We start from the raw sequence: 144,179 nt of genomic DNA, 5'->3' as shown, positions 1-144,179 counted from the left end.
CGGCTCACCGCAACCTCCATCCCCCAGGGTTCAAGCAATTCTCCTGCCTCAGCCTCCAGAGTAGCTGGGATTACAGGTGCCTGCCACCGCACCCGGCTAATTTTTGTATTTTTAGTAGAGACGGGGTTTCACCATCTTGGTCAGGCTGGTCTTGAACTCTTGACCTCGTGATCCACCCACTTTGGCCTCCCAAAGTTCTGGGATTACAAGCTGAACCACCGCGGCCGTCTGGCAAAGGTGTTTTATCTGTGAGTGGCTCTATGAGAAAAGCCTTCTTGCCATGAGGTAAACCATGTCTACTACGCACACACACACACACAGACACACACACACACACACCCCCACACCCCCACCCCTAAAATTTTCTGGCTTAATCTGTCCACCTTGAGTTTGGCCAGGTCTTGGGAAGAGTGAGGACTAATCAGCCACAAACACCATCATTTCAGACCATGAGAGGACTTTTCACTTTACACCCATCTGTCTCTAATAATACAGCTCAAGTTTGTGAGTAGACTATTTGATGTATGAAATTTCACTTCCACACGCTTAGAGATGGCTTCTGTTTCAATAATCGAGGGATACCTGCATGGTATTGCCCAGCCCATTATGAAATAATAGGGTTTTCTAATGATCAGTGTGGAATTTAATAATTGAATGTTTCCTAAGACACAATTACCAGATGAAAGTCTTTTAACTTTATCAGTAATACTAATAACAAGTTTAAAGGTTATTATAATAAAGATTATAGTGAAATTAAACTGCCATTTAGGAGGCAGGTAAGTTGAGATTGAATTTCAGATGGTTGTCACTCACAATATGTTTGCTAAAACAAACCTTAATATCTTAATTAAAGTAAGTGTATACTGAGCTGTTCTAGTTTCAAGGACATCTTTTTCATGTATTTTTTTTTTAAGAGATTGATGAAGCATGGACAAAGTGCCACACACTGTGCTAAGTGATGGAATAAGGACACAGTTCCCTGGTCTTGAGGAGGACACAGGCAGGCTGCCTGTGGAAAAAGGCTAACAGAGATATTTGCCGTGTGGACCCAGGAAAAGAAAGAATTCTTTCTTTGTGATTGGGGGAAACTGAGAGCAGATTCTTGAAAAGCACAGTTTTAAGCTAAAATATGAGGTGGGAAGTTAGACTTAAATAGGCAGGAAATGGGGACAAAGACACTGCAAGTAGAGAGACAAAGTTGAGGCCTGGGTGAAAAGTGGTCCGGGGTGGCCAGCGTACGAGGGGGATCCCACAACGTGGGACAGAGAGTGGAGAGGCTAGAACAACAGCCTGAGAATCTGCACTTGATCCTAGGAGCCCCTGGGGACTGAGTGGCCTTAACCAGAGCCCCGAATAAGGAGCCTGATGATAGGTTAAGGTCCTTAGCAACAGTGAATGGAGAAAGAAGAGGAGGCAGCAGTGAAAATGGTAAGCCCCACAAGGCTAATTCTATCCAGGGCTCTTCTCTACCCACTGAGAGGTATCCAAGGGCATGTGAAACATTCTCTCTAAATCCCTCAACAACTTCCCCTTACAACCTGACTCCCTTGTCTCTTCAAAGGATCCTTTCTGCTTCTGGACTTTTGCTGACAAACCTACCTCTACCATCTCAGCTACCAAAAATTATTTCTTCCAATGCTAGTGATGTGCCTTGGAGACAGCGTGATACTTCGGGCTCAAACTTCTGTCCTCTGAATATGTCTATAAAATTGACAGTCTGAGCCACTTACTCCTCTGACATATCACGTGTGACAGCTGTTTCTAAGGAGTGGCATGCAGGACTTTTCACATGCACAAGCTTCTCAAGGACAGGGACTTTTTTTTTTCCCTGAGACACAGATGAAACCATAGATTTGAAGTCAAAGCCAAACAGAAATCCTAATTCTGCCACTCACTGGATACTTTATCATTTGGTGTTTTTGTTTCCTCTTCCATAAAATTGGAGTAATAAAATCTACCTGAGAAGGGTGATGTGAAGGCTATTATAAACTGCTTTGTAGCTGTGAAAGAAAAAATATGTAAAGTGCTGTGTGTGTGTGTGTGTGTGTGTGGCCTCGTGGTGCCTTGAATTGGACTGAGCATGTAGGAAGTGCTCATTACAAACTGTGTTAAAGTGCTTATTAACCCACTGGCTAGTGGGTTAATTCATAGATAAGGACATGGCAGGGAGACGGAGGGATCCTGTGTCATGAGGCCCTGTAGTGCTCTCTGCTTACTGCTCTGCAAGGAATGAATCTTTATTTTTGCCCTCCAAGCCCACTAATCTCCAGCAGAAATTATATAATGTTTTCCCCCTGGCATTACTATAATGTCTTACAAAGGTGGTGGGTTTTCTTGCCAATTGCTGGCCGGGGTCCCTTTATGTAACTAGGGGTTTCTACGGAAACATGGACCAGGCTTCAGAGGGAGCATAATAGATTTGATTATGAACGTTGAGCCAATTTTCACAGCTGACATGAAGCACACTTCCTTGTTGCAAAAATCACAGCCCAAACTGTGTAGAGAAACTTTGTAATGGCTGGAAACCCTTGCCTGTGGCTGAGCTGGAGCACACGACTTAAGCACTCTGACTTTATTTGCTTTTTAATCACTGAGCATGTCAGGCTCTTTCAGACCTTCCTTCCTTTGCACATGATTCGCCACTGTCTTGAATGACCTTTCCACCTGGTCCATTCTTTGAGTTTCTACTCATTATTTTGAAACCCGATTCAAAAGCAACACCTCTATAATGACTCCTTCAATTCTCCAAGACCAAGTCAATTGTTCTTTCCTGTGCGCTTCCAAAGAATAGCACTCACACGTCTACAGGAGCACTCACCAAGCTGTGATGATTGGATAAGTTTCTAAACAGTTGATTCTTTTTATATGCAGTAGCTATATTCTATAAAGTCATCTTAAACACTGAATAAATGCTGAGTGATAGCTTCTAGGGGAAATGTAGGGTTAAGTTCCTGCAAGCCTTTGGTCACATATTTGTCAACTAATCAACACATAACCTTGCTTTATGTGTGTTTCTGTTTAAAGATACTTTATTTAATGTACAATATTGACTCATCAATACTGAACTCATGGTCAACAGCCCTATAACTCATGCCTGAACGAAGTTTATTTAACACATGTATTTTCTCTGTAAGGAACTTCACAGCCTTCTTGTGCTTAGAAACACTAGATGACACTTCAGCACTGTGCTCAGAGGTCTTTTTTTTGAGACGGAGTTTCACTCTGTTGCCAGGCTGGAGTGCAGTGGTGTGATCTCGGCTCACTGCAACCTCTGCCTCCCAGGTTCAAGCGATTCTACTACCTCAGGCTCCGGAGAAGCTGGGACTACAGGCGCACACCACCATGCCCAGCTAACTTTTTTCTATTTCTAGTAGAGACGCGGTTTCACCATGTTGGCCAGGATGGTCTCGATCTCTTGACCTTGTGATCTGCCCACCTCAGCCTCCCAAAGTGCTGGGATTACAGGCATGAACCACCATGCCTTGCCCCCAGAGTTCATTTTAAACAGTGAAATCACTGTCAACAAGTACAAAAATGTGAAAGAAGTGTAGCACTAAATAGATCACAAAAAGGACACTGTATGAAAGCTGAAACAAGAAGGCAGAATACAGTCTTGTTGCACCTCAGCTTGGAACATGCATGTCTGGGTGCCTCAAGTGTTTCATGCTTGGCACATGTCTATATATCACAAAATCAATGAGAGTATAGATTTTGGGGTTATGAATAAATTTTAACGAGCAGGCAATATCACAAATATAGAATCTTCTAAGAGTGAACAGCAACTCTATGTACCTCCCGAATAGACTATGAGCTCTTTGAGGCCAGGATTTATGCTTTATTATTGGTCTTTGTATCTCCTCAACACCTGGAAGAGCACCTGATACATTAAAAAATTAATATTTAACAAATGCCAATTGACTGAGTGAATCATTTAATCTGGCCTTGCATTTCTTTAGGTTTCTACCAACAATTCATAAACTTACATTAATAAAGCAGAAAGAATGTTGCGGGTTCTTCTCCCATATGAATGTCAAAGACCTGACTTGGTTCCTGCCAGTTGTTTGACAAGAGCCCCCAATTCTGGATGTAAAGAGCATTCTATTTAGAGTAGATTTCTGATATGTATCAAATCTGGATAATACATATGTTGACTTCCAAGGTGGGGAAGAGTATAAACAGCACTACCCACCTTTCTCCCCCTAAAAGAGAAGTAGGGGATGAATTCTCAGGATCTGGAAAAATAGAGTCAAATGACAGCCAACAATGAAGAAAAATTACATAGCCCAGGAACTGTAAGGGTCGCTGGTGACACAGTGATAATAGGGAAGGAAAGTGGAGGCAGGGAAGTTAGAGGAACCAGGTAGGAACTTTGCATTGTGTTCCAGATGTAAATCTGGGCCCCTCCTCACACCTAACAGCAGTTTGACTTTGAGCAGCTTATTTAATTGCCCTCAGTCTTGTTTCTCACATTCATAAATAAAATGATTGTAACAGGACTTGCCGCAAGGAGTTGTTTATGCAACTAATGTTTATTGAGGGCCTACTGTGTGCTAGACAGAAATATTAATAAGATCATGAATGTGCAGACAATTAATGAGTAGCTAGCCCAGTGCCTGATGTAACCCAGCATATTAGTTTGTTTTCACATTGCTACAAAGAAATACCTGAGACTAGGTAATTTATAAAGAAAAGAGGTTTAACTGGCTCACAGTTCTGCAGGCTGTACAGGAAGCATGATGTTGGCCATCCGCCCAGCTTCTGGGGAGGCCGCAGCAAACTTACAACCATGGCTGAAGGTGAAGGAGTGGCAGGCATGTCTTACATGGCCAGAGAAAAAGTAAGAGAGAAAGTGAAGGAGGTGTTACCCATTTTTAAAACATCCAGATCTCCTGAGAAGTTACTCACTCACTATCATGGGAGCAGCACAGAGGGGATGGGGCTAAACCATTCATGAGAGCCCTGTCTCCATGATCTAATCACCTCTCACCAGTCCCCACCTCCAACACTGGAGATTACAATTAGACATGAGATTTGGTGGGGACACAGATTCAAATCATATTACCCAGCTACCAAGTTTAAAAAGTGATTATAGTTATTTTCACCCACAAAATTTTTTTTCTTTTCTTTCTGTCTCTTTTTTCTTTCTCTCTGATTTGCAAACTCTCAGTATGTTTCTTCTATTTCTTCTAAGTCCAAATCTTCTGATACTTTTTTATAGGTCAGTTGATCTCATTCTTTGGCTGGCTAGGTAAACCCAAGAAATTGCTGATTGCATCTATTGTTGGCACCTTTGACAAAATGAGTCTGCCCCTTTAGGGGACTCAAACTCACCACCTTCAAAGCTCACAGTCTCCAAAATCACCGCCAACGAAGTAATGACACCTATATGGGAGCCTTTGAGAAGAGGCTTAGAGCATTTAACAGGCATATCCTAGTCATCTATTCAGCTACACAAACAGGTAAGTAGGGGTCGCTTATGACTATACCCATTTATAGCCTGGAAATTAAGGCTTGATGTAACTTGTTCAAGTCATCAACTGAGTTACAGCCACAGCCAATAAATTAAAACACAGGTGCCATGACTCATAGTTTAGGACCAATTCTCGAATTATTTGGACAATCAATCTTCTTCTTTTTCTTTGCAAATACTTTCTTTGCTTTTCAGAAAATATATTAGTGAGCAAGTAGGCAGGTTTGATTCAGACATAGGCCAGGATTCTCTCTTACTATCCACTCTGTCTCTATCTCTCTTTCTTTCTCTCTTATTTGAAAAGTTTCAACAAATGACTTCGTTTCAAGTCCAGATCCACTGATACTTTTTCATAGGTCAGTTGATCCTAATCTTTGGCAGCTGAAAAATACAATTTCAGTAATAACACAGTGTTAAAATTATCATCAAACAGAATGGTTGACTCTGTAGAGTTTCTTCGTAAGCTATGCTAATATTATATTAATATTTAAATGCTCATTACTACATGCGACGGCTACATAAATGGCTATATTCATGGTTTGCAGCCTATTGTGTTTGCCTTTTAACCCTGTAACTACTTGAGAAATGCCTTAGAATAGTGATACTTGGAGGAAACTTGCTATCTTTAGAATTCATATTTATTATATCTTCTTTATTATCCCCCCTTCAGCCACTGCACAGATCAACCCCTTATCAATTTTCACCACAGTTATTTCAACAGGTTTCTGGTTGGTCTCCCTGCCTTCATATCTAGCCTATCTAATTTGCTGTCCATCCTGCAGCCCAAGTGACCTTTCCAAAAGACAACTATGATCACGGAATCCCCTTATTGAAACTCTTCAGTGGCTCCCCCTTACACTAGACCAGAGTCTTACATTCTCTGCAGAACTCATATGGCCAAATTATAATCTGCTTTTACTTGTTCTTTCTGCTGCATTTCTCTCTAATCTTTAACTTGAAATACTATATCACTTCTATCTGCTTTTATACCTGCTATTTCCTCTTCCTAGAATGTATCTCAAAGTGTTTTAATTCTGCCCATTACTTCCTGGGCTCCTGAAAATTATAAATTATACATACACACAAAAACACACAATGTCTGTGTTCTCAATGTTTGACATCTAAATAGCTAATATAAACTTAATTTAAACTTAATATTGACATCTAATCCAAACTTAATTCATATCCACTGAGTTGATCTGAATTACACCGAATCGTGAATCTTCAAGATCCAGAGATTAGAAAAACTGCCCTTTCAAATTATTTCTGGAAAAGTACAATCAAGCCCAGAAGGGCAATGTAATAACTTTTTCATAAATAGAGCTGTTTGGCTGCTTTTGTGTGTGTATGAATAAAGCAAAACTCCACACTGTTGTGTGATCTTAAAATAAAATCCACATTAGTGATTATTAATCAAATCCAACAAATAGTTCTTGGCTTCTGATGTTGAAACACTTCCTTTTCTCACATGCCAACACCTCTACGTTTTCTTTGTTTTAATTATACTAAGCGTCCTTTTGTTCTTCCTGGGACATTTGCCTGGAGGCTGGGGCAAGCTCTAAATAATAGTCATCATCATTATAAAAAATAGTATTTACACAGTCTATTTTTAGAGCAGAAGACAAACCTCCAGGCAAGCCCAATATGACCCTGCCAGAGCTGCAGTAGTTTCTTGAAGACAGTCTTGGGCTCTTGAATATTTCACCTGTCTCATTAGTGTCACTCACGTAGGATGGCAGCTGCTTCCTCTGATAAACTCCATCAAACTGCTTCCCATCTGTTAGTGGGAGAGAAAATGGAAAATTTTAGAAAATCTGGTGTTTTTTATGTTTATATATATAAATGCTGTTAATTTTCTGATTTCTATGTTTCATCTATACAGTGAATCCACTTAATGTGGGTTTTTTTCTAGAAAGAAAAAGGAACATTAACTTTTATTATACACAGTTAATCATTTCCAGCTCTTAGAATCTCAGAGCAGAAGGGGCTTTAGACATAATCTAAACCTATTTATTCATTTGACAGACAGAGAAACTGAGGCCCAGAGAGGGAAGATGATTTCCCAAAGTCATAAGGCAAGTAAGTGGCAGAGCTGGGATTCAAAACCACAGCAATCATGTGCTGCATCCAGGCTGGTGTTTTTGGGTCTCCCTGATACTGAACATTCACCCCACCTTCTGATATGAGCACTAAAGTTTGCAGCGTGTTGCATATATAGAATGCTCGTCTTCTGTTTGTAAATTATCAAGTTCCTCCACAATTTCTCATGGATTCCATTGGCTTCCATTAAGTCTTGTCTCCAAGAAGGATCAGTGTATACGGTGTAAGGCCGTGGCCAAATATGTGGACAAGAATCAGAAACTGCCCTTCTAAGCAGGCAGAGTGATCTAGTGGGAAGAGCTCGCAGTCTTCAGCCCTGAGTGGTGGGTACAGCTCTACTTTGAATTCCTTGTATGATTTTGGGTGGGTCAGCAAACTTCTCTTGTCTCAATATCTTTATTTGTTCACTCTGGATAATAAATGCCTGCCCTGTCAACCTCATAAGAATGTTGAAAGAATCATATAAAGTGACAGAAGTGAAAGGACTGAGAAAAGCAAAACGAAAAATCATCACTTCACCTAGCAGAAGAAACACAGCAGAATATGTTGGTTTTGTTTATTGCCAAAGTGGCATGCATACTAATTTGATGCTCATTTCCTGCAGGTGGTCAAGGGTTTTTTTTTTTTGTTTTTTTTTTTTTGCTTTTATTTTTTTCCAACCAAGTGTCACTGATGTTTGGAATACATTTTATGTTTTTACATATTTAGGCTGAGTAGAATTGACCCAGAGGGAAAAGGGGAGAAAGTTAGAAATAACAACAAATGCACCCAGATGTGAATTTATGCAGGACATGATGAATACTTCAGTCTGACTGAAGTGATGGGAGATTTAGAGTGGCCATTATAGATAAATTTTCTAACTTTCTAAGGAGATTCTACTAGTTGTTGAAAGTGATGGGGGAATGTGTCAGTAACTAAAGTGTGATTTCAGCATGCATCTATTTCTTTTTTATTTTTTGTCTTGATCCAAGCACTGATAATCTAATTCACACTAAGGAGTAATGACTGAGAGGTGCTTACCTCATTCTAAGGGATACATTGACAAACATTAATGTAACAAACATCTATGTTCTTGTCACCCAGAATATTAACATTTTGTTATTTGTGCTTCAATGTTTCCTCTTAGGTAATAAGATTAATGTTCAACTGAAAATTGAAAATCAGTGCCAAGTCACTTCGGGTTCTTCTCTTTTTAGGGGCATCGAGAGGACTACATTTCCCTGCCGCCTTTGCAGCATCATGTGATCAGTTCTGACCATTGGTTTGTGGGCAGTCATAAGTCACTGCTGGGTTGGAAGCCTTAATTGGCAATGTGGGCAATGTGAGCAATGTGAGATGCTTCAACAACTTGTACCCCTCCTGTAGCATGTTGGAGTTGTTATAACCATACTTAACCCAACTGACACATCTTCCAGCCCCATTGCCATTCTTCTCCTTCCAGAGACAACAACTGTCATGAATTTGTTGGGAATCTTTCCATTCACACTATCTGCACATTCCTTAAACAGCTATATACACTCAATATATTGCATGGTTTTAAAGTTGATGTAAATGCTATCATATAATATTATGGTTCTTTTGTTTCTTCACTCAATAGTTTGGGTTTTTAGAATGCTCCTTCATGATAACTACATGATTCTGTAGACTATGTACATATTCAGTTTTACCAGATATTGACAAATTCCTCTTTAAAATGGTTCTACCATTTTATTGCTCACAGTAACAATGCATCAGCTTATTGATGTCTCCACATATTTTCCAATATTTCTGTTGTCAAATTTTCTGGTATTTTTTATTTGTGAGATGTAATTTTATTGTTTTCATTGACATTTTCTTAATTAGTAATGAAAGACTGAAAACTGAGCATCTTTTCATGTTTACTGATTTTTCAGGTTTTCTTTTCTGAAAAATATCTAAATCTATCCTTTGTAATTATAGCTATTTTATCTTTTATAATTTATAATTTTATAGTTTATTATTGTTTATGAAAGTCAGATATTATTTTCTGAATATTAATTAATCACTTAGTATATGTGTTGCTAATTTATCTAATCTGTGGCTTTCTTTTTCACTTTGTGGCATCTTTTATCATATAGTAGGGCTTAATTTTGTTGAAGCCAATTTACATCATTTTATAATTTCGGGTTTTTTTGTTTGTTTCTTCTTTAAGGAAGCTTTTTCTCACCAAAAGTCAAAAACATATTTTTTCAATGTTTACATCTAAAGTTACAGTTTGTTTTTCACTTTGGTACGTATAAAATATATTTGGGAAAATAGTATAAGAAAGGGATCTAATTATTTTCTTTTAGAAAAAGCCATCTGTGCCAACACCATCTTTTCCATTTTGTTTTCTAATACCTCTTCTAAGGTAGACCAAGTTCACGTCTATCCCTGTTCACATACTACATTGTTCTGATTAATCTATTTTTACAATACATCTTCATCTCTGATATTTAATGTGTCCACTTCTTTTTTCCTGATTTTTTTACTTGATCTTAGCCAAAAGGCTGAGAAGCTATTTTGTCCTGATTTTTAGACAAATTTATTGGCTTTCTTTGGAATTTTCTCTTTGATATGGACTTAGATATATATGTATATTCTAAAGTCTGAATATATAATATATATATATTCACACACAGTCATACATATATATTAATGTGTGTGTATATATAGACACTTCACATGAATACATACTGGCTTTTTGATGAGAATGTTTTGGTATTTTTTCAATTAACATAGGGTGAACCAACCTAGTTGTGATATCTTATAGTTCCTTCTATGAACATAGTATTAATATATATTCTCATTTATTGTTTTTCTTTTAAATAATAATTTTTAGTAATTTTTTTTTGTAACAGTATTGCTTATAATCTTTAGATTTATTTTAGGTACTCTATAATTTTTATTGCTATTGTGAATGGATCATTTTGACATTGTGAATAAGGGAGTTTTAATTAGTTATTGCCAACATGTAAGAAGTTACTGATTTATATATTGTGATTTTATTTGCAGCAATCCTGATGAAATATTTTATTGATTTTCAATATTTGTCTTTTTATTCTGTATAAATCAGAAGCTTGCAAATTATGACATTTGGATCAAATGTAGCCCACAACCTGTTTTTATAAATAAAGTTATATTGCAGCATAACTAAATTAATTCACTTGTGTATGATCTATGGCTGTTTTTATGCTTCAGTGGCAGAGCTGAGTAGTTGTGATAGAGAATGTATGTCCTAAAAAGTCGAACATATTTACTTCTGGTTTTTCACAGATACAGTTTTTCAACCCTTGATGTAGACAGTCACATTAATTACAGTTAAGTGTAGCTGTTACTTTGTCTTTCAAATTCTTATTCCTCTTAATTTATTTTTCTTATCTTATTACACAGGCTAAGATCTTCAGTACAGTGTTGAACAATGGTGCATATATCAATCACCCTTGTCTCATTTCTGAGTTCACTCAGAATATCTTTAGAATTTTACCTTTAGTTGTGGTAGTTCAATAAGTTTTTGGTAGCCACTCTTTATAAAATTAAGAACATCTTCTTTTATTTTGAGTTTTCTAAGGGTCCTTATCACAGATGATGGCAAATTTTATCTAACATTTTCTCTGTATTTCCTATGGCTTTTCTTCTCTAATTTGTTTAATGTGATAAAATATACTGGTAGCATTTCTGTTGCTGAATTATTCTTGAAATCCTAAGAGAAACCATAATTGAGGCTACTGATTTGAATTACTTTTACTTTTATTTAAGTTTTTGCAAGTATCTCCAGGATTATTTACTGTTTCTCTTAGTTGTTATTTTGTGTCATTCATTTTCTTATATGGTTTATAATTTTGGCTATGAGGATATTTTCTATTAGAAACCCATGTGATTTGCTTTGGGTGACAGATTCTCATTTGCATCACTGATGCTTTATGAGTTTAAGTGTACTGGACTAATCTTTAGGTTAATTTATTTCTTTGGTGTCCTGGATAACTCAAGTAGCTTAGATTTGGAACCCTTCCTGTGTTTTGATTTTTTGCAGGTGTGTTTATTTTTATTCACTGACCTAGGTGGATAAGAAGCTTCATTACAGCTTTCTTGGGTTAGATGGACAGTGATTTTCTACTTCTTTTCATTTTTTTTTTCTTTTTGAGACAGAGTCTCACTCTGTCACCCAGGCTGGAGTACAGTGGCACAATCTTGATTCACTGCAACCTCTGTCTCCTTGGTTCAGGTAATTCTCCTGCCTCAGCCTTCTGAGTAGCTGTGATTACAGGCGCATGCCACCATACTCAGCTATTTTTTTTTTTTTTTATTAGAGACGAGGTTTCACCGTGTTGGAAGTCTTGTCTCTAACTCCTGGCCTTGAGTGATCCACTCACCTTAGCCTCCCAAAGTGCTGGGATTACAGGTGTGAGTCACTGCACCCAGCTGGTGGGCAGTGATTTTCTTACAAACAACAATACCAGTGGCTGCAGAATCAATTCAGACCACTCAGTTTCAGCTGCACACACACATGGGGTTCCTGGCTGAATTCCCCTCTCTGGGTGGCATTAATCCTTAGTGCCAGCTGTTAAGGCCTATACCAGGTTCCAATTTCCCTATAACACTTTTCAGTTTTAAATCTCACTTACCATTTTGAGATCCCCTCTTATTTTTTTCTCAATGTGGAATTTTCCTTTCTTGGTCTCAAATTAGGCTATGAATTTACAATCCCTAGCTGATTAGTTTTTCCATTTTTAAGATGGCATGTCTACAGTGTTTTGAGTAAGGGGAGTGTCTTCCACATCAGCTCAGTTTGCATTACTTTTCAGAGGACATAAGGACGTATATATTCTGAAAGGAACACACAAAACCTTAGTAGAAAGGAAGATTCTTCTGCAGGCAGGCCAGACACTCTGTAGGTAAGTGCACAGGAAACACGGGGGTGAAGCTGGCTTATTTTTGACTCTCAAATAATTCCACATATTTAGCAAAGTGCCAACCCTTCCTGGTTACACAACTAACCCTTCCACTGCATCTTCTCTCCTTTCACTTCTGAAGTCACTAAAGGCTGTGACAAACTCTCCAGGATCAGCCCAGCTAATGCCTGCTTTGAGTGGTGACCAGTTTGATTCCTAGGTACTGCCTCAGCCTGTAGTGTGTGCTTTGTGAAGTTCTCTGTCCATCCCTATAGGAAAACAGGATGCCTCCTCTTTGAGCTGTGGCTACAATTATTGTCCCAAATGTTCATGTCTTTAGAATTGATGGCCTCTTTTTCTCAATCTAGGTCAGTGCTTGGGCTTAATGACTTTAGCTAGAATATGTGATTGAAGTTAAAGACAGCTAAAGCTGTAAAAGACTGTTTTTCTGTCTCGAAATTTATAAACTTGAAAAAAGTTATCACTCTACTTTGACAACTTCAGGCTTTTAAGGATATGGATTCCTTAGTCCACATTTAAAAAATTCATTTAAGAAAATTATTCATATCCTGAGGTTACTAAGTGATGAAAATAACACTATATGAGTTCATTAGTCTCTAATATGATTTTTCCTCTCATTTTATTACCCAATAAAGGAAGCTTTTTCAAATGATGTATTTGGGAGGCAGAAGAGAAGGAGTTATGATTGGTTTCTTCATGGCTATTATCAACCATAAGAGAAAAATTCAGCTAGTTTGCAATTTTCAAAGAAGTAGAGAGATTACTTTGTTAATGTCTATTCAGTTCATTTTCTATTTGAGGAATTGAAAATTTGAGTGTGGTTGCAGAGAAATGACTGAAGAAAGCTTAAATTGCAATATAGTGGCATTGCTTCATCTGCAGAGTTTCTTTGAAGTTGCTTGTAGTGAACGTGGGAATGTGAGTAGGAACAGTAGCCTTGCTTCCTGCAGTTGCACACTTATCCTAAATGAAGGCTTTTGGTAAAAATCACTATTATCATCAAAAAAGCATTTATGATCTGTACATAGTTCTTTACAAAGGCTTAAAAAAGGCTCAATTAGAGATTATGCATGAATTTGTTGATGTTATTTAAGATAGACAAGAGTGATCATGTTAATCAGAAGACATACAGACACATGAACAGGCAAGTAATTCACGAAAGACTTTTTGTATTAAAATTCTATAGGCCAATGGGGACATATTGGAGGAAAAAATCACCACTGGAATGGTAGTCAGGAGACCTGGGTTTCAGTCCTGCTTTGATAGCACTCAGCTGAAGGAACTTGGGACTCAGCAACCTCCGTGGGCTTCACTTTCCTCATATGACGTTAGACACAATTAGGAAGTTAGAAGGCAGTCGCTGAAGAAAAATTCCAGTGTTTACATATGGGCAATAGAACAAACATGAGTCCCTGCCTTCCAGAAGCTCTATTTGAGAAAAACAAGCCCATGGAAATGGTAGAAAGACTTCTGGTCAACTTTGCTAAACTGCTGCAGAATTAAGCAGAAGTTGAAGACAGGTTATCAGATATGGCTTCCAGAGGGAGGTACAGAAAAATGTATCTAGAAAGAAAGGCTGAATATGAACTGAAAAAGTAATCCAGGTTGGATGGTGGCATGTATAAAAGCCTGGGAGGCACTGACCCTGAGGAAGAGAAGGTTCCAGAAACCCGTAAGAGTAGTTGTGCAAAGTCCCCTGTGGCCCCAGAGGACAGCAATAAGACTAGAGGTGGACACTACGGGGGGTCAGAGCCCAGCTAGACCCAAGGGAGACTGCACATGGTGTGCTCTTTGACTGGAAGGCAGTGTAGCTTTTTAAACCCTGAACTTGCCCTGACTTGTCTTTGTAGTTTTCTGGCCCTGTTTCATTCTTTTTTTTTTTTTTTTTAATTATTATTATACTTCAAGTTTTAGGGTACATGTGCACCACGTGCAGGTTTGTTACATATGTATACATGTGCCATGTTGGTGTGCTGCACCCATTAACTTGTCATTTAGCATTAAGTATATCTCCTAATGCAATCCCTCCCCCCTCCCCCCACCCCACAACAGCCCCCAGTGTGTTATGTTCCCCTTCCTGTGTCCATGTGTTCTCATTGTTCAATTCCCACCTATGAGTGAGAATATGCGGTGTTTGGTTTTTTGTCCTTGCGATAGTTTGCTGAGAATGATGGTTTCCAGCTTCATCCATGTCCCTACAAAGGACATGAACTCATCATTTTTTTATGGCTGCATAGTATTCCATGGAGTATATGTGCCACATTTTCTTAATCCAGTCTATCATTGTTGGACATTTGGGTTGGTTCCAAGTCTTTGCTATTGTGAGTAGTGCCGCAATAAACATACGTGTGCATGTGTCTTTATAGCAGCATGATTTATATCCTTTGGGTATATACCCAGTAATGGGATGGCTGGGTCAAATGGTATTTCTAGTTCTAGATCCCTGAGGAATCACCACACTGACTTCCACAATGGTTGAACTAGTTTACAGTCCCACCAACAGTGTAAAAGTGTTCCTACTTCTCCACATCCTCTCCAGCACCTGTTGTTTCCTGACTTTTTAATGATTGCCATTCTAACTGGTGTGAGATGGTATCTCATTGTGGTTTTGATTTGCATTTCTCTGATGGACTGGCCCTGTTTCATTCTTGCACCATGATAGATTTGTATTCCGAGAACTTTACAAGGCCCTTTTTGGTTTTCTCTGATTTTGAGGAAAACTTTCTGTTAGAGCTACACAAATTGCTACACAATAGAGCTACAAAATAGAGCTACACAAATTTTGTTAGTGCTACACACTAACTACACAAATAGTGTGGCAGGGTGTCTGCTGTCACTGGACACACTCAAGCAGGGTTGCTTGGCAGCCTTGCAATGCTGTAGAAGGAGATAATTTCTACGCTGGGTCAGCTCCTTTCATGTCAAGGTTCTGTGGTTTTTTAGTAAGCAGCAGAAAGAGTGGGCAGGTTGCGGAGGGCTGGCACAGAAAGGATCATCTTGAATGCAGGTCTGGAAATACACTGTTGGCAGCAGCACAAGGATCCAAGAAGTCAAAGGTATGGGGGAGAAAACTGCAGCTGCCTCAGCTAGTAAGGATGAGGGAAGGCGGATCCTGGTGAGTCTAGGGTGGAAGAGCAGAGCCAACTGGCTGAGAACTCACTTATACAGGGAAAAGGAGAGGATGACGGGGCCATTCTGGGAATGGGAGGAGAGATTCATGTGGGCGAACACAACACAGGGAAGACGAACACTTCTGTCTTTGCCAAGTTCACTGGGCGGCGGGATGGAACTTCTGGTTTATGATTCAATTTCACACGTCTTTGCAGAAGCTGTAAAAGCTGTTCAGGGCATCACTGTGAGAGCAAAGACAAAACCTACCCAGTCCTGACACACAGTGCTCAGTCTTAGAAGGGGAGATGGCCCATATACTCCGAGCCAGAACACAAGGCAGTCGGGGACCAGGCCCCAAGATCCCAAAGTAGTCACCCAGTCCAAGCCCATACAGAAGGGAAAAGCAGGATATTTTGATGCGGCCAACTTGGTACAGTCCTTAGACCTGGAAGCCCCAAATTCAGCACCTTGATTCTGACACCAACCCTCAAAGTTTCCCTACAGGCTCAGTTTGTTCTGTCACTACTTGGTAAGGAAAACAACTTAAATTTTAATGGTTTTCAAAATAGCTGTTAAAGCAACTGCATTAATATTCTCCAAAATCTCAAGAATTGCCTTGTAATCCTCATGACAAAATACTACAGACCCAGTAAAGAAATGAACATGGTTCCATGGGGGCACAGAAGAGAGACAGAATTGGGAGTGGAAGGGTTTAAGCAGAGTGAGCATGCACAGTATTAGCTCATGTAGACTTGTTTTGATAATAATTCAGAAGAAGTGTCATGGAAACAGAGCACTGAGCTAGGAGTCTGCAGTACCACCAGCAGCATCCGTGCTATTGCTGGTTGATCCTGATATGTGAATATAAATGCATCCCACTCTACTGTGCACACTCATTGGCACAGGGGACTTCTGAAGAAACCTCCTTCTCCCTGACTCTCCTAGCACAGGGCCAGGCACTCAGCAGACAACAACCAATGGGGGTTTCTTGAGTCATTTTAATAATGAAACTGGCTTTATTACGAGATTTCTTCTCCCCTTCACAGGCACCTGTTGCTGAGATCCCAGCCCATGCCAGCCGGAAGCTTGATACCTGGAAAGAGAGAAAGCTGAGAAGCAAACAAGACCAGAGGCCACTGCTAGGATTCCCAAAAAAGGCCCAGCCAGGCTGCTTCCTCAACTCCCAGCAGTGCCTCTTCCACACAAAGGCCATTTTTGTGTCACTTGTAGAGAGCCCCTTCTCTTTGTGTCTGCTCCCTAGTTCTTATCTGATCCCATGCCTTTGGCAGACTGGTGCTCCAGTTTCTCTTCATCTCCACTTTCAGCTCTTATTCTTTGTGTCCACTGAGGCTCAGCCCTGGATACCCAGAGTCCATGAACTTAGAACAAAGAGAGGAAGAAAACGAGCTTCAGAGAAGCATTGAGACAGGTGGGAGCAGGAGGCCCCTGCCACAAGCATGAGAACAATTTTCTAATTAGGAAGCTGTAGCTCATTTTCAGAGAGACTCTGAATTTGGAAGAAATGATCCTTGGAAAGGGATTGGGTAGATTAAAGGAATAAATGAAAAATAATATTTGAAGGTAGGTCAGGATAGATCATAGAGTCATTTAGATATTAGGTTAAATCATTTCTTGGGATTGTATTCCAGTTTTCATCTCTTCCTATTCACCTTTCTCCTCACTACAATGGCTTGGAAGGCTACGCAGAGGAAGGCACAAAGCCAACTCTCACAACAACTTGGATTTGCAGAGAAAATGGTAGTTGTTTTCAAAAATTTGTCTATAATCAAATGGCCTTCTCAAAAATCTCTCTATGCTGGTTAGCCAGAATTCAATAAAACATTCACTCACACACCAAACACACACACACACACACACGCACACACACATACATCAAATAAAACAAAAACTACTAAAATCTCAATTATTTCAGTCTGGTATAGAGTTTAGTCTCATATTAAAACTGAAGACCTCTCTCAAGACATTATTCAGTCTCAGAATTGATAAAAAGTGTTTCATTGGCTGCACATGGTGGCGCATGCCTGTAGCCCCAGCTACTCGGGATGCTGGGGTGGGAGGATTGCTTGAGTCCAGGAAGCTGAGCCTGCAGTGAGTCGTGTTCGTGCCACTGCACTCCCACCTGGGCAACAGAGCGAAATGCTGTCTCAAAACAAATTGTTTCATTATTTGGGGGGCCCCTTCCCACACAACCCCAATCCTTTGCCTAAGATAGAGTCTGAGTATATGGGAAGGGAAGTTAAAATGGCCTCCTGGCCTTGGAAAGGCAGAGGACCCTGTGATTCTTTGGATCCTCAGAATTGCACCAGGTTGCATATTTTGTTGTTTACATGGCTACCTGGCTGCAGGGAACTCTGGTGATCATCATGTTGCAGCTATTACTGATGGACTGTCCATACCTTTGGCTTCAGCAATTCTCCCTAGGGGGAAATGGTCACTCAACTCTGCAGATTTAGCCTCCCTCAGCTCTCACAGGTAGCAGACCCATGCATCTCCGCCTTCCTCCGTCAAGGCCCCATCCCGTTGCCCCTCTCACCAAGTTCTTTCTGAGATTTATTTTTTTCTATAATAAGTGCTGGAATCTGAAGCCATTTCCCCAGAATGGAGAACAGCCTGGAAAAGTTACATTGGGTTGAACATTTCTTCTCCCTGTATGTCAGAGGCTCCTTATTTCTGACTGCAGTAAATCTTAGGGGTAGAGAAGAATGTTTTCCTCTGCACTTTGGGAAAGATCTAAGAATATAGCTATCCAAATTTGCTTCTAAATATGCCAGTGGAAAAAAAAGTGCACTCAGTAAATTTCTCTGAAAACAATAGTCTGGCTTGGGGATTATTGTCTTGCTTCATAATTCCCTTCCTTCCTTCCTTCCTTTCTTCCTTCCTTCCATCTTTCTTTTCTTTCTTTCTTTCTTTCTTTCTTTCTTTCTTTCTTTCTTTCTTTCTTTCTTTCTTTCTTTCTTTCTTTCTTCCTTTCTTTCTTTCTTCCTTTCTTTCTTTCTTCCTTTCTTTCTTTCTTTCCTTCTTTCTTTCTGTATGTCAAAACCCTGTTCTTCAACCTGGCCACACAAACACACACACCACACAAATCTCTGGAGCATATTAAAGATCTAGTGCTTGGAAAGGCCAAAGTAAAAGCACATTAGTAACGTCCAAAATCTCACTTTTTCCAATTCCTTGTGCCCGGCACCATATTAAACTGGTCTCAAGTCTCATCGCATCCCTGTAATATGCAAGAAAGATGTTATGTCCATCTTGCTGGGCTGAAAGGTCTAGGGTAACACCAGAAGCACAGAGACAGTGGAGTTCAGTCATTCAGCCCATGTGCACAGACAGTCAGAGGACAAGCCTGGGGGCCAAGAGGCCAGGGTGGAGCCTGCGGCAATAACTGAGGCCCCTCAGACCCCTCAGAGAGGTTCAGGCAGTCCTACGGCTGGGAGAGGAGATGTTGCTGGGGTTGGGGGTGGGAAGGAAACTTAACCGAGGCGCAAATACTGAGCCTTCACGATTGGTGTCTTTAAGAGGACAGGGAGAAAAGAACGGAAGTAGGAGAGGGAAAGGAGGTGCTAAAGATGAACCCAGAGCCTTGAGTCTGTGTGACTGAGGGATTGTAGAAGGGATGGTTGAAGAGGGAGCAGGTTGGGGAAGCGGATGAGTTTTGTTTCTGCATGAGTTCTGTTTAGGATACACGGAAAAAACGTCATAGATCTTTGAGGAGACAACGTATAAACAAGTGAGACTTTAACAACAATGCAACAAAGAGGTAGCATTCATTGATGGTACAATAGGACACAAAGCAGTGTATCATTAATAATTAGGCAAGTGTTATTCACAAATGGGCAGAACGGTAATAGGAACAATACTCATAGCAGCTTTTGGCATTTCTGCAGCAGAAGCTGGTTTCTCTTTCTGGAATTCTTCCTCTCTTGGTCTTTACTACTTTATTAAAATTCGGATTTGGAACTCATCTGTCCTTGGAATCTCTCCTATCTCCTCCTCCGATTCCCCTGGGCTATGTGAAGGATGTCTACCCTGTGAAGTCAGCCCCCTGCTTGCCTCAACCTCTCTCATCATAAATTCCATGGGTTGGTCTCCAGTGTTAGACCACGAACTCTGAGAATAACAGTGCTGGCCTTCCTCAGACTCCTAGTTCCTGGGATATCATGGATGTACAGTAAATGATGCATCTGAAGCACATGAATAAATGAGTACAGTGTATAGGAGTTTCCACATCTCTAGCACAAAATTCCTTATGTGCACTTCTCACTTTTGAGAAGTGGGCTTTTAGCATTTCCATTTAACCAATGCGGGGAACTGGAGAGGCCTCAGTCAATGCACACGGCCTCCAGAGGCTTCATATGTAATGATATGCTTATTTTGAAAAGATGATACATTTTTGATGCAAAGTTACAATACTTTTAAAATAACTCTTCTGTTATTTAAAATGGGATGTTTCCACTTTTAATAATATTCTAGGTGAAGGAATCCAGATCAAGAGAACAGCAAAAGGACAGCTGAGCTTGCCCCCCTTACTCAGGAAGGCACCCAGACACAGCCAGTAGCCACTCACTGCCCCTGGCAGTCCAGACATCACACTCATTAAGAGAGCTTCATGGTCCAGACCAGCCACCAGCCTGCCAAGGAGGGGCAAAGTACCATGTGCACAGTGCACAGCCGATAACAAGCAAAGTACTTATGAACATAAGAGGAGGAGACTGTTTAAGGCACCTTGAAATGCATTGAGAGCACTGCTTTAGCTTGAGTTCGGTATCACATAAGACAATGGATGGTATTTGATGCTTGCAGGCTATTTAGGAGGTGAAATGTATCACAGAGCAATATGTAATGCATATTTTCTTCCCATTCAATTGCTCATTTACTCAATAATCCATCATTGGTTACAGAATTAATTTATTTATTCACTTATTTATTTATTTAATAATATTCGTTAAACAACTACTTTATTTGTCGGACTATTTATTAATACTAAATTCTGGAGATACAGAGTAGACCTCCATCCTCACTGAGTCCCTGACTCAGGGACTTAGGAAGAACCTCCTAAAAGTAGAACTTAAGCTACTTTGGGGATGAATGATTGCCTGTCACCAGGCAAATAGACAAGTAGAAAAAAGATATTAGAGGAAAAGGGTGTAGGAATCCTGAGGCAGAAAGGAATGGCAGTGTATAAGGTGTCCCAGAATATTCATAGAAGGAAATAGTTCTGGAAAGGTGGGTAGAGGCAAGATCGCAGCAGGCATTGTATGGCAGATACAACTAGTTTGGATAAAATTGGGTGATGTGCTGCCTCAAGTCACAGGGAAGTGAAACAGACCACAGTCAAGTGTTTCTTAACTGGGGTGCTATTGGCATTTAGGGCAAGACAGTTTTTCATTGTGTGAACTGACCCATGAATTGTAGGAACAGTACACTTCAATGGTTGAGGCACCCCTCAGTTACTGTGACAACTAAAAAAGGACATGCATATATTTTCAAATGTCTTCTCCACCTACTTCAGAAGGGAATGGAGTATGGTCTTAGAAAAAGAGGCAAATGTCTAGATGGAGGAGCTGGCTCCTTGAGGAGAAAGTAAAGGAAATGGATGGATGTAATATTTAGCTTTAGGGCCACTGGTGGGCCTGCGGGCGATTCCCGTAGGCTTCCATACTGGTGTTTAAGAGGCAGTGGGAGTCAGCTGTGAAGTCCAATCTAAGCAGGACTAGATGGAGATCTTAAGTGAAGGAGCTGGTAGGATCCAGGCAGGGTCAGGTCCCCGTCCAGGAGTCTAGGGCTCAGAAAAGAGCTGTTCCAGCCTTTGAACTGGAGTGTTAGGCATGAATGAACTAATGCTCAGAGTTTGGGAAAAGAGACAAGTTTTGTTTTAAACCCCAGCCCTACTGTGACTATGTAGCTCAGAGCAAGTCACTTCATCTTATGAGCCATGATTTCCTAATTTTAAACAAAAGAAGTAATATCCACCTAAGAAGGATATGTCTTTGACCTACTTTGAATCAGTATATGGAAAGTGATAGCTTTCTCCAATTTAAAAGGGCCTGGCCAGGCGCAGTGGCTCATGCCTGTAATCCCAGCACTTTGGAAGGCCGAGGCGGGCAGAGCACGAGGTCAGGAGACTGAGACCATCCTGGCTAACACGGTGAAACCCCATCTCTACTAAAAATACAAAAAAATTAGCCGGGCACGGTGGCAGGCGCCTGTAGTCCCAGCTACTCGGGAGGCTGAGGCAGGAGAATGGCATGAACCCTAGAGGCAAAGCTTGCAGTGAGCCGAGATTGCGCCACTGCACCCCAGCCTGGGTGACAGAGCGAGACTCTGTCTCAAAAAAAAAAAAAAAAAAAAAAAAGGTTTGCAAGGGCCTTGACTGTATGACATTAGTTACAAAATGTTCAACTTTCTCTTCTGAGATCTTCCATTTATTATACTGTCACCATTTACTTAGCTTTCCTACCCAAATATTTCCCACCCTCAAAGCCCAAGAGTAAGAAGCAGGGATTTATTTCCCACTTGAAAAAGGCTTGCTGTCTGTAGCTTTCCACTGCTGCACAACAATTACCACAAGCTTAACAGCTTACAACAGCACCTATTTATTATCTCACAGTTCTATGGATTAGAAGTCTGGGTAGGCATGACTGGGTTCTCTTCTTAGGGCCTTATAGTAGAGTCAAAATTAAAGTGTTGACTGGTTGGTTTCTTATCAGCAGGCTCTGGGAAAAATCCACTTCCAATGATTTTCAGGTTTTTGACAAAATCCAGTTTCTTGGGGTTATAGGTCTAAGGTAGCAATTTTTTCCCTCACTGTTGGCCTGGATTGCCTTCAGCTCCTCTAGGCTCTCATATCCCTTATTCCATATTCTCTGAATATGGCCTCCTCCATTTCAAAGCAGTAGTGATATATTGAGCCTTCTATGCTTCCAGTGTTTCTAAGTTCCCCTTCTGCTTGAGAGAAAGCATACTGCTGTCAAGAACTCATGAGATTGGGCCAGACCCAGCTAGATAATTTCCACATCTTAAGGTCAACTGTATCATATAATGTAACAAAATCGTGGCAGGAATTCCTCAACATACTCACAGGTTCTGGGAATTAGTATGGGATATCTTTGAAGGGCCATTCTGCCTACCACACCTTCTAAGTCTCAACTTCCTACCCAGCAACCTGCCCTCTCTGTAGGTAACTAACAGCAGGAATATCTATTTTTTGAGGACAGATTACAGCTTACTCTTCAGAAGAAAGTAAGTGGTTTGAGACAGAGTTCTCAAACCTAAAGACCCGAAAAGTGCTACTTGGGATTAATTTAAATAGATAGATAGATAAATAAACCAATGTTTACATCTAGATATGTGCTAATAAAAGCACGGAATAAAATAAAAGAGAGAAATTCTTCTAAGTTTGCAGAAAAAGAAAAGAAGAAATCAGTAAAGATTAGATTATCACCCAACTTCTTTTTGGCAATGTTGGATGCTAAGAATAATGGAGGAAGTTTTTTCAGAGGTATGAGATAAACTTATTTTGAAAGAAGAGTTCTAGAATTGACACACAAACTACCACTCAGATGAGAGGAAAATATAAAGATGTTCTTGGTAATGCAAGGGCTCTTAAACTCACAACTCAGAGAATCTTCCAAAAGACTTGTTTGAGCATAGATTGTATCAAAATAAATAATAAATTCAAGAAAGGGAAGATATATGCTTTGTTTTTTTAAATAGCATTGCAAAAAACTCAAAACAAAACCATAACAAAGAAAGCCACATCACCAAACCCCAGCAACCGATAGACCTTATAGTTGAAATAATTATTTTTGCATAATTAAAAAATATTTTAACATTAATCTATACCTTAATATACAAGGAGGCTAGGGTTAGAGACATAGGGGAAATGAAATTTTCCTAGAGTTTTTATCTTGTTGAAATAAAAGATGTAGATACTGGCTGGCTCTAGAGATTCATATGTGATCCAATGATTTAAGAGTTTTCACCAGCAAAATTTACATAGGAGGTATAAACATGAAAATACTAGAGGAATAACATGAACAAAGAAAACTCAATTGCTTAAAACAAAAACAGGACAGAGAAATAAAAATAAACACTGAAAAAGCTCATCAAGTCAAAAATATCAGTGCAAAAATAAGCCCAAAGGAAATAATGACAATGAATATGAAGGAAAGAGATCCTCAGGTTGGGTAATGGCTCTGTACTGTTTACAAGTGGCACACCTAAAACAGAATGAAACGTAAAAGGCAAAATGTATGTTTCATTCTATTTTAGGTGTACCACTTGTAAGTAACGTAAATTGACTCTTTTATTTGTCCCAGGTACACTGTTATAGTACAAACCCCAAAATAGCAATATTAATTTTAGGCAAGAGTGAATTTAAAGTGAGGATTTCTAAGTAAGATGATGAAGAGATAAAATATTGATAAATAATATAATCCTTAAAAATCATGGAATCCATATGAATCATAGATTTTTAGATCTCTAACAATGTTGACTCAAAACTTGTAAAGAAAAAACTAACAAAGTAAAAGGGAAACAGACAAATCCACATTCATGTAGCTCATTTTAATGCACAGTTTTCTGAAATCAGCAGATTAAGTAAACAATAACAAAGGCTTGAGAGCTGAGCTTCCCAGCCCTTCCCACAGCAATGCGCCGCAGATGGGTCACTGAAGTGCTGAGATATTGATCCACGTGGCCATGGAGTGGCCTGGTGGGACCTGAGGCAGCCACAGCCTAAAACCAATTACCTCAGGCTTCAAGCAGCTTTGTTCATTTTCTGAGTGTGCCATACAAATAAATTTCTTTGTGAGCTGTGCTCTGACCTGAACAAATTTTAGAAAACTAAGGATAATTAAATATCATTAGATACATTATATGATGAAAATGTGTGAATGATATCATTATATGTATTTATATGTCTATTTTCTATGAAACTTTGTACCAACAAACAGAAATAATATATTTTTTTAAAAACATGAGTATTCAAAAAAAACACTGTATTAGATCTTAAAGAAAATCTTAATAAAATACAAAAAAACCATTGAATTATTGCTGTAATGTAATAAAATCAGAAAATACATCAAAGGATGACTTACACCAAAAGTTATTTATTTCATACTGAAAAATTTTTGAAACACACAATCCTGTTACTTCTTGTGCACTTTTCTGTATGTACGTTAGACTTTAATATAAATGGCCACATAAAAGATTTTAAATAAATTTTGAATTAAAGGGAAAATTAAAACATCTATTTAGAAATAAACTGCAATGAATGCACTTCATTTTGGAAGCTGTAAACTGTTGGCTTAGCAGTCCTTAGATAGTCTTACTTCCATATAAGACTAAAAAGGAAAATTGAGGATAAAATAAGTAAGCATACAATTAAAGTAAGAAAATAAATAAAAATAAATCCCCTCAGAAAAGAAGACTGCTTTGACAAAGATAAAAGCAAAAAATATGGAAATTTTTAAAAGTTATAAAAAATCCTGAATAATGAAATGAAGAAAGGGGGTTTATTTTGGAAAAAAATTGTTAAGATAGGAAATACATAACAAATTAACCCAAATTTAAAAAACAGAAAAATGAAAAAGAAAAAATATGGAGATTAGAAAATGATAATTAAAAATTATTTAAAATGATAGAGGAATAAAACATTCATTATCAGGGCAAAAATTGAAAAACTAAAAAAAGTGAGTGATTTTTCTGGTAACATATAATTTAGTAAAATCACATCAGTATAATGTAGCACACTGATCTAATAACGTGGAAAAATTTTAAAAAGTATTCAAGATCTAGCCCTATGAAAACAGATCCCTGTTCAGTTTGCTTTTCAAAAATAAGGTAATTCCCGTGTTGTACTGACTGATCTGGAGCACCGAAAAATAACACTTCACAGCCAATTTAATGCTATTTTGATACTAAACCCTAAAAAAGGCTAACATACATGTACACGAACACACACACACACACACCCCCCACACACACACATAATTTTGGCCAGCCTCACAAACATATATGCAAAACTCAGACACAGGACACTTATAAAATAATATTTTGCATTGAATTGAAAACATAATGCATTATGAATATCTAAGGTTTCTCCCTTCCTATTATAGTTATTGCCATATAATAACAGTTCCTCATCAGGAAAACGATTAATGAAATTCACTATTAACATATCAAAGGATAAGAGCCATAGGATCACCTTAGCTGATGTCAGAAGATACTCCTGATTGGCCACATGTACACATACACACACACTCCTCAGTCAGCTGATACAACAAAATAGCCTCACTCTGATGATGTGAATTGATGTAGTTGCATAAAATCCGTGAAATTCATTAAATAAAATTAAAAGAAGCATAAATATTAGTAAAGAAAAATGATATTTGCAGGCCATTTAATTATTTAGACAATAAAAACAACAAATAAGCATAAAGAACTTTGTTAGGTTGTTGGACTAAAGACCCACAAAAATGTACAGTAAATTCCAATATATAGTGATGATTACATGGAAATTCTAAGAGAAAAAGTGGAAATTATAAGGGAAATTATAATGGAAAAGCACTTCTTATTGCTATACAAATGAATTAAAACTACTTACGGACAATCTTAACAAAAATATGCATAGTCTATGTGACGTAAATTAGAAAACTGGCAGAGGATATAAAAAGAACACTCTAGTAGAAAACACCTAGCATTATAAAAATGTAACTTTACCACAGATCAATGTATAAATTAAATGCAGTTCTACTCAGAATCTTAACAGGGTATTTTTTTTTTAGTTACTTGACAAGCTGATTCAAATGTTCATATGGGACTGAAAATACATGTAACCAGTACAATTAGCTACGCAAGACTGACAACATAATAAAAACTCCAATCCTTTTCAAGGTCTTAGTGGAGGTAATTTTCCTTTGGTCTTGGATGAAAACTCTAGCAGACACATAGTTTTTCTCCTTACTCTTAGATAACAGTCTAAAATTTAAGTTTCAAACAATCTCAATCCAAAAATTAGAATATAAAATCCAAGATATTAAGAAGAACTCCAAAGTTGATTTAGGATTAAGTCTTCTCCCCTCCCAGAATGAATATGTCTCAGACAAGAAGCCTTCCACGGCCACTATTTTTTATTTCTCCACCAATGCTATCCCTTCTCCTGCACTCCTGCTTGGTAAGCAGTTTCTAACCCATCAAGTTTGGAGATTGGGAGTGAGGAGTGTTAAAGAGATAAGAAAGCTCTTCCTTAAACTGGTCCCTTGGCAGCTGGCTTCACACTCTGGGGCTGGGAGATATTCACTGCACATCCATTGAATGCTATCTTGCTGGAGATGCTCATGGTCTAAGGACCTCACCTGTGGTTCCCAAGTCAATGACATTTAGGAGAACTTTCTAACTCTAATTTGAAAAGATGTTTTGTTTTATTTAGAAATTGATATTAATTTTACCAAATGCCTGCTTGCTGTCTATAGAGGTTATCTCACAGTTTTTCCTTCTTTATCTTGTGAATATATTAAATTACCTTGAGTTCCTAAAGGCGAATTACTTTGGCATAACAAAAATGAGTCTTACTTGTTCTATTTGCTGAGATTGTTCACTGACATCCATTCTGCCTTGAGTAACCTTATGGAGAAGTCTCGTTTTTAAATCTTGAAATACAGGGTCTGATTTGCTATTATTTATCTATCTAATATACACATATTTTCAATATATGTTTTTATTCCTGAGTATCATTGTAACATTTTGATATCAGCATTAAGCTATAAAAATAACTGAATTTTTTTTATCTCTTTGTGTGCTCTAAAAACATTTAAATAGCATAGGAATCCCAGAGGTCTATTTTATAAAATATTTTGCACTGGTGCAATTTTATGGGACTAGTTTTAGTGACAGAGTCTTAAGTGTTTTTCAAAGTTATTGGTTCATTCAGATTTTGTTTTTCTTCATAAGCCAGTTTTGGCAATTTACATTTTCATTAAAATGTATTAGCAGTCAATTATACACAAAATTCTCTTATAATTTGTAAATCCCCTTTGAAGATGTACTTTTGGTTCCTTTTGAATTCCATTTTATCTCTTCTTTCCCTGCTATAATTTACTAGAGAATTGTCATTGCTCTTTTTTTAAAATCAATTCTCCTTTTAAAAAAATTTAAAAAAAGATTGTTGTTTTTTTTTTTCTTATTTCAATAGCTTTTGGGGTACAAGTGGTTTTTTTTGGTTTCATGGATGAATTATATAGTGATAAAATCTGAGATTTTAGTGTTTTCATCATCTGAGTAGTGTACATTGTACCCAACAAGTAGTTCTTTTAATCCCTCATCCCCCTTCCACCCTTTCACTTATGAGTCTCCAAGGTTCATTGTACCACTCTGTATGCCTTTGTATACCCATGGCTTAGCTCCCACTTATAAGTGAGAACATATGGTATTTGGTGTCTTCTTCCTGAGCTACTTCACTTAGAATAATGGCCTTTAGTTCTATGCAAGTTGTGGCAAAATACATCATTTTGTTCTTCATGGCCGGTAGTATTCTATGGTGTATATATACCACATTTTCTATTTATCCACTTATCGGTTTATTTGCACTTAGGTTGGTTCCACATCTTTGCAATTGTGAATGATGCTGTGATAAACATACACATGTAGTTTTTTTTTTATATAATGACTTCTTTTCCTTTGGGTAGATAGCCAGTAGTGGGATTGCTGGATGAAATGGTAGATCTACTTTCAGTTCTTCGAGAAATCCCCATTTGTTTTCCAAAGAGGTTGTACTAATTTACATTCCCACCAGCAGTGTATAAGCATTCACTTTCACCACATCCATGCCAACATCTATTGTTTTCTGATTTTTTAATAATTGCCATTGTGGCTGGGGTAAGGTGGTACCTCAGTGTGGTTTTAATTTGCATTTCCCTGATGATTAATGATGTTGAACATTTTTTCATATGCTTGTTGGCCATCTGCATATCTTCTTTTGAGAAGTGCCAGCTCACGTAATTTGCTCACTTTTTGATGGGTTTATTTGTTCTTTCTTATACTGTTTTGGGTTCCCTGTAGATTCTGGATATTAGTCCTTTGTCAGATGCATAGTTTGCAAACATTTTCTCCCATTCTGTGAGTTGTCTGATTACTCTGATGATTATTTCTTTTGCATTGCAGAAGATTTTTAGTTTAATTAGGTTCCATTTATTTATTTTTGTTTTTGTTTTTGTTGCTTTTGCTTTTAGGTTCTGATATGGTTTGGCTGTGTCCCCACCAAAATCTCAACTTGAATTGTATCTCCCAGAATTCCTATGTGTTGCAGGAGGGACTCAGGGGGAGGAAACTGAATTATGGGGGCTAGTCTTTCCCATGCTATTCTCGTGATAGTGAATAAGCCTCAATAGATCTGATGGCCTTATCAGTGGTTTCCACTTTTGCTTCTTTCTTATTACCTCTTGCCACTGCCATGTAAGAAGCGTCTTTCACCTCCCACCATGATTATGAGGCCTCCCCAGCCATATGGAACTGTAAGTTCAATTAAACCTCTTTTTCTTCCCAGTCTTGAGTATGTCTTTATCAGCAGTGTGAAAACAGACTAATATAGGGTCTTAGTTATAAATTATTTGCTCTTCCAATGACGAGAAGAGTTTTTCCTAGGTTTTCTTCTAGAATTTTCATGGTTTCCGTTCTTAGATTTAAGTCTTTAATCCATCTTGAGTTGATTTTTGTATGTTGTGAAAAATAGAGATCTAGTTTCATTCTTCTACATGTGGCTATTGAGTTTTCCCAACACCATTTATTGAATAAATGGTATTTTCTACCCCAATTTATGTTTTTGTATGCTTTGTCAAAGATCAGTTGGTTGGGCTTTATTTTTAGCATCTCTATTTCTAGATTAGAATAGATTATTTCTAGATGTGTTATTTCTAGATTCTCCATTCTGTTCCATTGATCCATGTATCTACGTTTATACCAGTACTGATATGGTTTGGCTGTGTCCCCACCCAAATCCCAGCTTGAATTGTAATAATCCCCAGATGTCAAGGGCAGGGGCAAGTGGAGATAATTGAATCATGGATATTGTTCCCACATACTGTTCTGGTGGTAGTGAATAAGTCTCAGGAGGTCTGATGGTTTTATAAATGGGAGTTCCCCTGTACTAGCTCTCTTGCCTGCCACCATGTAAGATGTGACTTTGCTCTTCCTTCACCTTCTGCCAGTGATTGCGAGGACTCCCCAGCCATATGGAACTGTGAGTTCATTAAATCTCTTTCCTTTATAAATTACCCAGTCTTGGGTATGTATTTATTAGCATCATGAAAACAGACTAATACAAGTACCATGCTGTTTTGGTTACTATAGTCATGTAGTATAATTTGAAGTCAAGTAATGTGATGCCTCTAGATTTAACCTTTTCACTTAGGATTGCTTTGGCTATTTGGACTCTTTTTTGGTTCAATATGAATTTTAGACATTTTTTTCTGTGTGAAAAATGATGTTGGTATTTTGATAGGAATTGCATTGAATCTATAAATTGCTTTGGGGAATATGGTCATTTTTGCAATATTGATTCTTCAAATTCATGAGTATGGGATGTATTTCCATTTGTGTCATCTATGATGTCTTTCAGCAGTGTTTTGTAGTTCTTGTAGAGATCTTTCACCTCCTTCATCAAGTATATTCTGAGGTTTTTTTTGTGTGTGTGCAGCTATTGTAAAAGGGATTGACTTTTTTTTTGATTCTGAGCTTGATCATTGTTGGTGTATAGCAGTGCTACTGATTTGTGTACGTTGATTTTGTAACCTGAGACTTTATTGAATTCATGTACCAATTTAACAGTGTTTTGGAGGAGTCTTTACGGTTTTCTAGGTATACAATCATATCATCAGCAAACAGATAGTTTGACATTCTGTTTTCCAGTGTGTGTGCCCTTTATTTCTTTCTCTTTCCTGATTGTTCTGGCTAGCATTTCCAGTACTATGTTGAATACAAGTGATAAAAGTAGGCATCCTTGCCTTGTTCCAGTTCTTAGGAGGAATGCTTTCAACTTTTCCCCATTCACTGTGATGATGTTGGCTGTGGATTTGTCATATATGGCTTTTATCATTTTGAGGTATGTTCCTTCTATGCCTAACCTGTTGAGGGTTTTTAACATAAAGGGATTTTACTGAATGCTTCTTCTGTGTCTACTGAGATGGTCATATGGTTTTTGTTTTTAATTCTTTTTATGTGGCGAATCACATTTATTGACTTGTATATGTTGAAACATCCTTGCATTCCTGGGGTGAAACTTGCCTGATAATGATGAATTATCTTTTTGATGTGCTGTTGGATTTGCTTTGCTTTCTAATTCACAATATATGATGGTTTTACCTTTATGAATCTATTAAAAGTTTTTGTTTTCCTTCAGTTAAATTATTGAGCTTAATTATTATTTAATTTATTATCAGTCTTTCTTATTTAGTAATGAAAAACCTTTAAGATTATGGAATTCTCAAACAAATGACAAGAAAAAAACAAATAATCCCATCAAAAAGTAGGGAAAAGACATAAACAGACATTTCTCAAAAGAAGATATACAAATGACAAAATAACAGATGAAAAAATGCTCAATATCACTAATCATCGGGGGAATGCAAATAAAAACCACAATGAGATATCACCTTAGTCCTTCAAGAACTGCCATTATTCAAAAGTTAAAAAACAATAGATGCTGGCATGGATACAGGGAGAAGGGAATGCCTATACACTGCTGATAGGAGTGTAAACTAGTACAACCTCTATGGAAAACATTATGGGGATTCTTTAAAGAGCTAAAAGTAGTTCTGCCATTTGACACAGCAATTTCACTACTGGGTATCTACCCAAAGAAAAAGAAGTCATTATATGAAAACAACATTTGCACATTTATGTTTATAGCAGCACAATTCACAATTGCAAAGATATGGAACCAACCTAAGTGCCCATCAAATAATGAGTGAGTAAAGAAAATGTGATATATATATATCAATTTTACATATATCAATTACATGTATCAATTATATAATTTTGTTATATATATATAATGGAATACTACTCAGCCACATAAAAGGAATAAAATAATGTCTTTTGCAGCAACTTGGATAAAGCTGGAGGCCATTATTCTAAGTAAAGTAACGTAGGAGTGGAAAATCAAAAACTGCATGTTTGCACTTATAAGTGAGAACTAAGCTATGAATATGCAAAGGGATACAGTGTGGTATAATAAACTTTAAGGACTCAGAAGTGGGAGGGTAGGAGGAGGGCTAGGGATAAAAAAAAAACCTACCAATTGAGCACAATGTACATTAGTTGGGTGATGAGTGCACCAAAATCTCAGACTTCACCACCATGTAATTCATCCATGTAACAAAAAACCACTTGTACCTCAAAAGCTATTGAAATAAAAATGTTTAAAAAACATTATGGAGTTCCTTTAGATATGTAAATAACATCTTTTTTAATGTTGTACTTTTGAGTTAATTCATTGATAATGCGTGATGTTAATTTTAATTTTCTCATTTAACAGAGTAATGTTTTAATTTTTTTAAGTTTGTTAATTTTTTGCTAGTAATTTCCTGTTTTATTACAGCGTGATCAGCACAGAAACAGTACAAGGGACCTGAGGAGATCTCGGGGGAGCACCAGCAGTGTCTGCTGTAAGGAAAACTGTTTTGATTTTATCTTCTTAAATCCTTGCTTCACTGGGTGTCATTTGTTCTTTCAATGTGTCCAATTGACAACTTTGAGGCATTATTTCCCTTTTCTTTTTTTCTTTATTTCTTTCTTTCTTTTTTTTTTTTTTGATACGAAGTCTTGCACTGTCACCCAGGCTGGAGTGCAATGGCTTGATCTCGGCTCACTGCAACCTCCGCCTCCCAGGTTCATGCGATTCTGCTGCCTCAGCCTCCCGAATAGCTGGGATTACAGGCGCACACCACCACACCCGGCTAATTTTTTTGTATTTTTAGAGATGGGGTTTCACTATGTTGGTCAGACTGGTCTGGAACTCCTGACTTCGTGATCCGCCCGCCTTGCGTTCCCAAAGTGCTGGGATTACAGGCGTGAGCCACCACGCCCAGCCTGCCTTTTCTATAAACAGAGACAAAAGCGTTCATTTCAGCAACTACCCACATTTCTGTTACTGGTGGATGCTGGGTCAAGTACAGCAAAGGCTCACACGTGAGTTTTTTCTTCTGGAAAATCTGGAATCTCCTGATGGCCACCTACCATCGTCAGTAAATCATGGAGATTTCTATACTAGCTGGTAATCAGACTCGTGTACAGAGTAGTCCCAGGCCCGGAACTTTATCTCATCAGCATCTTCCTGTCTCTTCTCTTCCAGGGCCTTTGGATATTCTTGCCTGAATTAGGACATGGAATTGGAAATTGGGTGATTTAATCCGTTAAAATAAACAAAAGCAAAGTGTGTGGTCTTTAAAATATATCATGTAATGTAATTAAGAAAATAGCTAATAATTTTTATTCATTTTTACTCATTCCACAGACGGTAATGGAATCTCTATTATGTGTCAGGCACAGTGTTAGGCAAAGGGAGTAAAATAGTTGAAAAGGTGCATCCATTTCACTTGTGAGAGAGAATTTGGTGGGGCAGGGCTGGGAAAGGTTTGTGTAGAAGCGGGTGGAAACTGAATGCTCTGTGGATGGCGGTGCTTTCCCATTCTGGCACAACTGATGATCTGGGGTGATTAATGCGGAGAGGAGACAGGGAAATGTAAGAACAAATCATGGAAGTCTTTATGAGCCATGATTAGAAAATTGAATTTAAAGCGTTGCAAAGTCATTAACATTTTAAATGAGGAAGTATCATGACCAATGTCTATTAATGTGCTTGGGCTGCCACAACTAAATACTACAGATTGGGTGACTTAACAGCAGAAATGTATTTTCTTATCCTTCCGAAAGGAGGAAGTCCAAGACCAGAGTGCCACCACTGTCGGTTCCTAGTGAAGACTCCTCCCGGATTGCAGATAGCGAAGTTCTCTCTGCACCCTCACACAGTGGAGAGAAAGTGAGCTCTCTGGTGTCTGTTACAACGACACTGATCCTATCAGATCAGGAACCCACTCCTCTGACCTCATTTAACCTAATTACATCCATAAAAGCCTTGTTCCAATATATAGTCATATTGATGGTTAGGGTTTCAGCATATGAATTTTAAGGGGACAAAATTCAGTGGACAGCAAACTGTGGACTTAGTTGTAAATTGTTAATGGCATTGTGGACAATAAATTTTTAAAAAGCAGCAGTTGACAGGAAGAGTAATGATTATTGCAGCAATCTGGGTGGAAATGACGGATAACTTTACGATAGTGGCAGCAGGAATGGAAACAGAAAAAGGACAGAACTAATAGAATTTTGAAAAATAGACTAAAAAATTCAAGGCCAACGTGGGCTGGTGTAAAACAGGGGAAAACTGGAGAGGCAGAAGATTTATTATTCCTAAGTTTCTGATTTGATTGATTCAATGTATGAATTTTTAAAGCAAGATTTCCCATAAATTTTAATTATGGAAAGTCATTATTTTACGACAAGCACAATTCAAAATAATCTTTCCCAAAATATAATGATACAAATTTATAAAAGTAGCTATTAAAAGAAAATCAAATAAAATAAGAATTCAAATAAAGATATTAGAAAAAGAAGAGGACAGTTTTACATAAAGAAAATAAAATAGTAAAGACAAAATGGGATACTGAGAATTGTAGAACAAAAACAAGAAGATTTGATGAATAAAACCAAGAGATAATTTTTAAAAATCAGTAAAATAGATAAATAGATGATGATCCAATTAAAGAGAGAACACAAGCAAAAATACAACTATAAATGAGGGTGCAATAATATAGATGAGATTTAAAAATTATAATAAAATAATTTTTTACTTTGTTATGATATATCAATGTTATTTTTCTTAAAAATATAAATATGCAAAATTGAATCAAGAAACAGAAAATCTATATAGAACAATAAACATGATAGACATTAAAGATTTATTACATATATCTTTAATAAAAGCTCTACGACAAATTGGTTTTACAAGTGATTTATTTCAAACTTTAAAAACACTCAATTGATAAACTGCTCTGAAGCATAGATGAATATGGAAAGTCTCTGAATTAATTTATAAAACTATTATAATCCTGATTTTAAGGAAAAGAAAACTGTTAGAGATAATACCCAAACAATAAATCATAGATGTCTCTCACTTTTAAGTTACAGATACAAAATTCCCAGATATGATACCAGCAAACCAAAATTAATAGTGCATTTAAAAATGCACGATGGCCTTGACCATATTCTTACTGAGTTTGTTTTTATCACTTACATATTTCTAAAAGGTTTTCTATTTTATTTAAGTTCAAACTTACTGGTACATAGTTATTCCTATTCTCTTACAGTATCTATAGCACATTCTAGTTTTTGGTAATATGTTTAGCATTTAATTTTTTTTTCCTGGTGAGTTTTTTTTATATTTTATTAGGCTTTGGAAAGAATAACTGTTACTAATACCTGGGTTCTTGCTTTATATTACTCTTTTGTTTGTTTATTGAAAAGTATTTTTTACTTTGACTTTCCTGAGTTGTTATTTCACTTTTCTTCATTAGTAGCTCATTTGTTTTCAGTTTTTTAAAATTTTCTACTTTATGCATCTGGCCTTGTATTTTAAAATACTATTTTAATTACATCTTACAATTTTAAGCTGTAGTGATATATTCTGTTCATTTAAAAATATTCTTTCCATTTTTATTTTCTCTTTAACATATGACTTATTAAAGTGAGTTAATAATATCAAATTTCATATACTTTTAACATTTATGTTTTAATATTTATACTCAATAAAATTTAGTCTTATGAAAATATTTTATCTTCTTAACTCACTGTTGCTTTTATTCTGACTATCATTTAGCTGAATAACATCCTTTAGTGTATGTATTATTGAGTGTATGTTATTTAGGAACTGTGTTGTTTTAACTTTCAAGTTGAGTCAAGCAATTTAACTGAAATTAATGTTTGTACGTGATGTACATAATGTGAAGTAGGTGTCAATATTCACATTTTCTAATATAAAATTCCATTTGACCTAGAACCATTTATTGAAAAGGCTGTCTTTTCCCTATGGCTATGCGGAGCCACTTTATTATAAATAAATTCTCATATATATGAGAGTCTATTTCTGAATCTCAATTGGCTCCACTAGGTTCTTTGTCTATCCTAAAGCCAGTGCTGTAGCGCTGTAGCTACATACTGTAGCTTTCTAATAATTCTTGCTGTCTGGTTATACCATTTCTCTAATTTTGTGTATTCTTCAAAATTACCATAACTTTTTCTCTTTTGCAGTTCCATTTTAACGTTAATATTAGCTTGTCAATTTTCTCAGAAGAACAATACAAAATAAAGAATCAAAAATAAACTCTCCTATCATGATTTTGATTGCAATGAATCTTTCAATGAATTTGGGGAGAATTGATATATTTATAATGTTGGGCCTTCCAATCAAGGATACAGTATATCCCCTTATTTATATATCTTCTTTTGTTTATCTCTATAATGTTTCATAGCTTTCTGTATATAATCCTTATATACCTCTTATATACTTATGTGTTTGATATTTTTCATGCTATTATAATGGAATACATTTTTAAATTTCATTAACAAAGTTTTTATTGTTCATATATGAAAATACAGTTTTTGTATATTGATCTACTCAGAGACCTCACTAAAATCATTTACTACTTCTATAGCTTATTGGTAGAGCCTAAGTTTTTTTCATCTACAAAAATCATGTAAATTGCAAATAACAAAAAATTTATTTTTATTAAAACTTTTATCAGTTATTTTTATTTATTTTTTGTCTAAATGTATTGCCTAGGACCTCCAATACAATATTAAATAAATAGTGACCGTAGGCATCTTGATCTCATTTTCACTCTCTTGGGAAATTGTTCTATTTTTTTACATTAAATGTGACACTTACTGACATATTTTAGTAGAATACCTTTAACAGGTTTAGGTTATCTATTTCAGATTCTAGATTACTCAGATTTTTAAAAAATATAAATGAGTATTTGATTTTATCAAATGTACATTTAAAAATTAGTCAATTTAATGCCAAGACTGAACTGTATACATTTTAAAGCAAATTATAAACACGAAAATTGACTCAAGAAGAAATAAAAATCCTCAAATGTTACCATTGAATGACTTTATAGTTAAAATGTCCAGTCACCAACAACCCCACTCCACACATTCCCCAGGCCTATTTTACCACCTACCAAGAAACAGATAACTATTAAATAATAGAAAATATTACAGAGACTAGGAAAAGAGGGAAACTGACCAACACTTTTGATAAGACTATTACAGTCTTGAAACCAAAGCTGGTCACAGCTCATTCAAGTTAGCAAACACAAGGCAAGTCCCTTTGAACACCTATTTGATTGTGTTGGAATTTATGTCTTAAGCCTCATATCTCTTGGATTCTATTTTCCATTTTGCACAGCTCTCTTGCATTCTGGATGGTTCTTTTTATTTTTGTATTGGTTAATCAATTATTAAGCCAAGATGCTGAATTCTCTCCCCCTCAGTTTTAGCCCCTTTATTTTTATTTTTAGATTTTTTTTAGATTTGCCTATTATGTTTTTATTCTACTATATTCTTACATTGTACCTTTCCTTTCTTAATTTGCTTTTTGAAACACTTTAAATATTCCTAATTAAAGCATCTCCTTTGGGTACAAATTCCCATGTCTTTTGCCATTGCTGATGATACCACATGGCAGTTTTTTTCTGTGGTTTCTAATATCCAGTGGAGTTCGTTTTTGTGGGAATCCTGTTGTAGAATGATTTGTAGAAGCAGTCATCTGGAGATCCATGAGATTAATCAGGACCAGGTCCCTTCTGACAATAGTTTCCCAATCAGGAATTTTTACATCTTCTGAAAAGTATTTATAAGAGCTACATGGTAGTGTTCTTTACAGTTTTAGAGGTTTAATCTCTGCCTGTCTCCTCCTTGGTTAAGCCATCCTGCTCCTTGTCCAACAGGTGGAACATTTCTAGCCTCAGTACACAGGTAGCGTAGCTTCTGTTATGTTGGGCTTTGTGCAGTGAGGCCACTTCAGACTGCCTCTGAATACACGGCCATACTTTTTTCATTTCTCCCACAGATATTCAAACCTCAGTTCCTGAGTCATGTATTCAATATAAGTACTCACAGGAATTTTTCTTGACTTAAACTTTCACTCACAGCTGTAAAAATTTGAGTTCACTTCTCTTTTTTTTCTCTTATTGGGAAAAGCATGGAAGTGAGATGGAGCTGCTTCTCAGCCTGTCATCTTGCCTGAATGTCTGCAGTATGAATTAATAAATGCAATGTAAAAACAATATGCTTCTCTCATTTGTAACATGTTCTTTGTTTATTTTGCAAATAGGTGAATTAACTAATGGATATCTGTGTCCCTGAACAAGGTAATGAAATTGTTTACGATTCAGTTTATAGTTTATTAGGTACTTAGTGCATTTAGCACGTCAGATGCACCACATTAAAAGAAGTAACAGCAAATTCACAACCATAAATGCCTTCCTAATCCACTTGTCCTACTAGAGCTCATAGAAAGGCCTTTGAAGTAAAAATTAATGGTGACTTTGTTTAGTTCTGGATGTCTAAAATCAATGCTCTAAGAAAAGTTTCCTAAGTTGAAGGAATGAAAGGAGCTTTTCTTCACTTAGCTTCTCCTTCTGAAATGCATTTTGCACCTGCTCTGGTTAGAATATCCTGGGCCCCAAATCTTTGTGCTCTATGGAATACTCACATGCTTCCTCCATTATTTAGGGTTGGAGGCCTGTCTTCCCGATAATTAGTGGGTCTGATCAGCATCTGGGGAGCTATCCAGATGGCCTACAACCCAGAAAGAGTTGTCTGGAGTATAAAGTATTGGCTTTTAATGTGGAGAAACCAAAATCAATAAGTAAACCAGTTTTTTTCCTTTCTTGTGTGTGTGTGTGTATGCACTCATGTACTCATGCACGGCAGTCCTGCAGTATTAAAGGAATTGGCATCTGTAATAAAGTTAGAGCTTCCTGATCCAACTGGGACTTCTATCTCACCATACTCAAGGCTAAGCCTGTCTCTAAATGCTTCAGTTGGTCATCACGGACTCTGCAAATTGGATAAGACCTTAGAGATCAACTCATTTACCAATCTCTCTGTATAGATGGAGAAACTGAGGACCAGTGAGGGGAAAGTTCTGCAGGTCCCAGAGGATCAAAGTCTAAATGTGGTTGTTCTGAAAGGAAAGAAAGGAGGGTGCCTTCTTGAGCATTTAGATCACACATTGGATGCGTGACTAGGAAAATAGCTACTGGGAAGATGCTTTGTTGACTTCTTTCTTTGTGTGTCAGTCAGTCACCTCTTCTTTTCACCGGAGAAAGAAAAGCAAATCCTAATTACGACTCCTTTGCCTTGCAATGAGACCAGATTAATAATAACAGCCATCTTAGTGTATTGGTTTTTTCTCACGCTGCTGCAAGAACTACCTGAGACTGGGTAATTTATGAAGAAAAGAGATTTAATTGATTCATATTTCTGCAGGTTGTACAGGAAGCATAGCTGGGAGGCCTCAGGAAACTTACAATCATGGTGGAATGTGAAGGGGAAGAAAGTGCCATGCGCTTTTAAACCATCAGATCTTGTGAGAACTCTATTAGGAGATGGCACTAGGGAGATGGTTCTAAATCATTAGAAATCACTTCCACGATCCAGTCACCTCCCATTAGGTCCCTCCCCCAACACTGGGGATTTCAATTCAACATGGGATTTGGGTGGGGACACAGAACCAAACCATATCACTTGAGCTGGCATTGGTTGTGCTCTAGGGATGTGGATTCAGGGTTTTCAAGGTCACCTGCACAGGCTACTTAAGGTCTCAATATTTTTTTCCCATAGGACAAAATAGTCCATATTCCTAGGAAAGTCCAGCAAGTTCAAAGAGTAAATGCTGACTTCTAGGTGACAGATGAGACAATTTTCAGAAAGCTGGTTTAGATCAAGGGCAAAGGGAGAGAGTCTTCAAGCTCTGAGTGCCAATCAGTGTGCTCCATGGCAGAGTGAATCAACATAGACTGACCCTCACACCTAACCCTAATTGTCTGGTACCTGTTCTTTACACCAGCCAGTGTCTTAAACATCTTGATATTTATTTGTTTTCCTGACCAGCTATTGAAAACTATACTCTTGATTTGTTTTAATCAGATAATGATAAGGCATGCAGGCACATAAATGACTGTCATGAGGGGTTTTCTCACAATTCTCTAGAAACAGGAGGCCTAGGCCACATGGGGAAGAACCAGGGCAGGGGGGTGGGAGTCTCAGGCAGAGAAAGTCAAGGAAAGCAGAGTTCAGAGCCTTTGTTGTGGTTTCTGTGGGAAAGGCAAGGCATGCAGATTTAGAATGGGCTAGTTTGAATAATTTCAGTGGGCTCTGGGGCATAGGAGCTGACCCTAATTGTCCGGTACCTGTTTCTGGGATAAGTAGGGCAGAAGAATACCACCTCCTGGAGTGTAAGAGCCAGATAGAGAAGGTGGTTGTGAGTATGGGCTCTGAATTGGTTAGTATACAGATGAAAGTTGCTCTCCTGGGCAAATCTTCCGCTATCTCTAAGAATTAGCCAGCCCTGGGTGGGGCAGCCTCTTCCCAGTCAGTGAAACTCCAGATACCAGATTATCAATCATATAGAAAATAAAAAAATATAATTAATACCTCAACACTGCTACTTCTGACCTTGTTCAGCCATCACTTATCCCTTACTCCCCTGCTCTCCCAGCCCTCATACCTCATTCTAGCTTCTTCCCTTCTTGGTTTTAAGCAAACTGTTCTATTTCTGGCATTTGCTTCAGCTAACTTGTTTTCTGAGAGTGAGCACCCCTGGATCTCCCGCTATGCACTCCTCCTGGCCCTTGTCTCTCTGATAAAAGTGCCTAGAGAGTGGGGCCCTTGAGTATGTTGAGAGGAAGGAAGGACTCAGGATTGCCTGGAGCTGCAAAGCCATGCCTCACTTCAACAGTTGCACATGGCAGGAAGAGGGCAGCATGATAAGAGACAAAAGGCGTGAGGTAAAAGATATTAATTAGTATCAGGTAAGATGGCGGCGGGTGTAGTGTACATCTTACTTTTTCCCAAGAGAATAGCCTGCTTTGTTAAAAGATCTCAGAATTACTCCAATTAAGCCAACTTTCTTAGCCTTAGTTTCCCTTTTATGAAATTAGGACAATAATATCAAATTTGCACAGTTTTGTGAGCATTCAATGGATTCAATGAACTGTTTATGTACATTTTGTAGCATACATCCTGGCTCATAGTTTGTAGTTGGTAATTTTTTTTCAAATTTAGAGAATTAAATTTTTAAGACAATCTGTCTCTATTCCTTGTCTTGGGAGGCATCCAAAATGGAAACAACTATTCTAGCCACTGCAGCAACCTTATATCCCATATTCCCAGGCAGAAGCATGGACGCTTCCAAACCTAACAATCTGGGCCCTGGTAATTCAGTCCACTAATGAAATTTCCATCAAATTCTGCTGTCCCAGCATTTTCGTTCAAGCTGAGGCATTCAAGACCTAATCTGTGCTTCCCACAGAGCTGAAGGGTGTTAGAGGCTGCTGGATCAGAGAACGTTCTGTGGCAGTCTTGGTCTACAACAAGCTGGACCTGGACAAACAGGAAATTGGTATTATAATGGGTTAATTAAGATATGATGAGTTAATTAAGGAATCAACTTTATTTTTGCATTACTAATACAGGAATGCATAGCCAGTGTAAAAATGTCAACACTTTTAGAAGTATACAGAGTTCAAAGTAAAAGACCAACACACTCATAGCTGTATGCAACCCACTCTATTCCCCAGAGTAAACACAATGAAATATTTGGGGTTATACTTCTAGAACTACTGCTGTGCATTTATATACAATACATATACAGATATAGACATGCTGATATTGAAAACATGTATATGTCATTATGCTATAAGTAATGTTTTGTAACTTTTTTTTCTTATTTATTTATTTATTTATTTATTTATTTATTTATTTATTTTGAGATGGAGTCTTTCTCTGTCACCCAGGCTGGAGTGCAATGGCGCCATCTTGGCTCACTGCAACCTCCACTTCCCAGGTTCAAGTGATTCTCCTGCCTCAGCCTCCTGAGTAGCTGGGATTACAGGCACACACCACCGTGCCTGGCTAATGTTTGTATTTTTAGTAGAGACAGGGTTTCACTATGTTGGTCAGGCTGGCCTCGAACTCCTAACCACAATTGATCCACCTGCCTCCGCCTCCCAAAGTGCTGGGATTACAGGTGGGAGCCACTGTGCCTGGCCATTCTTTAAAATTTAATAAGTTGCATTTTTTTATATTAGTATAAACAGATACATGGTACCTAAATATTTTTAAATGTTAACCTTTTATTCTGTGATAGAGATGTATCATTCACAGTTTAATTCTCTTTTGAGGAAAAATTACTTCTGCTTTCATATGTCTCCTATGCAAAACAAATGCTTCAAAGAACATATACATTTCTTTGGGCAATTGTGTTTTTTATTTTTATTTTTTTACCTAGGATACTGCTTGCATTATTTTCTAGGGCTGCCATGACAAAATACCACAGACTTGGCTTAACCAAAACATTTATTTTCTCACAGTTCTGGAGCCAAGAAGTCCAAGACCAAGGTTCCAAGACCAAGGTTCCAGCAGGGTTGGTTTTTGATAAGGATTCTCTCCTTGGCTTGCAGACAACCACCTTCTAGTATATATATGTATCCTTATATAGGCTTTCCTTTATGTGTGTCTGTGTCCCAGTCTCCTCTTCTTATAAGGACATAGTCATATTGGATTATAATCTACCCTAAAGACCTCATTTTAACTTAATTACCTCTTTGAAGACCCTATCTCCAAATATAACACATTGTGAGGCACTGGGGATTAGGATTTCAAATTCAACATATGAAGATTTTGGAGGTGGGCACAATTCAGCCCATCACAATATTCTAGTTCCATTGTTGATTAATGAATTACCACAAAAATCAATAGCTTGAAACATTTATTTACTTCAGCTCACTGATTGCTGAGTGCATGTCCCTTTTCTATGAGGTCTGGGGCTGGAGGCTGAAATCAGTTGAAAACTCCTATTGTAGTCATTTCCCACGTGGTCTTCTAGAAGAAATAGAACCTGTTTCTTCACCTCATGAAGCTGGCCAGGATTTTGTGACTTCCTCTACAGAACAGAATATGGCCAAAGTAATATTGTGTAACTTTTGATGATAGCTCAGAAAAGGCAGTATGATGTCTCCCTTTCTCTCCCTTTCTTGTTCTCTCTCAGGACACTCATCCTTAGAACTCAGTTAATACTCACCTCGTAGTAACTGCACTAGGAAGTGCAAGGTAGCCCAAATGGAGGGGAACTGAGGCCCCCAACCAACAGCCAGTATCAGCCTCCAGACACTTGAGTGAACAGGCTTCAGATCACTCCAGTCCCAGGTCTGCTGGGCCATGTCTGCATTCATGACCCATAAAATCTATGATCATAGTAAATGGTTGTTTTATACCATTAATTTTTGGAGTAATTTGTTACAAGTTGAGAGTATTTGGCTTGAGACCTGAAAGATAAAAAATAGTCATCCATGTGAAAATTAGGGCAGGGGTCTTGCAAACAAAAGGCCCAGCAAGTAAAAACACCTTGCAGTGCTGCAGGAAGAGACAAAGGTGTGTGTGGCTGGAGACTGATGGGTGACATAGGAAGTGATACAGAATTAGACTAGAGGAAAACAAGAGAGAAATCCTGAGACAGAGGGAGGAGTTTGAATTTTATTCTAAATTCAGCTGGAAACCACTGGAGTTTTAAAAAGAATGGAATGACCTCGTTTGATTTACATTGTAGGAAAATCACTATGCTTGCTCTGAAGAGCAAGAGTAGAAAGAAGAATGATGGGTCTTTGAAGTTATTTGGGCAACTCATTGTCATGGCTTGGGCCCAAGTGGTAGTAGCATCAGTGGGGAAAAGTGGAGAGATTCAAGATGTGTTTCAGGGAATGAACCATAGGACTTGCTGAGAGACTGGATTTGGGGACTAAGAGGAAGAATGGAATCCAGGGTCATGTGTAGGTTTTGCCATTGAATGGATGCAGAATCCTGTTTGGGGAGGACTGCGATGGAGTGACAGGGGGTTTTGAGGAAGATGAGAATCGTAGGGCTCGTTTATTTTTTATATTTTAAACTTTTATGAGAGATTTAAGTGAAGATGTTGAATAGTTAGATAAGGGAGTCCTAGGGTCAGAGTTAGCAATATAAATTTGTGAACCAACATTAGATATTAAATACACAGAGCACTGAGACTAGAAGAGGTTAACCAGGGAGAAAATGTGACTAGAGAAGGAAATATGCCCCATAGAGAGCACGGGGCACATTAATGTTTGGAAAACAGAGAGAAGGTAGGAGACCAGGAAAATATATGCCAAGGTAGTGAGGACTTTCCTGTGCGACAACACAGGGAGAAAGTGTTTTCAGAAGGAAGTTAAATAACTGTAGAAATTCTTTCTCACAGCTAAACTTAAATCTCACTCCATATTACTTCTACATACTGGTATCAGGTCTTAATTCTAGAAAACATACAAAAATAAATTTTATAAAAATGTTTCTTAGTACTAATGGAAAGATAATACATTTTGTAGGTGCTGTGCTCTTGATTTGAATCCTAGGGCTACCACTTCTCATCTGCGTGACTGTGGACAAATGACTTGGCCTCTGTGAACTTCACTTTCTTCATTACTGGGACGAGATGATGATAACTTGCTTTGCAGCGTTATTGAGAAGCTTAGTAAAAATACACGTTACACATCTGGCCAATAATATGTGCTCCATCAATTGAAATAATGATTAAGTTGATCTTCTTTCCCCTACAATAGCCCTAGGAAAGGTTGACAATTACTGCCATATTTCTTTTTGAAATCAAGATTTTCTTCGTTACCAGCTCTCTCCCATTCTCCTCTTTTCTTCTTCCTTTTGCTTCCTCTTCCTACACCTGGCCAATTTATTTCAATCTCAAAGAACTCTAAAGTAAACAAAGGATATTACCCATCTAGCTAATACCTTTCTATAATACAATGGCATAGGCTGTTTTGTGAAGTAGGGAGCTACTTTAAGAAAGTGGCATGCTGTGGTCAAGAGCTTAGGTTCTTGGGTAATACTATATGGGATTTAATTCCATTTCTACCACTTAGAAGCTATGTGGACTTGAACAATTTACTTAAACTTTATATGTGTATTTTTCTTCATTTGTGAAATGGGGGTAATGGTACCTATGTCATTGGGTTATTACAAGGATTACATGAATTAAAATGGGTAAAGTGCTTAGATGAGTGCCTTGTACTCAATATTGAGTTAGCACTCAACAAACGTGAGCTACTGTTTATATACAGGCTTTCAAGCAGTTGGCTGATGGCCTTCCTTCCAGGATGTGGTACCAGGGATTTTGTGTCTCAAGGAGGTGGGTGGGGTAACTTCTGAGGCCCCTTCTGACTCTGACATTTTAGGATTTTATAACTAGTGGGACTTAATGATTTTGGGGGTTGTTATCTCCAGAGGTGAAGGGGAAACAGAAGTATCTGTTCTTGATTCACAGGAAGCTGAGGCATGTTTAGGAAAATAAATAAAATTGGGTTAAAAAGTAAAAAACACTTCAATTTTGAATAATCTCTTTTTTTAAGCACCAAAACTTCTGATTTTCTGGCTCAGGTTTCCTATTCAGATTTTAATTTTTTAGAGAATTCATCTTTGGTTATACAAGCAGCATGATATAGAAAAAAGAGCACATTTTCAGAGTTAATTCTAAATTTAACCTTCCACCTTTCTACTACTACAGAGTGGCTGAATGTCTCTAAGCCTCAGTTTCCTCAATTTAAAGAGAGAAATAATAATTCTCCCTTGCAGTGTTATGTGAGAATTAAGTAAAATAATCTACATAAAAGTCTCAGCCAGGTGAAAGGATGTTATCCTTCTGTACCTGCCCTGCTGAACTGCAATTGCTAGCCCTGCTTGCTCCCATTTCCTCCCAGATTCCAAAAATATCAATGCAGATGGCTCTTTTTGAACATGGGGAAAGTATATTATATATTTGCAGTAGTAGGTCCTGCTATTAGATGATATTTATAACTCTACTGAAACCAGACTTATTACTTGAATTAACAAAAAAAAGGTACAGTAGTTTCTACAGGTTCTAAAAATATTACTCAGAAATAATGCTCTTTCCAGACCCCTAATGCTGAGTAAGGTAAACCTAACCTCTCAGTTTAATAGGCTGCTGATAATCCCTCTATGCCAATGGGAAAATTAGCTAGTGCCAGGGTATTTTTAACTGGTCTGAACAAACGCATCTTCATTTGCATCTAGCAAGATGTAACCTTAGCAACAGTGTGTATTTTTGGACTGCTTTTCATTTAATGCAAATGAAGCACCACCGATACACCCAGAATCTGATGACAGAATTCAACGTGACCAATTCATGTGTCTGAGGGCTCCAAGTGCCTTGCCAGCCCCATCGAATTCTGATTTCCTGTCACCGGCATGAATCAGTATGGCCCAAACTAAAATTATTTTAGAGTACCGATTTTTCATGTTTACTTTCTTTCATGTTTGACTGTCACTCCTATTATAAATGACCTGGAGTGTGGGAGAAGCTGTATATTGTGTAGTGGGCTTAAGTTTCACACTGTGACAGATTATTAAAAATGTGGTTATCTTCTTCTGAACTGTGACCTGAGGGCAGTTACCTGCCATATCTGAACCACAGTGTCTTCTGTTAATACAAAATAGAGGCGATCATTAATTTCACAGTTTTCCTCCCTTGTAACATTGTATTAAATACCATATTTGCAACTGATTTTTTGAGTTCATCATTATTACTTTTTAATTGTACATATTATATACTTATTGGATATGATGTGATACTGTGATATATGTTTATATTATGAAATGATTACATCAAGCTGATTAACGAAGCCATTATCTCACATACTCATTATTTTCTTTGAAAGTGAAAACATTTAAATTCTACTCTTTTAGTATTGCTAAAGAAGCAGGAGAGACATTAGTTTGAGGGCATGCTTCATCGTGCCTGCCATGATAACTGTTAGATAAAATCGCTGGTACTTTGAACCGAACCAGTTTCTTTTGTAGGGCTGGAGATGGAGATGAAGAAAATCGGTCTTCCTGAAGACTGCTCTCTGCAGCTCTTTGTAGTTGACAGTTGGTTTGTACTCCTATGTTTGAGCAGTTTAAAGATGGACATACAATAATTCTCATTTCCACCAAAAGGAGAGCAACAAAACAACCTGAGTAACAGAGGGCTTTGGCAGTCCTGTTGGAAAAATGGAAGCTTCCCTAGCACTGGTTTCTCAGTCTTTTGCCTACCACTGCCATGGCCAGCTCTTCTTCAATCTTGTTTAACTACTGTGTGCTAGAATAAGTGAATACACGAATGTATGATAAGCAATTTGTCATCATGACTCCTTAGTCAAAGAATCACACTTGGTTATACTGTCCCACCAACCATGAATTGGAACAGAGGGCTCAGGAGTAAAAATTTGAGAGTGTGTAAGTATCTGTGTGTGTGTGGCTCTTATGTGTGTGCTTGTGTGTCTAGGTTCATGAGTCTGTGCATGGGACCCTGTGACCTAGGGCTGGTAGGCATGTATGGAACTCTGTGAGTTTATATCTGTATACGAGTGTGCCAATAAATTTAGGTATATGTAGCTTTTACTTGTTTGTTGTTATATAGGAGGAAGGGAGTAGCTGAGGATTGAGAAGTTCATTTATTCATTCACTCAGGAAATATTCACTTAGAGGATAAGAGGGTCAGATTGAGTGGGTGAGGTCATTGGTGCAGCCAATGGAGGGATCATGCCAAACGGAGATGGAGAAATGCTGGTCTCTCTTGTGTGCTTTGAATAGCACTTTGCAAACACCTCTGTGGAGCCTCAGGTGGCAGCTGTGGGAATCAGCGAAGCCCTTTAATGATCTTCAAGGCCATACATATTAAGTTGTAAAAAACAGAGAGCTCTGTCTTCTACGCTATTCCCCTTCCATGCACACCCAAGCCCCTTCTGGGAGATCCTACTTCACCCTAAGGAGGAGAGACACTAACCTGATGTGCTCCTTCTCATGCAACTCAAGAGGACAAGTTCCTGTCCAATTGGTGAAGTTTCTGTTGCTCACAGTGAAGGCCCTAGGACATCATCAGGGGCTTAGGATGCAGTCTAACTCATTTCACATTGTGTTACTAAAGTCAGGAAAGTCAGTTAGGGAGATTGGTATTATCCCAATTGTCACCAGAGGAGCATTTTTGAGTGTTCTAGAGAGCAAAAAGAAAGTTCATCATTTTTACTTGCATCAGGAATGATGGCAGAAGTGATGTGTCAGTTGTGTTTCTGGAAGGGAGAAATGAGGGTAGCATTTCCCAGAAAGAAGACATGCCCTGCCCAAGGCCTGGAGAGGGTGAGCTGTGATAGGAACCTGAAGCTCCCAGTTCAACATCTTCTAAAACCCCTATTCCCATGTGAATGCTGTCTAATTTCTCTTTTCCTAAAAGATTTCTAGCAGAGTAAGTGTCTCCTGACCTGCCTCTGTGTTTAACTATTGTGTGCCAGAATAAGTCCTCCTGGAGCATTTCAGGCTGTGCTCCACAGTGCATCCTGCAGCCATTTATAGCCCATAGGCACTTGGACCAGAGTCAACTCTTTTGTGTGATTTTCTCATGTCCCAGGTGAGGCAGGTGGTTACAACTATTCTAAAGGTAGAGAAACTGAAGCTCTGAGGGGTAGATAGTAAGATGCAAAACCAGAACTGAAGGCTCAAACCCAGGTTTTTACTGACTGGAGTACAGTTAATTTTTTTACACACCCGCCTCCCCCACAAACTAGGGGTTCCTGAAGAGTGGAAGCTCCATCTCGCTCCTTGGTGCACCTTGCCCTTGAGCTTGGGGCCTGACTTGGTGTCTAGGGTTAATTTCGCCAAGAGCCAGACTCTGGAACTGGAAGAGGAAGCTCATTGGAGAATCTCCTTAGGATCAGTCAATGCCTGTGGAGGAATGAAAGCAGCAGGACTGGGCAGAGGGAAAACTGCTGCAATGGCAGCGACAAGAAAGGTATCAGCCAATCCCACGGGCAGTGCTGGAGCTGGGATGGCCCTTCAGAGTTGCATTCAATATAGGGGAGGGCTCCAGGTCTTTCTAGCCTGTTATTGACCAGTCACTGGATGCAAGCTGCCTCCAGGAAAGGGTGTGACATTGGGCGAGGTGATTCTCTTTAAGGAAGTACAATTCAGGGACTTAGGGAGAGGAACCCAATTAAGTTCAGAGGAACTCAGAGTCGCCTGCTGCCAACACTCCCAGCAGCTGGGGAATGAGTGACTCAGCCCCATGGGGGGATCTGGGTGGCACACTACAGAACAAGTGGGAAGGGGTTGCGACATCACCTCTTCTCCACAACTTGCTTCCCTGTTCTCTTACCAGCATGCAATCCTAGTGTATGGTTGGTTTTTTCTGCACGAGGCATCCCAGCTCTTCGGATACTGCTGTCTTCTGTGCTCCGATTCTTACTGTGACTGTGTTCTGAATGCTGCTTCTGCGTGTGCATGTGTGTGTGTGTATGTGTTCATGAGTGTGAGGGCTGTGTGTGGAGGGGGTGTATGTGCACGTGTGTGTGCAGACATGGCTGTATGAATACGTGTTTGTTTCTCACCAACATGAAAGCTCATTTCTATGTGTCTCTCAGGCGGGGACCTCAGTTTTCCCGGCCACGCTGCCTTTCAGGTATAGCTCTGGGGGTGAGAAGAGCATCAGAGCCCTGGCTCTGCTTTGCTTCTGTGCTCAGGGTATCTCTGGACCCTGAACTCATCACCCTGGGAACCTGCCCAACACTTATGAGAACAAAGACTACACCCAGTGGGAGAATGACTCCACGTTCAGCAGGGCTGAGGTCCCTGGCGTCCATCTGGGAACTCTTGGACCCCTCGCCAGGGAGGGGCCCCACTGTAGGGGTCAGTGGAGACAGCTTTGGCAGCAAGGGGTTCAGAGGACAGATGCTGAGGCTGAGGCTTGTTCTGGAACAGAGGCTCCATTCTCCATGGAGGGGTCATCGGTCAAGCTGTGGCAAGCTCTCCGACCCCCTGAATGCAGACTCTGTGAGATGTGATGAACCAGGCCATGGGACATGAAGCCCCCTCCCTGAATAGTTCTGTGACTGGACAGATTTCTCCCACATTCCAGAGGCCACACCAGGGGCCTGGTGTGAAAAGTCTTCCCCCCAGGGTGTCATCCTTGACTCCTGCCCACACTCCACATTTTCCAAATCAGAGAGCTGGGCTCCACCATCCAGCTGGTCCACAGCCTGTGGAATTCCGTCACTCTCCAGGCTGCCTTCCAGGCTGATGGGCCACAGGGTGGAGGAGGTTGCTACATACTTGGGCAATTTCAGGGAGTCCAGAAAGAACTTCTGGTTCCCCCAAGTCCTGTTTCTTGGCCTTTGCCATGAGATTCCTGCTGGTTGATACCAGAATTCCCTTTTAGCAGATGACAACATTTTTTGAAGATAGCTCAGACATGGAGAGCACCTTTGAGGGTAGGTAGGAGTGGGGCACAGTGTTAGAGATGGGCCCCTTCCTGGGAGCTGGATATTTTGGTGAGGAGTGAGGAGAGGAACGAGACCCTGAAATGGGGAAGGCTATGGAATGCAATGGAACCCAGAGGCCAGAAATAGCACCAAGACTAAGGCTACAGAATTTACCAAGTTGTCAACACTGTCTCAATCTGACTGGCAGGTGACCTTGATAAGGTCAGAGAGAGTATTGACATAATTTCACAGACAGGCTCAAGCGTGGGCTCACAGTGCTGTGTGTTACATCGTGCTGTGAAGTGGGTGTGTCCCCAAGGTTCCTCATGAGGAAGCTGGCTCAGAAACACAATTTGGGTGCTCATTTGTAAAACAGATCACTTCTCTTGGAGTCAAGCAAAGCTTTCCAGAGGAGGCAACGTCTGAGATGGGGCTTAAGAAGCAGGTTAGGTGTTCTACAAACAGGTCTTTGTCCCAGACTTGCTTTGCACTGAGGGAGTTCTCAGAAGGAGAGGACAGTGCCTGTAATTTTAGGGTCCCCTGGAGATGTAGCTGAAAGCCATAGTCTTCATCACTGGATAGATCAATAACTGGTAGGAACTTACAGAAGCAAGAGCAGTCGGAGAAACAAAGATGCTTTGAAAGTTACAGAAGAGAAGAGAATGACTAAGGCAGAGATAGAGAATTTATACAAAAGTTGAACATGAAGTTGCCATGTTCTTTAAAAACGAAAGATGATTTTGTTTCATAGACTTCATTTTTTTTTTCTGTCTGGAATCAGAAGCCTCATAGGAAGAGATTAAGGGAGAAGGCAGCCTGGAGTGGTTGCAAATCTGCAACAGAAGTACTTATGTGTCTTTAACAAAGAAAACTGAGAGGTGACTATAGCTCACTGGAAAGGGCCCTGGGCAAGGCTGCTGGCTCCTGCCCCTCCCAGATGCTCTGTGAGCTCTCTGTGTGTCCTTGGGCAAGCCCCTTGCCTTCTCTGGATCTCCCATGGCAAAATCATTAACTGAAAGGTGACTTTAAATTCTCACCCTCTACGGATCTATTTTTAACCAAAAAAAAAAAAATCACACTTACTCCTACACTGTGAGCTTGCCATAACAACATTTGTAGCTACACAAACTTCCCAGAATCAGAAAGAAATAGCATTTGTGAAGTGTCAGCTCATCAAAAATTACTGGCAACCAGGGGGTTCCAAGCCCATCCCCAAAACCTGCTCCATGATGTGAACATAGGCCAGGCAGGCGCCTTCCCGGCACGATGCCTCTCGGGCCATGTTCTTGCTGACTATGCCACGTGTTCTCACAACAGAAATAGAATCCGTCTGTCACACAGCAAGTGCACTCCTGGGAGAGTGGAGTGTGAGAGTGTGTGTGTGTGTGTGTGTGTGTATTTTTTTATTTAATTTTTTTTCTAGATAATTCTCTGTCAAAGAAAGTTATTTCGGAAGCAGGGGGCATGAGGCCCTGGAAAGCTGTTAGCTCCCTGCTAGACAAGTCACTTATCACAGCGTCTTGGCATCCTCAACTAGAGACAGTGCCAAGAATGCTCAGCACACGCCCTGCAGGGGTGTCATGCGGCCCATGTTGGGGACTCATAGACTTTTTGGGTGTGAAACTCCACTGCAAAGCAAAGCATTCCCAGATGATTGGGACACATTAGTTGCCTTCTCCTAATCCTAGATTCAGGACTCCCATGAGCTAAACTAAGCTGGTAGCTCTGAGCTCATACCATCCTTAGATCAGAGACCAGTTCCTCTGAGATCACCCTTTCCACTATCCACTTGGTACAGCCTCTCTGACAAGGGGCATCCAGCTGCCTAATCATCCATCTGAGGTCTACACAGTGGCCAGTGGGGTTTCTTTTGTCCTAATACGATCTCACTGTTGAAACTATCAGCAACTTGAGAACCTCTTCATAGGAGGAAGAATCTGGAGATTGGGTTCAAGCCCAAACTCCCCCACAAATAAGTTGCATAACCTTAGGCAGAATTTTTAGATCTCTCTGTGCATCAGTGTCATCTGTAAATTGGGGATCATGAAAGCATTTGTCTTAGCATCTTGTGGGTTCTTGTAAATATGACCTATGCCACTGGGCGTCAGATAATGTTAAGCACAGTCTGAGCTGGGCAAGGGCCCCTGGGTGCTGTGTACATGATACAGTGCCAGACACCTGCAGATAAGGAGGTGGGATAAAAATAGCACCCAGATGACAACTGCCGCAGAAAGCTAGAATTTAGAGTGCAGGACCTCTGGAATGTGAGAGATCAGAGGAGGTAAAGTCATCGACAAGTGTTTTTTTTTTCTTTTCTTTTCAACTTTTATTTTAGAATCGGGGTCCATGTGCAGGTTTGTACAAAGGCATATTGCCTGATGCTGAGGTTTGGGGTATGATCGAAACTGTCACCCAGGTAGTGAGCATAGTATCCAATAGGCAGTTTTTCAGTCCCTCCTCTGCACCCTCTAGTATTCCCCAGTGTCGATTGTTCTCATCTTTATGTCCATGTGTACCCAATGTTTTGCTTCCTCTTAGAAGTGAGAGCATGCAGTATTTGATTTTCTGTTTTTACGTTAGCTTAGGATAATGGTCCCCAGCTGCATTCATGTTGCTGCAGAGAGCATGATTTCATTATTTTACATGACTGCATAGTATTTAATGCTATATAAGTACCGTATTTTCTTTATTCAATCCACCCTTGAAAGGCACCTGAGTTAATTCCATGGTTTTGTAATTGTGAAGAGCACTGTGACAAACCTACGCATGCATGTGTCCTTTCGGTAGAATGATTTATTTTCCTGTGGGTATATACCCAGCAATGGAATGGCTAGGTCGAATGGTAGTTCAACTCTTGATTCTTTGAGAAATCTCTAAACTGCTTTCCACAGTGGCTGGACTAATTTACATTCCCATTGACAATGTATAAGCGTTCCCTTTTTCTCTGCAGCCTCGTTAACATCTGTTATTTTTTGATTTTCTAACAGAAATCATTCTGACTGGTGTGAGATGGTATCTCATTGTCTTTCTTTGATGATTAGTGGATGATAAGCCTTTTTTCATATGTTTGTTGGCTGCTTGTATGTTTTCTTTTGAGAAGTGTCTGTTCCTGTCCTTTGTCCACTTTTTAATGGGGTTATTTGTTTTTTGCTTGTTGATTTGTTTAAGCTCCTTATAGGTTATGGAAATTAGATCTCGTTTCTTGAAGGAGACCCACATCTAGGCAGTTCTCCCTGCCCATGCCAGAATGTGTCTGTATCAGTCCATTCTTTTATACTGCTAAAAAGAACTAGCTGAGACTGGGTAATTTATGAAGAAAAAGGGTTTAATTGACTTACAGTTCTGCAGGCTTAACAGGAAGCATTACTGGGAAGCCTCAGGAAACTTACAATCATTGCCGAAGGTGAAGGGGAAGCAAGGACCTTCTTCACATGGTGGCAGGAGACAGTGAAGAGGGAAGTGCCACACACTTTCAAACTACCAGATCTCATGAGAACTCACTCACTATCATGAGAACAGCAAGGGGGAAATCTGTCCCCATGATCCAGTCACCTCCCGCCAGCCCCCTCCTCCAATTTGACATGAGATTTGGGCAGAAACACAAATCCAAACCATATCAATTTTCCCTTGGACACCCCCTCAGCCCAAGGGATCATTGGTCTCCCCACATAGGTGAGCCGTGCCCACCAGCCTTGTGACAGGTCCCTGAGAGAGAATAGAGATACTGGTTTCCTGTTGTTCCCCAGACCTGTCTAGCTGGGTAGGCTCATTCCAGGTGCTCAGGGTCCCTTTTAGGGCCACTCCTCAGCCTGTCACCCCACTGGGCGCAGCTTGGCTGTTCTCCTGGGCTGCTCTACTGAGCCAGTTCTCAGCACACAGACGTCGCCCTGCACTCTTCTGTCCCTGTGACCCTCTAGTGGGGTCAAGCCTCTGCCTGTTGCCAGACTCACTCATTCATTCATTCATGTCTGTCATCTTTTCCTCATTTAACAATAGTCTGTACATTTTAGACTCCAGGTGGGCACTGGAGATGAAGAGATGAGTGGGCATGGTCCCTGCTCATGTGGATCTTGGAAAGTTCCTTAATGAATGACTCCCCTACTAGCCCTAAGGAGTCCTGACTAGCTTGTGGCTGAGCTGAGGAATGGACAGCCACATTTAAATTGGGCCCATCAGCAATGAGCATGCAGAACAACTAGTTATTTCCTTTCATCCACACAGCAGCCTCTGCGAGAATTTTTATACCCATTTTCCTGATAAGGCAACTGAGGCTAGGAGGAGACTAGTAAGAGGTAGAGCCAGGATTAGAAATAAAGTCTTCTGGCCACGCACGGTGGTTTATGCCTGTAATCCCAGCACTGTGGGAGGCCGAGGTGGGCAGACCACGAGGTCAAGAGATCAAGACCATCCTGGCCAACATGGTGAAACCCTGTCTCTACTAAAAATACAAAAATTAGCTGGACGTGGTGGTGTGCACCTGTAGTCCCAGCTACTCGGGAGGCTGAGGCAGGAGAATTGGTTGAACCCGGCAGGTGGAGGTTGCAGTGAGCCGAGATTGTGTCACTGCACTCCAGCCTGGCAACAGAGTGAGACTCCATCTAAAAAAAAAAAAAAAAAAAGAAATACAGTCTTCTGGCCCCCGGTAATGTATGTTCATAATAAACCAAGATGCTTGGGTTCTTTAAGAGGCCCAAGATAAATTTGGGGATGAAAATGGTGGAAAGAGTGCTAAAATGGTCCTTCTGCCTGGGATAAATGAACATGAGTCAGTGGGGAGGCAGCATTTTCTCCTTGGAAAACATGGGTGTAATTCTGCAATTAGAGGTTCCAGTAAAAGTGGGTGGGCAGTTCTCTGGGATATAAATCACTACCAATAGTCAAAGATGAACAGCTGTGGCTACAACGGGTTGGGGCCAGGGAAGTTCAGGCACTCCATGCTTTATGTCATGACCACCTTGGAACCTTCCCCTGACTTTGGCTACGGATCTCTGAGATTCCTTTTTCTCTGTTGCCTCTCAATCCCTCCTCATCTCAGTCATCTTGGTGATATTTATTTTAAAAATATGTATACTGTATATGTGTGTGCCGGTAACCAGGTCACTTCCCTAATTAAAACCCTTCATTGGTTTTCTAGATCCACAGGTAGAATTTAAACTCTTGAGTATGGCTTATGGAGATGTCTTAGTTTGAGTTATCCCCAAGGCAAAGATTCAGGTGCAAGAATTGCCCACTGAGCAGTACAACAGCAGAGGCATTTATCCACCAATGCTTGTTTCTCTTCAGTGAAGGCTTGTTTCGGGGGATATTAACTTCCCACCATGTCTGTTCTGTTCCTTACAGAGCCAGCTCACTCCTGGGAGTAACAAGGGCTTTCAGGTGGAGATGTGCAGGCGCTCAAGGTAGAAGTCATTTGCCTGTGGGGGAACTGTCCACCCAAGCTGCTGGCGCCCTCCCAAGGTGAGCCAAAAGGATGCGGGGGTCAGTGTGCTGTCTACTGCAAGGACTCTGCAAGGGATTTCTTCTTGGCCTCATCCTCTGCTCCTGAACCTGCTCCAAGATTTCACAGAGATGTCACTCTATGAGTAAGAAAAACATGTAGATCATATACACAGTTATGGCACATTTGTAAGAATCTGTTTATCTGAAGAAGCAGGCAATTCATCTTTTTTTAGTCAATTGACCAGGCTGTGAGCTTTGCACTGTTTTCTTTTTAGTATAAGGTCTCATATCCTTACTAACAGGCAGGAGAAGGAACCAAATGGCAATATAAACAACTCATAGCTATCAAAAAACATAAATCCCTGTGTGATAGGTGTGAGGTAAGGCTATATTCAACTATCTTCCTGAGCCTGGACAGAAATACCCTATAAAACTCCTTAAGCAATGGAGGATTCTATAACACAAAGGAACAATTTAGTTGCGTTCTTTAGACTCTCCTTAGTAAGGCAAAACAAAGAATATGACCAGGTGTGTGGAGATTTAACTTGAGTTTCTGATTAAATAAGGTTTGAAATCTGTTCCTGAATAGACAATTTTCCCCAGTCTCCCAAATTTTGCCCATGCTGTTCCCTCTGCTGAGACTTCCCTTCCCGTGTTTGTCCATCACTGCTTCTGTGAAATCTGCGACCAGCGCATACATCCTTGTCACTACAGAATACCTGAAAATACTTCATCATACCCCTTGAAACTATTAGCCCCTTTCTAAAATTAATTTTATTTATCTGTCAAAGTGCCCACAATAATGAACTTTGAGGCCAAACATTTTTGAATCTAATATAATCTTTATTATTTTAATAGCATACTCATCTAATTTGTAGAGCACTATGTATGTATGTTTTTCTTTTTCTTAAAAAACATCTATTTTAGATTGGCTATAAAAAGAAATTCCTTGATTTGAAGGCAATTGCTAAATATTTTCTGTGGGCCAGGCTTAGTGGGACACACCTATAATTTATTATCCCTATCCTATCCTAAGGAAATTTATTATCCTGCTAAGAAGCTGATGTATAAATCCAGGAAACAGCTAAGAATTAATTCCAGTCCCCTGGCAAACCAGAAGGAATTCATGCCATGGAGAAATCCAGTGCAAGTTGGGGCAACATTTTAAGGTTATGAGGCTCCAACTGAGCTTTGGAGGAAGGATGGGATATGGCGCTTCTGATGATAGAAGGACATCCTGAAACAGTACAGTCCGGGTGGCACAGAACCTCAGTGGGAATAAGCAGGATGTATGGTTGAAGGAGAGTAGGACCATGATGGATTTTCCTGAAACAGCCTCTTTGTGCTGGCTGGAAGGGTGTGTTCATTGAAAGGTGTAACTGGAAGGGCGCAGACTGGGGAGAACCAGGATGCCAGCCAATGGGATTTAACATTCAGCCAACATATAACCAGTAATCCTTTTAAGAAAAAGATGGGCACTAAGATGCTTGTGTTTGAGGAAAGTCAATGTGGCCACTGTATGAAAGATGGATTGGGTGAAGATAAGAAGCAGACTGAGATGGGACAAAGGAAGGATGGCAAGTCAGGAGATTGTCCCACTGAGACCTTCACGAGAACAATGCTTGAGATGAGGAAAGGAGAATAGATGCATGTTTGGTGAGACATTAGTCTGGAAGGCAAGAAAGAGGATGTAATAATAACAACTGCAATGTTTGGCTCTTGTCCAGGAGAATAGAATAGTGTTGATGGGGGTGGATGGGTAGGAGAAATTCACCCAAAGAGGTAAGACTTGTGGAAGCCACATTAATGGAGTGCGTTTGTGTGTGTATGTGTATGTGTGTGTTTGGGGGGCACAGACAGAGTTTTGCTGTGAGAAGAGGAGCAGAAGTGGGAAGAAGATAGAGGCAGTCAGAGGTAGGATTAATTGGGTTAAAGCCAGTTAGGATTTAATGGGGCTAAAGACCATCTTTGAATATAGCTTAGTTTCAGTCATACCCGTTACTTGAGCCATTCTTTGGAGCACACAGGGGCTCTGCCCTCCCTGAGCATCAATAATGCAGCAGGGAAATTGCAGGTCTGTTCCTGAATAATGACACAGATTAGGAACATAAGCCATTTGAAAAGCTCTTCCTTTATCACTGTAATTACAAACATAGCTCGTGTTTGGGACCTGGTATGGAATTTGATGCTTGACTTTTCAATATGTGACCATGCGGTTTCCATACACTTTCTTTTTGGCTGATGACACTACTGAAGTTTGTATGTAGATACAAATGCAGCCATTCATAGCCTATATAAAAACACATCCACAGATGTTTTGCACAAGAATCACGCTCAGTGACTCTCAAAATACTTTCACCACCTCCACACTCCTGAGGGGTATAATACACTCAGATCAATAACAGAGAGTTAATTTGTATGTCTTCCATTTCAGTGGGAGAATGGGAAGGCATACATCCCTGAGAGCTTGAGTCAGAATCTAGGGTAGGGAGAGTGGGAAGCCCTTCAGGAAGCAGGCCCCTCCCAGGGGACTCACTGTTTTCTAGTTCAAGTGCAGCCTTGACTTATCTTTCTGCCAAAGCTGTATTTTCTGCCCTGCCTTCTGCCCTTCAAATCCTAAACGTAGCCTCAACCCCTAAACACTCTTGAAGAGCTAGTTGTAGTTTTCTCTTCAGCCAAGAGACGACCCCTGACTCACATAGCTGAGGCCATCTCTTCAATGTGCCATCCTGGCCCTTGCATTTAGCATTTGATTATCTCTTTGAGTGTCTGTCTTCTCCTCTGGACTGTGAGCTCGTTGAGAGTAGGTGCCATGTCTCAGTCATCTCTGAAGCTCTGCATCTAGCATAGTGCTTGGCAGAGGGTAGAGAGTGAAAGCTTACAGATGGAATGAATGAACGAGGTGGTTGATGATTCTGTGACACACGAGTCATTGCATGCTCTGTTAGTTTATCTATAACCCCTCATGTGTTTGCAGCATTTCAGAATACCTGACCATTGCATTCTTTAACTTATCCTTACCGTAGTGCTGCCCTGGAAGGCTAACAGTGACAGTATAATTATTCTCCTGTTATACACAAAAAACTCAAGTACTTGAGAGTAAAGTGGCATGACTGAGGTTGACATGAGCAGATGGAGGAGTTAGGACCAGTACCTAGGTAGTCTGACTCCAGAATGGGTTTTTTCCACTTCATCACATTTTATCTTTTCCAGCCACTATGCGTTCCCTTTCTGCCTTTGGGCATTGGTTCAATATTTCTTCTGTTGGAGCTGGGTGGGGGACACTCTAACAAATACCTAGCCCTTGCCTCTTCCGATTCTTCTGGAAGGAGTCCACTTTCCATGAGTGGAAAATCCAAAAGAAACTATTATTCTGGAGAGGCCCAGTGCCTGATCTCTCGTGCTCTACGTTTCCCAACCCTCTTCCGGAAGTTACACTGACCCCAGATGACTTTGGAGCCTCTTTCTGAGACTTAGAGCAACAGTAATTGGCAAGCACTGTAATTGCCAACAGTAATTGGCAAGATACTGTTTGGTATCCACCTTCTTAAAATAGAATACTAGAATATATATTATTCTATTTTTTTAAAGTTTTTTCTTCTCCTCCTCCTCCTTCTCATTCTCCTCTTCCTCCTTTTCTTCCTCTTCATCTTTCTACTCCTTCTTTATTCCTGTCTATTCCTTGCAGCATTTTAAAGCTCTTCACATACATATGGGCAATTAAATTTTTTTCGCTAAGTCACTTTTTCTTTATTATAATTAAAACGAATGTGTATTTTTTTCTGCAAAACTTTGCTAAAGTCCCTAGCTAGGATACAAAAAACCTGGGTTCTAGTCATTTTTTCTTAGTCACTGGCCTTGTGACTTCAGAAGAGTCACACAATCTTTCAGTTCTCTTATTGATCATGTTTCATTTTCAATTATTTATTTTCACGATTGCCTTCTCTACTGGACAGTGAACAAGTAGAAGGTAAGGCCAATATTCTGTTCAAATATGTATTCTTAAGGCCTAGCACAGTTTCCAGCAGATATTGGCTGAATTCAATGGTGCATTGAATGTCAGAGAGAGGATGGGAGGCAATTAACTGCAGAAAAGGTACACTGAGAAGCCCTTCTCACCTGTGGGGTGCTTTCCTTGATATCTGAGGACGAAAGTAGCAGGGTCAAAGGGGTGGGAGGTGTGGAGATGATGACAGTGATGATGATGATGACAATGTGTGTGTGTGTGTGTGTGCAAGCACTCTCCTGTGCACACACATGTGATGTTTGTTCAGAATGGAGGACATAGAGTTGCTGGCAGCAAGGGAAGGAAGGGAGCCACGAGTGACAAAAACCCAAAAAGTGGATCACTGAATATCGGGATTTGATGTAACCAGAGAAAATGGAGTCAAAATTCCCTAGTCCAATACCCAACAGAAACCTAGTCAAATACCCATGATCTTAGCACCACTGTGTGGCAAGAGCTGGGAGTCAAGAGTTCTTCTAACTCATTGGGTGACACAAGGAAAGCTGCCTCTACTTTAAGGTGACCTTCCAATTTCCAAGACAGCAGAAGACAATGAAGGTTGTCAGCTGAACTTTCGAGGATACAAAAATACCCACGAGTTGTTGAGTGTGCCATGCTATTTTCTGGGAAAACAGAGGCATACTAGGATTTGCTTGTTTTGGAATTGCTTCATATCAACATTGCCAAGGAAAAGACCACATGCTGCCAGAAAGCCGAACTGTGATTAGGATTGTTGGGCTAGGGATAAGAATTGCCCAGAAGATAGGATTTTTTTTTTTTCCAAAAGAAAGACTGTGAAATATATATGAAGGTGAAAATAGAGTGACCACATATGATTAGTGTGTCTGGGACCAAGATATTATGGAGAAGGCAATTCTGCTTAAATATCTAAAAGCACAAGAGATACCGCAAATAAATCCTAGGAGAGAACACAAGTCAGGAGATTGACATGGGTATGTGGAATATAGGAAAGTATTTTTACCAACACAAAGAGGAGTGTGGAATATATTTCCTAAGAATGCTTCATACATCCTATCCTTCTGATATGGTTTGGCTCTGTTTCTAAATCTCATCTCAAACTGTAATTCCCACATGTCAACGGAGGGACCTGGTGGGAGGTGATTGGATTATGGGGGTGGTTTCTCTCATGCTGTTCTCGTGATAGGGAGTGAATTCTCATGAGATCTGGTTGTTTGATAAGTGTCTGGTGCTTCTCCCCCTCACTCACTCTCCTGCCGCCTTGTGAAGAAGGTGCCTGCTTTCTCTTCTGCCATAATTGTAAGTTTCCTGAGGCCTCCCCAGCCATGCAGAACTGTGAGTCAATTAAACCTCCTTTGTTTATACATTACCCAGTCCCAGATAGTGTTTTTATAGAAGTGTGAAAATGGACTAACACACCTTCTTAGGAATAATTTTAACATTAAATTAATGTTCAAGATAATACAAACAGTAGTGTTTATATAAGAAAATATTTTGTGTAAAAAGACCCAGATTCTCAGCTTTACGTATTCTGTGGCTGTCCCAATAACAATTTTCTTGGAATTAAGCAGCCATCTGTTCACTGACTCTCAGATGCTTTTCCCATTACAATGGCCAGCATGAGAGGCTGAGACATACATCTCCATCCTTATATAAGAATTTGGGGGCATTTCAACAACTCAGCTGACTGTGTTTCATCTTCTCCAAGTACTTCTGTTTTGATCATTTTTTCTTATGAAATAGGGAAAATAAAACAAGAAAAACCAAAACCACAATTCCTATGAGTTTCATACCTTGTAAGTGTGTAATAACACTGCCAATACTCTCCATGAGCATCAAGGTAACTTTTCCATAAAACTTCAGGTTTTGTTTGCTTTTCTTAAACTTAAGAAACAGGTTTTTTCCTGCCATGATTTTGCAACGTTAAAGGCAACAGAGGGGTCTGTTTCCTGCATGTTTACTTACTGCAGAGCACGGGGTTGTTCCGCACATAGTACTCCGCCGGTTATCTGGGCATCATTTCATCCTTCTTGACTATGTCTCATCAGGTTTCACTCTGAGTTGACGATCTATTTTAAGAGTCACTGTTTCACTCTGCTACGTATGAGGAAACACTGTAGAACAATGCAAAACTAAATACTGGTTCTACATTACTGCAAGGGAGAGACTTTTTGCACATGTAGCCACCTTTCTCATAACATAAAAGAGCTATAAACATCAAAGCCCAAATAGATCTGAGACCACCTGTAGCCCAAACTAAGGAGAGAAATTTAGCTCAGGGCATCTTTAGTTTGAACACAAGTGAATATGATTCCTGGGCAGAATGTCTAGAAGAAAAATAAATGGGCATTGCATCTTTCTTTGTCTATAGAATGAGGTAATAAGATGTCAGATGAGAGTTGATTGTGGTTTGGGACAACTGGTAAATTGGAGAAATTTGCTTTCAAAGGCTCTAGCCTGCATATTCCCTGCACAGTGTCTCGGCTCTCTGAAATGCAGCTGATGCCTTAGATGCTTGAAGAAATTAGTGTTAGTCATTTTCCACTAGGAAGACTGTGTCATGGCATGCTCTCTCCTCATCTTCCCTTATCATTGCACCCATTTCTTCTTCCTTCTTGAAGTCATCATATAACGTGGACTCCGTATCTGACAAGAACCAGTGATCACAGAATGAAAGTTCTGCCTCTCTGCCTGCAACTTCACAGTGCAGAGAGGGTCAACCCGAATGTTTGTACTCAACATTTCTTGACTTTCATTTTCTAAGTTCATCATCACTTTTTAAGCTTTTGGGAGTCCTGGGTTTTAACTGCTTGCAGGAGTTCTGGGTTCTAATTACTGTGAATGATACCTGACAATTTCCTTGGCCACAATTTCTCTATCTGAATTTTAAACATCAAAAAATATACTGCACTTAATAGCCAAAATCACATTTTAAGTAAAAAAGTTTAATATACTCATGATGATGATAATTTTCCAACCATAGAGAAAATGGTTTCATACACTTGTTTTTGCTGAAATGCCGGCAGTGTGTGTCTATTGAGGCATTCATCTCCTTCCTACCCAAGAGACTCTTCCCATTGCCTCTGAGTTGAGGCTCACATCCCATCCTCCAGCAAGAGAGTGCTGCAAGGCCATTCAGAATAGAGATTTATGTATGCTTCACTTATAATGAATCTCATCCCTGTCACCCACATAAAATATGATATCTCAGGCCATCACCGAGAGGAAATTCCAAGTCAGCTAAATGCCTTCCTGATCGTGACACAAGAGTATGAACAAGGCTCTAAACCAGCTCCAGCACCTGCTTCACTTTCCAGCCTTGCCTCTGCCAGACCCCCAGTGCACCCCACGCCTCAGACAGACACAGTCACTTGTACTTTTCCACTGTCCATGCTCTGCATTGCCTCTGAGCAGGCATCCCCTTGATCTGGAGATCTTCCATTCATTCTTCAAAAAAAAGGCATCTTGTCCTCTGGGAAATTGAAACACTACTTTGCTGCTATAAGGATGAGATTACCATCTTTTTTTTTTGTTTTTTTTGGCACTACTGGCATTCATTTTTCTCCTATTCTCTTTATTATTTTTTAGAAGCATTTAAAAACTTACAAATGAGTGTGCATAATATAGCCATATACTTTAATGAATAATAATAAAATGAACACCCAGATACCTACCACCTGGCTTGATTGTCAACTTTTTGAAAACATTGTGTGCCTTTCTCTGACCCATTCCTTTCCCCTCCCTAGGGAAAAAAATTCAGATCACCACTTTCCTGAATTTTTGAATTATCTTTTTTATTTCTGTAGAGTTTGACCACATTTGCAATCATATGTAAACAACACATTACATAGTTTTACCTATATTTAAACTTTCTGTACATTGAATCAAATGACTTACAATTTGTATTCTTCTGATTTTCTTTTTTCACTCAACATTATATCTTCGAGATCCATCCATGATGATGCGTAAGGCCAATGTCCATGAGCTCCTTCTTTGTTATATAGGGTTCTACTGTATAAATCATCACAGTTTATGTATCCATTCTCCTGATGATAGAGTATTATTTTTTGTTCTTGTAAGAAAGTCTCATAAACATTTTTGAACATTTCTCTTAGTGTAGATTGCAAGTTAAAAATATAGTTTTTAAACTATATACTTAGAAATGACAGTGTTGTGTCAAAAATGCAAATTTCATTCCTTTAGGCAATGCAAAATTGTTTTCAAAAGCCATTATACCAATTTATCCTTCCTTTACTACCATTTGTAGTTTCCAAGTTTTTTGTCTTTCCTTTATTCTTTCGTTCTTCTTCTTTTCTTTTTTTTTTTAGATGGAGTCTCTGTCTGTCACCTAGGCTGGACTACAGTGGCACGACCTCAGCTCACTGCAACCTACACCTCCCCGGTTCAAGTGATTCTCCTGCCTCAGCCTCCTCAGTAGCTGGGATTACAGGTGCCCACCACCATGCCCAGCTAATTTTTGTATTTTTAGTAGAGACAGGGTTTTGCCATGTTGGCCAGGCTGGTCTCGAACTCCTGGCCTCAAGCAATCCACCCTCCTTGGCCTTCCAAAGTGTTGGGATTACAGGCGTGAGCCACCACGCCCTGCCTGTTTTCTTTCTTGCCTTCTTTTGCATTGATTTATATCTATCTTTCATACTTTAATTTTCTTCAACTGTTGTGGAAGTTACATACACACACACACACACACACACACACACACACACAAGTTAAATTCTGAACTTGGTGAGTATCTTTAACTTCTTCTAAACAGTACGAAAATTTTATGACACATTAACTCTGATCATCTCAATTCTAAATAATTTGCTAATGTTGTCCTGAATTTTGGCTCTTTCTTGTTTATTTAGGTGTATGAATTTACTGAATATATTATAATAGTTTAATGCAATAGATATTTTTACATTTACTCACATTTTTAACGTTTTATTTGTTTACTATTCCATTTGTAGTCTTCAACTTTCTTTCTGAAATTATTGCACCTCTTCCTTTTTTCTTAAAGCAGTGATTTGACTTCAGTCTTTCTTCTTTCTCCTCTGGTGATTCTAATTAGACATATTAATTAATACCTTCTCAGTTTATTGTTCATGTCTCTTTACTTGTGTCCTTCTATTTTTTGGTGGAGGGGCACATTCTGGATAATTTTTTTCAGATGAATCCTCCAGGTCATAAATTTTATCTCCAATAAAATCGGTAATTAAATGTAGCCATTTTTAAAACACATATACACTTTTATTTTATTTTAGCTCTAGAATTTATATTTGTTTATTTTTTCTATTTTACATCTGTCTGATCAATTTTAGCATCTTATTTCATTATACTTTTGATTCCATTTTATATTTCTAGAAACATTACAAATATTTGTTTCATATTCTCTTCCTTATAATTGAAATACCTGCAGCCTTTTCCCTTGTAATTCTATATGATTTACACCACCTCTGCTAGGGACGTTTCTCCTTTTCTGTTGAGTGAGTTTTAATTGTGAGCTCATGCTCTTTAGTTCTTCATCTGTGGGAATTCTTTGAAGCCTTGGTTTAAAATACATTTCTGCTGAGAGGATTTGCCCTTGGTGTCTTTGGAGCAGTAGCAATCTAGGCCTATTAAGAACTGAAGCCTAGAGGGTATTTTTGGTTTTGGATTTTTCTTTTTTGCTACATAGATACGTTTAATTTTGATCACAGACCTACAGGAGTATACGCACAAGTTTAAAAATTATAAAAGAATTTGGTTTTTATTTCTTTCTTGTTTAATTAAAACATAGCCTCACTGTGTGCTTTTATAGGGTATGTTTTATCCCCTTGTTTTCCCATTTGAAATGTTGCTCCTCAAAGCGGCCCGGATTTTGTGGGTATCCTTGATTCAGTCAATCCTGCTAAAGGCCAAGGTTTGTCTTTGGTCTTATTTGATACTCATTAAGACCCAGGTTCTAAGCACCCAGATATCAGCATATAGCCTCAAAGTACCTGGCTCCTGCACTAGTTTCACCTGCGGATTAGTGCTTGTAACTTCCTTGTCATTTCTGCCTTCTGAGGAATTTCCTTTCCATCTACCTTAGCTATGGACCAAATATATATATTTTTAATTTAGCTAGCATTTAAACTGTGCTTAAGTGATTTTCCTGTGTATCTAATCTATCATGTTGTCATAAATAGAATCCCTATCCTGAAAATTATTCAGTCTTAACACTTATCACAATTGCCACAAATATCTGGTTTACTTATCTGACTCTCCCCAAGAGCTTCTTAGAAGCAAGAACTGTGATTGCTTCATCTTTTAATTCCAGTGCCTGATACAAAGTAGGGACTCAATCAAAGTTGCATGAACAAAATAGTACATTTCGAAAACCAATAATCCAGCAACTGGAGATTTCCTCTGTACCAAACAGAACCAATTTATTAAAGTTGGTTACACTCACATTCCAGGTTGATTACTATAAATTGGATATTTGAATAAATGATGGTCTTCTTTCAAAAATTCTGAATTTGCTGGAGGATTTATGGGATTGGAAAACTGTGCTGAGAGTTAATTGGCTTGGATATTGCATTCCCTGAGGGACTACGGAGAATGTGTGGGAAGGGGTGAGTCCAACAGGCAGCAAGGTGAAGAGGCAGGATCCGATAAGCAGGTGCTTTTAATCTTCTGGGGTAGCACTAAAGGGGGCCAGGAGCCTCCCGTGAGACCGCATGGACATCTGAGCCTGGAGTGAAGGGGGAGCCCTGGCTGGATCCTGCCTACCCTGCTGGTGTTATCTCAAGGTGAGGGATGTAACTGCTTCTGGTCCTAGCCTTTTCTTCTCCACAGTCCCATCAGAGGACTCTAGGCTAGCAGACTGATCTGCAGACTGTAGACTGTTGAAGCTGCGTAGGTATGGAACAGGCAAAGAGAGGTAGAAAGGCCCTTGTGGAAGACAAAACAACTTGAGAAATGAAGAAGTAAGAAATGAAAGCCTGTGTGCAGAAAACCAGAAGCTGCTGGATGTGGGTGCAAAAAGTACCAAGCAGGAATGGTCCGAGATAGAGCTGGAGAGGTGGATGGGTCCAGACAGTGATGAGTCTCATGGGTCACTTGACTGGCATGGACTTTGTCCTGGATGGACAGTAGGGATCTATTGACTTTAAAATGAGAAGAGGACGATCAGATTTCATATTAGAAAGACTGGAAAATACATGTATTAATCGAATCAGGCAAGGAGCAAGAGTGAGTGAGTGTGTGTGTGTGCTTGTGTGCACACAAGTATATTCTGGGCATATTCTGCTCCATCAGGGCCTCTTTGAAAGCCAGTGAACTTTCTTCCATGGATGTGCCATGGGACTGCAAGGCACAGCCTCTGACAAAGTCAGCTTTAGAAGCAGAGGCTGCACAGTACAGTCTCTCAAAACTCCTGTGAAAATAAACACTTAAAAAACTTTTGTCCTGTGGTATCGTATGTGGTAATGTTTGGTACTGTTCTCAAGAAAGCGGAGAGAGAACCATCTCTTAGAGAAGTCCCATTTTCCCCATCCTACTAAATATCACACAGTTCCCCAAAGTGACTTTGCTGTCTTCTGTCCCCTCAGTGCCTTCCTGCATGCTGTTCCCTTTGCCCAGAATACATTTCCTTTCTTGTCTTGTGTGTTGAACACCTGCGTGTGTTGTAAGATGCAACTCAAGTGGCTCCAATGAATGTTCGCTTGATTCTTCTCTCTGGCCATTACTCACTCCCTCCTTGGATCACAGCTGTGGCAAGACATGGTTCTCTCTATTACAGCCCCTTCACTGTGGCCCCCCCTGTGAGAATGACTAAGACCCCATGGAAGAGCAGGTCCTTGAGGGCACAGACTGTGTTTAAGTTTATCCTCAGGATCCAGGCCACTACCAGCACATGGGATCCAGGATAACCTTGAATCAATAAATGAGTTACTCCTGAGCTCATTTCACTTCCACAGGATGGACTCATCACTCCTGGTTTTAAGCAAAGCGCCTCACATCTAAAAAACACCAATGAAGCGGGGTTTTTGAACTTTAAACTGTATTTCAATGTTTTTCACAAAACTGTGTATGCTTTAATATCTCATTTTCCCAGCATTATCTCACTTCTTCAGAGGTATAAATCTCATATTACAGGGGCCAAAGTCAGCACAGTGTGGGTTTTTTTTTCTTTGCGTGTGAGTTTCAGGCACAAAATTCATGTCAATACATTCTACTCCAGAGTCTTTTCTAATAGAATAAAATGAGACCATGCATGTGTTTAATTAGAGTTCAGTTTTCCGGCTTGATTTGTCTGCCTTACACAGAGGAGGGCATTTAGGAATGAGCTGAATGCTTGTGATTCACATGGTGAATCTGGGTGATGATATGTCCAGGGCCCTCAGAGGAAGTAGAGATGATGGAATACACTCTAGGCCTCTCAAGATCAAGGCCCTTCTGTTTGCTAAGGATGGAAGAAGAGTGAAAAGCCTTGAAAATTCTTAATTATGTGCCTGAGTCTGCACACAGGCAGGTGCCCAGAGGCTCAGTGCTCTTCTCTGGTTAGCTATGTCCTCTGGCCCCTGAGCAGAAATATACAGGCTGGGATCAATGGGAACAGGCTAGAAGAGGCCACTCGAATAACTGCTACTATTTACTGAGTGAGCCAGGCACCGTGCGGGGACTCTACGGACGCAATCTTATTCAATACTCAACAGTTCATTCATTCAAGAAATACTCACTAAACAGCTTCCAGTCACCATTGTGGGTAATGAGATACAGAGATTGTCAAAATACTTAAAACACAAAGCCCCAGTTCCCCACAGAGTCTACTTTTGTTTTGGAAGGTACACAGACAATAATGAAGCATGTAAACAACAAACAGATAACTGTGGAGTGTTGATAAATACAACAAAGAAAGTAAACAGGGCAAGAAGATAGAGTGAGATAATGGAGTGTATGCTATTTTATTTAAAATGATAAAGAGAGGCCTCACTGATCCGATGACATTTTGGCCAAGACCCTATTGAGATAAGAGAGTGAGCTACACAGATAAATGGAGGAACATTGTGTTCAACAGGGGTAACAGCAACTGCAAAGGTCTTGAGGCAGGACTGCAAGGAGTATGTTTGAAAATAGTAACCATCCTGCAAAGTAATTGCTATTATCCTCATTTTATAGATAAAAAATCAGAGGCACTGTACAGCAAAGCAACTCGTCTAAGGTCACAGGACAGGTGAATGCACAGCTGTAATTTCAGCCTGAGTCTCTCTGATTCCAAAGCCTTTGTTCTTTCCTTCACATTGCCATGTTCAAAGGCAGTGCTGGTGGTACAAAAAGAGAGAGTGGGATGCCCGCTGAATTTATCATCCCACCTCACTCTTCCAGGGAAGTTTCCTGGATCCTTCCTCCATCTATACATCAAGCAGTTTATCTTGACTGAGCAACCACTATGCGCCCACTTGTGCTGGGCACCAAGGGAAAGCCAGTGTTCGTGAACACCTGATGATCTCACACAGGAGAGAGCTCACAGAGGGGTCAAAGTCCACCTGGAGTAGGTCAGAGAATGAGAGCTGGCCCGGGAATGCTTGTTGGGGGAGAGAGAATATGAGCTGGGCATGAAAGAATGAGGAGTAGATAAGCTTCTTGCTTGGTGCCTACTCAGCTTCCCCATCACCCCCACCTGTAGTAGGTAGTATTGTGGACCCTTATTTCTTTCTCTACTTCTATTGCCAAGTCCTCCCTGTGGGCAGAATGTTGTCTGTTTCATTGACTTTGGCTTTGGCCATATGATGTGCGTGGGTTAATGGAATGTGGGTGACAGTGACAGTTACTGCTTGATCTGAAACTTGGAGAGTCATGGCAAAGCTCTGCTGGTCTTTCACTCTTCACTTTACCACAAGAATAAAAGCATCCCAAGTAGTTGCTAGTCCAGAATGAGTAGATATATGGAGTGGACCTAAATCCAACCCATTTTCTAAAGTCAAGCTCAGCCAACCCAGCAGGTGCCAACAGTATCGCTGCTGGCCTGTCCACCTGTAAATGTGACATAAACATTTGTTTTAATAAGCCAGTGAGATGTTTGTGATTGTGTATTACGGGGCACTCTTACAGCAGTATTTAAATATTACACCTTTGCTTTCAATCATAGGTAAACTCAGGTAAGCACCTTAACTGCTTCAGGGGATGGGGCACATTATGAAAACAAGCCAGAAAATGTATTAGTCACTCAGGTTCATGAACTCTGCAGCTCAAGATTCTGTCTCTGACTTTATAGATACCCAAGAATTGTGTTTTCGTTCCCACCCTCATCACCCTTATCATCTATAGCCTACAGATTGTGCATAGCCCAGAGTATGAAAAATTTTTTAAAACTTGGTTCCTGTATTAGTCCACTTTGCATCACTGTAAAGGAATACCTCAGACGGGGCAATTTACAAAGCAAAGGGGTTTGTTTGTCTCATGGTTCTGCAGGCTGTACAAGAAGCATAGCAGCAGCATCTGCTTATGGTGAGGTCTCAGGATACTTTTACTCATGGCAGAAGGCAAGGGAAGCTGGTACATCACACAGTGGGAAAGGGATCAAGAGAAGAGGGGAAGGAGGTGCCAGACTCTTTAACAACCGGATCTTGCACAAACTAATGAAGTGAGGACTTACTCATTACTGGGGGGAGGACACTAAGTCATTCATGAGGGATCCACTCCCCTGACCCAAACATCTCCCACCAGATCCCACCTCCAACATTGGGGTCACATTTCAACATGAGATTCAGAGGGAACAAATATTCCAATTCCATCAGCTCCTGTGTCCCAATAATTTCTAGTTCTTTACAGTAGAGAATATTAACTTTGCTCCATGAAACCCTAGCGCACTAGAGGGGCTACTGAAGGGCCATCCACGGTAAGAGAAGGACAACAAGACCAGGGATTCTAGACCCCCATCTGGGCTGCAACTCACAAATTTCTACTTTTATTTGTTGTATACAATCAGATTCCTTATAAAACTTTGTCTGGAGCTGAAATCCACTACTGAAGAATGTTTGGAATCACTAGTGCACATGGAAAGCCCCATTTCCACACCCTCATCTCTCAGGGCCTCTATAACCTTTCCCCACTTTTTAGTCTAATGGTCCCGTGTCTCCCTTGGCCCTAGTCCCCATTCCCAATAGTCTGTGCACTCCAGTTACTGTTCCCACGCACGCTCAGATTTCTTTGCCTCCCTTCTCTCTGTCTGCAAAGCCCTTCCCACTGCTATCTGCCAAAGCCACCATTTGTCTCCCAGGACCTAGCATGAGAGACAGAGAAAGTCCCCCAGAGAATGTCTAGTCCAACCCCTCTACTTTGTAATGTTGTAATGTTGATTTGTAAATTCCAACATTTATTGAGTATTTATTAAAGACAGGCACTGATAAGCATTTTACATAAATCAGTTCAGTGAATCCTTCAATACTTTGAACTGTGTACTATTATTCTTTCCATTTTATGGAGGGAGAAACTGAAGCCCAGAGAGGTTAAGTAACTTGCTCAAGGTCACACGGCAGTTTAGTACATAGTCAGTGTCTGAATTTACACAGGCTCCAGAGCCTGCATTTTAACCCTTTCAAAATATTGCCTTCCTCATTTTATAGATGAAGAAATTGTGCCATTCAGTTGAAAGAGATTTGCTTAAGTTTACACAGCTGGTTTATGACCAATCAGGTCAGTGCCCAGGCCTCTTGGTGCCAGTCTGGGCTTCATTCAACCTTGGTTGTGCCCACGCTGGAGGTGCCCAGCTGGTGACACAGCCAGGAGGAATCCTTGCAGTGGTGCCTCCTTCCAGCTGGCCATATCTGTGTGCAGTCCACGCTGGGCGTGTTCTCATTTGCTTGCAGAGCTAGAAGGGATCTTGGAGCACGTCCAGGCTGGTGACTTTTACCTGACTACCCATTAAACTTACCTGGGAAAGTTTTAAAAATTCTGCTAAGCTGCACTCTCAGGGTGTCTGATTTAATGGTACAGGGGTTGTGCCAGGACATTGGTATTTTGGACACACTCCCAGGTGGTTCTGAATTGCAGCCAATGTTGAGATACTCTGTTGTAACCCAACATCCTTCTGTGCCACCCCATTTCATAGAACGAGAAATGACCTGTGTCAGTCCCCAAGTAGTCAGAAGCAAAGCCTAGCCTAGAGGAGACTCCCTGATGATATTAAACCCCATACTCGATTCTACTAAACAGGAGTTCCCCGCTGATCATATCAGGCATCTACACCTTCCTGTGGCACATGAGCCCAGAACAAAGCAAATAAAATCCCACCTGGCTGGAGAAAAATAAAATGAAGACTACTGGGCACCGTCACCATAAGTATGGGTTGCTATCACAAAGTATTATAGACCGGGGAGCTTATAAACAGCAAATTTATTTCTCACAGTTCTGGAGGCTGGAAGTCTGAGATCCAGGTGCCAGCATGGTTGGGTTCTGGTGAGGACTCTCTTCTGGTTGCAGAGAGCTGACTTCTCACCACATCCTCACATGGTGAAAAGAGAGTGACTTAGCTGTCTGGCCTCTTCTTACAAAGGCACTAACCCCACTCACGAGGGCACCACTCTCATCACCTAATCACCTCCCAAAGGCCCCACTTGCTAACAAGATCACATCAATCCCGATGCCATGCTGTTAGGAGGTGGGGCCTTTGGGAGGTGATTGGGACTAAATGTTTGTGGGGAACACAAACATTCAGTCCGTTGCAGCCACAGGACCTGGGATGTCATTGAGGCTCTTTGCGATGGCACAACCCAATGGTTGCGGATCAGAAAATGTAAGCTTCAAAGGCTTATTCTTTTGTCCTTTGTATTAAATTCAGTAACTCATGTATTAATTTCAGTAACCCTGGACTGTCATGGGTCTGCCCCCTTTCATGGGGTATGGGCTGAGATCTGGCCACCACCTTCCTATCTTCTACACCGTTAACCCCAGTACTTCATATGGAGCACACCCTAAATTTGATTTTTTTAAAAAAATAGTCATAACCAAACACCTCATATTTTATCTTTTTTTCTGAAAAAGAATTTTAAAATCTGACATGCCACTTAAAAAAAATAAAAAGAAATCGCATGAGTATAGGCATCCAGTTTAACTGGGGATTAAAAAATCCTCACTTTCACAGCCTCTTGCTATGTAGTTGTCCCTGGTTACTGTTCTGCCTCTGTCTCCACAGAGACCACTCTGGGCCAGTAACCATGGCGATAGGAGAGGACGTGAGCAGATGGGAGCACTATGTGCAGAACTTAAACATCCTTGTGTTGGGGGGAGGTAAGTGGGGAATGAGGGAAGGAGAGGAAAGAAACCTGAGAGACAGAAAGAAGTTACAAAATCCTTAACCTAGGAATAGATTGCAATGTTGGGGACAAACCACAAGGCATGTTTTTTTATTTTTCTTTTTTGCTGCTGAGCCAAGCTCTTCTTTTTGATTTCAATAATGATTTATTCCTAGGGAAATGGAGACAAAAGCTTTCAACATACAGAGCTGGAGGCATTTTTTAACCATAAATGTATTGCATTAATATATGTTTAACGCATTATTCAACTTGGGAAAGCAAGAGTCTGAAACCCTGTCAATTTAGGTACAATGTAATTGTGGCATATTGGGAAGACCATAGCCTGTGCAGGAGGAATGACATTGGGACACAGACCCTGCCTCAGCCAGTCTCCTCCTGGGAGCCACAGGCCAGGCCCTGCTTCCAGAGACTTGGCTTATAAGATTCTCTGAAAGGGAGCCAACAGATAGTTGGCTTTGAAATTATGCAAAAAGAAAATCTTAAAGGATACTAAACTGAGACTTTCTGTATTAGTTTTTGCTGAGGTTCCAAAGAATGACACCAAAAAACTAGGTGGCAAGCAACCATGCATGGCATATGAAGAAATTGCAAATTCAGTTTTTCAGTTCTTAGCCTAAAAGTAATAGGGAAGTGGCCAGGGGCAATTTCTTTGCAGAGATATTTGGCTGAATATCACTCCCAGCTCATGGGAGAGAGAAAGGGGCCATTTTTCCCACCACTTACCTATAACCAAGGAAGGGATTATCAAGAGACCCACTTGGAGCTTGATCCATGAACCTCTGGAATTTGAGGGAAACATACGAACTTGCACCTGACTCAGAATAGAGATCATGGCTGATACTACAGCCTGTAGGGTGGGTGGACGGGGCAGGGGCTGAGGGAGAGGCTGGAAGGAGGAAAGAACATAGAGAGGAGGGGAAAAGCTGTAAATTCCACAAAGAGTCCGTGAGCTTTTGTTTTAGACTTAAATAAGCTTTTATTTGGTTTATTTATTGAAGAACACTGGAAAGGTTGAAGCTAGCCTGAGACTTTATGCAGGGTGGTGCTAGGAGGAGAAATGCTCAGATGCTGTGTCTCCTAGTCTTAAAGAGAAACGATGAGAAAGGATGAAGTGGCTTTCTGTTTGTACCCTACAGGTGCCGGCCCATTCAATAAACTGTTTACAGGGTGTTAGGGAATGAATTGTGTCCTGTCAAAATTTAGATATTAAAGTTCTAACCCCCAGTACCTCAGAGTATGACTGTGTTTGGAGATATGGTATTTAAAGAGACAATTAAGGTAAAATGAGGCCATATGGGTGAGTCTTAATTCAGTATGATTTGTATCCTTATAAGAAAAGATAATTAGGGGCTGGGCGCGGTGGCTCACGCCTGTAATCCCAGCACTTTGGGAGGCTGAGGCAGGCAGATCACAAGGTCAGGAGATTAAGACCATCCTAGCCAACATGATGAAACCACATCTCTACTAAAAATGCAAAAAAAAAAAATGGCTGGGTGTGGTGACACATGCCTGTAGTCCCAGCTACTCAGGAGGCTGAGGCAGGAGAATCGCTTGAACCCAGGAGGCAGAGATTGCAGTGAGCCAAGATTGTGCCACTGCACTCCAGCCTGGAGACAGAGTGAGACTCTGTCTCAATAGAAAAAAAAAAAAAAAAGGGATTAGGACACCAACACACACAGAGGGAAGACTATGTAGCTTTGGTCCTCAGTGGACTTCACAAAAGCTGCTCAGAGACCAGACTGGACTGGAAGACACTGTGAAGTCCAGGAGGACCAAAACTGTGAAGATACCAAAAGATGACCATCTATAAGCCGAGAAGAAAGACCTCAGGAGAAATCAATCCTGCTGACACCTTGGTCTTGGACTTGTAGCTTTCAGAATTGTAATAAAATTTCTGTTAAGTCACCCAGTCTGCAGTACTTTGTCATGGCAGCTCTAGCAAACTAATATATGGCTATGATTGTTTTGGGACTCTAGCTGCCTGTATCTTTGGCCTGAAGAGAGGTGAAGTCCCTCCAAGGATCTCTGAAAAATATTATTTCTAGAGTCTTTAAAGAGACTTGAGGTTTTGCTGCTTCTCTATATCCTCCACAACTCACTCCTAGTCATCCATTCTTGAGTGAAAGCCATTTACAGTCACCACTCATTTATCTGCATTGAGGCTATTGGATCCTGGTTATTCTGGTACTTTGGGTTCAGATACATAGAAATTCATGCCATTTCCCCTGGATCTCAGGACTGGAAGTCAATGCCCAGGCAGGTCATGGTGGCAGGTGAAGTAGGCGGCTGCCTGTGGTGTGGTAGCTTAGGACAGATGGACAAGCCTACAGCCACCAAGTCACCAACTCAAACCAAACTGAACCTAAAACAAAGTCCTTCCCCACTTGCTCGCTGATTCTGATAATGCTTTCCCTGGAGTTTCTTCACTCCTTTCCACAATGTCCAGAGCTAGAAGGAGCCACAGAGCCTACTCCATCCATCACAATAACACCTGATACACTATCTCCATTCATTCATCTACTCACTTACCTAACAAATGCAAATAAACCAATAAAACAGGGATGAGATATGCAAACAAACAGTATTTGTATTTTTCCATGAGTTCTTCCAAACAATTTCTTTCTAGGCCCAAGAGTGCTTCTAAGGGGAAAGAAGTTTCCAGAAAAAATAATCTGCATTTCCAAGTGGCTGACAATGAGGCTTGGTCTGGTTGATTTCAAGGGTGTCTCACAAGCTTGTTCTGCTCAGAGACCAGGCTGAACTGGAGCCAGTACTGTGAAGTCCAGTGAGGACCAAAGCCACAGCCACACATGCAGCAGAAGAGCAAAATTCTTCCCTCTACTGGTGCGTCCAGCCATGAGGCCAGGATGCAAAGGCATCCAGCTTTCCAGGATCCCTTTAGGGTTGCAGTCATGAGCAGGCACATTGCCTAAGCACCTGGTATTGCTAGGACCTATGCCAGGAAGATTTTCTTGTTGCCCTTAATTTAATGCAAGAGCCCTGGAAGGTTGGTAACAGTATCCCTCACTATATAAATGAGGAACACGGTATCCCGAGAGGGTAAAGAATTTATTCAAAGCCACCTCATTAGTTTTAAATAGCACAAGCCAAGCCAATGTACCCTACTGTTTTGAGGCCAAGAACAGTGCCCGTTCTTTAACCCAACACTGAGGGATCCTGGAGCTATGGATGATTTAGAAATCGCTCGCTCACAAATCTTAGTGACAGGTTCATATGCTGAGAAAAGAAAAATTATAACAAACCTCTAAACACCTGTGCCTCTTCACATGCCTGGCTGGGCTCCATGGGCATGAAGCTCACTGGGTTGGCACATCTAATGGCACTTTTGTCGTTTGGTACACTGTGGGCTCCTCAGGATGACTTCTTGCCACCTCTGGTTGCCTGACTAGAACACAAATCTTCAGCTGTCTAAATTGACCCCAAGAAGATAGACCTTGCTCAAGCTCAGCCAGAGAGAGGGGTTGGAAAGTTGGCAGGTGGAGTTGGAGCCATAGTTTTCTTTCTGTGGCCTGAGGCATCTGTGACTCCCTGCAGAGGACCTGCCTCCAGGCATTAGGTGGGTGTTTGCTGGTGGGGAAGTTGGGGGTGTGGAGTGTTAGGCTCGCAGTGGTTCCTAGGAATGAAATATCATGGGCAGCAGTCCTGGAACCAATCCATTGATTCATTTCCCTGCTCACCAGGATGAGAGCCCCCTCAGAGCATGGTCCCTCAAGAGTAGATCTGACGTCTTCACAGCACAGAGGTGCAGTCCTCTTCTGCTACCAGGCCTGGCTGGGGAAAATTCAGCTAGAGGCCTGGCACCATGCAAACCACAGGCTCTTCTTCTTATCCAAGCTCAGAGCCTCTGAGTCACCTGTCCTCTCTCAGATGTCTCTGCTACTTCGTGGTTCTCTTACCAGAATAAGACACCTTCCCAACACCTCACTGCTTCCTCTCCTACTGAACCATGACTCTCTCCCCTCTGCATTTGCTGACCTGTGGGAAACAATTTCCCAGACCCATTTGATTCTTTATGGAATATTCTATCTACTGAAGTGGTCAAGCCTGATTATCCCTGAAGACAACTTCCAGCTGCTTCTTTTGTGGCATCTGCTGACTCTCCCTGAACCCACCTGTGTCAGATTAGGGGTGGGTTGCATCTGTGGTAGATGATGGTGGTGTCCTGCTTAGATCCCTTTTCCACACTGGGTGACAATCCCAAAGTACTGTAAGTGTGGGCCACCAACTACTCACAGCTGGCCCTTTCTCTCCAGAACTTCCCTTGACCACATGGGGCCAGCTTGCGGCAGTGGCTGACAGAGGGCTGACATGGGGCTGCAAAAGGCTTGTCCCTGCCTCAGAGCCAACTGTGCCCATTTCATGGCACAATTTGAGCTCTGGAACTGAAGCCTGGGTCCAGGCAAAGCCCCATCCTGCTTGATTCACTACCCTGAGAGCACTCCCTCAATAATCACTTTCCTAGGAGTCCTGGTCTCAGGCTGTGCTTCTAGGGAAACCAACTAAGACAGCATCCTCCCTGCCCCTCAGGGTCACAGTTAGTCTCACTTGGATATTGCCATCAATTGGAGCTTCTGTCCTTCAAGTTCTCAATTCAAACACACAACTCTTAGCCCACAGCCTTCTGCATTTCAGACGTCTCATTTCTTCCTCCGCCCCTCATCCTTGGGTGCAGCAAAACTGTGCCTTGACCCTGCTACCCTTATGAAACCCATTCTGCCATCCCTCCCTTCCTCCTGCCCCACCCCTCCTCTCCCTCCCTCCCTCCCTTCATTTCTTCCTTCCTTCCTTCCTTTTTTCTTTCCTTCCTTTTTCCCTCCCTCCCTTCCTCCGTCCCTCCTTCCCTCCCTCCGTCCCTCCTTCCCTCCCTCCGTCCCTCCTTCCCTCCCTCCCTCCCTCCTTCTTTCCTTCTTTCTTCCTTTATCAACCTGGGCTTTAGGGTCCATCCATTCAAGCATCTCTGTCATGTCCTTAAGTTTTTCTCTTGTTAATGTTTTTGTTGCGTTTTCCTCAGCCTGAAATCTGTATTGATGCACTGTCTCTGAGACTCACAAGGACCTCTGGAGAAATTCATACCATTATGCAGATTGCTGCCTGAGAACATTCATGGTCTCAACTTGAAGCTGTCGAGCAATCCTTCTGTTTCTGGAGTCAACTTTCTTACCCATAGTAGCTATTTAAAACCTTCTTGACAATTCTCAAAGTTCCCACCCACCACTTCCCACTCCTTCCCTGCAGATAACCTTATCTTCTACTTACAGAGAAAATAAGTGGCAGCAGATATCATCTTTCTCTACTTCCTGCCTTCACACCCACGAGCTTCTCACATCCATTCCCATCCTTTGAAAATTCCCTCCCTACAGCCAAAAGAAACAAAAACAAAAACAAAAACAAAAACAAAAAAAACCTTGTTCTCCCTGTGCTGTCAGTCTAAAACCTCTGCCTAAGTTTCCATTCCCTCTCTCTTGCACTTTCTCAAAGCCTCGCCCTTCGATCCTGCTCCCTTTGGCTTGTCTTTGAATCTTTCCTTTTCCTGGAGCATCCCCTTTAGCTCAAGTCACTTCCACTCTTTATCCACTCTGAGTACAGCCCCAACTCTCTTTCTCCTATGTCTATGCCATCTGGGTTTCACCCACAACTAACCTGAAACTGCGTTCACTAGGGCCCAAACATCTCAATGAAGCTAAACCCTGCAGCCACTGCTCAGGACCTGCTGGCTGTACTGTGGCTTTCATCACTGCATGCAATCCCTTCGTCCTTGACCCCTCTCTTCTTTTGTGTTACTCCCCAGGTTAGTCTCAAGACACTTGGGCCCTTTCTTTTGAGGCTTTTTTTTTTAAGGAACTCATTCTCTTTTTGTACCTAAATTTTGTGTCCCTGATCTTCTTCACTTTGTCCCAAGATGTGTTTGGGGGCATGTCCTCCACCCCATGAGGCACTTCCTCCACCCCCTTACAGAAGATTTTAGATTTCCCAGCATTGATGTCTCACACACTGCTTTAGATTACTACATCTAATCACCTACTGGATATTTCTACTCAGAAATCTCACAAACACATCAATCGCAGCATACTAAAAATGGAACTCATTGTGGTTTACCTAGGACATCTTTCTCCTTCTGTGTTCTCAACCTTGGTGGGTGTAGTGAATTGAATGGTGTATTAGTCAGGGTTCTCTAGAGGGACAGAACTAATACATTCATATATATAAAGGAGAGTTTATTAAGTATTAACTCACATGATCACAAGGTCCCACAATAGGCTATCTGCAGGCTGAAGAGCAAGAAGAGCCAGTCCAAATTCCAAAACTGAAGAACTTGGAGTCCGATGTCCAAGGGCAGGAAGCATCCAGCACTGGAGAAAGATGTAGGCTGGGAGGCTAGGCCAGTCTCTCGCTTCACATTTTTCTGCCAGCTTATACTCTAGCCATGCTGGCAACTGATTATATTGTGCCCAACCAGATGAAGTGTGGGTCTGCCTTTCCCAGCCCACTGACTCAAATGTTAATCTCCTTTGGTAACACCCTCACAGACACACCCAGGATCAATATTTTGTATCCTTCAATCCAATTAAGTTGACAGTATTAACCATCACAAGTCCACCCCTTGTCAACTTGAACTCATACACAACTCCTGAGATCACACATAATCTTCAAATAAAGACAGTAATGGGGTCATAATTATGCCTAACATAATACAACTATCCTTTGTACAACTGGAAATACACCAATCCCCAACCCAAATACCATTACATAAAGTTAACAATACTTCAATGCTGTTGTGAAGTCAGTAAATCTTATGTCACATAATAAAGGAGAAAGAAAATAAAATGAAGATATTTTCTTAGTACAAGTGTATACATTCACAAACATGTTTCTAACAAAAAAGGAGAAATACTCATGACAATTACAGTTCTTTCTGCAGCTAGTCACGTGGCCATAGCTGGTATCGATGACCACCTTCTTCTACTACCCATTCTGTATTCCCTTTGCACACAGCAAGCACCTCTGTAGGTCATGGTTTTTCTCCTGGTGGACTGACTCAAACCTTCATTCCTGAAGGGTCTGGGTCATTTGCAGTCCTGCCTGGATTGGGCTGTTGTAGTTTCCCATTGACCTTAATCAAAGGGCATGGTAATACTAAGAGATGCCCTAATGGATCTCCTGTATTCCACACATACTCTTCCTTACCTCCTTTGTGGTGTAGTAGACTGATTTCATCTTGATAGTTCAGGTTAATCACCTCAGCCAACACTGTAACTTCTTAGCCTGTTGACTTAAAGATTGGAGGATCCCAAAGTGTCCAGGTGGCAATCTTAACTTACAGTTTAATGGAATTGTTGTTGTGTCTCCTGGTGGCAGTGTTCCTCCCTCTGGAACTAATACCTCTAGGCCAGCAGAACGCAATGTCGCAGGAACAGAAAGGAAAAATTTTGCTAGTGGATTGCTAGGGGTGCGGGTGAGGGGTGCTACTTCCACTTCCACTCCTTGATTCCTGGAAATCCTGGCTATGGGAGAAACAGTACCATATATTGGACACTCATTCAGAGCATACACAGCCTTCTGGAGGACTTTGCCTCAGCCCTGCAAAGTATTGTCACCTAGTTGGCATTGAAATTGTGACTTCAAATGGCCATTCCACCGTTCTGTCAATCCAGCTGCTTCAGGATGATGGGGAACATGGTAAGATCAGTGAATTCCATGAGTATAAACCCACTTCCACACTTCTTTAGCTGTAAAGCGAGCGCCTTGGTCACAGGCAATGGTGTATGTAATACCATGACGGTGGATAAGGCATTCCTGAGTCCACGGACAGTAGTCTTGGCAGAAGCATTGCATGCAGGATAGGTAAACCCACATCTGGAGTAAGTGTCTATTCCAGTGAGGACAAACCTCTGCCCTTTCCATGATGGAAGAGGTCCAGTATAATCAACCTGCCACCAGGTGCCATATCCAGGACTCAATGTTGGTGTCTGCTGCTGGCAACTTGGGCACTCAGCAGTGGCCGTAGCCAGGTCAGCCTTAATGAGTGGAAGTCAATGTGGCTGAACCCATGCATAACCTCCATCCCTGCCACCATGGCCACTTTGTTCATGGGCCCATTGGGTGATGACAGGGGTGGCTGGAGAAAGAGGCTGAGTGGTGTCCACAGAACAGGTCATCCTATCCACTTGATTAGAAAAGTCTTCCTCTGCTGAGGTCACTCACTGGTGAGCACTCACATGTGATACAAATATGTTCAGTTTTCAATCACTCACAGAGGTCCATTCACATACCTCTTTCCCAAATTTCTTTGTCACCAATTTTTCAATCATGCTTCTTTCAAGACCCTGACCACCCAGACAAACCATTGGCTACAGCCCGTGAATCAGTATATAATTGCACATCTGGCCATTTCTCCTTCCATGCAAAGTGCACAACCAGGTGCACTGCTTGAAGTTCTGCCCACCTGGAAGATTTCCCTTCACCACTGTCCTTCAGCAATGTCCTAGAAAGGGGTTGTAGTGCTGCAGCTGTCCACTTTTGGGTGGTGCCTCCATATAGTGCAGAACCATCTGTGAACCACACCCTAATCTTCTCTTCTTCTGTCAACTGATCATAGGGAACACCCCATGAGGCCGTCAGTGCAGGCTGGGGGAGATAAGGCAGGGTGGCAGGAGTGGAGACCATGGGCATTTGAGCCACTTCCTCATGTAACTTATTTGAGCCTTCAGGACCTGCTCGAGCCCAATCACCTATATATCACTTCCATTTGATCATGGAATGCTGCTGTGCATGACCCACTTTATGGCTCAATGGGTCAGAAAGCACTCAGTTCATAATAGGCAGTTCAGGTCACATGGTGACTTGATGACCCATAGTCCAACTTTCAGTTTCCACCAAAGCCCAGTAACAGGCTAAGAGCTGTCTCTCAAAAGGAGAGTAGTATCTGCAGAAGATGGCAGGGTCTTGCTTCAAAATCCTGGAGGCCTCTGCTGTGATTCACCTATGAGGGCCTGCCAAAAGCTCCAAACATCATCCTTATCTGACACTGACACCTCAAGCACCATTGAATCTATTGGGTCATATGGCCCAAGTGGCAGAGCAGCTTGCACAGCAGCCTGGACTGTTACAGAGCCATGTCCTGTTTTGTACCTCACTCAAAACTGACAGCCTTTCATGTCACTTGTTAAATGAACCAGAGTAAAACACCCAAATGAGGAATGTGTTGCCTCCAAAATCCAAATAGGCCGACTAGACATTGTGCCTCTTTCTTGATTGTAGGAGGGGCCAAATGCAGCAACTTATCCTTCAGATAAGTGTTCTGCTAGTACAAATTAAATGGGAATGCAGTAGGCATCTTCTCAATTTCACTTCTAGGAGCACCCTGATTAATTAGCCAATGCCAGAGCTCTACACAAGTTGGACTATTCTGATTGTCACTTTGCCTCTGGTGATCATTACAGTAGTTATGCCCACCTTTGCCTTTGATGGTTGAGTGCTGCCACTTGGCCCTTGCAATCTCAGGATCCAATTATTCTCACTGTATTTAATTTTTTTAGTTGAGTGACTGCAGTTCCCACAGTTAGATCTGACATATACAGAAGAGCAATTACAGGGCTCTTCAAAGATGGAGGTGCTGCCCTCACAAATTATGTTTCACGAGGCATTGGTCAAGGGTATATCTTCTGGACCCTCCCAGCTGGGATGAGTAGGTCTAAAGTGACTAATCCACTCCACCATCTCAATTTCCCTCAGCCTTTGGATCCCTTCCTTTACATTAAACCAAGGGAAATCAGGGATTTCCATCTCACTCACAGTGGGCCATCTTTTAATCCATATTTCAGTTAATCAAGCAAATAAACTATCAGAACCTTTTTTAACTCTCTGAGATGTAACATTAAATGCAGAGTCCCTTCTTAGTGGGCCCAAATCAATAAATTCAGCCTGATCCAACTCTATATTCCTTCCACCACTATCCCACACCCTTAATATCCATTCCCATGTCTGTTCTCCTTATTTCTATTTATATAAATGAGAAAACTCAAGCAGTTCTTTTCAAATGTAGTGCACTTCCTCATGGGTCACACTCTCAACCTCACCTCAAAGGGCCTACCAGGACTTTAGTCTAGTTATAGGTCTAGAAGCAAACAGCGGTGTTGGGGGTGGCTCCTGAGGAGAGTCAACATTATCTTACCTGGCAACTGCCTCAGAGGAGGCCATCACTATTGCCTCAGGCAGCACAGGCTTTATCTCCTCAGACAAAGGTGGAAAGGTTGATGGGTAGGGGAGGGGATGTTGCCACTACTGGGGATGGGGAAGCTGTTCCTTCTGGCAAAAAAGGTTCATCAGAGTTTACAAACTCAGTGTCCCCAGCTTCATCAGGTTCCTCCCACACATCCCCATTCCAACTTTCAGGGTCCCATTCTTTTCCAATCAATGCCCTCACTTTAACAGTAGCACCTGGGGAGGCTGAACATGCACCTTTTGTTGCAGGTCAGCCACTCACATGATTAGAGCTTGTGTCTGTTTTCCCACAATTTCAGCTCTTTCTCTATAGGAGATAAGACTCTCACTCAGAGCAATCTTTGCAGATTTGAGGCTCAGTATTTGCTTCTGAAGCTGGGAGACAGAATCTCTGAGTTCCTCATTTTCTTTCACGACTTTGTCCACTGAACTTAAGAGCAACCAACCGGCTTCATTTTGTTCCTTGGTTCTCCACATATGGTCAAATGTATTATGTACAGTGTCACTAAACTCCTTGTCTCTCATGAGCGATGAATCAGGAGTGTCAAATGCATTTATTTTGCATAACTCTCTAAACAGTTCAAGCCAAGGACTATCAGTATTCTCCATACTATTAGAAGTAGAGTCCTTACCATTTTGGGGCCTAATCATATTAAGCAGCCAACTCCAGAAACCCCAAAAGCAATGAAAGAACTCTATCCTTAATATTCTGTTCCTTTAGAACCACTCCTGGTACAAAATCTGTATTAGTTAGGGTTCTCTACAGTGATAGGACTAATCTAATGGAATATATATATATGAGTTGATTAAGTATTAACTCACACGATCACAAGGTCCCACAAAAGGCTATCATCTGCAGGTTGAAGAGCAAGGAGAGCCAGTATGAGTTCCAAAACTGAAGAACTTGGAGTCTGATGTTCAAGGGCAGGAAACAACCAGCACAAGAGAAAGACGTAGGCTGGGAAGCTAGGTCAATCTCTCTTTTCATATATTTCTGCCTTCTTGTATTCTATCCGTGCTGGCAGTTGATTAGATTGTGCCCACCCAGATTAAGGGTGGGTCTGCCTTTCCCAGCCCACTGACTCTAATATCAATATCCTTTGGCAACACCCTCACAGATACACCCAGGACCAATACTTCATGTCCATCAATCCAATCAAGTTGACACTCAGTATTAACCACCGCAAATGGTGCTCCCCATAAAAGATGTACATCTGAACCTGCACATGAGACTTTATTTAGAAAAAAGGTCACTGCCATTGTGATTATATTAAAGATCTCAAGATGAGATCATCCTGGATTAGGGTGGGCCCTAAATCCAATGCCAAGTGTTCTTACAAACGAGAGGAGAGATGGCCATATGCAGATGGAGGCAGAGCTCCTTTCTGGTAAGACTGAGTGTTGGTGCTAAACTTGTTAGTATGACAGTCAAGGTCCTCCAGGATCCTGACTCTGCCTAAAATTTCAGGTGTGATTGCCACCTCACCTCTCTTTCATCCTCATGCCCTGAGTGAAGAATCCCACAGTTTTCAGACAGTAGACTCTTCCCCGTGTCCCTGTCATTGCACCCACTGTTTCCTCTGCCTGCTGTGTCTTGCCTGGAGTCCCCCCTCATCCTTCAAAGTAGGGCCTGCAGGCCATCGCTTCTGTGGTGCACCTGCTGTCTGTCTGCACACTTTCCCTCCTGGGCTGTGGATGCCTTGAGGGCAGGGGCTGATTGTTTTCTAGTTTGAATCTTCTGTCCTCACCCCAACAACCATACTGACCCTACTGGTTAAAATACTCTCGATGGAATCAGAGAATCCTACTGTAGCTGGAAGGAACTTCAAGACCATCCTGTTAACCACCTTCATTTATAGTGGTGGGGAGTGGAAATAAAAGTCCCGAGGCTAAGATAATTTAAGTCACTGGTTGTCATTTGCATTGCTAGTTGGCAATATATTTGTGATTATCAGCCAACAGTCTTCACTTCCAGGTCATCACAGGGATCCTCACAGGGTTCAAACTAGCTCCTTAATCAGGCCTTTCAAAGAATATAATCTCCTGTTCCTGTCATGTCATTTTGGAGAACTTTTCTCAGTAGCATTTTGTCCGCAGACACCCCTGGGATCTTATAACCTACCAAGAACAGAGCCCTGTGTTCAGGGCCAGGCTCAGCCCTTTGTCCCTTCCTGAGCTGTGGACATGGCCACATGTGATGGAGCTGCAGAGAGAGGTGGGCATTGCAATCCTGTTCTTCAGATAGGAACTGCCTTCTCTCCTGGGAGAACTCTGCTAGTTGGAGGAGCCGCTGTGGCCTGTGCAATGGTGTTGTAAAGAGTTCAGGGCCCAGATGGATCCAGCAGATGCAGAGCAATGGGACTTGGAAGGAGCCCTTCTTAAGTGTCCAGCGGCTGGCTTGTCTCCCTGAGTCCGAGCTGTGTCTCTGGTTAGAGTGAGCGTGGGTGGGGAGAGGGGGCGATCTACACCGCTTGGAGAATTGATGCAAACAGTAAGTAAAAACAACTGTGAAGGGAAACTGGTCCCACGACCCACGCTGCTTCATAATCACATTTTTTTCTGCCTTTTGATTCTGGCTTCATCTCATCTGTTTGTTTTGGATGCTTCGTTGAAGCCAGCTACTCCTGAGAAATAGGAAATGACACTATGCAAACAGCTGAAGTTGGGACAATCCCGAGTCATATTAAACATGGGATTTTCAAACAATTTCATCAGAAAAAAATCAGTGAACAAAGAAAGAGGAAGACAAGATCTTCAAATATCTTCCACTGTTAGCCAGTGAAAATACAAACTGATTTACACATAAATTACATCTTGAGGATTTCTCTCCTGTGGATTCACGAAAAAAATAATTGTCACCACCAATGGGGCTTATTTTTCCTCTGTTGATATTGCTGCCAGGCGGTGATCCTCGTTTGCTGCCTCCTTTCTATCCTGTGGCCACGGCCCTCAGTCAGGCTGCATCGACTTCCGGCAAAGCTCCTACCTGTGAGTCTGGCTCTGGTCTGATCCCATGCAGCCTCCCAACCCATCTCTGCATCAGGGCGCAGCCATACCACTCTCCTAAGCTGTTTGATCCCTTCCTTCTCCAGCTGAAAGCCCCATGATGACCAGATAACTATCATTGCTCTGGGATAATGCAGAGCTACAGACCACTCCATACACCGGGTCTATGTGCTTCCTACCTGCCCGGCTCCTCCCTGCCTCTGTTGTATCTAACTCTTCTTTTAAAATCTAAGTCCCAGCTACCCCAATACATGTTCAGCCCTCCAAACCCCGACTGTCTCATGGCCATGCCTTTTTCCCGCTGCCCTCCTACATGGATAGAGCCCTCATCCTCCTAGTGTCCTGCAATGCTTGGCTCATGTGTCAGTTGTTATATGAGTCTTTCCTGACCGGCCCGAGTCTCTGTGGGAATTAGGCTGAGCCACTGCAGCCTTGGTGGACCCTCCTTAGACTGTCCTGTCACCTGTAGAGCCCTGTCACCCCTCTTTATGGACCTATCTGTCTGCCTGCTGGTCAGGGAATTCCCGAAGGCGGCATCAGCTCTGCCTGAGGCACAGGACGCCTGGCACAGATGAAGGATTAAGTGGATGTTTGTTGAATTTGTCAGAAAGCGAGAACAAATCTCAAGTGCGATGGTCCCTGCTCATTCCTCTCTCCAGCCCCTGCCTGCATGTGCCTCTTGTAGAGACAGCTGCAGGGCCTGCAGGCCAGAGCCCCTGGGTCAGAGCAACAACTGCCTTGTGTTTTCTCCAAAAATCAAGATTGCAAAATCCTCGTGGCCTCGAGTTCACAGCTGTGGAAGGAAAACTTCACGAGGTGACGGTGGGGTCAAGGGGTCCGGTTGGGGACGTGGGGACCACAGGGCAGGAATGAGCACCCACGGAGAATCGCAGTCCCCACCCCTTCCACCCCTTCAGGTCTGGCTGTATAAACTCGGAGAGGAGGCTGCTCTTCTCAGCTTTTCCCACGTTTCAGTTTTCTCTGCATCTGGTTATGTAGCAATGCCTTCTCATCCCCTGAGAGCCCGCACCCCAACATATTTACCAAACATCAGTCTGGGTTATTTGCGTGTCATCAAGCTCCAAGGGCATTCAAATGACCTTCTGGAGGATGCACAGTGCCTTGGGGAACGGCGCCACCTGGTGGTCACTCGGAGTTAATAACCACATTCTAGGGCGAGGAAGCCTAGAGGATACTGGAGGGACCAGGTGGAGGCTCAGATTAAACAATTCCTCCGGCCGCTGACACATCTGTTCCGTGGTGACACAGCTGAGTGTGTGTCCCTGGCTAGAGGCAGTGATTGGGCAAGGATGCTCAGAATGTATCCTTCTGGAATCTGAGCGCTGAAGGGTGGTTTAGAGACCAATACAATCTCAACCATTCATTTCTCAGATGGGCAAACTGCAGTCCAGAGGGGACAGAGGTTACCCAAAGTCTTTCAACAAATTAGTTGAAGAGGTGGGGCAATAACACAGGTTTTTGGGCTCCTTGTCTGATACCCCTCCATGCTAGCACTTCAGAGCACCTCATGGTGATGTCCATCCTTTATTTTATTTTATTTTTTAATTTGAATTACTGCTTTAGAGGAAAAAGAAGGCCAACTCCCCACTGCCGTATAAATCTTCTTCCTCTTTCCTAAATTTATATCACTTGGTCCCGACACCAGTCTTCCTTCCTCCAGGAAGTTTTCCCTGAGCAGTTGGAAATCCTCCTTCGGAAGCTCCCAGGCAATCTATCTGATACTGAGAGGGACCGAAGTTGACTCTGGGATATGGTGTGCACAGACGCAGCCTTGCCCCCAGCAGCTTACAGTCTAGTGGGGAGAGACAAGTGACAAGCACACAGACAGACAGATAGATGCAGAAATGATGGATGGATAATTTCAGGTACTAACGAGGGCTTTGAAGGTGATAAATAGGGCACTGTGATAAAGAGCGGCTTGGAACAGAGCTATGTCAGTTAGAGGGAGTGGGAGGCTGGTCTGAAGAGGGCTCAGCTGTGGAGGACAGGGAGAAGGTGGTGATTTTGAGGGGAGAGCACTCCAAACAAGAGGGACAGTAAGTGCAAAGGACCCAAGACTGGAATGAGGTTGGCAGGTCCAAGGCACAGAGAAGGCTGGAGAGATAACCAGCTAGCGGATAAGAGAGAAGGCGAAGATGATGGGATCAGAAAAGACAGGGAAGGCCGGATCTAGAAGGACTAGTTGGGTTTGTATGCTGCTTGCAATGGGAGGTCATCAGTAGATGTAGGTGGAGAGTGGCATGATCTTATGTATACCTCAAGTGGTTCGCATGTGCACTAATGCTTAGGAACTCCTGATGTAATCCCTCGGTTCCTGCAGAAAGTCTTTTCTCACCCACCAAGTTAAGGAAGGTGTCCTTCCTCCGAGTCCTTGTGTTAACATCTTCATGCCTCCATCGCTAGGCCTACCACCTTGCTTTTGAATCAAATGTTTATATGTCTTTTTACTTCACTGGAAAGTAAATCCAATATTCAGAGAGACAGCAGTACAAAGTCAAGATCCAGAACAGACTGTCTAGATGCAAAGACTCGCTCTACCACCTAGTAGCAGTGTGGCTTTGGACAACTTATTCATTCAGTGTGTCTATGCTTCACTTTCTTTATCTGAAAAATTGGGCTAACAGTATCTGCTGCATTGGACCGTTATTATAATTAAATAATGTATGTAAAAAAATCTCATAATAATGGCAGACACTACGTAATTACTCTATAAATAATAGATATCATTTCTAGGTGTTTTCTCAGGCCTGCCATTAATAAGGTTGGTCCCAGAGTCTGTCAGGGCCTCTGGCTGTGGTGTGCATTGCTCATTGAATGGGGATATGGGACTACACAGGGAAGATTATTCTGGGATACAGTTTCTGGCCTTGGAAGAAAGAGTTGGCAGAACTGAGTTGACAACAGACCTTTAAGCACACCTGCCAACAAATGTAAGAGGCAGGGATTGTTCTTATCTTCATTTTATAGGCAGGCTCAGAAAGGGTAGTTTGCAAAGTGACCCAGGTATTAAGTATTAAATCCAGGATGCAAATATAGGTCTGTTTCACTCAACATCCAAGGTTGTTCTTTCTAGTTTTGTTTGTTTTAATTTGATTTTAACCCCACAGCACCATGCATGGGTAACAGCTGGCCTTAGAGCAAATGTATTGCCCTAAACGATCATACTGGTATCCGAAATCCTGCCATCAGCCATCTGCCTTGTCCATATGAGGCCCAGCTTTCTGGTAGGGGACTAGGCTCTTGGGTGCAAAGGTGTGAGTTTTAAGCTCTACGTGACAACACCATAAATATGGAACTACAATGTCTTTCTTACGCCCTGATCCCAAAATGGAGGTAACAATCCCCATTACCTTCCAAAGGGCTAAGCCCACAGAAGCTGTTAATGGTGTTCAAGCAGATTCTAGTGGCTACTCAGATCAGAAAAGGACCTGGGTATGCTAGCCTTTAAATTTTGAATGTGATGAGGATAAACAGCAATAAAATGAAAGTGGCATTTGAAAAAGAAATATTTTCAGAAACAGATTGAAGACTGAAATTTACATTGTAGTTGTGTCTATCAAGCTTTCCCTTATCGTGTTTAAATTAGAACTTGCTTATACTTTTTGAATTTATAATTTGCCCTCTTTCAAAATTGCAAGGATAGAAACATAGGCAGGCTTGTGGGAAGTAGCACAGGACCCGGAGCTTAGAGGATTGGCTTTGATCCCCAGACTTCCATTCACAGATCTGGGACCTATATGAGTTCTTCAACTCTCTCCGCCCAATTCCTCTTTGTAAGATGAGAGTGACAGTGGTACCTGCCTCCTGGTGACTGGCACTGCTTAGAAGAGCACTTGGCCCACAATTTTGCTGGCAGTTATTGTTACTATTGCTATTATTCCTCTAAAAAGTAATTTGAAGGCCGGGCGTAGTGGCTCACGCCTGTAATCTCAGGACTTTGGGAGGCCGAGGTGGGCAGATCACGAGGTCAGGAGTTCGAGACCGGCCTGGCCAACGTAGCGAAACTCCGTCTCTATTAAAAACACAAAAATTAGCGGGGCGTGGTGGCACGCACCTGTAATCCCAGCTACTGTGGAGGCTGAGGCAGGAGAATCACTTGAAACCGGGAGGCGGAGATTGCTATGAGCCCAGATCATGCAACTGCACTCCAGCCTGGGTGACACAGCAAGACTTCGTCTCAAAAAGACAAACAAACAAACAAACAAAACAAACAACAAACAAAAACGTGATTTGAAATCTTACTAAGAAAGAAAAAAACATTATACTAGGGCTAGTGACAAAAGAATTCTTGAAATAAAGTTCCACATTTGGTTTTATGTAAAAACAGAACCCACATGTAAAACCAAGCAAAGCAAAGAAGAAGTACAGTACTTTACAAAGTTGTTATGATAAAGCACAATCTAGTTCGCTGGAAGAGTTCACTGCTGTCACAACAAAGTGACCTTGAAATCCCAGAAGTAAAGCGTCTGCCTTCAGCTGTGCTTGCCTATGTTGCTTCTGATTTTTCATTTTTTGGGCTGGTGTCTTTCCCTTCAAAATCAAGCACAAGGCTGCCCCATCTCCCTGCCTCCAGTGCCGTGGTCCAGCCACTGTCCCCCCTCCCCTGGATTGCTTCCCTGAGCCTCAGTCTCCTAGGTGGTCTCCCTGTTTCCACACTTGCCCCTAGCAGTTTCTTCTCCACCCAGGAGCTGAGTAAACGCTCAGGTCCTTCCAGGTCACTAGAGCCCTATGAGATGTGACTCTGGGCACTTCTCTGATTTCTCACATCTCCTTCCTCACTGCATTCCCACCATCCTGTGCCCTCAGTAAGGCTTATGAACCTCTGCAAACAAGTGGGTCCAAGGGCTTCCTGGGAGCTGTAATAATTTGCTCCTTCCCTTTCCCTTTCCTAACATTTCCTCTTGTTTTATTCTGTTCTCTCTCTGTGGTTTTTATTCCTCAGTTACTAAATTACCAATTGTGTTTCTCAACCAAAGTGGAGTTTGGTTCTCTTGGTATAGCATTTGGGTACACCCATTCCCCTCTGAATTAAAAGCACATTTCATAGACACGATTCAGAAGGACCCTTACAGAAAGGTTAAAGCTTGTTAAAAATAGTTTCTAAACAAGTCAGTTATGAGCTTTATATTTTTATTTCAATGAATTTGCTGCAAGCGTAGAAAATTCTTAGTCCTACAAAAGTTTATTAGAAAATTACTCAACAATTTGGTCAGAAATTCTAATTTCTTCCAAGAAGAAAGACACAAATAACTTTATATAAAAACATTCTTTCCCAGAAAGTAAATCAGTATATCAAAAGAATACCTGCACTCCCATATTTATTGTGGCACTGTTCACAATAGCAAAGATATGGAACCAACCTACACGTCCATCAACAGATGGTAGATAAAGAAAAATGCGATATATATATATGTATATGTGTTTATATACATCTATAATCACATCTTCACAGTGTATATGTGTGTGTGTGTATATATATATGTATACATACACACACATGCGCACACACACACACACAGGAATATTTTCTGGCCATAAAGAGGAATGAAATGTCATTTGCAGCAACATGGATAGAAACATAGGGTATTATGTTAAGTAAAAGAAGCCAAGCACAGAAAGATAAATATCACCCGTTGTCACTCAGATATGAGAACTAAAAAATTGGGCCTCACAGAGGTAAAGAATAGAATAATAGATACCAGAGGCTGGGAAGGAAGTTTGGGTTGGGGAGGGAGATGAAGAAAGGCTGGTTAGTGGGTACAAACATAGTTAGATGGAAGGAATTAGTTCGAATGATAGATAGCACAGTAGGGTGATGATCGTTAACATGATATTGTATATTTCAAAGTAGCTAGAAGAGAGGACTTGAAAAGTTCCTAACACATAGAAATGATAAACACTCAAGATGATACCCCAACTTCATCATCACACATTCTATGCACGTAACAAAATATCATATATGACCCATCAATACATGCAAATATTATGGAACAATAAAAAACTTTCCTTCCCAGACCAGGTTTGGTATAATTTTTCCTACTCAATGGTTTGGCAAGCACAGTTTAGATGGAATTTTACCAAAGCCCCGCTTTTCATCTTGTGACCAAGTTCCCGGACTGAAAGGGTCGGCACTGAATGAGATGTTACTTTATTCATGATTTGTGCCTAGGGCAGCCATGCAGGACCCAAGGGGATTTAGATAGATGCCCCACAGCTAGATAAGACAGGTAGATTCACCAAAGTTCTGGCAGGGCAGAGAGGAGCAGACATCTGCCTCCAGGCCCAGTGAGAGAGGGTACCATCGTGTCACACATAATCGTTTCAGAATGAAGTTCATCTTGGGTGACTGACTCTGCCCTAAAGATTCTGATTTGTCCCTTGAGTTATAATAGTAGACTGGGATCTATTTCAGGCCATGGATATTTTGTAACCTGGATTTTCTAGTTATAAGAAAATAAAATTATATTAAATAAAATTTAGAAATTTCTATAAGTAAAAACATGAGAAAATAAACTATCTACATTATGAAACCTATCTCCACAAAATAGTGGGTTAAAAAATCATAACCTGAACATCGTAGATCGTTTCTTTCTGGTATTTTATGTATTTGTTTTTACCTAGCAAATACGGTTGTATGTATATTAAAATTTTTTACATCTACCTTTTCAAAATTTTTCTGTTTTAAAATAAAGTTTAAAAAGTACAGTTGTATCCAAAGCATTTTCCCTTGTTAAATAAAGCTTATTTTTTATGAAACTAATTTTTCTTTGTTTTATTGAAAGATAAGTAGTCCATGGATTTTAAAAAAATCAAATAGCATGTAATACAGTGTGAAGTATATTTCACTCTCAGTCTAGACCTCCAGTCCTCCTTGAAAGTTATTGTGAATAAGGTATTAATGGTGAATAGGATGCTAAAATAGGGGTTTTGTCCATTTTAGCGCAGGCCCTAAGCTAAGAGCAGTACCATAGTAGCAGAGTGCCTCCCACCTAAAGCCAGGTGTGAACTCTCCCGTGCAGGGCATGCAAACAGATTGTGAAACTGATTCTGCCAAGACAGACCAACCCCAACCTCCAGCCTGGAAGAGCTGAGTTGGGCAAGCTGGGAGTTGAAGAGAGCTGTCAGAATGTTGTCAATATCAACCTCCCTGCTTGTCCCAACAAGAGGCAAAGAAGTGATTGTCTCTCACCTTAAGTGAGAGGCTTTGGCTTCAGGGCTACTCGAAGAGCTTTATTTGCATTACCTGAAGTTTGAAGGACAGAGGGGACTATAGTCTGAAACATGCCTGAGAAACGTAAGAGCAAAGGTTACTACAGTCTGTGCCTGAAGCAGGAGGAGTGAGAAAGCCAGGGCTGTCCAGTGAGCAAACTGCTCTCCCACCTGCTGGGGCACAGATGAGAGACCTTTCCAAGGACCAGTGGACTCATGGGATGGAGAAGCTGGAGTCCCTTGGAAGAGCTGTGTGCAGGGAGACTGTCTGGTGGAGGAGGTAAGGGTGGTGGTGTTCCCAGTGGAAGGTGTCCACATTCTTGGCATTTTGAACAAGGAATTGCACAATACACACAAACAAAGCAAGGGAAGAATGAAGCAACAAAAGCAGAACTTTATTGAAAACGAAAGCACACTCCACAGGGTAGGAGCTGGCCCGAGCACTGGGGCTCAAGAGCCCCTTTACAGAATTTTGGGGGTTTAAATATGCTATAGAGGTTTCCCATTGGTTACTTGGTATACATCCTGTGTAAATGAAGTAGTGGCCCACAATCAGTCTGATTGATTGCTTTCTGCAACCAGTCAGTTGTGGAAATAGTTGGTTGTGGAAAGTAACTAATCAGAGGCTGAAGTTACTAAGTTACCCTCCAATGCAAATGTCTGATAGGTTGCAGAAAGCAACTCCCTTTTCCAAGCAGAAAATGGGGGTGGGGGGGTGCAAAAGGAGTAGCCTCCAGTTCTTTTGTTACTTAGGTATGGAAAGTTGGGGTTTTCCTTTTGATTGAGTTACAGGAAGTCAGTGTGCCCTTAGGTTCCCAGCCTCCACACCCTATTCTGCCTCAGTGGGATCCAGCACAGTGGTGGGTTGTGCAATGTCTAGGGAGTAGAGGCCTCTCTCATGTCAAGAGAGATATGGGTAGAGGTCCTCAGTAAAAGACTCTCTGAGGAACCCACAAAACATCCACCAAAGAGGGAGAGATGTTTGCCAAGGCTAGAGGGCTCAATGCCAGGTCACAGCCTGGTAAGACCTTTCCTGCCTCCTTGCTCCTCTCCAGGACTTCCAACCCTAGTGGGGCCTGAAATAGCAGCCTGTGAGAGGCGGAAGTCTGGAAAAGTAAATAAAACAAAACAAAAATCAACATACATGCATCTATATCTGTATCTGTGTATCTCCACATACATCTGTTGTGGTTGTTTATGCATACATTCATATATACACATGCACATAGATGTATATGTATGTAAGTGTGTGTGTGTGTGTGTGTGCGCATACTCCTATCATAGCCCTTACTCACTCAATAAAGGCTTCTAAGTCTGGGTGAGGCCTGCACAGAGACACAAGGACATATTGAACTTGGTTAAGAATTTGAGGTTTTCATTAATACTCTGGGTGACCTTTTTAATAATCAAAATGAGATTGCTTTCATGTGCAAAAGTGATCTGAGGACACTTCTTTCTGTGAGTGTGACCAGAAAAGCTTTTGTAACAATGGAGAGGAAAAAATAACTCTCCACCCACCTATTTCAGTGAGTCCTGCCCATTCAGTAATGCCAGTTTCTTTTTTATTCTTCCAGAAATATTGATTGCAAACACAAGTGCATGTGAGTGTAGAGGGACAGGCCTGCTCTCTGTATCCCTCTCCTGGCCCTCCCTGTGCTTTTGCTTTGGTCAGCAGGCTAAAGGAGGACGTAAGGGGCATTTGCAGTCTTCTCCCATTTGTTAGAGGAGCCAAGGCAGCTGGTGGGTAGATGTGGAATTGGGGTGGGGGTGGAGTTGGGGGTTGGCATGCAGGTTCACTTGTTTCAGGGCTGGCTTGTGTAGCTCCCTTGGCATCTAGGATTCCCTGGAGAGACTGGTGTGAATTGTCAGTATGCTTCCCACCTGGTTACACAGTGTCAGCATTCCCCTGACCCCGCAAAGTGGTCCTCCACACCTACCTACTCTTTCTGCCTTCTATGCAGGCTCCAGAACCCTAAAGCAACCATCTCCTGCACTGCTTGGGCACCACTGGGATCTTGATGATTCATTGTTGTCCATTTCTGCCTAGAAGGCTACATCTTTCTCCTGTGAGCCTTTTCTTGACACTTAATGGCACCACTGTGTGTCAGCAGACAGCATGTCTCACAAAAAAAATCTAGGCACCAACAAGACGCCCCCTTCACTTTGTGTGTGCAGAAACACCCACGTTCCATGGGTGACTCTTGCCTGCTCAGTTCCGTTTGCATCCCCCAGCATGGCCTACCTTCAAAAAAGGATAATAAATATGCTTTTTAACTTTTCATTTTAGGTAAATTATCTCTCCTTTGTAAGTTTTGTTAATAAACCTAGCAGGTCCTTTTGTAGTCATTAAATAATATAGAAGTAAAATATATTTTCCTTTTCTTGAATAAGAAGCTAAGTTTGCTCACATGACATTGTGATCCCCTGTCCCAGGTCCCACCTTCCATCTACAGCTGGGGCAAAGCATTGCATAAGGGGATCATTGTTTTTCCTTCAGTCTCCCTTCAGGAATCTGGGTGAGCTGGGAAGGAAACACGGTCTCAACTTGCCGTCACACATTAGATGCATGCCCTCACCTTACTCTGTACGAATGTGTGTGATATTATCATACACTCAATGTAGTTATACTACTCAAAATACATAACTTTGCCCCAATATTTTCCCCAATTAGAGATTTATACTCCACAGAAACTTACAAGGATATTTGTAAAAGCTGAAGACTGGGAATGACAAAAATATTTCGTTATTTAAGTGTTGGGTTAAGTCATTATATAATATCTATACAGTCAAATCAATAGTTGGAATGTATAGATATTATGTAATGACTTAAACCAACACTTAAGTAATGAAATTATTCAGTCAAAATTAACAGTTGGACTGTATACGTATTATATAATTACTTAACCCAACACTGTTAACAACAGTCAAATTAACATTTGACTGCATAGATATTAACAACATTGAGGTATTTAATAAGACTGAGGAAGGCTTGTATGTTCTGCTGTGTGATCTTCTCTAAGATATATCATCAAGTGAATAAAGTTCATTTTCAATTACAATTTAACATCCCCATTAATACATTGTTTTACTTACTTACTACCTTAGCAGAAGTCAGCTATGAGGCTTCCTTTTCTTAATTTCTCCAAATCAGGCCCTAATGAAGATCTCCGTCCTTAAATTTTTACTGTGCATGTCTGACTCTTTCTTTAAGATAATCCTGGTGTTAAAATATTTGGATGATAAAATACTCACATTTGCTATTTGGGCACATATTGTCAAGTAGCTTTCCAAAAGAGTTGTATGCACTTATAATTTTATCAGCATAATGTGAGGAGATTCATCTCACTAGGGTCGTTTTTGTGTTTGACACATCCTCAGACAGCCCCCAAACATACTCATGGTACTCATGCTTGTTGGTATTTGTGAGGGTTACATATACTCATTACCCTTCATGTGACTCCTTTCCCTTGAGTGCAAGCTGAACCTAGCGATTTGCTTCTAAGAAGCAGAATAAGTCAAATGTAATGGGATTCAAATTCCATGATTATGTTACAAATCACCTTGACTTTGTCTTTCTAGGACTCTGTATCTTGCTGCACTCTCTCTTGCCTTCTTAGCTTGGATTCTTTGATGAAACAAACCACCATATTGGAGCATTCCACCTGCCAAAGAACTGAAGGCAAGCTTCAGCCAACAGCCAGCAAGGAACTAAGATCTTCAGCCCAAAGCCACAGGGAACTGAGTCCTGCCAACCACCACATCAGTGAGCATAGATGGGATCCTCCACAGTTGAACTTTCAGATGAGACCAGAGCCACACCTGACAATTTGATTGCAGCCTTGCAGACAATCCTGAAGCAGAGGACCCAGTTCAATCATGCTGGGATTCCTGACCCACAGAATCCATGAGAAAATAAATGTGTGTGTTTAAGCCTCTACATTTTGAGGCAATTTGTTATACAGCAAGAGATAATGAATGAATACTTTTGTTACTTTTCATTTTAGGTAAATTATTTCTACTTTGCAAGTTTGTGTAATAAGCCTAGTAAATCCTTCTGTAGTCATGAAATAATACAGAAGTAAGAAAAAAAATCCCATTTTCTTGAATGAGAAACCAAGGTGCTGATATAACATTGTGATCCTCTGTCCTAGGTCTCTCCTTCCATCCACGGCTGGGGCAAAGCACTGCATAAGGGGATCTTTGCTTGTGCTACTCCTCCCAGGTGGACATCTTCTCTTCTCTGTGATTTTCACTGAGAGCATTTATTCAACATGGATTTGAGTTCCTAGTATGAGCTTGAAATCATGGAGGAATAAGACATATGGAGATTTGATGTGCATATCTCACATCCTGCCTCCATGCCATTTCTCATGTTGTAACTCCTCTTGGGAGCCTCTTCCTTCTTCATTTTGACTTTCAAAATTTTGTGCCGATTACAAAGCCCCACACTCTCTATGATGTTTTCTTTCCAACCCTCTGATGCCCATCCGCCTCTAAATGTCCATGACAACAGAACCACATAGCAAAGGCTGATGTTATCAATTCTGTCTGAGTTAACCTCCGACTTGGTAAGATGTGTGAGCCTTTATCAGTTATGAACAGGGAATGAGTCAAACCAAGTTACCGTTCCTAAAATAGTTACATGACCCCTAGGCAGCCTTGTTATAAAATGCTCTAAGGTGAAACTAAAAGGTCACGCAATTATTGTTTTTCCTTATTACCAAGGTTCAGAAGTATACTTAACACATTTTAGCTCTTAATTATTTTTAGTTCTAAAATACTAAGTATTCTAATGAATATTAACTTAAAGCTGGGCATTAAACATTCAACTGTGAACTAAATGTAAACTCTCTGACCGTACCCAAACAGAATTTAATTTTTAAAAATGTAGAAATCTAATTAGCTATCACACTTAGGCCCCATGAGGCCACTCATAACGTGTAACTGACATTTCCAGGTGTCCTGCTGGTGGCTTGAATCAATTAGTGATCTTTATTGAAGCTGAATATAATTAATTACACAACTTTGAGATGTTCAAGTCTAATTTGACTAAAATTACATCACAAAGCTGGGGCATTTGCAGGGCTTCTGACAGAAAAAAAAAACAAGCGTGAATAATTACTCAGTTAAATTCATGGCTCATAAATTCATACCACAAAATTGAACTCCTTTAGCTTAACATTGTCAGAGATAAAAATGCCCTGGGGTCACACACATAGGATTGTTGAACAGGTGCTCACTATTGAAGAAACATGTGTGTTACTTATCTAAACTATAAGCCTATCAGGGGACTATGCGCACAGATATTTTTCTGAAACATGTAAGTTAATTGCTTATTCACCAGGATGACACCACCATGACCTATTTCTGATGTGAGGTGTGTTCCCTGTCATCCTAGCTGCAATAAAGGCCTGAGCAATAGGAACTATTACGGAAAACCAGATCCAACACATACAAAAACTTAGGATCATAAAATACTTGAGAATCGAAGCTAATCTTGCCTCTTCCTCTAGTCTCCCTAAAATGTGATTGTAGGTTACATCTGAGACAAAATATCAAAGAAATTCGAGATAGTTTCTCAGCATCTATGTCAGTTATCTATTACCACATTAATACTGTGTAAGAAACCGCCCTAAAGGTAATGTCTTAAAAGAAGACACATTTACTATTGCTCATGAGTCTACAGGTCAACAGAGTGGTTTTGTTCTGCTGATCTTGGTGAGTTTGTTTGGCAAGCTCTGGTTTGAACCAAGGCTTACTCACTTGTCCGGTGGTTGGCAGGCTTTTGGCTGATTGAGGATGCCTCTGTTCCATGGGCATGTTTTTATGAAGATCTCAGGGGTGAGAAAGGAAGAAAGAGAGAGAGAGCTGCAAGGCTTCGTGAAGCCTGGCCTCAGAAATGGCACCACATCACTTTTCCAACATTCTGTCCCCAAAGGAAGACAAAGACCAGTGCAGATTCAAGGAGTGGGGAAATAGACTCTATCTCTTAGAGGAAGAACTTGTAAAGTCACAAAGTAAAGAAAGAGGGGGAAATTGGGTCTATTTCCCAATCAATCTACTACAGCATCCAGAAATGGATGGACTTATTCACTCAGAAATATATAGTTCATTTTCATTATTCTTGATAGTCATATTCTATAAAGATACGGTGAACATGCATTAGTGGGTACAGAATTATTGCTTCAAGGGGAAATTTGCTTTATATAGGTTTATTTGTCAACATGATTCTTGTGAAACAAGCCAGTCTCATCAGTGCTGAAAACTGTGCTCTTCCACTTAGCCCTTTTCCTGTATAATACTTAGCAGGTGTTTTTAAAATTCTTCCATAGTCTCCTGATCTGCAGAAATGCATCTCCTCTGCAAGCTGAGCATTTTTCACACTGCATTGCCTTTTGAATCATGTGAGCCAGCCAGCACCAGCCAAGAAGAGTGTAACATTTTCCTGACCGTGGGTTATCTGACCATAAATTTGTTTGGCTTTCAGCCTCACAACAATGCTGTCCCCTTTTAAATTATTTTTAAATTAGTTGTCTTCTCATGAATCCACCCATTTAGCCACTTCCCCGTCTTTTCCACAGCTTCATCACGCACTATGGACTACATGCTACTTCAACACCTTCTGGAGCAGCCTCGCATGTGGATCTGCAAATTTCCTCTTCGTTTTTCTGGATGTATCTTGTTGTTGATTCATTCACATGGAACTCAGCCAACAGCACTGTAACTCATGCCTGCACGAAGCTTAGCTAACATGTATTCTCTCCAAAAGGTATATCACAGTCTCCTCGCGCTGAGGAACACTAAACGGCGCTTTAGCACCATGCTTGGAGGCCATTTTAAACAGCAAAATTATCAACAAAAAGCACAAAAATAAAAAAAAAAAGGCACTAAATAGACCACACACACAAAAGACACTTGTTTATAGTTTGAAAGCTGAAATAAGAAGGGGAGGGTGCCTTGTTCAACCTCAGCTGGGAACAGGTGCATTGAGTGGGGTACATTTTTTTGCAATTCTCTTCTAGTCCATGAATGACCACAGCATCACTGCAAGGGTGGATTTTGGGGGCTATAAGTAAATCTGTGCAAGTAGATCAATCTGCAAATATGCAATCTGTGAATAATGAGGATTATCTGCATACGGAAAACCTGCTCTGTGAAGTCACTGAGTCAAGCCTGGGGAAGAGGCTGCTCAGGGACCAGCCCTACCCTTGAAGGTGTATCTGTCAGAGGCAGCAAAAGGAATGACAGCACAGGCTCCTAAGGGGTTACATTCTGGAAGGAAAAAATGTTTGGGGAACACAGAGGTGGCTTCCAGTAAGAATTTTAATTCTAGTTGTGGTTCAGGGTCACCGTTTCAGTCTTTACTTACAGTCTCTACTGAGGGATGATTGAGTTTTGGATCCAAAGGTATCCTGGGCATAGGCTGAAAAAAGCCCAACTCTAAAGTTGGTGGTGGTGTTTGGATTTAACCAGATTCCTATTTCTGGTTGAATAAGCACTTGGTGGAGCTCAGAAAACAGGTGGAGCTCAAATCACCACCGCTCTGACTGCCTGCTGTATACCAAGCATGCTAAGTGTTGTGGATGTGCAGTATTGGGACCAAGGCAACTCCTTCTCGAGGGAGTCTCCCCTGGGGGTGACAGGGGAGGTGCAGGCATACCCAGCATTGCTATAATAACTGGATGAGAGAGAGGTCTGGGGCTCCGGAAGGAGAGAGGTTGTTTCTAGATGGGGATATCTGGGAAGGTTTCAGGCCACAGGTCATGTTTGATGTAGGCCTTTAATATAGGAAATGTTTTCATACATTGCAGTGAGTGAAGGAATGTTTCAATCACAGGAGACATAGGTTACATAGTTCAGTGTTTCTCATGCTTTTAAAAAGTGTGACCCTATTATTCTAACTGACTCTTTTTTCTTTTTAATTATAAAAAACTGTCAAGCTTAGTTTTCTATATTTTGTTTTATGAAAACAGTAATTGCCCTGTTTGCTTCATGATTCCTCTCCCCAGCACCTCTTCTCCCCATGACAGTGATACTGCCTCATCCCCATCTCCAAGACCAGTCACAGGAGACAGTGTACTCCTAGATGGCAGGGGAGGATGCCAGCTTCAGCTCTGTGCTCCCCGAACCTAGCACAGGACCTGGCCCACAGCAGATGCTTAGGAAGTGTTTGCTGATAGAAAAGATAAATGGGAAGAAGGAAGGAAGGAGGGGAAGAAGGAAGGAAGGAGGGGAGGAAGGAAGACAAGAAGGAAATGAAGAATAAAAAAGAAAAGAAAAAATGATGGGCAACCATGTGGCCTCTAAATGCACTACTTGAATCAAAATCACCTTGAATCTTTGTTTAATCAGTAAGTGCAGAGTATCTGCTATGTCTGATGAAGATTCTGCTGCAAAGCTGTCAGGGATGGGTCAGGAAGTCTGTATTTTAAATAGCACAGATCCACCAGAATCCACAGGGGATTCTGATGGACAGCCAGGTTTGGGGACCACTTATGCAGATACAGGATGTGAGATCATTAATAGTATCATTGCATCAGTGTTACAAGTTGTCAAGAATGGGCTTCCCCCACCTGCCTTCATATACCTGCCAGTATCACAGGCGTTGCAGGAAGAAAGAGCCCTGCCATAGATGCAAAAGTATGCCTGCAGCTCTGTGGGACCTTTTCTGCTCTCTGCAGCTGATCACCTCTGGGGACAGGGGAATTGGATGACCTTAGAGAAAGCTCCTTTGTACTCTTGTGCCTTGAACATTTTTTTTCCCATGTATGTCCTCAAGTTGCCTATGCAGCCTGTAAAGTGCAGGTCTTTGGGATCCATTCTAAAGCTGGAATTTCCAAAATGGAGGCTTCCCTATGATAAGGTATGAGACGTTAGTGACACAGGCGCTCACTATTTGATACGCAGGTGTTTAATATTTGATCGAAGGCAACACTTCCCAATGCCTGGATGTTTGATCTCCAGTGCAGCCTGCTCTCATGATCCATTAAGGTGCAAACAAATATTAGAACTTGTAATTATATTTTTTATCTCATCCACTATGTTAAAAAAAAAAATGAAATGGGTGTAGCATCGGCACAGGCACAGCAGTCCCCTTGCTCTGAGCCCCTCCCATGTCTCACCTGGATAAAGGCAGTAGCTCCTGATTGGGCTCTGCTTCTGCCCTTGCCCCCTGCCCCATAGTATTCATCTTCTCTCACAGGCACGAAGGATACATTTAAAACATCAGTAGGGTCAAGCCATACCTTTCTCAAAGTCTTCTGATGACTTTATTTCACCCAGTTAAAGTCAAAGTCCTTAAGGCCCGATACGATCTGTCCCTCTGTGTCCTCTCTGACTTCCTCTCTTCCCTCAGGGGCGGCTTACTCCACTGCAGCCACGGAGGTCTCCTCTGCTCCACAAACATGGCGGGCACACCCTGCTCAGAGCCTTTGCACTGGCTGTGTCCTGTGACCAGGGGCCTGAACTGTAAACATCCACGTGCCTGACTCTCTCACCTCCTCAGGTCATATTTAAACATTATCTTCTCACCCTGCCCCCATTATCCTCAACCCGCCTTACACAACGCATGGCACATACAAGGAACTCAATCAATTCACTACATCATATTTATTGAAGAATTGATTGAATTAATAGCTATAGTTTATATGCAGTGAATAATATACTGAAGTTATAATGCATGTAACTTAGCGATAAATCACACATATTTAGTTAGATGGTCACTTTCTTGTCTTCTTCTTTTTTTTTTTTTCCACTTGGAGAGAGTCATTGAGTCATTTAACGAACATTGGCTCAGATGTCTGAGAAATGATTCTCTGGAAATCTTCGACGTGTTTCTATGTCCAGGAGATGGCGCTCATTCCCAACAAGTCACGCTGTAGCAGGCACAGGGCTGAGCCTCCCAGTCTTGGTGCTTTTTCGTCTTGCTGCTTTTGTCATATGAGTAATGATTGATGGCTCTGGTACCATTGTGTGACTTAGCCATGCTGGTAATTGAATAATTGTACCCCTGAAATTCCTACCTGTGGAGAAGGACTTGAGATCATTGTTTTGCGGATGTCAGCTGCCCGTGCCAGGACTGAGTGTATACTGCGGGGGGACTCCCCGTGCCCCAGTGGCTCTGTAGCCCCTTTTGTTGGAGTCCTTTTCCCAGTGTAATGCCACAGACCTTCTCAGGGATCCTTGTGCAAGCAAGACCTATTGCCCTCGTAATGGCTGTTGCTTGCTAAGTACTGGTTACCAGCCAGGCACTGGGAGAAGCCCTTTATGTGCAGAGTCTGATCCTCTCAACCTCCTGGAAGAAAGAGATTTAGAGCTTCATTTTACAGAGGAGGTAACTAAGGCCTCAAAAGATTAATAGCAAATGACACGGAGGGGTTTCTTTCCCAGTAAAGCAAACACAGAAAGTCCCTGTGCTGCTCTTTCCCCTGTGCACAGAAGTCCAAGAAACTAAGAACTCAGAGGTAGGCAAGTTCAGGTTCCGTGTCCTCCAGGAGTTCTGTAACTGGTGAGAGGGAGAGAGATAGCCACACAGAGAAAGTCTATTTTCAGGCAGCTTGGAATATGTGTTGAGACAAAAATATGGATAACTTGCCAAGGGGGAACTTCATTCAGTACCTACAAGTTTCCATGGAATTTTTTGTTGTTTTATTTTTGTTTTTGCTATTAGAGAAAAATACTGGTTCTCAACTCCTCATGTGAAATTTTCCAGATTAGTGATTTTTACTTGGGATCAAGCTGAATGCAGATTCTGCTTCAGTGGGTTGGGAATGGAACCTGGGACTCTGAATTTCTAATCACCTGTCATGTGATGCGGATGCTGTGGGTTCAGGGACCCCAATTTGAATAGGAAGAGGCGAGAGAAGTGAATGGCCCGAGGTCTGGCTCATGATTCATGAGCTAATAATGTTTTGTGTGTGTGTGTGTGCGGTTGTTTTCAAACTATTTTTAAAGGGCTGTGGGGGAAAAGAAGAAAGACTATGCAACACACGATATGTGGCCCACAAAACTTAAAATATTTACTATCTGATCCTTTACAGAAAAAGTTTGCAGACTTCTGGGCTAAAGTAAAACTGTTGACCTCTTAATAAACTCCATTGGAAGAGCAAGTTGTTTTTAATGTTGAGTTTGGAAGAAAGCAAGGTGTGCTCAACTCCACCCTTTCTCTGGGATTTCCTGCCTGCAGGGAGCACAGATTCTGGGAGCCTCTTGGTAAGAGTCTCTATGGAGCCAGGAAGGGGCCTGCAGTCTCCAGTGTTACACTGATGGCATCAGTCTGTCTAGTGATGTATTCAGGAGCCCACATTTCAGTAGACTTAGGTCAAACTCTTCAAACCACCTTATCAATAAAAAGGTTTCTATCTGCTTGATTCTTATTTCTGTATCTTAGTGATTCAGAGATTGAGTTGGAAGGGGAGGAGGAGTGCTCCTTTAGAGCCTCCCAAGTCCCAGTCTTTCCTGTTACCTTCAGGCATTTGTTCTGTGTGTCTGTGTCCTTGTTGGACCCTAGGGCAAGGCTTGCATTCTGGTTCTGACTGACAGGTACATCAGTCATGCGTGGACGCAGACCCACCATCGCATGCTACCAAATAACTCCTGTGTCAGACTATGCCAGTGTCTGACTGTCATATCAGAGGGCTCATTGCCAGTCAGAGTTAGATCTCTGAGCTAGGAAGCTGATGTGCATCCTGGGCGCAGGCAGGCCTTCCCCAGTCTGCAGTCTTCCACATGCCATCTCTGTACGCTCCTCTGGGGAGCAGCCGTCAGCTGCTTTGCAACAGCGGGGCCAGAATCAAGGGAAAGTGGGCCTGATTTCACAAAAGCTGCAGCCATATATTTTTTACTCTTCGAGGTGTAACCATGGTAATGAGATCAGAAGAAAAACCCTCAAATGAACATGGCAGTTTGGGGTACTGCAGAAGGGTTTAATTTTAGAACCTGAGCCTTGCTTCATGGAACAAAGAGCAGTGGAACGGGGCTTGCCACAGAGCTTCCATAGCTGCCTCTCCTTCCAGGACTGCACAGCCTGTCTGATTGCAGACAATTTTTGTGTTTATCGGTTGTGGAATTTGGCTTGTGACATTCGTCTGCTGCTGCAGCTATTGTGACAAGGATGCGCCATTAGAAAGTCATTCTGTTGTGGCAATTTTCAGGAGTATCAACCGAGCAACAAAATAACCGAACTCAAGAAAATGCAGCTGTTCTAATCATTCCATATTTAAACGAGGCACTTTATTTGCTTTCATAATCCTTACCACAAACTCTATAGGGGAGATACCAGGATTATCCCCATTTGACATATGAGGAAATTGAAGTGCATAGGTTGTGTAAGATGCCCTATGCCCTGAGGTCCCAGGAAGAGGAAATGATGTTGTCAGTATTTGATCCAAGCAATCTGGCTGAGAGCCTGTACTCTTAACCAGTGCATGGCCATCACAATCCAGCATCAGTTATGCAAGCTGCGGGCAGGGCCACCTGGGGAAAAGAGGATCCCTGGCAGGGATGTAGGAAGCTGCAACTTAAGAATTTTCAGTCATTGCCATTGTCCGTGCATCTGGAAGGGCTAATCTCTGCTCTCATAAAAGGCAAGGCTCTTGGTTATAATTTCCAAGTATGAATATATGTCCTCCCAAGGTTTCAGGGCTGGAGGAGAAGGAGCAAGAAGCGATCTTTAAACCCTGCCATGGGTAGGGAGTGAGTGTAAAATCAGTGTCATGTCTATAAAAACAAGTTTCCAGGATGTATAAACAGCTTCTAAATGTGCATACATGTTAACCCACTAATTCAATTTCTAAGATTCATCCAAAGGGAATACTAAAAGCATAAGAAGTTTTTTCTTTTTTCTCTTGAACAGTATACACATCACAGCTTTATTTATAGCAGAAAATTTTCAAAAGAGCCTATGTAGTTAACTTTTGGGGATTGATCAAGTAAATAAGTAAATCTATTAAGTAGAATAAAAATAGCTAAAAATATTATTTTTGAGAAACTTTTAGTAACATAAAGAAATATTTGTGATATAATTCTGTGTGAAAAAATCAGGGAACAAAATCAGGCCACATGCAGTGGCTCACTCCTGTAATCCCAGCAAGCACTTTGAGGGTTGTGCCTTGAGCCCAGGCGTTTGAGATCAGTCAGGGCAACATAGCAAGACTCCATCTCTACAAAAAGTAAAAATTTAAACAGCCATGGTGGTGCACACCTGTGGTCCCAGCTACTTGGGAAACTGAAGCAGGAGGATTGCTTGAGCCCCGGAGTTTGAGATTACAGTGAGCTATGATCGCACCATCACACTCCAGCCTGGGTGACAGAGTGAGACTCTGTCTCTAAAACAATAACATCAACTACAAAAATTATATGCAGCATGAACTCACAAATTTGTGGAGAGATCTCTTTATATATGTGATTGAGAAAATGATCAGAATATTTCAGAAAGATAGAATTTGGGGACATTTTAATTTTCTCCTTTATATTTTCCTAACTTTCATAATAATCAAAAACTCTTGCAACTAACAACAATTTTGTTAATGACAGAAATAATGATAAAAATAAATATTACTTATTTTTATTAAGTGCTTACAGTATGTTTGGTGGTATAAGAAAGAGATCCATATTTAAAGTACTTTCCTTACAAAGCCTAGCATTATATATGTATTACTGTATCTGTTTTACCAAAAATTAAATTAAAAGGTGAAGAAATTAATTGACTTCCTCAAAATGTATTAAATAAACAATTATTAAAGGTAGCTAAGTATAAGCATTTGTGACATGCTCAAGAAACGAGTTGGCATCTGTTTAGCTGCTGGACAGAGCTGAGGAAATCACAGGAGTTGGGGAATGAAAGGAGAGTGGGGCTGAATCTGGAAAGCCTCAAATGCCATACTAAGGGGGGGACTCTATCGCACTGGCAATGCGGAATCAGATGCACAAATTAAAAGGGAGAGAGAGAGATCATTGTAAGACTGTGTGTGTGTGTGTGTGTGTTTGCATGTGTGTGTGTGATAAAGTCTCAAGGAGTAGTGCTCAGCAGCACTTACTGACATTGCATGTCAGTTCCAGCCTTCATTAGGGACTACATTTCCATACACTCCCTGCAATGTAATTGTTACAGAATTCTGGGGAGTGTTCACAGAGTTTCCCTGCATGAAAAAGGCAGAGGTAGTCAGCCCTCCAGGGTGTCTAGAAGCAGATGAACACAGTCAACACAGAGTATCTTCAAATCCATTATCTCTGTTTCTTTCTTTTACAGCATCAAGTCATGTGCTATTTGCACTGCAGGGGCTCCATTGTCCTGTGTGACTAATTTCTTTGCCACCTCAGCCAATGCTTGGTTAATGCTACAAACCTAGCTGCAGTTGGCATGTGCTTCAGCCTGAGAGATGCCAGTTCTCCAGCCTGCACGCTCCATGTACTTCACCTTATTTGCACCACATAGATCCCTCCCCATATTACTGTGACCCTCCACCTCACCCAGCCAGCACGTGCCATGAATCCCTGAGTCCCTGTCTGTTCAGACTTCTTGATTGGAACATCCATTGTATAGTCAACAATCCTGGCCATTTTTATCCAAACTGTGCATGAGGTGGCACAATGTTCCAATCATTTTCTTTCCATCTGGGTGTATATCCATAAATATAAATATCTAACATTTTCACAACACTTATTCTATGTCAGATGCAAGTCTCAGGACCTAACTTACATTAACACCAGTAACCCTCAGTATAACCTTCCAAGGTGGGAGCCATCCCCACTTTACCAAGAAAACAAAGAAGGGCTCAGGCACTTGCCCAAAGTCACGGCAGAACTGCCAAGACTTGAATTCACAGTTTTGATTTCAAAGTCAGTGTTCTTAATCATCACACCATGCCACCACTCACAGCCAGAAGAGAACATACTCTAAAAACTTAGGAAATCTTACTCAATCACAGTTAACATAGTTTCTCTACTCATGATGTTCCAACCCTGAGCTTTTGATGTGCAATCATGGCTGGTTTTAGACAGATGTGTGATGATGATGCATTAGCTACTATATTTAGTGCTTCCCTCCCCCTGTCCCTTTTCTCTCTCTTCTGCTACTTAGAAGAATCCTTATTTTCTCTCTTCTTTCTTTGGTAAATCCTTCCTTTCCTGGTTATCTCACATGGACCCATGGTTTCCCCACCCTTTTCCCTTGCTGAAGATTCTTGCTGAAGTCTTCAACCTTCCCCCACCGTCCAGATGTAAATGTCCAACAACAGACTAGATAGCTCCTCTGTATGTGACACAAAGACATCAAACTCAGCACATCCCAAACCAGGCTTATTGCCTCACCCTCCTGCCTTGTCAATGGCTCCCCCTGTGTCCTATTCCCAGTGAGAAATCTCAGAGTCAGTTTTGACTCTTGCTGTTCCTTGACTCCAGTATCTCCTGAGTATCTCCTTTCTGTTGATTTTTATCTCTTCCTCCTTGGAATCAACACTTTCCTGGCTCACCTTGCTCTGGTATGTCCTTTTTTTTTTTTTTTGAAATGGTCTTCCTGGACCTGACTTACAGTTAGAAACTCGGGGATCAACAATTTACTTAAAACATTGTATTCCTCCTCCCTCCTCAATTTCCACCAACTTAATGCCTGGAAAACATCCCAGGTGCCAAGATAATGTAGCTGGAAAGTGAAACAAGAAACTCAACAATTTCTAAAAGAAGAGGGCTCTAGAAACTTGCAGGGTATTAAACATGAGAGTGCAAGTTTGTAAAGCCATTGAATCTACAGGAAAGTTAAGAGCTTGGTCCCCGCTTTCAGGCAAGGAACTGGAAGGTAGCCTACTGATGTCACTCCTTCTCTCAGACACATTCTTCATGGTCCAGATAAATGCCACCTCCTTCATGAGCTTTTCCTGCTGGAACTTCTTGGCTGTCTAGACTACCTGGGAAATTTATTTACACCTTGCTATGAACTGAATCTGTGTTTCTCCCCACAAATTCACATGTTAACATTCTATCCTTGAAGTGGTGGTATTAGGAGGTGGAAGCTTTGAGAGGTGATTTGGTTGTAAGGGTAGAGCCTTTGTGAATGGGATTAGTGTCCTTATAAATGAGGCCCAAGCGCCTCAACCCTTCCATCCTGTGAGGACACAGTAAGAAGATGCCATCTATGAATCAGAAAGCAGGCCCATAGTAGACACAGAACCTAACCATGTCTAGATCTTGGACTTCTCAGCCTCCAGAACTGTGAACAATACATTTCTGTTGTTCACAGCTTCTGAGTCTAAGGTAGTTTGTTTTAGAAGCCCCAGCTGACTAGAACACCCCCTTCACATGATACTCAATGATGCATGGCCCATATTTTCATGTGCTTGTCTCTCCTGTTAGGTTGGAAACTATAGACCAAGTCTGCTTCTGTCCAGAATAAGCCTGGCCACAGAGGCACTTCCTAAAGTTGACTGAGTAAATGAATAAATGAACACAGTCTGCCAAAAGCAGTGTGCTAGATCGCATGAAAAAATGGCCATGGTAATTTCTCCCTAGCATCCATGCTCTTGGGTGACTTTCCCCACACTGACACTGAGTTTGGCTGTGTGGCTTGTCATGGCCTGTGGGATGATAGTGACTATGACACAGGCATCTCTGCAGGGCTGACTCATAGAGGATTCCCCTCTCCCTCTTCACTCAGAACTCTCAGACCACCATGGGAATGACCTGAGCCACACTGTTAGATGCTGAGTGGTGAAACAGAGGACTGAGAGGCCCCAACCTGCCAGCTGAGTCAGGTACATGACAATGCCTGGTGTGAACATCAGCTGAACTGGCTCAGGCCTTGAGAACCACCAGCTAATGCACAAAACCATGAGATGAACAGAACATTCGTCTTTTAAGCTTCTTAGTTTTGGAGTGGTATTTTATGCAGCAAAAGCTAGACAGTCACAGATAACTAATTTTCAAAGAAATTGATATGGTTTGGCTGTGTCCCCACCCAATGTCATCTTGAATTCCCATGTGTTGTGGGAGAGACCAGTGGGAGGTAATTGAATCATGGCGGCAGGTTTTCCCCATGCTGTTCTCGTGATAGTAAATAAGTCTCCTGAGACTGGAGGGTTTTAAAAAAGGGAGTTTCCCTGCACAAGTTCTCTTCCTTCTTTGCCTGCTGCCATCCATGTAAGATGTGACTTGCTCCTCCTTGCCTTCCGCCATGATTGTGAGGCCTCCCCAGCTGCATGGAACCGTAAGTCCATTAACCTCTTTCTTTGTAAATTGCCCAGTTTCAGGTATGTTTTTATCAGCATCATGAAAACGGACTAATACAGAAATGAAGTACAGTCAAGCTGTGTATACCACAGCTTTTGCTGCTGGTAGAATGGAAACAAATAAACAAAACACCCATATTCTAGTCAAACAGCCTTAAACTCAAGTCTAGGCTGTCACCCACTAGCTGTGTGATATTGAACAAGTTACATTGCCTGTTAGATATGAAAACTGTCCTTCAGGTTCTCAAAAAATGTAATGAAACTATATTTATAAATTAGCTAATACAAACTACTGCATAGTACATGGTCAGCATATGTTTGGCTATTTCTCATGGCTGGTCTGTCATTGAGAATGAAGCTCTGACTCTCTTCCCATGGACAAAATTCTAACCCTTGTCCCCTCTCTCCTAAGTGCAGACAATTCTTTGATATTTAAATATATGAACAAAACAGACTAAGATAGTTAGTACCAAATCACCCCAGGTTAAGTCCTGAATTGTTTCTGAGGAGTTAATTCCTTACACAAGTATATGAGTCAGCCTTGGAATTGCATAGGTGCTCCTGCTTAATTAACACTTCCTACCTCAAAACCAGCAAATAAACAAAACAGTGACCAGATTAGAAGGACAATCAAATTTCTGTCAATGTAGGGTCTCTCCCTGCCACATTCTCTACATGTCCAAGCAAAATCTTAGATAAAAAGATTTGGGGCACCTATTCCCAACTCTTCCTTTCTTGCAATTTTAAGGCACTCTGCGGCCCCAGAGTTAGAACATTTCTCAGGGCTGGAGGGGTGGGTGCAACACTTCACCAACCATTTATGATTTATTGGCTGATTATCCATGGTCTCTGCCTTCATAATGCACTTACTCTACTAGTAGGAGACAATTCTCTGAGTGCCACTATATCAGGAAAGCTATGGTGAGGGTTACACATTGTAATGTTAAGTATGTCGTGTGTTTCAAGCTCTAGGCTAAGTATGTAATGAGTTTTATTGACCCAGAGAATTTAAAAATGGTGCAAATGTCACTATCACAGATAGACGTGCCCTTACTACCTCATCTAGAATAGGTCCCTCAGCTCACCTTCTCTGCCCCTTGTGCCCTTGGCCTCTTCCCCTGCTTTTCCTTCTCCTTACCACTTATGGCTCTCTGAAACCCTATTATTTACAAACTTGTCTACTTCTTTATTATTAGCCTCCCCAGGAATGTAAATTCTAAGAGGGAAGGAACTCAGTATATCTTGTCTGTTGCTGCCTAGAATGGCACGTGGCATGCAGAGGGCTCTCATTTGTTGAATGATATGAGATGGACATCAAAGCAATGAGTAAGGAGTTGACTCGTGTCTCTTTCTCCAAATAGGACGAGAAGCTCTCGGGATTGGGAATGTGTCATATGTGTAACACAAGCTCCCAGCACTGTGCCAGGGACATCATGGGCCCTCAATCCATATTGGGTAACGAATGGGACAGGAAAATCCACTGGTAAATAGTAATATGCATTGCAAAAATGTAATTTCTGATATTGGAGTTTTTCAGAATATTAAGGGAACTCAGCAATTAAGTTGCCTTGGATGGATGGATTTGAAGGAAACATTGCAAATATAAGACTTGTATTTTTATTTATTTATTTGCACTTCTCAAGTAATTTGGGTTAGTACAATGTAACTTTGCTAACTCAAGGTCATCACTGAGAATGTAATTCTTAGCATTATCATCTTACGCTGTATTTAACAGTTGCCACATCTTTCCTCCCCAGGAGCCTCTAGGCCCTTGGAAGACAAGGATCTTTATGTCTATAATGACCAGCTCGGTGCTTTGTTTCCAGTAGATGTTCAGTAAATGTTAAGTTGAATAAATGGATACGTGGTTGAGCATTTCTTATCACTCTCTACTGTGGCTGTTGTGCTCTCAAGGGCTGCCCAGGCTTCTTCTGGCTAGCTGACCCTACACATGCCAGCTTCAGGTGGCTGTCCTTTTGGAAATGCTGTGTCACCTTCTGGTAGTTTTCTTGCTTCTCCCATGATCATTCCAGCCATGTCTTTTTCTGTGGAGTTGACTTGCCTGGTAGGACTAATGATCAAAATATTGAACAGCTTTGCCTGTGACAGTATCTTTTCCTTTCTGACTATCTGCCTTTGATCTCATGTGAATAGAGGAAAAGGAACACAAGTTTGTTAGCATTTGTGGCAGATTAAATAAAGCTAAAAATTCTTTGATGCTTTTCACATTAAGAAATGGGTATCTTTCCCTACCTATTAAATCTGGACATCATCAGTGACATTTTTGACCATTAGAATACTGCAGGCCTGGCCATGTCAGTTTCCAGGAACAGGCTTAAGTGATGGTTTTTGCTCCCTGTAGCTCTCCTGAAGCCCTAAATCATCAGGTAAGAAGCCCGCGTACCTGCTAGAGGGACAGAGGAGAGCCTTTGAGACTTCCTGTAGTATAGGAGGATCCCAGCTGAGCTCAGACCATCAGCCAGCCCACCATGACCCCAGGCTAGAGAATGAAGCCATCTTGGACTCAGCAAAGAGGCCAGCTGCCAGCTGAATGCTGCCCAGGGAGTCCAGTTGGTGGCAGAGGGGACAGAATTGGTCAATCGCATTCTGCCAGGATGCCTGACCTAAAAAATCACGTAATATAAGAAAGCAATTATTTTAGATCACTAAATTTTGGGGTAGTTTATTATGTGACAACAGAAAAGCAAAACAGCATAGATTATAAAATAAGATTAAATAAGTCTCAAATGGTCACTTAAATATAATGCTCTGGGTAAAGTGCATGAAAATTGTGATCCACATTGTGGTTCTTCAGTGACGGTGTGCATTTCTTTTCTGATTCTCTGATGCGCTCAGAAGTGGTGAGCTTGCTAGAGAATGGGGTTCCACAGACGAGAGCACCTACTGTTTGCAAACACTGTTGTAAACAAAAATGAAGTACTGGTTAAGCAAAAATGAAGTTCTTGGCTAGAAAAGGGTACATAAACCAAATTAATAAGCTTTTATGAAAGACTTACATCACTTCTGTTACATTGTTTTGAGGGTTCAGAGAATTAATAAACAATATTATATGCATTTAATTTACTAAATACTTGTGTTTCTAATCTGTACAAGGTATAGGACAGTCAGAGGGTACAGAAATGAAAACTATAAACATTTGTGATTAGTTGTACCTCACATATGTGGTGGCCCTGATAGCCTCAAACATTTTTATAGTAAATATACTATTTTATCCTTATAAGAGGCCTACGTGATTGGCAGGGCTGGCTATTTCATATTTTATAGATTTACAAACAAAGGCCTGGAAACATAAAGCGGTTATTACAGGCTGCATTGTACCCCCCAGACCCCCCATTCCTGGGACTTGTAAATATGTTACCTTATGTGGTAAAAGGCTTTGACCATTTTGGATTATTCACGTGGACTCATTAAAATCATAGGGTCTTTTTAAGGAAGGCAGAACAGAGCTAAGGTGAGGGAAGGACGATGGAAGCAGTGGTTAAAGTGCAATGCTTTGAAAATGGAAACAGAGGCTACTAGCCCAGCAATGCAGATGGCCTCTAGCTGCTGGAAGAGGCAAGGAAACAGACCCTCCCCTACAGCTTCCAGAAGGCAATGCGGCCACACTGACAGCTTGATTTTAGCCTGTGTTACTGGCTGAATTATGTCCCCTCCCACCAATTCGTGGGTTGAAATCCTAACCCCCAGTACCTCTGAATGTGGCTGTATTTGGAGATAGTGTCTTTAAAGAGATAATTAAGGTTAAATGAGGTCATTAGGGTGGGCCCTAATCCAATATGCATGGCATCCTTATAAGAAGAAGAAATGTGGACACAGACATACACAGAGTGATGTCCACGTGAAGGCGCAATGAGAAGGTGGCCATCTCCAAGCCAAGGAGAGAGTCCTCAGAATAAAATCAGACCTGTCGACAGCTTGATCTTGGACTTCCAGCCTCCAGAACTCTGAGAAGATAAATTTCTGTTGCTTAAGGCATCCATCTGTGGCACTTGGTTATGGAAGTCTTGGCAAATTAATGCAGTGGTGTGCCCCTAGCTACTTCAGGTCATTAGAGGCAGAGTTGAGAATGGATCCAGGAGTTTTGGCTCCTAGTGCTTCTCCTGCTGCCTAAACTACTCTCCCTCCTGCTGGACTCTGGTGCAATGGTTACAAATTGCTTATAGTGTAATCTGAGCCTCCATCAATCCCCAGCTATGCAATCTTGGAAACATTACTTACACTTTCTGTGCGTGGTGAGGACTATAGCATGTACTACCTGTTTAGTGACTCTCTGATATTGTTTCTGGTTTCTGTGTTCCAGATGGAAAGAGGATGAATGGAGTTTTACAGCAAAATTCCTGAGAGCCTTTCCCTAAATGTTGATCACTTAATAAAATAAAGAGAATAGAATGGAGGAATGAGGTATAAGATCTTGAATGTACAAACTGCACACAAGGGACAGCGTTTCTTTTCTAGTGTAAACTGTTAAATTTTGCAGCGAATCTCTCTCCTATATGAGCTATAGAATCTATAATCGTTTGCAGGGGTGGAAACCATTATACATCAATGTCACGGTCATCAAATAAAATGTAAGTGCCTACAGAGACACAGTGTGGTCTAAGGAGTTTTGCAAAGAACCCGTAATTGGTATCCTGCTGTTCAAATCATCGAGAAAGTAGGAGCTTGGGGCAGGAGCCCCTGGCTGCAGATTTTATACATGATTCTCACGAACCTTGAAATGTCAGACCAAGGCCATGCTCCCCCCTCCCCTATCCAGCAACTTCCCGAGGGCTGTTCTTCCTCTGTCATGGACAATCAGTGCTGTGCGAGGATGTTCTCATATCCTAGAAAGCCTGAGGTAGTTTCTTACAGCGAGTACGAATCCGTGATTTTAGCTCCAGAACCCAGAGTGGCAAGCCCAGGGAGGCAGAAGAAGATCCAGGCACCTGCCTGTGCAGCTGAGGAAGCGAGGGCAGTCCTGTTTTGTCTTGATGTTTTCTCTTTTCTTTGTTTGTTTTGAGACAGAATTTCACTCTGCTGCCCAGGCTGGAGTGCAGTGGCGAGATCTGGGCTCACTGCAACCTCCGCCTCCCCAGTTCAAGTGATTCTCCTACCTCAGCCTCCTGAGTAGCTGGAACTACAGGCACGCACCATCACACTTGCCTAATTTTTGTATTTTTAGTAAAGACAGGGTTTCGCCATGTTGGCCAGGCTGGTCTCAAACTCCTGACCTCAGGTGTTTGCGACCAGCTCAGCCTCCCAAAGTGCTGAGCTTACAGGTGTGAGCCACTGTGCCTGGCCCTGTTTGTTTGTTTTTTGAGATGGAGTCTTCCTGTGTTGCACAGGCTGGAGTGCAGTGGCACAATCTCAGCTCACTGCAAGCTCCACCTCCTGGGTTCAGGTGATTCTCCTGCCTCAGCTTCCCAAGTAGCTGGGATTACAGGGGCATGCCCCCACACCCAACTAATTTTTGTATGTTTTTTTAGTAGAGATGGGGTTTCACCATGTTGGCCAGGCTGCTCTTGAACTGACCTCAACTGATCCACTTGCCTGGGCTTCCAAAAGTGTTGGGATTATAGGTGTGAGCCACTGCACCTGGCCAATATTTTGTCTTTTCTGAGATAAATCTCAGTTCTCATTGTAGTGAGACCCTGAAGATACAAGTACACAGGCCCATGGACCCTACTCAGCTGCTCTGGCAAACCATCAAAATCAGCCATGTGGAGCTCTGTGTCACTGAATGCCAGAGCATGTTAGTGCTAAAATCTGAAAAATCCTGGATCAGAAAATATGTATCTTAGAATAAAAGAACACAACACACTCTTTAGCTCTGTCTTCTGATAACTTTTTGTCTTATTTAACTAAAGACAGATTATAATCAAACCTAATCTTTTTCTCACACAATTAAAACAAAAATTCCCCAGGATAGCTTCCTGAGCCTAGCCTGCACACCTGCAGACCATTGGTAGTCATACAAGGCCCCGAGTACCAGGCCAAGTGTTGCTGTTGCATTTAAATCATGGTGCTTACTCATGGCTCATGCTAGCTGTTAACTCTTCATGTTCTCATTCATTCCTTTGTTAATGCATGTTTTAAGTATGATTTACTTTAAGCCACATGCTAAGTATTCAAAAATTAATGAGCGAGAGGCCCTACCTGCAAAGAGGTTTACAGTGTAGTGAAAAAATAATGGTACTACTATGATTGGTTAGCAGTCTATGATATGCCTTCACAAATGTATCATTTACATAAAGGTTTCTCAAAAATGCTGAAATCTATGGCTGTGAGCCCAATAGCAGCCTCATACTCCCTCAGGGCTATGGAGAGCTTCTTCCTGCTTAGCCCACCTCCTCCTGGGCATCAAGGGTAAGATCACAGATCAATTATAAAAGTACCTCTTAGGAAGAGCTAGCAGTCAGCCCCAAGTATGTCTCTGAGAGTTCAGTCCAGAGTCCAGAACCCCCAGTAGGACTATTCAAAGTACAGTACCTGGGCCACTGGCTACTGCTACAGTATTGGCTTCCAGACTGTGTATGGTGAGAATGCAGAGAAATGGGAAGAGGGAAGACTGATAAGAGGAGAGAGAAAGAGAGGAAAAGGGAGGAACAGGGAATAAGGGAGTCAAGAGTAAGTAAAGAGAGAGAAAGAGAAGAATGCTCAAGTGAGGGAAGGACTGGGAATGGGAGATAGAGGAGGAGAGGAGGAGAGAGCAAAGTTAAGAATCCAGCATGGCCTTGTAGCATCCAGTGAGGTTATATGTTTATTTTTCAGTAGTTCCTATCACAGGTACATAGTAACAATCTCTGTACTGTGTGAATACTACTCATCCATAAATTATAAATACTATTTTATTTAATAGGATAATATAGGTGAAGTCTTATCTGAGGATAGAACTTCTTAATGTAATGAGCATTGCATTATGTATGAAGGATTTAAGATGATACCCATAAGGCTTTAGCAAGAACATTTTTGAAATAAGTGTTCCTTCGTGTTTGACATGGATTCACTCACTCATCTAACCAAGCAAACTTTTTAAAGTGGCAGTCACTGGAGAAATAAAGATATTAAGACACAGCCCTGCATTCTAGGGGCTCCTAGTCTAGTGGTGGGAAAGACAAGCAAACAGATCATTATGCTTCAGTGTGAAAGTGCTAAGGGTTTGAAGCCCAGAGTCCTTTGGGACACACAGGGGAGGTAGAGATGCCTAAGCTGAGACATGAAGGTCCACTGTCATGATCTAGCTGAACACTGCAAGGGATCAGCATATGCAAAAGCCAGGTAGCAGTGTCTATTTTGGGAGCTGCCAATAGAGTAGAAGATGAAGAAGGGTGCATGCAGGAGATGAAATCAGAGGGCAAAATATGGAACAAGAAGACAAGAGGCTTTGTAGGCTGCTATCTTCTGGGAGCTCTCCTGCGGAAAGCCTCTGCAAAAATACTTACACTTAGCATTTTTTTCTTAGAGGTATCTGATCTCCTGCTTCTCTTTTCCTTCCCTCTCTTCCTTCTTTCCTTGTAGCTTTCTTTTAATCTCATGTGCTCCAGAAAAAAAATTAATCATAAAGGTGGCCTTTGTAACCATCAACGTAATGGGTCCTGCAGTTGGAAGTTAGAAGCTCCAATTCCATTTGATTGTTTTTTTGGCCCCGGCAGGTCCTTTCTTCTCTTTGGGCCTCAGTTTCCCTATATCTAATACATGGGAGGCAGGGGTTGATAAGTTTGTTTAAATTGTCCTTTTAGACTGAAATATTCTCTATTTTGCTCATCAGAACTTAGATTTGCATAAGAAAGACTTAGTTCTTAGAGTGTTGGGAGAGGGTTTGTTGAACAATTATTAATTTTTGAGGGAGGCACATTTTTGTTTTCAGTCTCATCAACAATAGATTGGTGCTGGAAGGAGAGGCTTGTCACTGTTTTCCTGCTGGTGGTGCCTTGCAGGGCTAGTGTGTGTCCTGAACTCTACATGTACGTCAGAGCATCTCCAACCCAGCCTCGGAGCTTGAAAACAGCCTCTCAGGCCTGGGCAGTTGAGTTTCTCCATTATATTTTGGCTCTTTTAAGTTTAATATTTCTGCAAACTTTTCCCTTGGTTATTTCTAAATAACTTGTTAATTTTAGCCATTTACTGGTTGCCTACTATGCACCATTTACCTGTCATCTTTGAATATATTACTTGCTTATTCCACGCAAAAAGTACATTGAAGTATGTATTATCACCATAGTTTTGTAAATGAGGAAAATAGAGTTCCTCTTTTAAAAAAAATTTTTTTTAAGAGACAAGATCTCACTCTGCCACCCAGGCTGGAGTAAAGTGGTATAGAATCCTCGCTCACTGCAGTCTTCAACTCCTGGAATCGAGAGATCCCCCTGCTCCAGCCTCTAGAGTAGCTGGGAATATAGGTGTGAGCCACCATGCCCAGCAAAAATATAGTTCTTCAAAGAGGTGAGGTCACTGGATTGTAAAGAAATAACTCAGAATTTGAAACCAAATCATGTGACCCAATCCTTTGTCCTTTCCACTCTGCAGCACGTCTCCCCAAGCAGACCCTAGAACCCACACGTCTTCCTCTGTTGTGCTGCCTTGTGCTGGGCCCCAGGGATCAACAGCTCAGCAGCAGATGGGGCATTCTTAGGTGGTGTTCTTGCCTCCTGCTGTGAGATCCACACCCCCAGAATTTCACTGTATGTCCCAGGCCCTCAAGAATTAGTTATTATTCATTGATAATTTAATCTTCACAATAATTTTATGAAGCAAGTATCATTGACTCTGTTGTACATGTGAAGAAACTAAAGCCTACCAATGCATTCCAGGCCTCACAGTTAAAGTAGTCATTGATTTAGACTCACTTCTGTCCAACTGTAAAATCCAGGTTACTCCAGTCTATATATTGACTCAGTAAAGACATTTTGAATTAAAAGGTAAGACAAACACAGCCCTTACTAGAGGAGCAGCCATCTCACTGTGGCTTTCTGCTTCCTGTGCTAAGTCAAGGCTGTTGCATTTAGGGCAGGGCCCATTTGAACCCTGGGATCTAGGCAGGGCTGTCCTCACACCTCTGTGGGCTATTGGTCACTCTCTTGGACTGCAGAGTGTCCTTCCCATGGTCAGTTCCACATCGCCACTGAGAGCTTTGGATAAAAGCTCTCAGTGAAAGCTGAAAACTGAAAGCCCAAAGATAAATCAAACATGAGCAAAAGGCCCTACAGAGACCCTGAAGTAGAGTGTTTGGAGCCAGGGAGCAAGGTAGAGGCTGAGGCAGGAAACTAGTGTTAAAGGAAAAATTATCTTGACACTTTTTTAAATGGTAAGGAAGCCTTTATTCAGGATTATCTTTTAATAAGCAGAGAAGTCGTTCTGGCCAGCCCATGGAGCATGTACAGTAAGGGGTTTTGTGTCCTCTGCTTATCCTTTTGATATTGGAGAGCCAAAGACTCCACCCTCAGGTCATGCTAATGCAGCTTTTTTAAATTTAATTTTTTTTTTTGTACAGGGGACTTGTGAATGGGCATGAAGCTCTTATGTACATCTTTCTCCTTTCATAAATATTTATGACTTCTCCTGCAGCTTATGAAATATGTATATTTGGCCACCCTGCACAGCATAAATTTCTGTTCCCTTTGCCCCTCCTTTGAAGTGCCTGTTTCTGGCTTCTGGCTGGAGGCTAAACTTCCCAGCCAGTCAGAATGGCCAACCTGAAGGCTGCAAATCCTTTCTGAGAAATAAAGCTCCCCTTTCCAAATTTCTGAAACTTGTTATTCTTCAATTTACATCAAGTTAAAAAATTGTTTTCACATATTTATCTTACTTTTATTTGACACACACAGTCTGTTGTTATGCTGATTGTGTTTTATTACAGTTACTTCACCAATAAGAAAACTTAGTCCCATAGAAGGGAATATTTTGCTTAGGGCAGTTCACAATTTAATAGTGAAAGGAATTCTTGAATACAGACACTCCAATTCCCATCCTCGTCTTTTATGCTCATATTAAATGCTTGGGCCTCAATCACCTGTCCCTTGTTCAGTAATGAGGGCTCTCTCTTCAACCAAACTTTATCAGGCCCCTCTGAACTCTCCTCTCAGCCTCGTCCTCGGGCTTCTGTGTCTACTCTTGAAGAGTTCAGTTTAGCAAGAATCCTGCTAAGTTAGTTTAGAGAGAATCCTTCTACTCTTAATATGTGATTACCCTGGCCTGCTGTATTAGTCCATTGTCGCATTGCTATAAAGAAATATCTGAGACTGGGTAATTTATAAGGAAAAGAGGTTTAATTGGCTCATGGTTGTGCAGGCTATGCAGGAAGCATGATGCTGACACCAGCTCAGCTTTTGGAGAGGCCTCAAAAAACTTATGGCAAAAGGTGAATGAAGAGTAGGCACATCTTACATGGCGGGAGCAACAGAGAGTGCAGGAGGAGGTGAGGTCCTACACACTTTTAAACCATCAGATCTCACAAGAACTCACTCATTTTCACAAGTGCAGTACCAATGGGGATGGTGCTAAACCATCCACAAGAAATTCACCCTCACGATCCAGTCACCTCCCACCAGGCCCCACCTCCAATATCGGGGATTACAATTAAACATGAGATTTAGGTGGGAACACATATCCAAACAATATTACCTGCCCTCAGCAAGAATCCTGTTAGGTCAGTTTAGCAAGAACCCCTGCTCTTGATGTTTCCTCTTAGTAACTGTCCATCCAACTCCCTCCAATCTGCTTCTTGGCTGCACATTCCCATTTGTTGTAATGGAGCTGTGCCTCATTTCTCTCCTTATTAAAAGATAGTCCTGAATAGCATCTTCCTTATCATTTTAACAAGTGTCAAGATAATTTTTTGTTTAACACATTTCCTTACTCAGTCTTCCTGAAGAAATGCTGGTTAGTTGTCCTGAAACTGCTAAAAGGAAAGGCAGCTTCAAGTGGTTGGTTAATATCAGTGGGTGGTCTTTTGAAATGGTTGATGTATTAGTCTGTTCTCACGCTACTATGAAGAAATACCTGAGACTGGGTAATTTATAAAGAAAAGAAGTTTGATTGACTCACAGTTCTACATGGCTGGGGAGACCTCAGGCAACTCACAATCACGGAGGAAGGGGAAGCAAACATGTCCTTCTTCCCATGGCGGCAGGAGAGAGAAGTGCTGAACAAAGGGAGAAAAGCCCCTTATAAAACCATCAGATCTCATGAGAACTCACTCACTATCATGAGAACAGCATGAGGGTAACCACCTCCATGATCCAATTACCTCTCATGAGGTCCCTCCGACAGCATGTGGGGATTATGGGAACTACAAATGAAAATGAGATTTGGGTGGGGACACAGCCAAACCGTATCAGTTGTTTTCTGTTTAGCCCTCAGAGGAGAAACCTAATGGCAGTTAGGGAGGGAGGGGGATATGGGGGGTATAAGGAAACGTATCTGACATCCCTTCCTAGGCTGGGAACTCAAGATTTCCAGGTTGCTCTGGGGTCCTCTTGGCCAGGAGAATTTCTGTTCAGGTTGAGGGACTTAAGATTGCATTTTTGTTTCTGATTGATTGCAATATCCTTAAGAGGAAGGAATATGTCTTTTTTGAGAGGTGATATTTAGTATGTGTTTAAGAGCATGGGTCTGGAGCAGACTTCCTGGGCTAATCCTCGTTTGAACATTCAATGAATATGTGGCTTAAGGCAAATTATTCGGCTTCTCTATGCCTCAGTTTCCCCATCTGTAAAATTTGTTCAATAATAAAATCCAGTTGGGATTCACATGTCTCTGCAACATGGCGACAGGTGACTGGGTCGAGTGGACAAATTCTCAGCTATGCTCTGGCTTGTGTGATTTGTCAACCAACTAATGGCTTATTGTTAACATATATCCTTCATGTCAGATGCATTCTTTTGTCAGCAGTGTCCTAACTTGAGTTACATTTTTCCAGGAACTAGAAGGTATCTCAGTGCCACCTTTCCCTTTTACTAAGAGGGAATGAAGATCCCTGAAGGGAAAGTGTCTCCCAAGTTTCAGGGACATGATGGTGGCCTCTCTAGAACATATTCCTATGTTCCTACCCAAGAAATGAGTCAGTCAGTGTTCACTTTCTTGAGAATTATGCAGGTATCTGAAGCATCTTAGTTATTGAATGGCTAGCAAATTTTTCATTGTAACTTCCTGGGGGTAGATACTGAATTTCAGTGAAACCTCTCCTCAGGTGACAGGAGCTAATGAATAAAAATGGTGTCTTAGCCTCTGGGAGATTGGGCATGCTTTATGATGCAAATCTGTTTTCTATGAAGTACTTGAAAGAAGGCCATTAAATAAAAAAAAAATCTGCCTGCTCTAGCTGCTTCAATTCCTTAAGCTGAAGTAGTGTTATATACTAAAAACAGTCCAATCTTCAAAGGCAAAAATATTTTGTTTTAAATCCCAATTTAACCACTTGTTAGCTGTGTAACCTTGTCATGTGCATAGCATAGTCTGAACCTCACTTTCTGGAACTGTGAAATAGGGCTGTTAAAAGAAAAACATTAGTCAAATTAAATTTAGCATAGTTTAATTGAGAAAAGAATGTTTCGTGAAGTGGGCAGCATTAAGATCCAGAAGATGTTTAGAGAATTCCCATCCATAGATCTCAGGCAGAAAGGATTTATGGATAGGAAACAGAAGTGAGGTACAGAGATAGCTCGATTGGTTATAGGTTGATGTTTGCCTTAATTGAACATGGTTTGATCAGTTGGCCTCCTGTGAGTGACTGAAGGTCGGCTACTTTGATTGGCTGAGACTTATCTATTTGTTACAAAAGTGTACTCCTAAATTAGGCGTACAGTTATTTTGTGTACTAAGTTAGGTTGCAGTTTGTTGTACTCAATGTATGGAGGCATCCCCTGGCCAAATTTAGTTCAGTTTAACAGAAGTCATAATCACTAACTACCTCACAGAATTATTGTGGCACCACATTAAAAAAGGAGTATAAAATATTATATTTGATAAAGTTATTATTTATATAGTATATAAAACATCCTAATTTAATGAGTAAGGGTTTAATTAGGGCAAATCAGCAAATAAAGGTAAAGCAGGGAATAATATTGAATTGACATCTCTAGTGCATGGTGGCTAGGAAGTAAACACTCTACAATTATTAGCCTTGTTCTTTCCACATTTAGTAAATATTCATTGAGTGATCAATACCTGGCCACTCTGTGCCAGGTAGTCAAATATGGGCATAATAGGATGCCAAACATTAATCAGAGGCAGAATATAATTTTCTTTTCTTCTTTTTTGAGACAGCCTTGCTCTGTTGCCCAGGCTGGAGTACAGTGGCATGATCTTGGCTCACTGCTTGCCAGGTTCAAGCGATTCTCACGCCTCAGCCATGGGTGTAGCTGGGATTACAGGCATGCACCACCATGCCCAGCTAATTATTGAATATTTTTGTAGAGACAGGGTTTTTCCACCTTGGCTAGGCTGGTCTTGAACTCCTGACCTCAGTTATCCACCTGCATCGGCCTCCCAAAGTGCTGGGATTACAGGTGTGAGCCACTGTGCCCAGCCCAGAATAGATTTTTTTGTAGTCCCAAGCCCTAACTTTATCAGCTCTTTTTTGACGATATTGTTATGCTCAGACATTAATTACCAGTTAGTGGCCTCTGAAATCAGTCACTGAGATGGCAACTAAGTCTCCTCTTTTCACCAGCACCTGCCTGTATATCTTTTTCTTGTCTTCAAGGGTCCCATGTGAGACATTGTCACATGCTTTGGTATGGATCAGACCCATTTATTTACTGCCTTTCCCTAATTTAATGTTGTCACTTGTCATCAGTGGTCCTGCAGTGGCTCCCTGTGATTGCAGCTTTACTTTCTGGGTGCTCACAAACCATGTCTTTAACAACGTACAGAACCCTAAGTAAATATCAAACTCTAAGAAATACTTTGCATCATGTACTTGCTTCTCCATTTTGAACACCTAGATGGCATTTGGTCTTTCAACTGATATCTAGAGCTTATCTCAGAGATGTCCACAAAATGTTACTCATCCTCTCTCTTCTATTTCATGAAAGCTTCAGATATCTTTGGCAACTGTTTAGCTCTCTGATTTGCCAATTCTCTTAATATGTCCTAAGAAACTTGAAATATTTCAAGGCAGCTGGGGGCTCTCTAAAATCTCCCCACTCACCTATGGTCTCAGATCCCCATATCTATTTTTGTGGCCCTTTAATCACTTAGTGCTCATTTTTCTTTATTAAAAAGACAATTGCACATTGAAAGGCAAGTTTTCTACACTGCCTGCAGGATCCACCCTGGAAATCTGACCACTCTTTTGCTCCTAATAGAAAGTAAAAAGCCTCATTGATCATCCTTATCAATTTTTGAAGCATTCTTTCTAATTTCTTTCAGATGGGGCTCAAGACATGCTACCCTAAAATGTGACTCCTTGGCATTTGAGAAAACCACAGGAGGAGGATGACTCCTTGCCCTTCTCCCCTGAAGCAGGCCATAAAACCTAGAAAATAATTTCTGATCTTCTCCTTCAGTAGATCATAAGATTCATATGTGAGAGGCCCTCACCCTATACGCAGAGAAAAGGAATCTCCTCCATGCTGGAGACACAGAAACACAAAGGAGAATCTGAACAAGCTGGCCTTGCTAAGTTCCCCCCAGTTCACTATCATTAAATCATATCCCCTTTTCCAATCATACTTCACAACCATCCACTTCATCACACTTAGCATAAAGATACACGGGATTTTCTGTTTCTTTGAGCTTTCATTTCTGAAGGCTCTTGTGTCATGTAAATTTTTCTGATATCTGGAGCTTATCTCAGAGATGTCCACAAAATGTTACTCATTCACTCATTAAAAGCATCCATTGTATGCTTTTAAAAAATTAGTCTGAGTTTTTCTATAGGTGTCTCAGTATGAGCCTAGTGATAGGTGAGAAAATAAATTCTTCCTCCCCAACGCTTCTCTTGGGGAATTGTCCCTTGCATTCTATTCTTACAGATCTCTGCTCACATCTGAGATCTGCTTTGTGCTATGAACCTCTTCGTCTACATTCTTTAATGTATCTTTTTTTACTTATTTTATTTTATTTTTTTGAGACGGAGTCTCTCTGTGTCACCCAGGCTGGAGTGCAATGGAGCTATCTCGGCTCACTACAACCTCCATCTCCCAGGTTCAAGCGATTCTCCCACCTCAGCCTCCTGAGTAGCTGAGATTACAGGCATTTGCCACCACACCTGGCTAATTTTTGTTTGAAATACCTTTTTAAAGGAAGTGGAGCATAGGCTTACTTATTCCCCCTACATAGCAATCTACTTAATGGGATCAGAGGCTCAAGTGAAGAAAATAAGCTCAGCAATTTACTTGGATTTTAAATTCTAAAACTTTAATAATTCTTCTTTAGGGTTTGAATGAAAAACTTCAGTTACAGGAAAAAGCCAGTATTTAATGGCTCCAGTGTATTAGAGCTTCTTTTCTTAAAGTAAAGGAGTTTAAAAGTCAAGTGCTACACACTGGGAGGAAAATACATGCACACAAAAGAGCTGTTAAAGGTATCCTCAGGTCAGCAAACTTTGTGATTAAAATTGCCACTGTCAAGTGAACAGTTTTTAATGAAAGAATCCTGTCTCACGGTTCCTGTGATCAAAATCTTTCCATCTTGATGCATTCTCATTGCCAGCATGTTGTCAGCTCTAGTCTAATAAGTACTCTTTTCTCCTATCACCTTTGCAATCAGCTTCTCTTGTGGCAGAAGGCAGAGGCAGAATGAGGGACTGGCACATCCTCAAAACTCCCCTTTCTTTAAAATATTTCCATCTCTAGATTCTCCTGTTCTCTCACTCAACCACTCACTCAGCCACTAATTAAAACACTCATTAATTTATTCTTTAATTAATAATGTAGTAAATATTTACTGGATTCCAGATGCTGGTTTTGCGGCTTGGGGGGCATCATGGAACCTCCTGACATGTGATGTCTCCCCTGGACACCAAGCTTTAAAATTTCTCTCTTTTGTAGTCTTTCCCTTTATTTCTCAGATCGGCTGACACTTAGGGAAATAGAAAAGAACCTACGTGAAATAACATTGAATTATCGGGGGTGGGTTCCCCTGATAAGTCCCAATATCAGTCTTTTTTTTTTTCAGTTGCAAGATTTAATAGAGTGAGATAGAGTGAAAACAGAGCTCCCATACAAAGGGAGGGGACCCAAAGGGGGTTGCTGTTGCTGGCTCGAATGCCTGGGTTTATATTCCGATGCTTGTCCCTCCTGCTGTGCTCTCAGGCAATAGATGATTGGCTATTTCTTTACCTCCTGTTTTTGCCTAATTAGCATTTTAGTGAGCTCTCTGATTGGTTGGGTGTGAGCTAAGTTGCAAGCCCCATGTTTAAAGGTGGATGCGGTCACCTTCCCAGCTAGGCTTAGGGATTCTTAGTCAGCCTAGGAAATCCAGCTAGTCCTGTCTCTCAGTCACCCCTCTCAACAGGAAAACCCAAGTGCTGTTTGGGAGGTTTGCCGATGACTGCTCTAACTGCTTCCTGCTGAATTGGGGCATAGTAGGGGTTGTGCAGTTGAGATTTCCTCAGGAGGGGTGCCAATATCAGTCTTAATCTCAATAATCTCATTTTATGTGATTATGAAATATATTGAATTCAGAGCATCTCCAAAACAGCCCATAAGGTCAGAACTTCTAGATATGACAGAGTGAAGAAGACTTTAAAAAAAGAAAAAAGAAACATGTTGGGTGCAGTGGCTCACGCCTGTAATCCCAGCACTTTGGGAGGCCAAGTCAGGCAGATTGCTTGAGCCCAGGAGTTTATGTCCAGCCTGGGTAACATGGCAAAACTCCATCTCTACAAAAAATACACACACACAAAAATTAGCCAGGTGTGGTGGCCTGCACCTGTGGTCCCAGCAACCTAGGAGGTTGATGTTGCAGTGAGCTGAGACTGTGCCACTGCACTCCAGCCTGGGTGACAGAATGACACCTTATCTCAAAAAAAGAAAAAAAGAAAAAGAAAGAATTCAATGTGTTGTATGTTGTTTGTATGTTGACCAAAGTGGAAAAACAAATTGAGTATCATATCTAAGAAATCATTCCAAGACCCATGCTATGCAGATTTTCCCCCATGTTTTCTTCTAGAACTTTTGCAACTTTAGGTCTCATGTTTAAGTCTTTGATCCATTTCGAGTTGATTTTCATGAGTGGTATAAGATAAGGGCCCAATTTCATTATTTTGTATATAGATATCCAGTTTTCCTAATACTATTTGTTGCAGAGACTGCACTTTTTTCATTGTATAAACTTGGTACCCTTGCTGAGTATCATTTGGTACATAGGGTTTGTTTTTGGCTCTCTATGCTGTTCCATTAGTCTGTATGTCTGTCTTTATATTAGCACCATACTGTTTCGATTACCATAGTTTTGTAAAAGTTAGGAAGTATGAGGCTGTCACTTTGTTATTCTTTCTGTAAATTGTTTTGGCTATTCAAGGTCTTTTGTGATTCCATGTAAATTTTAGGATTGTTTTTACTATTTCTGCAAAAAATGCTGTAGGGATTTTCATAGAGATTATTTTAAATCTGTAGTTTGGTGTGGGTACTATGGCTATATTAATAATATGAAGTCTTCCAATCCATGAACATGGATGCCTTTATATTTATGTCCTGTTTAAATAATTTTCAGCAACATTTTATAGTTTTCAACATACAAGTTTTTTGCCTTTTTGGTTAAATTTATTCCTAAGTATTTTAGTCTTTTTGATGCTACTGTAATTGGGCTTATTCTCTTAACTTACTTTCAGATTATTTGCTGTTAGTGTATAGAAACACAACTTATTTTTTGTGCTTTGATTTCCTGAATGTGACACCAAAGGGACAGGCAACAAAAGCAAAAGTAGACAAGTGGGACTACATCAACTAAAAGCTTTGGCACAACAAAGGAAATAGTAAACAGAATTAAAATATAACAGTATTAGCCTGTTTTTACCCTGCTGACAAAGACATACCCAAGACTGGGAAGAAAAAGAAGTTTGTTTAATGGACTTACAATTTCACATGGCTGGGGAGACCTCACAATCATGGTGGGAGGCAAGAAGGAGCAAGTCCCATCTTACATGGATGGTGGCAGGCAAAGAGAGAGTTTGTGCAGGGAAACTCCCATTTTTAAAACCATCAGATTTCATGAGACTTATTCACTATCACAAGAACAGCACAGGAAAGACCCACCCCCATGATTCAATTATCTCCCACCGGGTCCCTCCCATGGCATGCAGGAATTATGGGCACTACAAGATGAGATTTTGGTGGGGACACAGAGCCAAACCATATCATTACACCCTTGGCCCCTCCTAAATCTCATGTCTTCACATTTCAAAACCAATCATACCTTCCCAACAGTCCCCCAAAGTCTTAACTCATTTCAGCATTAACTCAAAAGTCCACAGTTCAAAGTTTCATCTGAGACAAGGCAAGTCCTTTCTGCCTATGAGACTGTAAAATCAAAAGCAAGTTAGTTACCTCTTAGATACAATGGCGGTACAGGTACTGGATAAATACAGCCATTCCAAATGGGAGAAACTGGTCAAAACAAAGGCCCCTTGCAAGTCCAAAATCCAGAAGGGCAGTCAAATCTTAAAGCTCCAAAACGACCTCCTTTGACTCCATGTCTCACATTCAGGTCATGCTGATGCAAGAGGTGGGTTCCCATGGTCTTGGGCAGGTCCGCCCCTATGGTTGTGTAGGGAACAGCCTCCCTCCAGGCTGCTTTCATGGGATGGCGTTGAGTGTCTGTGGCTTTTCCAGGCATGCAGTGCAAGCTGTTAGTGGATCTACTGTTTTGGGGTCTGGAGGATGGTGGCCCTCTACTCACAGCTCCAGTAGGCGGTGCCCCAGTAGGGACTCTGTGTGGGGGCTCTGATCCCACATTTCCCTTCTGGACTGCCCTAGCAGGGATTTTCCATGAGGGCCCTGCCCTGCAGCAAACTTCTGCATGGACATCCAGGCATTTCTATACATCCTCTGAATTCTAGGCAAAGGTTTCCAAACCCCAATTCTTGACTTCTGTATACTGGCTGGCTCAACAGTATGTGGAAGTTGCCAAGGCTTGAAGCTTGTACCCTGTGAAGCCACAGCCTGAGCTCTACATTTGCTCCTTTCAGCCATGGCTGTAGCAGCTGGAATGCAGGGCACCAACTCCCTAGGCGGTACACAGCACGGGGACCCTGGGCATGGCCCATGAAACCATTTTCCTCCTAGGCCTCCAGGCCTATGATGGGACGGGCTGCCTTGAAGACCTCTGACATGCCCTGGAAACATTTTCCCCATTGTCTTGGGGATTAACATTTGGCTCCTCATTACTTATACAAATTTCTGCAGCAGGCTTGAATTTCTCCTCAGAAAATAAGATGTTCTTTTCTATCACAGAAAATTGCCAGGCTGCAAATTTTCTGAACTTTTACGCTCTGCTTCCCTTATAAAACTGAACACCTTTAACAACACCCAAGTCACCTGTCCAGTGCTTTGCTGCTTAGGAATTTCTTCCACCAGATACCCTAAATCATCTCTCTCCAGTTCAAAGTTTCACAAATCTCTAGGGCAGGGGCAAAATGCCACCAGTCTCTTTGCTAAAACATGACAAGAGTCACTTTTGCTCCAGTTGTCAACAAGTTCCTCATCTGCATCTGAGACCACCTCATCCTGGATTTCATTGTCCACATCATTATCAGCATTTTGGTCAAATCCATTAAACCACTCTCTAGGGAGTTCCAAACTTTCCACATTTTTCTGTCTTCTTTTGAGCCCTCCAGACTGTTCCAACCACTGCCTATTACCCAGTTCCAATGTTGCTTCCACATTTTCAGGTATCTTTTCAGCAGCACCCCATTTCTGGTAGCAATTTACTGTATTAGTCAATTTTCACGCTACTGATAGAGACATACCCAAGACTGTGAAGAAAAAGAGGTTTAATGGACTTACAGTTCCACATGGCTGGGAAGGCATTACAATCATGGTGGGAGGCAAAGGGCAGCAGGCAAAAAGAAAGAGAGCTTGTGCAGGGAAACTCCCATTTTTAAAACCATCAGATCTCATGAGACTTATTCACTATCACAAGAACAACACAGGAAAGATCCATCCCCATGATCCAAGTATCTCCCACCAGGTCCCTCCCACAACAGTGGGAATTATGGGAGCTACAAGATGAGATTTGGGTGGGCACCCAGAGCCAGACCATATTGGCAACTTACTAAATGGTAGAAAATATTTGTGAGCCATATATCTCATAAGAGAGATCAATGTATCCTTTGGGATATCTAATATATTCTTATATTACTGAATTTGGGTATCCCAATATCCAAAATATCCAAGGAACTCCTACATCATCATGCATGAGTGCACAACACACACATACACACACACATATAATGAGTAATTAAAAAATAGACAAAGGACTTGAATAAATTATTTGTCCAAAGAAGACATACGAGTGGCCAACAGGAATGTGAAAATAATGCTCAACATCACTAATCATCAGGAAAATGTAAATCAAAACTACAATGAGACATCACCTCACACCTCTTAAGATGGACATAAAAAATAACGAAGATGAAACAAACAAAATAACAAATGTTGTCAAGGATGTAGAGAAATTGGAACCCTTGTGAACTGTTGATGAGAATGTAAATGATGCAGCCACTATGGAAAACAATATGAAGCATTCTCAAAAAAGTAAAAATATAATTACCATATAATTTAGCAACCTCACTTCTATCCAAAATAATTGAAACAGAATCCCAAAGAGATATTTGCAAGTTGATATTCATTGCAACATTATTCACAATAGCCAAGATCTGGAAATGACCTAAATGTCTGTTGACAGATGAACGGATAAAAGAAAATGTGGCATATGCAGAAAATGGGATATATGCAATATGTATATATTGAGTGCTGAAAGAGAGAGAAAGAAGCAGAAAAAAAAAACCATTTACGGGAATCATGGCTTTAAAATTCCCAAATTTGATAAAAAATATTAATCCACAGATTTAAGAGGCACCATTAACCACAGGTAAAATAAACACAAGGAGATCCACACCAAGACATGTCATGGTCGACTGTTGATAAACAAAGACAATGAGAAAATATTGAAGGCAGCAGGAAAAAAATTACTTATCGGACCCTAGGAAAAATGTGATTAATATCTAACTTCTCATCAGAAACTACTAAAAATCAAGACAATGGAATGACATTGCTCAAGTGTTGACAGAAGAAAAATAAGAACTTCATATTCTTATTCTGAAGGCAAAATCATGATATTTTCAGAATTAAAGACAAAAAATAAAATAAACTAAGAATTTTTTGCTAGCAGTCTTGTCTTATAAGAAATAGTAAAGGAGGTCATTAAGGCAATAAGGTTATCAGATGGTAACTTAAATCCATAGGGAAAAATGAGCAGTACCTTAAATAATAAATATGTGGATAAGTATAAAAGACCGCATAAATATATTTTTTCTTTTTATTTCTCTTTTTCTTTAAAAAATAGATTGCATAAGGCAATAATTATAATACTGTATTGTTGGGTTCATCACACATATATATGCAATATATGTGATAATATTAGGACAAGGAGGGGGGAGAAAACAAAGTTACATTGGAGCAAAATTGCTATGTTTAACTGGAATTAGGTCAATATTAACCAGAATTAATTTTTGATAATTTAGGAGGCAAATTGTAATCTCTAGAACAACCAATAAAAAAACCCCCAAAAATGTAGTTACAAAATCAACTGAAATTTCCACTTTTGGCCAAAATTGGAATTGAGACTAAATTTACTAAAAGTAGTACTTGAGACTAAATTTGTTGTCTCACCTAAAATGACATGGCAGAAGAAAACAAAAAATTAGACCAGTTATATAAAACAACAATTTTCAAGATACTGGATAACATGCATTGAAAGACAATGCCTGAAAGATGGGACATGATTCCCATAAGCTGTGCAGCTGTCTCTGATTCTTGCCTTGGAGAGTTTCCAGACTATGGCACAGAGAAGGGGAACCCAGGCAGAGTCTGGTGGACTCCATTAGTTAAGATGAAACTGAGAGTCTAGGGAAACTAAGGCAGATAGAGGTCACAGCACAAAGCTCTGGAAAGCAGAGAAGTAAACAGAAAGACAACCCTGGAGATCTGCAGAGGATTCTTCTCAAATATTCAGTACAATAGCAAAAAATGCAATTATTTAAGGAAACTACCTAAGACTCGAGAAAGAACGATTTAAAAGGATTAGTGATAACAGTGTTCAGCCCTCATGCAAGGCCAGAAATAATGCTTGTTTTTCACCAACCAGCCTGAGAAACCTCATGATTTATGGGACCCTGGGTAAAGTACCTAGAGTACTCTGGTTTCATCTAACCAATCTTTAAAACAAGAATCAAAAAACGGAACTGATCCTAAATAACCTAACTGAATCCCAGAACAAAACTCAAGAATATTTATAAGGATGCAAAAATATTAATCACCCAAGAAGGTAAAATACATAATGTTTAAAATCCAATAAAAAATTAAAAGATACAAAGAGAAGCAAGAAAATATGACCATCATGAGGAAAAGAGAAATCAATTGAAACTATCCCAGAACAGACGCAACATCAGAATTAGAAGTGAAGAACGTTAAGCAATTATTAAGCAATTATTAAGAACGTTAAGCAGTTAAGCATAATGGTATTCTATTTGTTTAAGAGTTACGTAGAGCAATGGATGATAAAAACCAACCAAATTAAATGTCTAAAGATGAAAACTACAATGCTTTAGATACAAAATGTACAAAATGGGATTAATAACAGACTAGATATTGCAGAAGTTAATGCTAGTGATTTTGAAGACATGGCAGTAAAACTACCCACAATAAAACATGGAGGGAAAAAATAATTGCAAAAAAATTAAAGGGCTCACTTAATGTAAAAGGAAGCAGTAGAAGAGAAACAGAGGAACAAAAAAGACATCAGAAATGCAGAAAATAAAAAATAAAATGAGGGACGTAATTCCAACTATATCAATAATAACATTAAATGTAAGCTGATTAACTAATTCAATATAAAAGCAGAAATTGTCAGTTAGACTGAATAAAAGAACATCAACCAACTCTATGCTATCTACAGGAGGCAGACCTGAGATTGGAAAATACAAAATAGATGGAAAGTAATAGGATGGGAACGAAAAGCTGGAGATCATGGGTGAGCAGGACAACTCTTCAAGGAGGTCTGAAACGGCTGGAGATTGCAAGGAAAGCACTTTGATTTAGGTTTCTTATCATGATTATTAAGTGGAGCTGGTATAATACCTCCCATGTGTGGGCACCTATGTCAGTCATTTGGAAAATGTAAAATAAAATCACAATGAGATACCACTTTACAACCACTAGAATGGCTATAATGAAAAAGGCTGACAATATCTATCAATTGTTGGTAAAGACGTAGAGAAAGGGGAATACTCTTACATTTCTGGTAGAAATGTAAAATGGTATATAGCCATTTTGAAAAACAGTTTTATAGTTTCTTAAAAACTAAGCTGACACACACAATCTGATTCAGTTGTTCTACTCTTAGATATCTACCCAAAAGAAATAAAAACATATCCCCACAAAGATTTGTATACACATAAATATTCATAGCATTTTTTTCATGATAATGAAAAACTGGAAACAATTCAAAAGTCCATCAGCTGGTGAATAGATAAACAAAATGTGGTGTATCTATGCGCTCAAATACTACTCAGAAATAAGAAGGAATGAACTCTTGATACATGCTCCAGCATGGGTGATCCTGAAAAACACTGTAAGTGAAAGATTCGAGACACAGGAAACATCGGATTGTATGATTCCATGTACATGAGTTTGGGGAAGGGACAAATCTGCAGACACAGAATGCAGGGCAGTTGTTACTTGGGCAGCAGGTAGACACAGAGATTGACGGCAAGTGGACAAGAGGCAACCTTTTGGAGTGATGGAAGTGTTCAAAAGCTGGATTGTGATGATGACTGTACAATGCTATATATTTACTAAATACCATCATCAATGCACACTTATTCAGTGGAATGTAAATTATACTTAAAGCTGTTTTTACAAAGCCTACACAGTGAAAAAACTCTTTTATCTGTGTATACGTTGGGCCTTTTTAATACAGCCACATCACTGTCACGCATGTTCGACACCTGTAGGTAATAACTTGCTCCAGATCCCATGCGTCCTCTTACTTATTCGTTATCCCATCTTTTCTGTTCCAGCAACTTGAGTCACAGTGAAAGTCAAGGGTTAACAAACACAGAAATTACTGCCTGTGTTTAATAATCAAATATCTTTTTTTTGTTTTTGAACAGAAGGACTTTCTGTAAAGGAAAATTCAAACAAAATTTTTATAACAAAAGACTATAAGTATGTTTTCAAAAGATCTGACAATTTTTTTCTTTTGCTTAAGGAATTAAGGCCTAAACAGTAAGGCCTTATTATTATTCAAGAGGAATAATAGAAAAAAAGTGTTTCTATATGATTTTCCATTATGTTAGGTAGGTAATGGAAGATGAAAGAGAAGGAAGTCAGTTTTGCCTGACCCTGAAGTTTCCAGGGCTGCTGAGCTATCATGTAACCAGTGATGACCCAGACAGCTACTGCTCCCAGAACAGGTCAAGACGCTGCTCAGCTAGATTGGCACAGAAGGAGAACTGCATCTTGAGATTGGAGAATATTTTCTAGTGTAACTAATTTTAGGGGCTTGAGGTTCCAATTCCAGTACTAATTAATTTTGCCAAAGTCCAAGCTTTTCTAATATGAAACTGGAGGCTATAAAACCACGTTTGTGATGATTTTGTAGCCCAAGATGGATTTGAAAACACAGGAGACATGGCTTCCTGTCCCACTGATACAGTCTTTCGGCAATGGACTGCTAACAACAATCTGGGCTGAACACCATGAGGAAGGGAAGGCTTTATGAAGAAGAGTTGTACCTTTGGGCACCAGGAAAATGCAGCTTCATTTAATGTGAATTAGAACTATTGGTTATGGGTTTGTTTTAACTTTTGATCCACAGAAATTTCTTATCATTGACAATTAAAATAAAAATTTATTAATTGTGAAATATTTCAAAACACTAAAATAGAGCCTGTATGTGCTGTCATTTATATATTCAAAACCAAGATTGATGAAGATGTTAACTCTTTGACATTTTTGCTTCAGATTGTTCTTTCCAAAGCAAATTAAATTAAAGTCTGCCCTCCCTAGACCGAACTTTTCACCCTCCCTCTCCAGAAATTACCATTTTCCTGGAGTTGGTGGGAATGATTATTACATATTTTTTGTACTTTCACAATGTATCTACATCTACATCTACATATATTTACTGTTGTATATGTATATGTATACTACATATATAATATATGTATACTACATATACATATATTTACATCTACATATATTTACTGTACATATACATCTACATATACATGTACATGTAGATGTACATATACATCTACATGTAGATGTACATATACATCTACATATATTTACTGTTGTTTTCAAGTTTTAAAATGTCCATAAATGGCATCTTATTCTGTAAATTTGCATGTGTGAACCATTATTGAAGAAAGTTTCCTTGTGCCGCTTCACAGACCATCTTCATTCCTCAAGGTAAAAACTATTCTGATATTTATCACAATAGATAAGTTTTGCCTGTTTAAAACATTATATAAATAAAATCATCAGTATGTACCTTTTTATATCTGACTTCTTTTTGTATTTTATAAAAATAAATTGAAAAAGAAGACCTTTGGCCTGATTTTTTTTTTATTTTTAAATTTATTATTTATTTATTTATTTACTTTTTGAGACAGGGGCTCACTGTGGTGCCCAGGCTGGAATGCAGTGGTTCAATCACAGCTCGCTGCAGCCTTGACCTCCTGGGCTCATGATTCTCCCACCTCAGCCTCCCAGGTGTGCACCACCAGACCTGGCTAACTTTTATTTTTTGTAGAGATGAGGTTTTGCCATGTTGCTGAGGCTGGTTTCAAGCTCCTGGGCTCAAGCGATCCTCCCATCTCAGCCTCCTAAAGTGCTAGGATTATAGCTGTGAGCCACCGTGCCTGGCCTGTGTCTGGCTTCTTTTGCTGAATGTTTCATCTGTAAGATTCACTCATGTTGTGAGTTGTAGTGGTTCATTCTTACTGCATAATGTACTCTATTGTAAGAGTATCTACAGTGTATGTATCCATTCTACTGTTGTTGGATATTCGTGTGGTTTCCATATGAATAAGTTGCATGTCTTTATAGACATATCCACTTATTCTCTTGAGTGTATAACCAGGAGTGGAACTTTTAGGTCATAGAGTAAGCTTATGTTGCACATTTGCTGATACTTTCATCACCAATGTCTGAAAGTTCTAGCTGCTCTACATACTCATCAAAGCATGGTATTGTCTGACATCTTTTTAATTTTAACCATTTTGGTTAATGTGTAGTGGTGTCACATTGTTTCAATTTGCATTTACCTAATCATTAACAACATTGGGCATCTTTTCATGTGCTTGATAGCCACTTGGATGTTCTCTTTTAGGAAGTGCTTAGTAGATTATTTTGCCCCTTAAAAATTGGGTTGTTATGCCTTTTCTTATTGATTTGTAAGGATTTTGAAATAGTCTGGACTCTACTTTTTGTCAGTTATTGCCTTACAAATTACTTCTTCCAATTGGTGGATTATTTTCACTCTTTTAACTGTGTCTTTTGATGAGCAGAAAGTTTTCATTTTAATTACATCTAATTTATCAGTGTTTTACGGATAGTGCTTCTGGTGTCTTGTTTAAAGTGCATATAGTTTACAACTTGATTTTTCATCTAACATTGCATGTTTTTCTGTTTTGAAAAAGTATTTAATTGATAAAAAAGGTTATATATATTCAAGGTATACACAATGATTTGATGTATGTATACATCATATAGATTGTTAATCAAATTAGCGCATCCATCACTACCCATGCTGTGTCATTACTGTACTTTTGAAACATGTTCCTGTTGATAAATTTAATCTAAAATGCCCATTTCAAATGTATATATAGTATTTATGTTGTACAAATAAATCACAATTAATTTACACATTCTATTGAATAAAGGTTGTGCTTTCTCCCATCTTTGTTTTAATTACAACTAAGTTATGCTCAGTGTGTACAAATATGTCACTTCAAGCTCATATTCCTCCAGATTAGATAGTCAGAAGTGAAATTCCTGCAGCAAACTGCTCTGATGGTACTTACCTGCATTCCCATTGACAAAACATAAACGTTCTTCTTTCCTCTCCTCCATGCCAACGCTTGCTGTAACTGATGCTAAATTTTTTCAGTTAATTGGAAATGTAATCACACTTTGATAATAGTGATTATCACCAGGGAAAACATTTCTTCCTCTGCTTATTGGTGATTAAAATGTCTTCTTGAGTTACTTGTTCTAGTTCTTTGACACATTTTCTATTAGGTCAATAGTGCATCTGTGACAGCACGCACAGAAGGCTTTACTGGTGGTCTTCAGAGCTCCAAGTCTTTCTGAGGACACCCTCCTTCCATGGTAATACCACCATCTGAAGTCTAAAAAGAAGTCTGCTAAATGCTATATGTTAGCCTCATGTTTCCTGTGGCTGCTGTAACAAATTACCACAAACTTACTTTCATTAAACAACAGAAATTTACTTTCTTACAGTTAGAGGCCCAGCTTGAAATGAGTCTGAAAAGTGTCACTAGGCAAGTTCCTTTGGAAGCTCTAGGGGAGAATTTGTGCCCTGGTTTTTCAAGCATCTGGATATGCCTGCATTCCTTGGCTTGTGACCCCTTTCTTGCATCAGTTGTCTTTCCTCCCTCTGCTTCCAGAGTCACATTGTCTTCTTCTGTAGTAAAATCTCCCTCTGCCTCTCTCTTTAAAGGACTATTGTGATTACATTGGGCCTAGCTGGCTAATCCAGGATAATCTCTCCATTTCAAAATCCTTAATTTAATTACATCTGCAAAGTCTGTTTTGCCATGCCTGGTAACATGCTCAAGTTTCAGGGTTTAGGACCTGGTTATTCTTGGGAACCATTATTCAGCCTACCACCCCTTCACACTGCTCTCAAGGGTACTTCAGGGAGCTCATAAACCTAGTAAGATTGCCATCCACCCACTGACAGTGGTAGTCAGTCAGGGCTGATTGCCAAAGAAGATTCACGGGATCTAAAATAATATGCTGTTCATCCGCAGATTATTGCAGGAAAAGGGTGCAATGGAACAATGATATTAAAGTAAACATGCTTCCCAGTCAAAGGCTGGCTCACAATTAGGGGTTCAGGGACATTGACCACAGCTCTAACTGTCTTGCCTCTGCAGGACCACATCAATGTGTTTTCTCTCAGATCAGGAACCACCAATAGGAGTATTGTATTAGTCAGTTTTCATGCTGCTGATAAAGACATATCTGAGACTGAGCAATTTACAAAAGATGTTTAGTGGACTTACAGTTCCACATGGTTGGGGAGGCCTCACAATCATGGTGGAAGGCAAAGAGGAGCAAGTCACATCTTACATGGATGACAGCAGGCAAAGAGAGAGAGCTTGTGCAGTTCAACATCCCTTTTTAAAACCATCAGATCTCATGAGACGTATTCACTATCAGAAAAACAGCAAGGGCAAGACCTGGCGATTCAATTACCTCCAGGCAAGTCCTTCCCACAACATGTGGGAATTCAAGATGAGATGTGGGTGGGGACACAGCCAAACCATATCATGCATGAAGCATTACAGGAAATTCTTATGATTTTATGATTCCTTGGCATCCATTTTGGATATAAGTTTAACATTCTCATACCAGCATGGGGCTTAGTCACCCTTGACAGTTTCCAGTTCTCCAACTCTTCCCAGTTCCTCAGTGTGGTTGGTCCAGATATCTGCCTTAAACAACTGCCTGCTGGTAACCACCTCCATATGGGATAGCTGAATATAACCTAGTTGATGTGGTCACTGACCCCCAACCCCTGCATGGACCATGTGGATATGCCACAGTAACCACCTCGCAGTCACGGCATGACCTCCTGGAACTCATACCTGCTTGCTTTAAACCTAGCAATTAGAACTGAGGGAAACCTCTTTAGGTAATGCCCTAGACCCCCGTAAAGGTTTTGTTTTGGCCCACAGACCCCTAGCTCTCTCTCTCTTACTCTCTACCTGCTGGTTGAAGGTACACGTCCTGGCCCCTCCCCACCTTCCTGTTGATCCTGCGAGGTATGCTGCCGTTTTCACTCTGAAGCGGTGAGTAAGAAAACTGCTTTCATTATTCCATGTGATTCGGTGTTCAGCATCTTGTGTGTGACTGACACACCTAAACCTACGTCTTTTCCAGGTCAGGGGTTTCCTAGAAAGTGGCTAACTTGGTTGATGGCCACTCTGAAGAGAGAGACTTCAAAACCAAATTAGAGGAAAATACAAGCACCTTGAAACAAGGGAGGCCAAAATTGAGTCTTGGCTAAGGCTTCTTATACCCTGCTGGTTACATAGGCATACTCTTGCTACATAACCAGCCCCAATGTCATGAATAAACAATGCTAACAAGCTGGTATAAACTGCCTCGAGTTCCCCTTGGATCCATAATTACAAGTATTACTTCTAATTTTATGTCATGATCATGGGCCAGTACCATGAAGATAAAACTTTTACTCAGCAAAATATCTCATGGCTAATCCCAGGCCTACCAAAATGAATCCTCAAATCTCAACCACATTTTGCTATGCGTGATCCACAATAAGCAGCCTCAGTGACCATCCCAGGAAGACTGGAAAATTGATTATGCATCTCCCCTAAAAGACCATCAGAAGCAATTTAATATGACTGTTTTCCCACATCAGATCATCCACCATTTCCAGGACTTTGATCTCAAATGGTTTGTATATTCTGTAATGTAACTAAATTTCTCACCCCTTCCCAGAGCTTTTCTCTGCCCTCATAGGAGCTCAGTATGACATCAGTGAATCTGTCTATATTCTAAATATCTTCTAGGAATGTTCTCTTCACTTTCTTATTGTATCAGAAATATAGACATATCTTAAGAACTTTGTCCCTACCCAGCAGTCCTCTCAAGTGGAGGCTATTTTTTTTTCTCTTACAAATTGAAGAGTCTAGAGGTAGGATAAGTTTGTTTTTAAGTTTTCATTGTCACATTTGCTCAATGTTATACTCTCCATACTAAAATGTTCTAGCTTTAAGTGCCTTCTATTTTCATTCTAGTTGCAATTTTCTTCCCATATCCTGATTAGCTTCACTTTACTTACCCTAACTCTTCCCTCCCTTCCCCATCCTTTCCTTCTCCCTCCTCTCCCTTCTCCACAAACTCACTGTGATCTCATCCAGTACTAAATTTGTATCTTTTTCCAAGACTTCATATCTTCAATTTCCTATATTACATTTCTGCTTAAATCTCTATTGGGCATCTCAAACATTACTTGCTTAAACAGAACTTTTGATGGCACTCCCCACCCCCACCCTGCTATCTCCAAATAAATAACTGTCCTCCCTCAGATTTCCCCATTTTAGAAAGTGCTATTACTACTTAACAAACTCCTTGGGCTGAAAAACCTAGAGTCATCCTCGGTTCCTCATTCTTCATCTCCCACATCTATCAGGAAGCACTGTTTGCTTTATCTCCAAGATACATTCCATAACCACTGCCTTCTCTCCATTACCACTGCTGCTACTGTAGTGAGATCCACCATCTCTCTTCTCTATATTAGTGCAACAGCATTCTAACAATCTTTACTATAATGACTTCCACTCTTGACCTCTCAGAATCAATTCTACACATACTTGGCAAAATTACTTTTCTAAAATTAAAATCAGATAATGCATTCCTCACTTAATAATTCTCCAATGGATTCACATTGCACTCAGAATAAAGCCCAAATGACTTTCTAAGTCCTATGGGTCACAATATGCCCTGATGCCTGTTTAAATTGACCAGGCTCATCGCTTGCTACTTTCCAGCATACTTAGTCCATGGATCTTCTTGCTGTGCCTCGAATATATCATGTGTGTTTCTGCTTCATAAACTTTTCATTTGTTTTTCTCTCTTTCTGGGATGTTCTTCCTCTAGAGGTTTGCGCGATTGGATCTCTCATTTCATTTGGGTTTTTGTTTACCTCTTTAGAGAAGACTTTCCCTGCCTGCTCATTAAAAAGACCACTGCCCGACCCCAGTTGACAACAATCCTGATCTACTTTGCTGTATTTTCATCATAGCACCAATGAAAAGACTTTATTTATTATGTACGTACTTGTATACTCAGTTATTTTTTAATGTGTGCATTTTAAAATTTCTAGAATCTAAGTTCCATCTGAGTAGGATCTTAGTTTTTTCAGGATCTGGAAAGCCTCCTAGCATGTAGTAGATGCTCTATCACCATTTGTCAAAGGAAGCATTAAGAATAGGAATACTTGATAGCTCTATGTTTTCCAAGTAAAAATCCTGTGCTTTTTATTTTAGAGTATATAATTTTTTTTCATAGTATGTGGTTTTAATTTTCACTTTGATTATGGCATACTTTGAAATATAGAAGGTCTTAATTTTGATGTGGACATATTACCATTTTTATCACCATGTTTTTTTGTTTTTTGATGCCATTTAGCAACCCTTCTCCTTTTTAATAACTCCCTGCACTTTGGGTGCATATTTTGGAGCAGTGTCCCTGGGTGCTGCACCTCCTTCTTCTCATAGAATCAGTGCATCAGAGCAGGACTGGTGCTGAGACACATTGAAGTGTTTTCATTGCTTCCAGGATGCCAGAGCCAACTGCCACACGGGCGCTTGCCCTCATACATGCAGAATAAATACACAAATGTCATAGGCAGCAGAGTATAATAGTAGGTACAATTTATTGAGTACTACCATGGACTGGCCAGTACCTAGATTTCATCATAGTCTTTACAGCACCTTTAGCTGATGGATAATTTTATTACCCCTATTCTGAGGATAAAGGAACTGAAGACAGAGAAGTTAAATGACTTGGTCAAATGTCATGTGGCTAAGAACAGGAATAGCCAGGTCTTGGGTGACAGAGTTCAAGCTGTTACATACCAAACCATATTGGTTTTCATGGTGCAAAAGTTCAGAGCTTGACCCAGACATTTGTTACAGGTAAGTCACTTGTTTTGTTTAGTTTTCTTATTTGACAAATGGAGATAATGATCTGTCTGTTATACATCACAAGGTTTTTCTGAGGATCAAACCAAACTAACATAATATGTATGATTGGGCTTTGTAACTTGTACTACATAAATGCGAGGTGATTGCTATTATTACAAAAGCACCAAATATAACTACACAGTAAGGTGACTAAATTATAACAAAGGCACTAAAATATATTGTGGTCTGGCTCAAAATCAATACCTGGGAAGGTTGTGTGCTTATTCCAATGATTCTATCGGTCTTTAGTAAACATGTCCTTTTGAGTATTATCTGTGGAGTAGATTGTGTGCTCCATGTTGATTTAAGTTAAAGTTTAACAAATAGCTAAGTGTTATTTAGAGTCAAGTCTGGTGACCAAGTGAGGGAAAGATAGCAGAGAGGAATGAGAAATAACTGAAGTAAGGAAATTACCTCCTTGTGTGGTGGCTTTTAAATAGGCTCTGAAACCTTTCTCCAAATGTGACTCAAATATTGAGTCACGAGGAAGTGTTTCCCTCCCCAAAAGGCCAGCTTCTCCAATATCTGTAAAGTTCAGCGCACGGCCATTTAGTCCAAATTCCCTCTCACTGCACACATCTTTCTGATGCAGTCAATCACCCTGCACCTCCGTGTGTGTCTCCAGCCTTGTGGGCAAGTCACCTCAAGAAATAGTCTGCTCCACTGCAGGACAGCTCTCATATTTGGAATGGGCTACTTTATATTAAGGAAAATTTGTATCCTTGCAAGTTCCACAAATGTCCTGAGTAATTCCATGTGAAGAGACATAGAGTAAGATATTTATGTATTTATATTTATTTACAGATACATAAATATATTAAATTAAAAATAAAACTAATTATATAACTATATATACTTCATATATGTAGATAATATTCTATATATAATACGCAGTATTACACACACACATATTTACACACACACACACACACACATATATATGTTCCTTTTTTTTTTTACATGACAGTCCTTCAAAAAGTTGAAGGTATTCAGGAAAACTTACGGGAGGCCATTGATTTGGACTAAGCCCCTGCACTAGGCTCCAGCAGATCAACCCAACATGTAGTCACTTGTGCTAATGTTCACATCGTCACCAAATGAAACCTAAGCTGCTTACTCATAAGATCTGACTTCTTGAGAAATCAGGAGAGAGATAATAGCCAAATCCCCAAACAGGTGTTTTTCCAAAAAAACTAAGAGATCCACAGCACCCAATAAAAAAGGGCCTAATCATCCTGAGCTGGCATGCTATGGAGGTCCCATCTGCTTTAACCCTGCAAGGAAAGTAACCTGAAGTAATCT

The sequence above is a fragment of the Pongo pygmaeus genome, chromosome 12 (assembly GCF_028885625.2).
Source record: "Pongo pygmaeus isolate AG05252 chromosome 12, NHGRI_mPonPyg2-v2.0_pri, whole genome shotgun sequence".
NCBI classification, from domain to species: domain Eukaryota; kingdom Metazoa; phylum Chordata; class Mammalia; order Primates; family Hominidae; genus Pongo; species Pongo pygmaeus.
The sequence above is the reverse complement of the archived record's forward strand: the minus strand, read 5'-3'. Positions refer to the sequence as shown.